This window comes from Camelus bactrianus, chromosome 5 (genome assembly GCF_048773025.1).
Source record: "Camelus bactrianus isolate YW-2024 breed Bactrian camel chromosome 5, ASM4877302v1, whole genome shotgun sequence".
NCBI classification, from domain to species: Eukaryota; Metazoa; Chordata; class Mammalia; order Artiodactyla; family Camelidae; genus Camelus; species Camelus bactrianus.
The window spans coordinates 74,387,826-74,529,995 of NC_133543.1; the positions used below are offsets into that span (position 1 = coordinate 74,387,826).

Here is a 142,170-nt window from a genome sequence, read left to right on the forward strand (position 1 = left end):
GGGGTCTCAGTTCCTGCAGCACAGACTCAGAGATATGCAGCAGATTGTGATGTATATCCCCTTTAGGAGGAACTAGGATTCTGTTTTATCACTGAACTATTGTTTAAGCTATCACTCCTTTTCTTACATAAATGCTTTTCCTTTGATTTTGCATTTCCTCAATTCTCTAATTACTAACTGTTGGACTCTGCTTTTTAGAACTGGGGAAGGCCTAGCAGGCTGAAGTCTTTTTTCTACAAACAAGAAATGGGAGCCATAGAGGGGGTATTGTACCCGAGAAGGCCCCGCAGGGTCCTGCTCTGTGTCAGCCCCCACTTTTCTTTGATACTTCTCAGTCCCATGGAAGACAGGGGTTGGACAGGAAAAGAAATAAAGTTTTAGATAGATTGATCAAACTCAGCCAGCTCTGTTTACAAGGCTGCATGGTTCATTTGACTTCTGAGAGCTATCAGTGATTTTTTTTAAACCCTTTTTACAAAGTTGTTCAAAGAGTCACTGCTGGAAGATTTGAAGGTTCTGATGTGTCAGTCATGATGCAGCCAGTAAGAAATGCTTTGCAGGTCACCCCTATCTTTGCTATCCAAAGATTTGTATGCAATTCTGGTGACCACATATTTCAAAGCTAAAATCGTGGGTGTGCGCTGACAATTTAAATTCAGGATTGAACTGGAAAGAGCCAGGTCCTGTAACTGATTCTCCTTATTCTGAGGCTGTTTTTCAAAGGTTTGTCCCAGAGAGTTCCAGAGAGTTTTGTACCAGCATTTGAATACACAATCCAGCTTTCTACTGATAAATCCCTGAATGTCCTGTAAGGAGAGGCCATTCTCTCCCTGCTCTTCTGTCTCTCATCCATTGGAAGAGTTGGATTTGTTGGTAGACGTGAGTCAAGAGCTTCCAGGGAAGAGGGGCCACACCAGGTTTCTACTGACCCCTGCCCCCAAATGTGATAGTGGACTTGTTGAGGAGTATGAATCGAACTAAATTCCCTGATGCTAAAACTGTTTACTGATTTTTTTCTAAGAAATCCTGCAATTTGCTTTGTCTCCCTTACCATTTTTTTTTATGCTAAACAACCCACAAACATTCAACAGTTTTAACCAGGGAGGTCATAATGGGCCCATAATCCCAGAAGAGTGGACAGACCATCCAAACTTCCTCCATAGGGCAGGAAGATCATCAGTGTTAAGAGGAATGTAGCAGCCTGTAAAACGCCCTGATTGTTATCACCTTGTCTGTTCCATCCAGTTTTCTATAAAACCTCAAGACCCCAAGCCCAAGACAGATTCACAGTCTCTAAGGCACAAGCCTGCTGCAAAGCAATAAAGCTATTCTTTTCCAATCGTCCCAAATTCTGCCTCCGAGTCTTAATCCATTTTCGATATACGGAGGCCGGTTTTGCAGCAACAGGTGCACCTCCCACCTTGGGCGCCTCCCAGCAAGCGCCTCCAGGTGCCTCTCTAAGTTGAAAGTTTAATCAGTAACTACCTACATAGTTGGCCCGGCCCACACCTAACAATTGTTCCAGCCTTCAGACCAGAACGGCCCCAGTATGTTCGGTCTTCTACAGGAAATAGTGACCCGCTCGACAGTTGCTAATCCAAAGAGTTGTTGGGGGACACCTTCCAGCAGGCCCCTCACAACCAAGGAGCCCTGCTGACGTCAGGCCCACTGTAACTGATCGCCTCTTCCTCCCCTGGGTAGCCGAGACTGCTGCCTTTCTCTGCCTGCTCGCTGAATATGCAGCGGGGTTTCGCTCCAGGACCTTAGCCTCTGACTTGTAAGAGTCCCTGTCTGATAAATGTTGATCTCAGACTCTGGGCTCCTTTTTCAGTCTCAAGACTTGGAAGTTGCAAGAATGTGTCGACTGAAGAAAAAAAAATCATAACCTAAAAGTTGAGAGTTACGTTTTATCCCGTCGACATTTCTGAGGCCTCGAACCTTTCGATCGCTCTGACGGACTGCTCCAGAGAGGTAAGGGAGACCAGGATGTATAGGACTTTTTTATTCACAGAAGGCAGGACTGTGGGTGCCTGCGCCGAGCCGTGCCATGCTGGGCTGCACAGTGCTGGGCCATGCCGTGCTGGGCCATGCTGAGCTGTTTCAGGCCGTGCCACGCAGTGCCAGGCTGGGCCGGGCTATGCTGGGCTATGCCCGCTGTTCGAGGCCATGCCGCACCATGCCGCGCAGTGTCAGGCTGTGCTGGGCCATTTCGGTCCATGCCGTGATATTCCAGTCTGTGCCACGCTGTGCCATGCAGTGCCAGGCTGTTCTGGGCCATGCCATGCTGTGGCAGGCCGTGCTGTACCCTACCGAGCAGTGCCGATCGATATTCGGTGGTGCCACGCCATGCCTCCATTCTGCGGTGCAACAAGGAACTTCTGGTGCCTGAACATTTTGCTTGGTAGCTTGACTCCCATTTGCCTGGCAAAGCAATAAAGCTGTTATTTTCTAATCTTCCCCAAGCTGCCTATGAGTCTCAATCCATTTTGGGGGTAGAGAGGCCAGTTTTGTGCCAACAACCTAGGCACCCAACATGGGGCTCGAAACTCCTTTCTCCTTTCCTACCGCTGGACACCTCGGCTTGATGTGACCCTCTATGGGCAACCCCTGTGCCAGCCTCCCTTGGGAGGGCAGAGAGTCGGTGTAGCCCAGCAATGCCAGATCACCGGGGCAATCCAGAATGGGAGAGGAGAAGATCTGGGTCTCAGCTACTCGGGTTGCCACAACCAATCGCCCAGGCTTAAGGCGAGAGGACGGGAGTAAACGAAAATGAGCCCAGCAGCTGTCAAAGCTGTTTTAGCTTCAGGACTCTTCCTTCTTCCTTCCAACTTCGGTCCAGACCTCCAGCAGCTCGAAAACTTGGGAGAGAAAAGAACTCTGCTAGTGATGCAGAGACTCCTCAGCCAGGACTAGGGTGAGTTTCCTGGTGATGACCAAGATCCCCTCGACCCTATCTGGGGCTCCCCAAGGCAGGGGAGTCCCCGGGTTGACGGGGCTCTCTCCTGGAGAGAGTTCTCCTGAGATAGGTGCCAACTGGATAGTGGTCATGGACTTAGTGAGACTAGCAAGCTGTTGTTTTGACTTTGAATTTTGATTTGTACCTGCTTTGAATTTTGAGTCTTCTATTTGCTAGGTGAGGTTTGAATTTTGTGTTGTGTGTGCAGGAGAGATCAAAATGAGCAGTACCATTTCAATTCCATCAGAAAGTCCCTTAGGAAAAATCTCAAACTCCAGTTACTTTCCATCTTTAATTCAGTTGAGATGCAAATGTTGTATCTGGTCTTTTCCAGGAACCCTGATCTCACCATCTTTTTAAAAAATGCAAATCTTGGGAAAGGGAGTAAATAATTTGGAACTTGACTTGTTAAAGACACATAGCAATCTTCTGTCTCCTGTAAATATTACTAAGAAAAACTATGAGGCCTCTGTGTTGTGTGTTTGTGTGTCACAGGGTTATGGTATTGCCAAAATTAGTTCAAAAAATAGCTCTATGTAATTGGCTTAAAGGAAATTAAGTGCTTGTATGAATACCAAGAAATATAAAGAAAACTGACCAAAATAAATTTTACGTTCACATGATCTGGGAAATATTCAGTACTAAATCAATATCTGGTATTAAAGCTACCTTAAGCTTGTTGGCTTAATTAATATATATATGCCTTTAGAATCATCAGTGTTAGGTGTAATATTTCTGTGGTACTTAGGTTTACTAGAGGGCAGAAAAGACCATATTATATCTGTTGCAAATTTGTCAACAAGGAAAGTAACTCAATGTGGGGGGGAAAAAAGCTTTCAAGAAAAGTAAAAGTAAACAAAGTAAGCGCTTTTAGGTAAACTCTACAGAAATAATTATGTTTGGGGAATGTCTGTGTAAAATTGTCTCTCCAGATTTTGGTAACTTGAAACTAAGTGAAAAGAACTCACTATCTGTGCCATTTATGAAATACTGAAACATTAATTGCTGGGCAGGTCTAAATTTACCTATGTTTGCCTTCTTAGGAAGGAAAAACTGAAGCAAAAATTTCCAATCAGGAAATGCTGATATGACAACCAATTCACAATTACTCACTTCTTGGTTTTTGCCAGACAGTTAACATTTTTCAGGGTTAAAATTATAATATAACTAATTAAAGCTTCTAAAATAATAAGGGACAGACTGACATAGACACAGAAAATGATAAAAAATTTATAAAAGAGAAACCCTGAGAAAGGAATTTTATGCGTAATCAGGATTGGCTAAATTTAAGATAAACTTAGTTGAGTAAATGAACTTTAAAAATAAGCTACTGCAAAACAGGAATTTGATTCTCTCTGTCTCCACAAAAAAGACAAAGTTTTCTTAAAATGTTTATCTGCTTTTGGTAAGAGATTGTAAAGTTTCTTTTACCCCTTAAGTGACATGTTCTGTATTTGCTTTTGACATATTTTACTATTACCTTTGGAATAAGTATTGTTTCACAGTAACTGATGATCTTATTTTACCAAGTGTTCTAAAACTTTTTAACCAGCTTCTCAAATACCAAACTTTGATTAAGTTGTTTTGATGTCCAGCTAACTTTGAGATGCTTCAGAGGGGGCCAGACCCATCCCAAAGAGATTAAACTGATTAGTTTTAATTGGTATGTTAAATTGCATGCAAAGTATTATAAATAAGTAATAAATCTTATTAGATTATATTGTATGGAAAAAATGTTATTACTATAGAAATTCTAGAAATTATGCAGAATTCCTAAAAATTGGATATGTCTGAAATGTTACCAGGCATAATTCTGGTTATTGTAACCAGGGTTGTCAACTATAGTGCACCCAGATGTTTAATCATGCTTTTAAGCCTTTTCTCATTTATAGACAGTTCTTGTTTTATTCCGATGCTTTTGCAAAATGCTTTCTCTTCAGATCTAAGAGAAGAACTTTTTTGACAAGTATAGCTTTCTGATAACTTTTAAATCATATTGCTGAATCGGGTAAGAAATTTTAAAAGTCTAATAGAAACTCAGATAGCATGAAACTGTTAACAAAAGGAGTAGTTATACCGAGTAAACTGATAAATATGACTGCAATTTTTGGTTTTGTCTGAAATATTACTGACTTTTAATCTGTGTTTTCCAGATATAAAGAAACCCTTCTCAAGCTAATTATGACTTAGAGCAACTTGGTAAACTATACCTTTGAAAGCAGAATTGAAACATTTATCTTTTTTCTCCATCTGACCCCTCCAGAGACTGGAAACTCTTAGGTTCCCAGCAGCTTTACAGGAAAATTAGGAACGCCACCTCCTGACAGGTGCAAAAATCTCAAGGTATTTTAGGGACTACAAAAAGGGAGGAATTCACCTAAATCTGTAAGACAAAATGTGACAGATTGTTGATGTGGCTTTCCTGGCCTTGAGAGGCCTTTTCGAAATTCAGTCTGAGATTCTTTCTGAGGAATTCCAGCACAGCTAACTTAAAAGAGCTTATATGATCAGTTAATATTTATTTCGCTATGTTTGAATTTAAATGAGTGTAATTATAGAGAAAAATGATTATGTTTTAGTGGATATTAAATTCCAGTTCTGTTACTGAGATCTGTATTTACTAAGACTCAATTCCCAGACCATTCCTTGCTGTTAGGTTATATTGTTGCAAAGTTTAATTGAATTATTAGAAGAACTCTACATTTGTTTCTGAAGCCCAGTAATCTTTTTTGGATGAAGATCTAATACCCCATGACCTGCAACCAGGAGATTATGCATACTGGAAATGACATGATTTAAAGGACTGTCTCCAAGCAGGATGGAAGGACCTTTATCAGGTACTCTTAACTAGCTCATGCACAGTAAAGCTGAAGGAAATTGACTCTTGGATTAGTTTTCATTCAGAAAGGGCCCTTGCACTGGACTGGCCTGTAGAGAAGACTGCTGACCACCTTAAAACAATATTCACACAAAGGAGAAGCTACTACACCAGGATGAGATGAAGATGACATCTGAGGTAGGCAGCTGGCCCAAGACACTGGACCAGGCCTGTGTACCAATTACTTTGATAATCACTCATACCTTTGCTTATGAACCAAATGTATTTCACAATCTCATGCAGAGTTAAAGTTAATCCAATTGTTAGGTTTATGATCAATTACCTATATCCAGTATTTCTGGGTTACCTTGGTGGTTTTCTCCACCCCAAGTGTCTAATTGGTGGGCCTTGAGGGAATTTATTCTAGAGGAGAGTAATTATAGTTGTCTTCAGGCCACTGGTGATATTACCAGGTGGGATTCCCTCACCTGGCCAGTTACTACCTGCTCTGACTCTGGCCATAAATATGAATCTTTTGAAGTTACCCAAGCTCAATCAGAGCAACAAGCAAAGTTTCAGCCAAAGAATATAACCTCCCACAATCATGGGATAGAATTCTATGGTTAACACCAGTCTACGGTCATTTAGGTTTAAAGTCTCCCTTATGTTGAAAAAAATTAAATCATACTAAGGACAACCAGCTTAATAACCCTATGAAACTGGGCTTATGGATTTATGGTTATGAAATTATGGCCTTATGGACAATTCCAATATAAAATTTCCCTTAAAGATATAGTTTACCTTAAATATATAAAATATATATTTTTCCCTTATATATATTTTCCCAATATATAATTTCCCTTAAATATATAGTTTTATACGAGATTTATAATTTTAATGGTGTAAATCTAAATACGGGAAGAAGCAACAAGAGGGAATATTTTCCTGGACCAGAGAGTTTGGGCTGCTCTTAGTAAGGCCTAGTCTAGTAACAGCACATTGAGTGGCCTATCAGTGAAATCCTTGCTTGGCCTAGGAATGAGCATTCCTAGCCTCATGGGGAAAAATGGTCATTAAATGCCTTCCAAGCCATGGTTGAATTTGTGATCATGGGGGGCCCTGCCAACTAAAAATTGGCACTTGTCATCTGTCTCTGCAAGGATTATGTCACACACCACTGCAGTCGCTGACCTTCAGCACACCCTGAAACGATTTCAGGGTGGAGACCAGAAATGAGACACTCTGTGCTCTGGGAAAAACTGCCAGTTACAGGCCTTCAGATAGGTAGATAAATTTTTAGAAGAAGATTTTATGAGCCCAAATTCTTGCATGTCCTCTTATCTAGAAAAGTACTAAAATCATTAATGGGGACATCTGCTTTGGCCATTAAGGAGAGAAATGCATTTGAAAATCAAAATGGAGTGACTGTAGTTCAGACATCTAAGGTAAAACTAGGTAACCATTGGAGGTGAGATCTCAGACAAGTTTCTGTGTTGCTGAGAACTTGAGTTTTCTGAACTATGTCAGACCTGGGACGCCACCAGCCATCCTCAAAGCGGTGTTTGCTGGCAACTTGTAGCTGCAACCTTATGGTTGCAAGGTCTCCTTGTAATTATTAAGTTCCTAGATAATAAAATCACTTTAGACCAGATATTAATAGAAAAGACCTTCATGTAATGGTCGGTAGCTCCTATCACGTGTATGTAAATACCACATCAAAATTTAACATTAGACAGCTGGCTACCTGATATTTAAGTCTCCCCAAAGTGTCCCCCCCCCAGAAAAAAAGCCATTGAATGCTACTTTGTATTATTATACTATTCTGCAATTAGAACTGTTTTGTCCAAAAAAAAAGTGGTAAATAAAAAGAAATTACCTATTTGTTCAGGCCTTTATGAAAATGTTTAATAAAGGACAAAAATGCCCAGGGACAAGCCTTCCCCAGGGGTCCTGAAGACCCAGCGAGATAAAATGAATGATGACAGTGACTAAAGGGGGCCCAGGGTTCCTGGCAGTCTTAGAGAACCCAGTAACGAGAGCTTCTCAGGAGCCCTGAGGACAACTGAAGTGGGGCCTCAATTAGTGGGTTTCCTAGTGAACACTGGGGCCACCTACTCCCCTCTACATTGTAAATCCACCTCTTTAAGCAAGACCAGCATTCCTGTAGTTGGGGGGCTGGCCAGTCACAGCCCAGTCTGTTTAATTCAAAAGGCAGTGGTGCCCGACTGGACGGCCTTAGCCGTGCGGCTTGCCTCACAGGGCGGAACTTGTGCTGTGATTCACACGCCTTTTTGCTTTCATACGTGGTGAATCTGAACATGTACCCTCCACTTTGAAATGATATGAGGTCTCAAATTCAGGGAAAAGGAGACAAGGGGGCCTGAGCCTCAGAAGTGAATACCAGATTCTCCAGCTGGTTTTCAGGTCTGTTTTCTTGGGTCCCTCAAGGCCTCTGATCTATCTTTTTAGGAATCTTTCAATTCCTGCTTTCCATTCTGATAACAGGACTAACTAACTGACTAACTGACTGACTAACTAACTAACTAACTATATATATATAATATATATATACTTTGTCTCATTCCTCACCTCTACAAATGATCATAAAAACTCTTTCAAAACCCCCCAATAATTGGCATGATCATATTTGTTCCTTCTATTTAAAGGTGCCCCAGAGGATGCCCCAGTTCTGCAGGAAGCAGCTAGAGAACTACACCCATTTCCCTATGTCCATAGAAATGGAACGAGTAAACAAACAAGTGGGGATTTGAAGGAGCAGGAAAGGAACTGACTTCCCTGATGCTAGAACTGCTTGCTGATTCTTTGAGTCCCTGTCTGATAAACTGTTAATGTCTCTGTCTCTGACTCCTGGTTCTTTCTTTAGTCTCAAGGCTTGGAAGTTGCAAGGATATGTGTTGACTGAAATAAAATGCACAACCTAAAATGTAAGAGTTTTGTTTTATTTGGTGGACATTTCTGAGGACTCAAAGCCCTCCAGCCCAGGATGACAGCCTCTCAGGTTGCTCCAAAGAGGTAGAGGAGGAGCCAGGATACATAGGAGTTTTTATAACAAAGACCAGGTAGTCAGAACATCAAAAGATTACTGTTAATTTAAGAAAACCAGATATCTCAAGTTAAGGAATTTAGCACTTTTCTATATATAGGAAGGCACAAAGGTAAGGGCTCAATAAAATCATTTCTTTGATATGCACCTAGGTGTCTAGGGCCGGTATCCTGTTTTTCCACATCCTGTCTTCCCTCAGAGTATACCACTGGGGGTGGCTGCGGAGGCTGGGCTGCCTGCTTGTCTGCATCCTTAGCTCACTCTAGGGCTAGTGGTAGTGGCTGATGACTTGATGGCCAAAGCATTCTTTGTTAACTGATATGGCTTGCAATATTTTTTGTTCACACTGTTCCCCCTTGGTCCTAAATTCAACCAATATTTTGGGAGACATTTCATGGCCAATTTTGTCCTATGTGCTGGGAAGTCTCTTCCTTGGTTAGGGAAAGAGAATTCTGTTGATGTTCCACTCAAGGTGCTAATTTTGGATCAGGGCCTGTGATATTCAAAAAACTCTCTGGATCATCTGTCTTACTAGTCTATTATGATCCAAGAAATGTTTTCCCTTGTTGCTTCTTCCCATACCTTGAATCACACTATTACAATTATTCTATGTAGAGTTATAAGTATAATCTATTTCCTCATGGTGTTTAGCCATCATCAGTTTTGTTGGAGGCTTGATTACAAATTGGCTAATGTAAGAGCCAACAATCTTATAAAATAGACAGAATATAAACAATACAGCTAGTAACATTAATAAAGTACAAAATGTAACAATGTGGAAACAAAGAACAAATTAAAACCATGATTAGTATAATTAGTTGTAATCTGGATGCAATAACCATCAGGTCCACAGGAGAGCCAGCTGCAGAATTAAATTCTGGAGGGATCAGGTAGAGAGAAAAAGATAAATATTTTATCCTTGTTTATAAAGGCATATTTTATCAACTTGTTGTAGGTCATAGCACAAGAGGAAAGGTTTTTTGGAAAATAAAAATTAAAGACCAGTATGTTTCTCAAAAGCCATAAGGTTGTCAATCATATTTATCAATTTATTCAGTCCCATGTAATTAATTCCTATTCAGCTGAATGAAGTTATCAGGTATTCCATCAGCGTTTCATAATTTACCCAGTTACCCAGTACCCAATTTACCCAGCTAATTATCAGAAACGTGTATTGGTTTAAAAGTCCCTTTTTATGAATCTTCCTGAAGAGCTTCATTTTATAAAAGATTCAGAGTAAAACAATGATTGTTTATATAAATGACAAGACAAAATGACATGGTTAAAGATTTGATTATAATGCAACAGACAAGCAACTTGGATATTTCTGACATACAACATTTTAAGATAATAATCAGAATTACAACTGATACTAGGACATATTAGATTCTTAGAAATTCCATACAAAATTTGGAATATCTATATTAGGGACTTTTGTCTCTATGATATAACCTAAGCTTTATCTCCAATCACTTGACAATGTTTTTAAAATAATTTAGCATACCTGATAAGTCCAATTAGTTTCATATTTCTCTTTTCAATGTTTCAGGGGGCCCTCTGAAGCATCCCAAAGTTAGCTGAAGGTCAAAAGAACTTTAATCAAAATTTGATATTTGGGAAGCTTGTTAGAAAGTTTCAAAACATTTGTACTTGATTGCTTTTTATAGGTACCAATAAAACAGCTGATTATAATGAGAGCTCTGTAAAATGTTACCAATTTAGAAGTTTCTCCGATTTAAAGGATCCATCATCTGGCCATCAATAAGTTATATATATATATTAGTAGTGATTTTAAACCAATAAGATGAAGAGACTTCCCCACGAGACAGTGAGGGGTGCCCCCTAAATAAGATTTAAAACTTTACTCCCACAAAAAAGTAAAGGCCTTTGTGGTCTAGGCTGCTGCAATGAAGGTTAGGATGGGAAAAGCCTGAGAACTGGTACAAAGGATTGCTCAGAATCCCAATGTATTTGCTTGGCTGCCAAATGTGCACCATACTCATACCTATTGTATGACAGAGCCCAAGTTTTTAAAAACATACACACATATACACAAATGAAACACCAAAGAGGATCAGGTAGAATACTTGCATTCCAAACGCATAGGAAGAGAAATGCAAGTTTCCCCTAGAAAGAGTTTTGTTTTTGTAAGGTCAGAATTCTGGCTTTTTTAACTTAACAGTGTAACCAATAAAAGACCTTCAACTTAGTTGTTTTCTGGGCAAGATTTCCCTGTCTCAGCCTCCATTGGAAGGGCAGAGAGTGCAGGGAGCCCAGCAAGGCCAGACCACCAGGGCAATCCACAACAGGAGAGGAGAGGATCTGGGCCCCAGCCCCTCGGGTTGCCACAACCAATGGCCCGGGCTGTAAGGTGGGAGGACGGGAGCAGAGGAAAACAAGCCCAGCAGCTGCCAAAGCCCTTTTAGCTTCAGGACTCTTTCTTCCTCCTTCCAACCTCAGTCTGGACCTCCAGCTGCTCAAAAACTTGGGAAAGAAAAGAACTCTGCTAGTGATGCAGAGACTCCTCAGCCAGGACTAGGGTGAGTTTCCTGGTGGTGACTAATGCCCCCTTGACCCTATCTGGGGCTCCCCAAGGCAGGGGAGTCCCCAGTTTGATGGGGCTCTCTCTTGGAGAGAGTACTCCTGTGAAAGGTGCCAACTGGATAGCGGTCATGGGCTCAGTGAGACTACCAAGCTGTTGTTTTGACTTTGAATTTTGATTTGTACCTGCTTTGCACTTTGAGGCTTCCATTTGTAGGCTGAGGTTTGAATTTTGTATTGTGTGTACACGAAAGATCAAAATGGGTGGTACCATTTCAATTCCATCAGACAGTCCCTTAGGAAAAATCTTGACCACCTTGTTAAATTCCAATTAGTTACCAGCTTCAATGCAGTTGAGATGCAAATGTTTTACCTAGTCTTCTCCAGAAACCCTGATCTCATCATCTTTTTAAAAAATGCAAATCTTGAGAAAGGGAGTAAATAATTTGGAACTTGACCTGTTAAAAATAAATAGCAATCTTGTCTCTTCTGTAAATATTAGTTAAAAAATCTATGAGGCCTCTGTGGTGTGTATGTTTGTGTGTCACAGGTGTATGGTATTGCCAAAATTAATTCAAAACATAACTATTTAATTTGCTTAAAGGAAGTCAAGTGCTTATATGAATACCAAGAAATATAAAGAAAACTGACCAGAATAAATTTCAGGTTCACATGATCTTGGAAATATTCAGTACTAAATCAATATCTGGTATTAAAATCAATATCTGGTATCTTAAGCTTGTTGGTTTAATTAATTTACACATGTCTTTACAATCATCAGTGTTAGGTGTAATACTTCTGTGATACCTCGGTTTACTAGAGGGCAGAAAAGATCTTATTATATATGTTGCAAAATTGTCAACAGGGAAAATAACTCAATGTGAAAAAAAAAGCTTTCAAGAAAAGTAAAGGTAAATAAAATAAGAACTTTTAGGTAAACTGTATAGAAATAATTTCGCTTGGGGAATGTCTATGTAAAATTGTCTCTCCAGATTTTGGTAACTTGAAACTAAGTGAAGACAACTCACTATCTGTGCCATTTATGAAATACTGAAACATTAATTGCTGGGCAGGTCTTAGTTACCTACGTTTGCCTTCTTAGGAAGGAGAAACTGAAGCATAAGTTTCTAATCAGGAAATGCTGATATGACAGCCAATTCACAATTACTCACTTCTTGGTTTTTGCCAGAGAGTTAGGCTTTTTAAGGGTTAAAATTATAAGTAATTAGAGCTACAAAAATAAGGGACAAACTCATATGGACACAGAAAGTGATAAAAAGTTTGTAAAAGAGAAACCCTGAAAAAAGAGTTTTATGGCTAAATTTAGGATAAATTTAGTTGAGTAAATTAAAAATAAGCTAGTGCAAAACTGGAATTTGATTCTGTCTCCGCAAAAAGGACAAGGTTTTCTTAAAATGTTCATCTGCTTTTGATAACAGATTGTAACTTTTTTTATCCCTTAAGTGATCTGTTCTGTATTTGCTTTGAAATGTTTTATTATTATCCTGGGAATAAATAATATTTAACAGTGACCTCATGTGTTTTAAAACCTTTGATTTTTTAACAATTCCCAAATATCAAATTTTGATTAAATTTCTTTGACCTCCAGCTAACTTTGGGATGCTTCAGAGGGCCCCTGAAACATCCCAAAGAGAGGTATTAAACTAATTAGGTTCATTTGGTATGTTAAGTCACATGGGAAGTATTACAAATAAATGATAAATCTGCTTAGGTTATATTGTATGAAAAAAGTTAATATATATTCTAGAAATTATATGGAATTCCTAAAAATCTGGTACATCTAAAATGTTATCAGTCATAATTCTGGTTATTGTAAACAAGTTTCTTTATCAATTATGGTGGTAACCAGGTATTTAATCAAGCTTATATCTTTTGTCATTCATAGACAGTTATGGTTTTACTGTGATACCTTTTGGGGGAAAAATGCTTTTTCTTCAAGAACGTTTATAAAAAGAATGTTTTTGACAAGTACAAGTTTCTGATAACTTTTAAATCATACTACTGAGCTGGGTAAGAAATTTTAAAAGTCTAATAGAAACTCAGATAGCATGAAACTGTTAACAAAGAGGACTAGTTACATGAGACCAAGTAAACTGATCAATATGACTACAATTTTTGATTTTGTCAGAAATATTACTGACTTTTAATCTGTGTTTTCCAGATGTAAGGAAACCCTTCTCAAGCTAATTATGACTTAGAGCAACTTGGTAAACTATACCTTTGAAAGCAGAATTGAAACATTTATCTTTTCTCTCTCTCTTTGACCCCTCCGGAGACTGGAAACTCTTAGGTTTCCAGCAGCTTTACAGGTAAATTAGGAAGGCCGCTTCCTGACAAGTGAAAAAGGGAGGAATTCACCTAAATCTGTAAGACAAAATGTGACACGTTGTTGATGTGGCTTTCCTGGCCTTGAGAGGCCTTTTGGAAATTCAGTCTGAGATTCTCTCTGAGGAATTCCAGCACAGCTAAAAGAGCCTATAAAAATCAATTAATCTTCATTTGCCTACATTTGATTTTAAATGGGGGTAATTATACAGAGAAAAAGATTATGTTTCAGTGGATATTAAGTTCTAGTTTTGTTAACTGAGATCTATAATTACTGACTCACTTCCCAGACCATTCCTTGCTGTTAGGTTATATTGTCGCAAAGTTTAATTGAATTATTAAAAGAACACTCTAGGTTTATTTCTGACGCTTGGTAATCTATTTTTGGATGAAGATCCAATACCCCATGACCTGCAACCAAGAGATTATGCATACTAGAAATTACATGATTTAAAGGGCTATCTCCAAGCAGGATGGAAGGACCTTTATCAGGTACTCTGAACTAGCGCATGCACAGTGAAACTGAAGGAAATTGACTCTTGGATTATTTTCCACTCAGAAAGGGCCCCTGCACTGGACTGGCCTATAGAGAGGACTGTTGCACCTTAAAACATAGCTCAAATGGAGAAGAAGCTACCAGACAAGGATGAGAAGAAGTAGACAGCTGACTCAAGACACTGGACCAGGCCTGTATACCAATTACTTTGATAATTGCTCACATCTTTGCTTAGGAACTTAATTTCAAGAAGGGGTACCTGGGTTATCCTCAGTGAAAGGAACTGGGAAGGGATAAAAGTTGATAGCATTGAGATAAAAGTTTATAAAAGTTGGTATATTTAAATAAGCTTTATATAAGATGGTTATATCTCCTTTGCTCAATTATATGTGGGATAAACATGTTTCATTGGGGAATGCTCCCCTTGTTTAGTATTATAAGACAGGACATATAGCTCTACCCTTCATGAAATATTGATCTCCCAGTTTTGCAAAATTCAACCTAGGGGACTACCAGATGGAACAGAGCAATTATTTCTATTCATGGCCAATTTGACGAGAAACAGACAGGCTGGCAGATCAGTATCCAGCACCATGAGAATGGAAAGTTTCCTACCTACCCTTCCAGACAGAGGTGCAAACAAGCCTTCTTTGTGTTTCCCAATTGCCACTCAGGCAGTGCTCTGTCTCAAATCCACTTTTCCTCAACCAACAGGGGAAAAAATCAATCAAATCAGCACTCAGCTCAAAATTAGGTAACCAAGTCCTATGGTTTTGTCCCCATCCCCCGACCCCAAAACAGGTCAAAATTTCAAGGCATCCTAATAGGGAAAGATAACCTGATATCCTCTCCCATGAGATTCTGCCACTTACCAGAGATGTCTCAAAGATCAGGACCTTTTCTTTCTTTCACAACAGAATCAAAAGCACAGTGGGCCAACCATGCCAGATCCGCAGCAAGCGCTCAGGACAGTCTATGAGGCAAAGTTGCTCAGGCAGTGCTGGAGAGGATCCCAATGCTGCCACCAGCCAGGAGCCTATACGCCAAGGGTGAGATGCTCACTTAGGACAGCTTCCCCTTAGTAGTCACCCACTTTTTTACCGAACCGAACTTGTCCTCTTGCCTGCTGCGCGGCAAAGCCAATGTACTGCTGACACCGGACCGAGGTGGAGGAAAATACAGCATTTATTCCAAGGCCAAATGAGGAAAACTCTTGCTCAGAAGACCCAAATCCCCCGATAGCTTTCAGGGCAACATTTAGGGTGAGGTTGCAGCTCATGGACTTTCTTCTGATTGGTTGGAGGTGAGGTTACAGGATGATGTTTCAGGAATCTTAATCATCAACCTTCTGGTTGCAACTAGTCTGCGCTCTAGCCATGGTCAGCATGTCGTCACAGCCACCACCTGGGAAGGGGTCTCAGTTCCTGCAGCACAGACTCAGAGATATGCAGCAGATTGTGATGTATATCCCCTTTAGGAGGAACTAGGATTCTGTTTTATCACTGAACTATTGTTTAAGCTATCACTCCTTTTCTTACATAAATGCTTTTCCTTTGATTTTGCATTTCCTCAATTCTCTAATTACTAACTGTTGGACTCTGCTTTTTAGAACTGGGGAAGGCCTAGCAGGCTGAAGTCTTTTTTCTACAAACAAGAAATGGGAGCCATAGAGGGGTATTGTACCCGAGAAGGCCCCGCAGGGTCCTGCTCTGTATCAACCCCCACTTTTCTTTGATACTTCTCAGTCCCATGGAAGACAGGGGTTGGACAGGAAAAGAAAGTTTTGGATAGAGAGATTGATATTAAACTCAGCCAGCTCTGTTTACAAGGCTACGTGACTCATTTGACTTCTGAGAGCTATCAGTGATTTTTTTTAAACCCTTTTAACGAAGTTGTTCAAAGAGTCACTGCTGGAAGATTTGAAGGTTCTGATGTGTCAGTCATGATGCAGCCAGTAAGAAATGCTTTGCAGGTCACCCCTATCTTTACTGCCCAAATGTTTGTATGGAATTCTGGTGACCACATATTCCAAAGCTAAAATTGTGGGTGTGAGCTGACAATATAAATTCAGGATTGAACTGGAAAGAGCCAGGTCCTGTAACTGATTCTCCTTATTCTGAGACTGTTTTTCAAAGGTTTGTCCCAGAGAGTTCCAGAGAGTTTTGTACCAGCATTTGAATACACAATTCAGCTTTCTACTGATAAATGCCTGAACATCGTGTAAGGAGAAGCCCTTCTCCCTCTGCTGTTCTGTCTCTCATCGATTAGAAGAGTTGGATTTGGTAGCAGTCATGAGCCCAAGGCTACCAGGGAAGAGGGGCCACACCAGGTTTCTACTGACCCCTTCCTCACACAACGTGATATCAGACTTACAGAGGAGTAGGAAATGGACTAACTTTCCTGATGCGAGAACTGCTGATTGTTCAATTTGCTTTGTCTCCCTTACCATTTTTTTTATGCTAAACAACCCACAAGCATTCAATAGCTTTAACCAGGGAGGACGCCCATAATCCCAGAAGAATGGACAGAGCCTCCGAAGTTCCTCCATGAGGGCAAGAAGATCATCAGTATTAAGAGGATTGTAGCACCCTGTAAAACGCCCTGATTGTTGTCACCTTGTCTGTTCCATCCAGTTTTCTATAAAACCTCAAGACCCAAAGCCCAAGATGGATTCACGGTCTCTAAGGTATGAGCCTGCTGCAAAGCAATAAAGCTGTTCTTTCCTAAGCCCCCCAAACTCTGCCTCCAAGTCTCAATTCTTTTTTAGGGCACAGAATCTGGTTTTGCGGCAAAAGGTCCACCTTCCTCCTCCTGTTGCGGCAATAAGTACGTCTCCCACCTCTCGCACTTCTAAGCCGCATGCCTCCAGGCGCCTCTCTCAATTGAAAGATTAATCAGTAACTACCTACTTGGTTGGCCCAGCCCCAAGCTAACAATTGTTCTAGCCTTTGGACCAGAATGGCTCCAGCAAGTTCGGTCCTCCACAGGAAATAGCCCCACCCCCACAGTTGCTAACCTGAGGAGCAGTTGGGGGACGCCTTCCAGCAGGCCACTCACAACCAAGGAGCCCTTCTGGCGTCAGGCCCACTGTAACTGATCGCCTCTTCCTCCCTTGGGTAGCCAAGATCGCTGCCTTTCTCTGCCAGCTCACTGAATATGCAGCGGGGTTTCACTCCAGGACCTTAGCCTCTGACTTATAAGGGTCCCTTTCTGATATAGTGTTGATCTCTGACTCTGGGCTCCTTTTTCAGTCTCAAGACTTGGAAGTTGCAAGAATGTGTTGACTGAATAAAAAAAGCATAACCTAAAAGTTGAGAGTTATGTTTTATCCTGTGGACATTTCTGAGGACTCAAACCTCTCGATCACTCTGAGGGACTGCTTCAAAGAGGTAGGGGAGGCCAGGATATATAGGACATTTTTTGTTCACAGGGAGTAGAACTGTGGTCCCTGCACCAAGCAGCACCTTGCCGGGCTGCACAGTGCCGGGCCAGGCCGTGCTGGGGCGTGCCGCGCTGTCCTAGGCTGAACCGCCCTGTGCCGCGCAGTTCCATGTAATGTCGCGCCTTGCAGAGCAGGGCCAGGCTGTGCCCCGCCGTGCTGGGCTGCACCGAGCCGGGCCCCGCTGTGCCGCTCCGTGCCGCGCTGTTCAAGGCTGTGCCACACTTTGCCACTCAGTGCCAAGCTGTGCTACGCTAGGCTGTGCCGCACCTACCAAGCAGTGAGGAGGCGTGCTGGGCCAGGACACGCCATGTTGGCATTCTTTGGCGCAAAAAGGAACCTCTGGTGCCTGAACCGTTTACTTGATACTGTGACCCTCTTTGACTGGCAATAAAGTAAAGCTGTTATCTTCTACTCTTCGCCAAACTACCTGCAAGTCTCTATCCATTTTCAGTGTAGAGAGGCCAATTTTGTGCCAGCAACCTTGGCGCCCGACATCGGGATCAAACCTCCTTTCTTCTCTCCTACCCGCAGACACCTCGGCTTGATGTGACGCGCTAAGGGCAACCCCTGTGCCAGCCTCCCTTGGAAGAATGGAGAGTCAGGGGAGCCCAGTAAGGCCAGATCACCTGGGCAATCCGGAACAGGAGAGGAAAGGACCTGTGTCCCAGCCTCTTGGGTTACCATAACCAACAGTCCAGGCTTAAGTAGGTAGGACGGAAACAGAGGAAAATAAGCCTAGCAGCTGCCAAAGCCCTTTTAGCCTCAGGACTCTTCCTTCTTCCTTCCAACCTCACTCCAGACCTCCAGCTGCTCAAAAACTTGGGAGAGAAAAGAACTCTGCTAGTGATGCCGAGACTCCTCAGCCAGGACTAGGGTGAGTTTCCTGGTGATGACCAAGACCCCTCGACCCTATCTGTGATTCCCTAAGGCATGGGAGTCCCCGGGTTGACCGGGCTCTCTCCCTGAGAGAATTCCCATTTGATAGGCACTAAATGATAGCAGTTCTGAGCTCAGTGAGACTAGGAAGCTGTTGTTTTGACTTTGAATTTTGATTTGTACCTGCTTTGTACTTTGAGACTTCCATTTGCTAGGTGAGGTTTGAATTTTGTATTGTGTGTACACGAAAGATCAAAATGGGTGGTATCATTTCAATTCCATCAGAAAGTCCCTTAGGAAAAATCTTGACGGCCTCATCAAATTCCACTTAGTTTCCAGCTTCAATGCGGTTGAGATGCAAATTTGTATCTGGTCTATACCAGGAACCCTGATCTCACCATCTTTTTTAAAAATGCAAATCTTGAGAAAGGGGAGTAAATAATTTGGAACTTGACTTGTTAAAGACAAATAGCAATCTTGTCTCCCCTGTAAATATTAGAAAAAAGTTATGAGGCCTTTGTGGTGTGTATGTTTGTGTGTCGCAGGGTTATGGTACTGCCAAAATTAATTCAAAACATAGCTGTATTTAATTGGCTTAAAGGAAGTCAAGTGCTTATATGAATACCAAGAAATATAAAGAAAACTGACCAGAATAAATTTCAGGTTCACATGATCTGGGAAATATTCAGTACTAAATCAGTATCTGGTATCTTAAGCTTGTTGGTTTAATTAATATACACATGTCTTCACAATCATCAGTGTTAGATGTAATACTTCTGTGATACCTTGGTTTACTAGAGGGCAGAAAAGATCTTATTATATATGTTGCAAAATTGTCAACAAGGAAACTAACTCAATTTGGAAAAAAAAAAAAGCTTTTAAGAAAAGTAAAGGTAAATAAAATAAGAACTTTTAGGTAAACTGTATAGAAATAATTTCGCTTGGGGAATGTCTATGTAAAATTGTCTCTCCAGATTTTGGTAACTTGAAACTAAGTGAAGACAACTCACTATCTGTGCCATTTATGAAATACTGAAACATTAATTGCTGGGCAGGTTTTAGTTACCTACGTTTGCCTTCTTAGGAAGGAAAAACTGAAGCATAAGTTTTCAATCAGGAAATGCTGATATAACAGCCAATACACAACTACTGGCTTCTTGGTTTTTGCCAGAGAGTTAAGCTTTTTAAGGGTTAAAATTATAAGTAATTAGAGCTACTAAAATAATAAGGGACAAGCTCATATGGATACAGAAAGTGATAAAGGGTTTATAAGAGAGAAACCCTGTGAAAAGAATTTTATGTGAAATCAGGATTGGCTAAATTTAAGATAAATTTAGTTGAGTAAATGAACTTAAAAATAAGCTAGTGCAAAACTGGAATTTGATTTTCTCTGTCTCCACAAAAAAGACAAAGTTTTCTTTAAATGTTTAACTCCTTTTGGTAAGAGATTGTAATGTTTCTTTTATCCCTTAAGTGATCTATTCTGTATTTGCCTTTGATGTATTTTATTGTTTTCTCGGGAATAAGTATTGTTTCCCAGTGATCTATGATCTTATCTGACCAAATGTTTTAAAACTTTTTAACCAGCTTCTCAAATACCAAACTTTGATTAAGTTGTTTTGATGTCCAGCTAAATTTGGGATGCTTCAAAGGGCGCCTGAAGCATCACAAAGAGAGGTGTTAAATGAATTAGTTTTATTTGGTATGTTAAATTGCATGCAAGGTATTATAAATAAATAATAAATCTTAGATTATATTGTATGGAAAAAAATATTGTTACTATAGAAATTCTAGAAATTATGCAGAATTCCTAAAAATTGGATATGTCTGAAATGTTACCAGGCATAATTCTAGTTATTGTAACCAGGGTTATCAACTATAGTGCAGCCAGATGTTTAACCATGCTTTTAAGCCTTTTGTGATTTATAGACAGTTCTTGTTTTATTCCGATGCTTTTGCAAAATGCTTTCTCTTCAGATCTAAGAGAAGAACTTTTTTGACAAGTATAGCTTTCTGATAACTTTTAAATCATATTGCTGAATTGGGTAAGAAATTTTAAAAGTCTAATAGAAACTCAGATAGCATGAAACTGTTAACAAAAGCACTAGTTACATGAGACTGAGGAAATTGCTCAATATGACAGCAATTTTTAGTTTTGTCAGAAATATTACTGACTTTTAATCTGTGTTTTCCAGATATAAAGAAACCCTTCTCAAGCTAATTATGACTTAGAGCAACTTGGTAAACTATACCTTTGAAAGCAGAATTGAAACATTTATCTTTTCTCTCCATCTGACCCCTCCAGAGACTGGAAACTCTTAGGTTCCCAGCAGCTTTACAGGTAAATTAGGAACGCCACCTCCTGACAGGTGCAAAAATCTCAAGGTATTTTAGGGACTACAAAAAGGGAGGAATTCACCTAAATCTGTAAGACAAAATGTGACAGGTTGTTGATGTGGCTCTCCTGGCCTCAAGAGGCCTTTTGGAAGCAGTCTGAGACTCCTGAGGAATTCCAACATAGCCAATTTGAAAGAGCTTATACAATCAATTAATATTTATTTGGCTATGTTTGATTTTAAATGAGTGTAATTATAGAGAAAAGTGATTATGTTTTAGTGGATATTAAATTCCAGTTTTGTTATTCAGATCTATAATTACTAAGACTCAATTCCCAGACCATTCCTTGCTGTTAGGTTATATTGTTGCAAAGTTTAATTGAATTATTAGAAGAACTCTACATTTGTTTCTGAAGCCCAGTAATCTTTTTTGGATGAAGATCTAATACCCCATGACCTGCAACCAGGAGATTATGCATACTGGAAATGACATGATTTAAAGGACTGTCTCCAAGCAGGATGGAAGGACCTTTATCAGGTACTCTTAACTAGCTCATGCACAGTAAAGCTGAAGGAAATTGACTCTTGGATTAGTTTTCATTCAGAAAGGGCCCTTGCACTGGACTGGCCTGTAGAGAAGACTGCTGACCACCTTAAAACAATATTCACACAAAGGAGAAGCTACTACACCAGGATGAGATGAAGATGACATCTGAGGTAGGCAGCTGGCCCAAGACACTGGACCAGGCCTGTGTACCAATTACTTTGATAATCACTCATACCTTTGCTTATGAACCAAATGTATTTCACAATCTCATGCAGAGTTAAAGTTAATCCAATTGTTAGGTTTATGATCAATTACCTATATCCAGTATTTCTGGGTTACCTTGGTGGTTTTCTCCACCCCAAGTGTCTAATTGGTGGGCCTTGAGGGAATTTATTCTAGAGGAGAGTAATTATAGTTGTCTTCAGGCCACTGGTGATATTACCAGGTGGGATTCCCTCACCTGGCCAGTTACTACCTGCTCTGACTCTGGCCATAAATATGAATCTTTTGAAGTTACCCAAGCTCAATCAGAGCAACAAGCAAAGTTTCAGCCAAAGAATATAACCTCCCACAATCATGGGATAGAATTCTATGGTTAACACCAGTCTACGGTCATTTAGGTTTAAAGTCTCCCTTATGTTGAAAAAAATTAAATCATACTAAGGACAACCAGCTTAATAACCCTATGAAACTGGGCTTATGGATTTATGGTTATGAAATTATGGCCTTATGGACAATTCCAATATATAATTTCCTTTAAAGATAAGGATTGGTTTAGGACAGACTAAGTCAGATGACTGGGGATATATGGGTTGCACGTATTGGAAGTCCTTAACTTGAATTCCTACTTATGATCTTACTGTATTTCTAGTTATATTAATTGCAAATTGCCTATTTTACAAAATTGTTTCTTGCACTACTAAATATGTAACTGAGCATCTGATAAAATGATAGCTAGGCAACTTGAAGCAGTTAACCAGATATACAGTTTTATATGAGATTTATGATTTTAATGGTGTAAATCTAAATACAGGAAGAAGCAACAAGAGGGAATATTTTCCTGGACCAGAGAGTTTGGGCTGCTCTTAGTAAGGCCTAGTCTAGTAACAGCACATTGAGTGGCCTATCAGTGAAATCCTTGCTTGGCCTAGGAATGAGCATTCCTAGCCTCATGGGGAAAAATGGTCATTAAATGCCTTCCAAGCCATGGTTGAATTTGTGATCATGGGGGGCCCTGCCAACTAAAAATTGGCACTTGTCATCTGTCTCTGCAAGGATTATGTCACACACCACTGCAGTCGCTGACCTTCAGCACACCCTGAAACGATTTCAGGGTGGAGACCAGAAATGAGACACTCTGCTCTGGGAAAAACTGCCAGTTACAGGCCTTCAGATAGATAGATAAATTTTTAGAAGAAGGTTTTATGAGCCCAAATTCTTGCATGTCCTCTTATCTAGAAAAGTACTAAAATCATTAATGGGGACATCTGCTTTGGCCATTAAGGAGAGAAATGCATTTGAAAATCAAAATGGAGTGACTGTAGTTCAGACATCTAAGGTAAAACTAGGTAACCATTGGAGGTGAGATCTCAGACAAGTTTCTGTGTTGCTGAGAACTTGAGTTTTCTGAACTATGTCAGACCTGGGACGCCACCAGCCATCCTCAAAGCGGTGTTTGCTGGCAACTTGTAGCTGCAACCTTATGGTTGCAAGGTCTCCTTGTAATTATTAAGTTCCTAGATAATAAAATCACTTTAGACCAGATATTAATAGAAAAGACCTTCATGTAATGGTCGGTAGCTCCTATCACGTGTATGTAAATACCACATCAAAATTTAACATTAGACAGCTGGCTACCTGATATTTAAGTCTCCCCAAAGTGTCCCCCCCCCAGAAAAAAAGCCATTGAATGCTACTTTGTATTATTATACTATTCTGCAATTAGAACTGTTTTGTCCAAAAAAAAAGTGGTAAATAAAAAGAAATTACCTATTTGTTCAGGCCTTTATGAAAATGTTTAATAAAGGACAAAAATGCCCAGGGACAAGCCTTCCCCAGGGGTCCTGAAGACCCAGCGAGATAAAATGAATGATGACAGTGACTAAAGGGGGCCCAGGGTTCCTGGCAATCTTAGAGAACCCAGTAACGAGAGCTTCTCAGGAGCCCTGAGGACAACTGAAGTGGGGCCTCAATTAGTGGGTTTCCTAGTGAACACTGGGGCCACCTACTCCCCTCTACATTGTAAATCCACCTCTTTAAGCAAGACCAGCATTCCTGTAGTTGGGGGGCTGGCCAGTCACAGCCCAGTCTGTTTAATTCAAAAGGCAGTGGTGCCCGACTGGACGGCCTTAGCCGTGCGGCTTGCCTCACAGGGCGGAACTTGTGCTGTGATTCACACGCCTTTTTGCTTTCATACGTGGTGAATCTGAACATGTACCCTCCACTTTGAAATGATATGAGGTCTCAAATTCAGGGAAAAGGAGACAAGGGGGCCTGAGCCTCAGAAGTGAATACCAGATTCTCCAGCTGGTTTTCAGGTCTGTTTTCTTGGGTCCCTCAAGGCCTCTGATCTATCTTTTTAGGAATCTTTCAATTCCTGCTTTCCATTCTGATAACAGGACTAACTAACTGACTAACTGACTGACTAACTAACTAACTAACTAATTATATATATAATATATATATACTTTGTCTCATTCCTCACCTCTACAAATGTTCACAAAAACTCTTTCAAAATCCCCCAATAATTGGCATGATCATATATGTTCTTCTATTTAACACTTGCCAGAGGATGCCCCAATTCTACAGGAAGCAGCTAGAGAACTACACCCATTTCCCTATGTCCATAGAAATGGAACGAGTAAACAAACAAGTGGGGATTTGAAGGAGCAGGAAATGAATGAACTTCCCTGATGCTCAAACTGCTGATTCTTTCTAGGAAACCCTGCAGTTTGCCTTGTTTCCTTACTGCTTTTTATGCTAAACAACCCACAAACATTCAATAGTTTTAACCAGGGAGGAGGTAACGGGCCCATAATCCCAGAAGAATGAACAGACCTTCAGAATTTCCTAAGGACAGCAAGGTCATGGAGGTTAAGAGGAATGTAGCGTCCTGTAAATCACCCTGATTCTTGTCACCTTGTCTGTTCCATCCTCTTTTCCATAAATTTCAAGATCCCAAGCCCAAGATGGATTCAGTTCCTGAGGAGCCTGCTGTGACTCCCCTTGGCCTGCAAATAAAGCTGTTCCTTTCTAATCCTCCCAGACTCTGCCTCCCAGTCTGTTTGTTTTCAGGGTACAGAGGCTGGTTTTGCAGCAACACTTGCAGTGACCACGTGGCCCTGCCCAGCCTCTCCCCTTATCCTGCAGCTTTAAAATCTCACTGCTTTAAATCAAAGAAAATGAACAGTATGGGAGATAGCAGCGTCCCCTACCCTGCACACCATATACTCCCTTTGGCTGACCTAGGAAGCCTGGGGATGGGGGCACACAAGAGCACCTTTCTCAGCTGGCTTGTGATGTCTTCCTGGTGACCTGTTGACAGGCGGTGGTACATGCTCATTTGGAAACCAAGGAATGTCTGCTGCGTGACCATGTCTGGGTGCAGGCTGTTTCCCACTGAGCAAGGGATGGCAGTGCCAGCCCAGCCCAGTCCCTCCCTCCGCAGCCTGCCCTTTGTGGATCAGGGGGCCAGCTTCCTGGGAGGCTCAGATGTGGGGGGTTGGGGGGTGGGCGAGCAGTATGCCTGTCTCTGGGTGTGGGTGTTGGAGGCTTGGCTCCTTGGAGAGTCCCTTGCATCAGTCCTGGGGACCCTGGGGGCTGGAAGGCCTCAGCACTGGGCTCCCCTGGGCAGTAGTTGGTGGTCTGGAGGGCCCAGGGCCAATGAGGCCAGGAATCACTGTGCGGCTGTGTGGGGTGCTTGCATCATCATGATACAGGAAAATGAATATGGGGTGAGATGGCCATGTCCAAGGCCTCACTTGAGTCCCTGGGACACACCCTGCTACATGTAGGTCCTTTGCTATGAGCAGTTAAGAATTTAAGGCCAACCATAGTTGAGTAAAAGTAGATTTATTGAGAGATACACACCTCCACAGACAGAGTGCAGGCTGTTTCAGAAGGCAGGAGAAAGACCATGAGGTGTGGGGGTTGGATGCTTAGTTAAAAGGAAAAGTAGTTACACACTCAGAAGGGAGAGTGCCCAGGCAGCGTGGGGGTTAACTTTTATGGGCTTGGTAACTTCATATGCTAACAAGTGGGAGGATTACTCCAACTACTTGGGGCAAGGGGATTCCCAGTAATTGGGCCACCGCCCACCTTCTGACATTTTGTGGTCAGCCTGGGAACTGCCATGGCCCCTGTGGGAGTGCCATTTACCCTGCTAATATATTAACAGTGAGTGTGTGGTAAACCTCAAAATCTACTAGAAGTCAAATCTCCCGCCATCTTGGGCCTCAAAGCCTGTCAGGAGTTTGGTGTTAATTGCTGTTAATTCTTGAATGGCTGTGCCCTGCCCCCTTCCTTCCTGTCTCTATTGGGGTGCAGAGGGGTGACAGTCCATCTTCAGAAAGGACTCCAGGGCTGAGTAGGGGCATTGCCCCTGCCTAACAGAATGGGCCCCAGGGGCAGGACAGCCTTTTGTTTTTGCATCAGAGGGCAATAGGGGCTGGAATCCTTGCATAGCCGTCATCTGATGTGGGGCTGTAGTAACCTGGAAGACACAAACTTTACCAAGAGTTTAAAGAGAAAAAAGTTTAAGGAGAAAGAGTAAGATTATGACTATTAATTGTAAATGAGACCAAATGTCCAAATGTCCAGGCTTCCCTGTGCCACACATTATTAACATAAAGATAACCACTCACATAGGGATCAAATTGTTCCTGGAGTACACTTGTCCTTGGGCCCTCATTTTGGAGAGTGCCACATATTTAGATATATCCTGAAGATGTAACAAAAGATCTGCAAGCAGATCAGTTTTAACAAGGCAGCAGCCATGTGAAACCATGAAAGGGAAAAATTACGAACACAATGTGGGGACAGAGGTCTGTTAGTACAAAATAGTTAAGTCTCATAGTATTTTATGTCCTTGGCTTGTTTCCATAGACTTCGTATGAATCTTTTTAAAGATGAAGCACCTTTGTAACATCTGTTTAACTGTCTATAATAACAAAAAGACTTAAAAGGCATGGTTAAATACCTGCAATTGATAAAGGGAGACTTGTTTATAATTACTAGAATTGTGACTGATGACATTTAACTTAACATACCAAATAATCCTAGTTATTTTAATATCTGAGATACCTCAGGGTTCCTTTAAAGCATCTCGAAGTTAGCTGGAGGTCCGAAGAACTTTTAGAATTTGTTAAATACTTATTTACTTAACCAAACGTTTTAAAAGCAATTACAGATCACTTAAAGGCAAAGAATCACATGCAATCTGTTATCAAAAGCAAAATTTCAAGAAAACTTTGTTTTCTTAACAGAGAATAAAACTCCAGTCTTGTATTAATCTATTTTTAATAACAAAATTTTTTACCTAATTAAATAATCCAACCTTAGAAAATCCTGGTAATGCATAAAATTCTTTTCTCATTATTTCTTTTCCACAAGCCTTTTTTTAACTGAAAACATACATCTTACATTTTTAGGATACTGAAATATTTTCATTATTTTAATAGCTTTAATTACATACATTATAATTTTAACCCTTAAAGTCCTTAAATCTCTGGCAAAAATCAAGGAGCAAGCTTTATGAATTGGCTATCATATCAGTGTTTCCTGATTGGAAACTTATGCTTTTGTTTTTTTCCCTAAGAAGGCAAAGGTGCGTAAACTTAGACCTGCAAATCAATTAATGTTTCAATATTTTGTGAATGACACAGATAGTGAGTCCTCTTCATTTAGTTTTAAGTTTCAGATACCAAAATCTGGAGAGAGAATTTTAGACAGACATTCTCAAAATGTGATTACTCTTACAGAGTTTACCCAAAGCTCTTATTTTGTTTACTTTTCTTTTCTTGAAAGTTTTTTTCACATTGAATTACTTTGTTGACAAATTTGTAACAGATATAAGGTCTTATTTGACCTCTAGTAAGTCTAGATATGACAAAAATTATTAACTATAACTATAGTTAACATTGATGACTGTAAAAACATGTCTATATTAATTAAACCGACAAGCTTAAGCTAGCTTCAATACCAATACCAGTACTGAATACTTTTTAGATAATGTAAACCTGAAATTCATTTTGGCCAGTTTCCTTTATATTTTTGAGTGTTCATATAAGCACTTAATTTCCTGTAAGCCAATTAAACAGAGCTCTTTCACCATTTAATTTTGCTAATACCATACCTCTATGGCATACAAACAAACTGTCCACTGAAATAAATGCACAACCTAAAAGTTGAGAGCTATGTTTTATTTGGTGGACAATTCTGAGGACTCGAACACCTTTGAGCGTGGGATGGCAGCCTCTCAGATGGCTGAGGGACTGCTCCCAAGAGGTAGGGGAGGAGCAGGGCATACAGGAGTTTTACAACAAAGACCAGGTAGTCAGAACATTAAAAGATTACTGTTAAAGAAAACCAGACATTTCAAGTTAAAGAATTTAGCGCTTTTCTATATATGGGAAGGAACAAACATCTGGGTTCACTGAAATCATTCCTTTGATAAGCACCTAACCATTTAGGGTCAGCAACCTGTCCTTTCTTATTCTGAGTCCCTTTGGGGTGCACCATTGTGGGTGGCTGCAGAGGCCAGGCCTCTGGTCTTCACTGCTTGTCTTCACTGTTGGGGGTGGTGGCAGCGGCTGATGAGTTAATGGCTTCAGTATTCTTTGTTTACTAATATGGCTTGTATTATTTTTCATTCACAATACAAAACAGAGACCAATTTTGTTCCAAATTTTAGCCATGATTTGGGTACAACAGTGTAAAACCCATTCGTTACAAAAAAAGGTAGGATTCAAATTGAGTTTTTGGCAGATGGAATTAAAGATGCCTGTCTAGATGGCCAGACCTTTTTACTAATATTTATGAAAAGGAGTCAAAATTTCTATTTGTCCTTAAATTACAAATTACTTATTCCCCTCTTTTTGGAAAATTTGCATTTTATTTTTATTTTTACATAAATAACATCTTTTCAAAGGCACTTTCCTCATGTATTTTTACACTTTATCTGGAGGGGGAGGTAACTAGGTTTTACTTCATTATTTTCAATGCAGGTACTGGGAACTCAGGACCTGGTGCATGCTAAGCATACCCTCTACCACTTGAGCTATGCCCTCTCCCTGAAATTTACATTTTAAAAGGATGGTGAGATCAGAGTTCCTGGAGAAGACAAGGTAGGCCATTTGTATCTCAAAGACAGAGGAAGGCAAGTCTCTTTGTTCCCTTAAGGCCAGGGGGAAAAAAAAATCTTTCAATACTTGTAAGTCTCTTAAGATAAGTAGGGGAGGTTTTCAGAGTGTTAAAAGGATAGGTGGGCTTTGTATTATTTCTGGAGTCACACTTCTGGTCCTGTTAAGACTAGATTTGTAAAACAAAGACAGCTTTGTTTTTCCTCATTTAGCTTAGGGGAGAAGGTTTCCCCACCAAAATTCTATCAGGCTCCAAATATCAGCTATGGTTGATTTAGTCTGACCCATGGCCTCCCATTTGGCAATCTATTTACAAACACTTTTGAGGGTTTGAGTTTTTAATTATGACTCCCAGTTCAGCATTTGATCGGAAGAGGCTTGCCTATAGCCTCACGAGGTCCCATTTCTGATGATAACTTGACAATCGTAGCTGTCAGGGACCTCAGTTTCCCAAACAGCGGGGTTCACTTGAGAAACAATATGGGGTGGAAGGGAGACCTCCTCTGGCTTGGGGCTGAGGCAGGGTCCCAAAGCCGAGAGTGTCATTTTTCTTGGTGGCTGTCTTTCATGTAAGGGTCTCCTAATTGGATAATTGCCTAGAATTTAGTGAGCAAGTCCCTTCCTGTCAAGGGGATGGGGCACTCAGGCATGAGCAGGAATTGATATGCAAAAGTAAATTTCCTAATAAGCACTTTGTCTGGGGCCTTCTACTGATCCCCATTATTACACAGGATTGGGAGGACAAGGGTCCAGGGAAATCAGTCAGCACAGAGCAGGTGGCTCCTGTATTTAAAAAGAAAATTAAAACAGAAAGAAAATAACTTCCCTGCCTGCCACGTCGTGTTACCCAAGGCGCCTTCAGAAAAATGACCAGGTATCCTTTGGGAGCCAGGGAGGGTCCTGGGCCCTGTCAGTCTTTAGTCATTTCGGCCATCACAGGTTTGGGCACCGCAAGCCCTCTTTGGGACCTAGGGCAGCCTCGCTTCCACCTCGCTTGCATATTGCGCAGGATCCTGGTGGACTTTTCCTATACATAGGGCATTTGTCCTTCCAGTGGCCCACCTGGTTGCACTTAAAACAGTTCCCTTTCTTGGCAAGACAGTGGCTCTGATCCAGGCAACCTGGATCCTGCCCTCACCGTGCGTCTTCACAAACAAGGGTAACCCTGAGGAGGTGCAGGGGTAGGGCTGCTGCCAAAAATTGTGCCTTTTCCTATTGTCCCTGAATCCTTTCTGCCTCTTTGACCCTGTCTCTATTATTAAATACTCCAAATGCCAGATCCATGAGCTGATTCATGGGAGTCTGGGGTCCCCAGACGCCCAGAAGTAGCATTAGGTGTAGATGATTGGGAAGAGTATCTGCCCTTAGAGTCAGGGGAGGTAAAATTCCCAGCTGGGGACCTCAGGGAGGTGGGCCCATGAGGAGTCATCTAAAGCATCCAGCTTCTCTGGGGGAAGACACTCTGGTGGGACGTGAGTCAGGCATACCCAGCAGTTCTTTAAACCTGCGTCCTGGAATCAGATCAGGAACACTTGGACAGATGGACTTCCCCCATTTACCTTTCCTTTGTAATTCAATGACCCAGTGGGAGAAAAAGTGACCACAGTTCCAGGGCCTTAATTCTTCAGAGGAAGGAGACCTAGGCCCTGAGTTAACTAAGTGAATTACCTTCTGGGAAAGGAGAAGCAAACAGCTGAAAGGTGGGGTTAGAGCACAGCAAAGCAGTGGTATCAAGTCTCAGGTATCAAAAGACAGTCTGCAGAGTCAGGACAGAGGAGGATGTAAGAGAGATCCAGGGTGAAGAGGGAAGATGTACAGCCACGACGCTTCCTAGTCCAGAGATCCATAGGCCCCCCTGAGGTAGTGCCCGCCTGTGACTCCTGCTCAGGGATGCAGTGAGGCCGTGCGCCCCGAGAGCACTCGGGGAGCGCCGGGCTACAAATTTTTAAAGGGGAAATTCCCAGAGTCCTCTAGTTTGGGCCCCCTTATGCAGTGCCGGCGTCCCAGAACCAAATTGAGACCACGTAGAGAAGTGGAAATGGGCTCGAGGAGCCATGGAGGGGGAGCTCACCCCATCAGGTTGTCAATTACTTGCCGCGTGTCCTTAATTTGGATGTACGAATGATTGCCTTGGTGGATCTTCTCGAGTCCAAAGAGGTAGAGCGACAGAGGAGAATGAGAAAAGATGGAGGGAAGAAAAGCCCTGGGCTCTGTGGGCTCCTTCAAGGCTCGAGAGGTGGTCACTGCCAGATCCTGCAGGCAGCGTCAACCATCACCTGAGCCCCTTGAGCCTGCCTGGCGCAGGAGAAACCCACTGCCACCCTCCGAAGAGAAGGCAGCTGTAGCCCAATAAGCCGACTGAGATCATGCCCTTTGAGCCCTGTTTCTTTATTCAAATGCCCGTGGTGGGCACCAGAGAGATGAAACAGGAAAATGAATGTGGAGCAAGAGGATGGCTGTGTCCCAGGCCCCGGCTGAGTCCCTGGGACACACCCTGCCAAGTGGGTCCTTGCTTTTGCACAGTGAAGAATTCAAGAGCAAACCGCAGTTGAGTAAAAGTAGCTTTATCTAGAGAGATACGTACCTCCACAGATAGAGTGCAGGCTGTTTCAGAAGGCAAGACAAAGGCCACGAGGCATGGAGCTTGGGTCCTTAGTTTAAAGAAAAAGTAGTTACACACTCCACAGATGGTGCAGGCCATCTCACTCAGAAGAGAGAGTGGCCACAAGGTGAGCGGGTTAATTTTTATAGGCTTGGTTACTTCATATGCTAACAAGTGGGAGGATTATTCCAACTACTTTGAGGAAGGGGCTGGGATTCCCAGGAATTGGGCCCCCGCCCACTTTTTGACCTTTTATGCTCAGCATTGGAACCGTCATGGCACCTGTCAGGGTCTCAGGTGCGCCCTCCCAACTCCGCACAAAGCAACCCGTACCCTGTCCAAAGCCATTGATGGAGCTTCTCTGGAATCATTTGCCAAAACCCCAGGGTAGAATCCAAGGGTCCAAGACCATTTCCATTGCCCCATTCTTTTTCAAGTCTGGCAAGCCCAGGAGCAGGGGCAGTCAGAAGGCTGCTTTTTAGGATGGTGTATGCCTTCTGGCACTGCAGTCCATGCTAGAGGCTCTGAATCTAGTCCCTTTAATGCCTTATAGAGAGGTTTGGCTATTAGCCCCAAATTGGGTATCCATATTCGACAAAATCCAGCCATCTCTAGGAACCCATGGGGTTGTTTTTCACTCTTTGGAATCTGGAAGTTACAGATTGCCCTCTTACGGTCATGCATGAGACTACGGGTTCCTTGTGATAATTGGAATCCCAAATAGGTCACTTTTCTTTTACATATTTGTGCCTTCCTTGGAAACACTTTGTATCCGCACCAGGCCAGATGATTTAGAATAGTTATCTGCAGTTTGCCAGATTAAGACTGGCTATTAATAAGTCATCAACATGAAGGAGGAATAATAAAATGGCCACGTTTAGGCTAACAAATTCTTGGCTTTATGCCTGCTGCTTGCTCAGAACGGTCAGCAAACCTGACTGACCGGTTCCTGCTCCCAGCTCTAGGCCCACTGTGAAAGCCTTAGTTATTGATTTTACTGTTTTTTCTTTGCTCTGGTAATTAAAAATGATAATCATGTTTGGCTTCTGAGTTGTTCTTCAGGAAGAAGGTCACAGAACTGTAACCCTGCAAAATAGCCTAATTTGTCAAAAAGAGACAAGCCGCAGGGGTTTGTGAGATGAAAGGATTAGAAAAGTAGCAACTACCAGTCTCTATAAAATTGTTGCCTGAAGACACCGTGACGCCAAGAAACCTGGTGACAAGAAAAATGATTCTGCTGATTGTTATCTTTGTTTAAGCTATGACTATATAATCACCCTGCCCCATCCCCAAGGTGGGCTCACAATTTTGAAGGCACTAGCCTGCTGTGAGTCCCCTTTGCTGGGCAAAGCAATAAAGCTGTCTCTTTTCTTCTAAACTCTAAGACCCTGTCTCTGAGTTACTTCGCTCGTCAGGGACGGGGGCCAATCTTTCAGCAACAAACACTGTAAAAAGATTCCTTGATTTAGATGTAAGTCTCCCAAGTCCTGGGCTTCAAATTTCATTAAAAATGGTCTGGGAATTTTTTAATCCTTGTGGGAGCACAGTCCAGCAAAATTGTGATTTTACCCTAGAATGAGGATCTTGCCATTCAAAGGCAAACAACAGTTGAGACTTTTTCTCAAGAGGAATGCAGAAGGAGGCATCCTAACCTAAACCTAACATGGTGAAATATTCGAATTCTCCAGGTATGTATAAGGATTTGGACCTGTTTTGATGTATATCTTGCACAACATCATTGATTGCTCTTAGATCTTGCACTAAATGATACTCCTCCAAGCGAGGTTTTTTTAACTGGCAAAATGGGGGTATTATAAGGTGATCTGCACGGTTTCGTAGGTCCGTATTTTAGGAATTGATCTAAGATGGATTGTATGCCTTTTAAAGCTTCATTTTTTTTTAAGGATATTGTTTTTTCTGAGGGGTGGTTGCTCCCTGTTTCAGCTGAATGTTAATCAGGGTGGCAGATCATGCCTGTCCTGGGACCCCATCCACCCAGACGGTTTTATTCAGGTTTTGTAGAATGTATTCTGGTATCGGCTCAGCTTGTTTTTCTTGTTGGTCCAGTTCCTGCTGAAGGAGCAAGGCGCTGTCTGGTGAGACTTTGAAACAGATCATTTGCTTTTCCAGAAAAAAGGTTATCTGTGCATTAAGTTTTCATAGTATATCTCTCCCTAAAAGAGGAATTGGACGATCAGGCATGTACAGAAAACTGTGAGTTAAAGTCTTTTCTCCAAGTTTACATTCAAGAGGTTGTAACAGGGGCTGTTCTTGGGACAGCCTGGTCACTCCTACTACAGGGACAGTTGTTTTTGTTAGTGCAGACAGCTTGCCATTTAGAACGGAGTAAGCAGCTCCGCTATCTACTAGGAAATCTGTGAGTCGAAACCCCACTGTTAGTTGTACCCAGGGCTCCTGGGGAGCAATAGTTGTGAGGGCCCTTAACAATCCTAGGGTGCCCGGGCCCCTTCAGTCACTGCCATCCTCTATTTCTTCCTGAGCAGCCATAACCTGGGGAGGCTTGCTTCTTTCCCTTTCAGCCTTTGCTTTTAGTTTTGGGCAATCCTTCCTTCAGTGCCCTTCCTCCTTACAATATGCACGTTGATTGATTCCTACAGCAGAATCCTTCTTTTTTGTCTGGAAGTTTTTCTTTGGCCCCCTTTGGCTTTGGTCTGGGTGACACTCATTACCTGTACTGGTTTCATTCTTTTTTCCTCACAAGCATTGTGTACTGTAAAGGCGATTTCTAATCATTCTCCTGAGTTTTTAGCCACCGCCCCTTCTATTTTGTTCAGTTTCTTCCATCTGTCACCAGTGCTCTGACTGATGAAAGTCATGTTGACCGTACGAACATTTTCTGGGTCATCTGGATTTAGCAGTATATTTTCTGTAGGCCTGGTGGATGTGTCCTAGGAATGCGGAAGCATTTTCATTAGGTTCTTGTTTAAGAGCCTGGACCTTATTAAAATTTGTTTGTTTAGGAAATCCTTTTCTTAATCCAGCCAATATACATTGCCTGTAATGATTAAGCATATTTAGTCCAACTGGGGTGTTAGGGTCCCAATTTGGCTCAGTTGCCGAGAGAGCTAAATGCACTGTGGGCACTGCTTGATTTTCTAAATGGGGTTTTGGCTCCTCCAGTGTATTAAATCAGAAGTAGCGAAAGGGCTATATGTCCATTCATAACCGGCTGGGTGTCTGGACTCCATCACTCCAATCGGCCACTGCCTTAAGGAAAACTGCCCTACTCCTGGGGTGTCAGTAGTTCCCAGGCCAGATTGGGTGCCCTGTCAGGTCTTATAGGGAGATACCACATCTGGCCCTGTCTTACTGTGAGGTGGATAAGGAGGTGGCCCCCCTCCTCTGGTGGTTCCTCTGATAATGGCAGATACAAAGTTGGGGAGAGTGGTAGGGTGAACGTTTTTAATGTTTTAAAACAATTTATAATATTAGAATGTGGTTACCAATTCTACACTCTCCATGTATGACATATCTATGAATGGCTGTCATAGAAAATGTTTCCTTCCACTTAAGTTAGGCCATTGTTTGGATAAGCAGGGCAAAAAGCTGGGAAGGCAGTAATCTTATCCTTTATGTGTTTTGCACATCATCCTGGACACTGTGGCTTCACAATAAGTTGTCTCAGGACATTGTCAACAATTTTCAGAGAGGCCTATTTCCTTTGCCTGGCAAAGAACTAAAGCTGCCCTTTCTACTTCATCCAAAACTCTGCCCTCAAGTCTTAACTTGGTAAGCAGAGTACGGAGGCTGTGTTTTGGCAACAATAGCACTTCATCAACAGATTGTACAAGTGAAAAGCACCTTGGGCAATTGATGGCTGATGATGATAATAATAATATGAGTATTTATTAAGATGTTACCCTTTATGTACTTTATGTATCCTGTCTTACTGAAATCTCACAACAGCACTATGATGTAGGTAATATATTGTCCCCATTCTCCAGATAAGAAAGCCAGGGCTTGAAGAATTTCAGAAACTCACTTAAAGTCATTCATCTTGTAAGTGGGGGAGCAGTTGGACTTAGAATTCAGGTTCTCCTAAAGTCCAGTATTTTGCAGCCAGTATGTGATGTAGTCCACTCTCCCTCTGACACAAGTGACTAATCACGAAATTGAGAGCATCTGCTCTAGAGAGCGAAGACTTCCAGAGCATGTGTGGTCAGCACCTTCTTAGCACGGGGCTCCGTGTCTAAAAGTGCAATGTTAATCAATCTGACTCTACTTTTTCCGCCAATGAGTAATTTCTTCAGTGCCATTTCCATTTTCTGTGTTGCCATAAATGCCTTGATCTTTGCATTTGTCATCCTTATGAGCACTGGTACCATAATAATTTGTTTTGTTTTGTTTTTCAGGTAAATTTCCAAGTGTGATATTCATTGCAACATTTTGATAGCTGATATGACAGGAAAGAAAATAATATATTAAGTATGGTTTTTAAATTAAAATGCCGTACATTTGTGTTCATTGGAAAGGGCTCATGGACTCTAACTAAAGCTATAAACTTGCAACTCTCTTCCTAACTGACTCTGGAGGATGCAAGGGAAGCTTTCATTTTTCCATTTCAATATGTTTATAATTCAGCATTTCTCCCTGCTTTGCTTCCTGGGGCTCATAACATTTAAATGAAAATATTAAATTGCCTAATGGCTGGGCCCCACCAAATAGCATGCTTGGCATAAGTTAACATTTTTTAAAATATAAAGTCTCATTATATTAAATATGTCTCATTATTATAATTATGCTGCTACAAATTTACAGATAACACATCACATCATTATTTAATTCTGTGGAAAAGATTTCTAAGTTGTGTGTTGACAGATAATACCAGATTCTGTTTCTATTTGCCTAAATTGCAGCCTGTGCTAAGGTTTAATATTTCACTTTAATATTTCTTAGAATGTCCTTATCTTTGGGACCCAGCTTGATAGGACTTTATTTCAGCATTAGATGTACCAAGAATTGCTTTGAGGACAGGTTTGACAGCACTGCAACTTTTTGTTCTAGGATGGCAATAAAGTTGCCATTTTTTAAAATGCCTTAAAGAACAAGTCTGTAGAATGCAATATTATGCAGTCATTTAAAAAATGTCTTTGAATAACGTATAATGACATGGGAAAAATATGTCTTTGAATAACTTACAATGACATGTAAGCAAAATGGGCAGGTTATAAAATTGCAAGTACAATCTAATCTCACATAAATATTTTTACAATACAGAATTCTGCCAAAAGTCCCAGGATTTAGTTTCTTGAAATGGTGCAGTTAAGGATGATTTTAATTCTCATTTTATGCTCTTTTATATATTCTGAATATTCTATGATAAGCATACTACTCTTTTAATTGAAAAGGGTTATTATTTTAAAAGCAACTTTGAATGGGTGGGTGGCAGGTGTGAGGCATGACAGTGACTCCATAGCAGTAAAGCCTAAGCAAGCAGCTGGCATCTCACTCCACAGATGGCCTCTGTGCGAGGATACCAAGCACCTCCCAAGACTGTGGTAAAAACGGCCCTGGCCCCTTTCTAGCCTCTCCAAGAACTCCACCGGGACGGCTGCCACTCTGGGGAAATAAGGCTGCCCCATCAGGGTCTGCTCCTACTGCCCTTTCTACCCATGTCGCCACATGTGAGGCTGGTTCCCTCACCCCTCACCCTGCCCTTCCTCGTGCTGGCCACTTCCTGAGGGTCCTTCCTTTGCCTAACCTGTCAGTAGAAATTTCTTTTAAAAATTCACTACAAAAATGGGAGTTCTGTGTAACGGGTAAAGAGTTGCCCATTTGGAAAATTAAGAAGTTCCAGAGATCTGTTCCATGACAGTATAAATATTAAAGTACTTAAAAATGGTTGAGGTGATAATTTTTCTTTTTTTTTTTTTTTAATATTTTCTTATGAGGGGAGGTAATTAGGTTATTTATTTATTTATTTATTTAATTTATTTTAATGGAGGCACTGGGGATTGAACCCAGGACCTTGTGCACGCTAAGCACGTACTCTACCACTGAGCTATACCCTCCCACCTGAAATGATAAAATTTTATGTTATGTGTTTTTTTAACCACAATTTTTTAAAAAGAAAAAGAAATTAATTTAGTACAGAGATCTCCAACACAAGAGAATAAACCCAGCCTATGTCATCTTGCTGAGTTCGTGAGGTTACTGGAGGGGATCAGCATAAGCCACTCCAGAATATGGCATAGAGATTATTTTAACCCGAAGGCAATTAAGAAACAGTGGACACAGGAAGAGCCCTCTGCCCTCCCTTTCTGCCTCAAAACAAGACATACATTTCCCTTTGTAGAGGTAACAAATTTTCCACCTGTAAAGGTGCCTTCCTTTCCTGTACGAGGAAGAGAATGACTCTTATCTCTGCCAGTGGCACTGACTTGAGTCTGCATAACAACCTGTTCAACAAAGACCACAGACTGCGTGGCTCATACACAACAGGAATTTACTCGTCACAGTCCTGGAGGCTGGGAAGTCCAGGGCCAAGCTGCCAGCATGGTGGCGTTCTGGTGAAGGCCCTCTTCTTGGTTTACAGCTGGCATTTTCTTGCTACATCCTCACCTGGTAGACGGGACAAGGTAGGGATTTCTCTGGACCTCTTTTATAAAGTACTAATCCCACTCATGAGGGCTCTGTCTCATGACCTCATCACCTCCTAAAGTCCCATCTTTTAATACTATCACCTTTGGAGGTTAGGATTTAAATATGAATTGAGGGGGAGGACACAGACATTCAGACCATAGCACTTACTAAACAATTCTTATTTCCCATACATTTCCTAGTTAAATTCCCACAATGCATCACCCCTGAAAGCACAGCCACCCCTTTCTTTTGCCTAGTCTCTTCTCCATAATTTACTGCCCTTTGTTAACATGGTATATAAGTTCTTAGGCCTAACTGCTTCTTTGGGCTTTCCCTTCTTTTCTGTGAAGTCCCTGTGTGTATGAGAAATAACCTTTCCTCCTGTTAATTTATCTTTTGTCAGTTTAATTTACAGGCTCCAGGTACAAAACCTAAGAGGGTAGAGGAAAAGTTTCTCCTCTCCTACGTTACCTTGGTAGTCCCTGTGTGCCAAGGCAGTGGTATACCCATCCATTGACACTTGGAGCAGATCGATTTTTAGTAACCTCCTCCTCAAAATGACCAAACTATTTTCAGTAACATCATGAAATGAAACAAAAAGAAATCTAGATAGTGAGAATTTTCATTTACAGAACTTTGTCTCTATAAGTATGCCAGGAAACAAAATGAAAAAGAAATTAATAATATATATTTATAGTAGAAAAAGAGGAAAACTGAACAATTATTTCTTCAACAGTTTTTATACCTAACAATTTGACCGTAGATCCCTTGCTTACAGTCTGATATAATAATGTTTTCTGCAAATAATTGTTAATGACAGGGCGCAGGATACACTACCCCAAAGTATGGCACCTTGGCATAGTGAATATTTTAAGCTAAAGAAATTGGAGAAACAGCATGTTTTTCTGACCTTCTCCTGAAGCAAGTCATAAAACCTAGGAAAGACTTTCTGGTCTTCCTCTGAAAAAGGTCATAAAACCATCATGTGAGAGGTGCCCTTCCTATACCCAAGGAAAGAAGCATCCTTATCTCCAAAACACCAAGAGGAATTTCAACAAACGGGCCTTGTTGCTTCCCCTAGTTTCCTACACTTAGCTTCTACCCTTTGGTCCTACCGCATTATTTCAAGACTTCGCACACTTCATCAAACCTAGCGTAAAAACACTCATGTTTAACTGCTTCTTCAGGTCTTCATTTCCTTAGGAAGTCTCCCGTGTCATGTAAAACTGAAATTAAATAAATCTGTATTTTTTTCTTGTTAAGCTGTCTTTTGTTACATGGGCCTCACTTGGATGGGGGAAAAGATCAGAATCAGCAATTAAATAACTGAAGTTTAATAAATCTTATGTCTGCAGAAGATACAATTCAGGCAACTATTAAATCACATCCTTGCGGTAATGCTTTTACTTTTTGAATCAGTCATTTTAAAACAATTTTTAAATGATTTTCAATTTTTTAAATATTATCCAAACTCAGTAAAAAAAAAAAAATTAGCCCTGAACTAAATTTTACATTTGCCAAACAAAAAATAGTGCACCCTGCAGTTCCCCCTTGTTTCACCCTTGCACATTTTAAATAAAACTAAAAACTCCAAGCAGTAGGTAGCATGGAATAAAGAAGTTGAAATGTCTTAAGTTCTGTTTCTTCATCTTTACCGTGATGGTGCCACCACTGTGTACGTCAAATCTACCATCTAAATGCAGGCATATGTAGTATTACAGTGGGGAAACACCAACAGCACCAATGATTTGGAACCATTACCAACTTAATCTCAAAAGAAAGCATAACTGAGTCCACCCACGGGTACTGGGATGATGCTACAATTGGGAGTTTTTTCAATTAACTTCCATATAAAATACATTTGTTAGGTAGGTAGATAAGTGGGGGCACTGGGCAGACAGGTGGAGAAGAGGGAGGATGGTCTGGAAGATGGCACTGTGCCCGCCTCCAGCATAAAGGGACTGTACTTCTTCTAAATGAGTGCTAGTAAGAAACCAGTTAGAACTCAACAGCCACAACTGTGCAGGCAGCAAAAAGGCCTTAACTGGACAGGACCCAATGCTCACTGTATTATAGTGAACAGTGCGATTTAGGCACTCGACTGTGGGTTTTTCTGTGTACACCATGGATAAGGACATGCGCAAAGGGGCCAAACATGACAAAGCATTCCAGGGACAAGAGCTGTCAATCAATCAAAAGACTGCCTCGAAGCCACAGTTTAAGAGAAAGGGGAGACAAATCCCGCCGATTTTCCTCCTTTGGATCAGCCTGCCTCCCATTCTCGGAGGTATGTATGTTTTCCTTTTTTAAATAAATATTTGAAAATCTTTCAAAATCTTTCACTACACAACGCACCATCTCTTGACTGTAAACTTATCTTTCAGGTAAGACAAGAACTGGGATCTTTATCGTTTGGGTCTATTAAAGAATAGTAACAAAAATTAAGAATAACTAACTTTCATATAAAACACAGTCCATTAAAAAAATTTTTACATAGATATGTATATGTAATTAAAACTCAGTCATCAGCAATTTTTTTAGAACTGAAGCCAACAAAAGATTTTTTGAGGGCAGAAGTATTTCATTACTGACCTTAAGAATTGCTGGCGCCCAGTGATCACAAAAAGCGGAAGGGCTTTAGTCGGTTTTATTTTTGGTTTTAAATTCCCTAAAGGCAGAACACTCCCTCACTGCCGGCACTGGGCAGGTCGCCCCCATTGTTCCCTCCTTGACGCACCACTGTTTCATAGTTAAGCTAGTTAAAGTTGGTTTGTTAATTTAATCGTGAGTGGATTCAGGTTTTACAAGGGAAACATTGGGAATCCATATTTTTTTGAATGACCAAACCTAAAATTCCTTGTGCAATAAAAAATGATTGCCCCATAACTTATATTTCTGTGCACTTCAATTGTCCTCAATTGAAGAAACCCAATAAGAAAAGAATTAGAAAAGAGGCATGAGGCTTGAAAGTGCAAACTCTTGGAGGGTCCAGATGGATGTAGTCTGTGAGTGAGGACAGCAGGGAAGAAAGGTGTAGAAATGGAAAGAAATGTCTCGCTGGAAGTGGCCAGATGGCGCGGGGAGTAGCCAATGTATCCTCCTCTAACTGTATCCTGACGGGACGCCGCCGGCCGCTGTTACCCAGATCTGGCAATTTTTTCACGAGGGGCCTACAATCTGATGTCCACGGAGGATCTCCTGATTTTTAAATGATGGAAATTGATCCTAAGTTTAGAAAACACTGCAGTGCAAACAAAACATGACCGCAGCTGCCTTACGCCCGCAGGCTACCGAATTCCTGATGAAAAATACAAGTAGCGATTGAACCAGTTACAGAGGTCGAGAAAATATGCTTTATTCTCCGATCCTTTTCCTTTTCTCAAATGTCACATTTTAGAAAAATCCAGATGCACTTACATCATTTCCATAATCTGTAGTTTAACGAGAAAAGCGGCATAATTAAAGTAAATAGTTGGGAGTGGTCTGAACTCCCAGATCCCTTCTTTCACTTGAGTCAGAGCCAAGGATGGTGTCACCCAGATGCCTGTTGACGAAGTGATGTGAACCAGATTTATTTAACCACTGGCAAACCACATTTTTTTCAAGGGCAATAAGTTAAAAGATTATTTTCCGCCCTTGGATACAAAAAAGGAAATACTTCTTCCAAGACTCAGGGTAGCTGCGGCCAGTTCTCCCAAAGAAATTATTAACCACAGAGATTCACAGCACAGAGCCCCAAGACCTTGCCCACGAGCCTCCCTGCAGCTGCACAGCCCAGACACCTTCTGAGAGGTGAGTGTTCGTTTAGCCCTCCAAAATTTCAGGCGCTGAGCATCTGACACTGGTAGTTAAGAAAATCAATCATCTAAATCCTTACACATAAATCTCACTTGATTTGGTATTTGCCATATTAAAAGATAAGGTTTTTTCCAAGGTAACAATAGAGGCTGTCCCTCCTCCACCCCCCATTTCCACAGGTGATTAGACCTTTGTATATCATAATTAAAAAGCTATATACTGATCATGGCTGAATTTTTTTAGAATTGATGGATTACTCTTATAATTAAAAAGAAATTAAATGTAGTGAAAAATGATATAACGAAAAGGGATTACTCTGTGACCCTGAACTAAGTCCTATACACTTAAAACAAATATAATGCTGGTTTTCATAGGGTTGTGCTTTCTGATCTGTATCCACAGATGGCATCAGACTGAAGCACTGTTTGAAATTCAGGAGCAGGGAGCTGGCAGAGGTGGGGAGGGAGGATAACTGAGTGATTATTTACAGGCATTTTCTATCTAGCTAGTTACTAAATTCTGTTAATGCTAATCAGTATTCAGCAGACTGTCTTGATTTTCGCTGCATATAATACTATAATTAACAAATAAAAAATGGTTGGTACCCCCCGCCCCCAAAGAAAAAAAGCTATATACTAAATCCTCTAACAGATTTACTGAGTATCCTCAAGGCTCAGTTCCTGCCAGGGCCATACAGCATTTAAAGCAAGAATTTGGAAAAGGCTTTGTCCTCTGTGGCCATTAAGAATTCTCTGGTTTAAGTGGCATGGAAGCTGCCCTGAATGGGCAGGCTGGCATGGCTCCTCGATGTGACCTCCCAAAGACACTGAGTCAGCAACTGTGAGTCTCTGCATGGGCCCAAGCCTTACTGTTCAACCCAGCAAAGGCCCCCAGGTCTAACCTCTGACTCTGCCTACCCTGAAGAAACTGGCCACAGAGGGGCATTTACACAGGGAGACAGTCATCTCCCTGTTTGACCAGAGGAAAAAAACTCAAAAGAGATGAAGTCTTTCCCTTTTTCACAAATTAGCTTCTTTAAAAAGAAAATGTCCATCTGTATCCTATTATCTCTTTTAGTGGTTATGTTCTGGGACTATTCCCCCCCCCCCTTTTTTTTTTTTACAAACAATAACAAAAAGATTAGAAATGATCATTAACAAAACCCAAATGGCCTAATTGTATTCTCCCAAATGTCTGTTTCTGAAATTTCTATCATCTGAGTATTCAGGTGTTTGGGGCAAGTTATGCTATTTTAACATCAAACAAGAAAGGAAAAGAATAAAGATATTCTGGATCATACCAAAGATGGGAGGCCAAGTTGCTGACGCCAGTTATTTCTGGTGAGAGTGCAGTAGGGAGAGGGATCATCTTAAAATCGCCCAATCCATTCTATTAGAGCTTCACTTGATTAATACAAAGCTCCTCTCTTAAAATGGAATCTCTTCAAAAGAGCCATTTTCTAACAGTAAAATTTCGAGCAGCGGTGGAGAAAAGCTATTCTTAGAGAAAGAAAATCCTGTTCCCCAAAACAATATGATAAAGGCACTGTGTATCTTCTCCTCTGAGCCCAGCTGGCCCTCCAGACCTGCTTGCACACACATGCCCCTCTGGAAAGGCCTCTTGCAACCAACAGGCTTCAGAGAGCTTGCAGTGATTTAGAAAGCGCTGGAACTGTCCTGAAAGCCTTGTATTGGCAAAGGTCATTCCTGCCCCTTCCTCCTAGTCACTCAGTTGTGGTACTACTGCTTCCCATAGAGAGAAAGTCTAATGATTAAGGGTCTTTCGAGCATGGTGTTTCGAGTCAGAATGCAGGGGACTGAACTCTAACTGCAACTTATGGGAGAGGCTCTCTTAACAGACCCGACTCCCCAGCTTAACCAATGCAGGTTAGGTTATCCCTCGTACATCCGAGCACCCCAGCTTCAGCTACTTTTGAATACAGGATCAACCATAAGGCAAGCCTCAGGGTGCGGACTGGGAGCTCCTCAAACACATAGCAAACTGCAGACTATAGGGCTGATTAGGAGAGAGGTTTTATTTACCGACTTTGATTTGAGGGGACCAATTTCAAAGCTAAGTAAGCCTATGTTACAACTCTGTTGTTTTAGGTGGTAGCTAAAACACAAAAATAAAAATGCTGACACTTCCTGGGGTTGCAGCGTGGACCGTGTTTGAACTGTGCTTGGCACACAGTAAATGCTTGCGAAATGTCATTTTTCTTGTCTTCTTTCTTTGTCCTTTGCTACTCAGTGCTTCGTGTCCCACTACTAAAAAATAAACCCCAAACCATGCAAAATAACCAAAACTTCCTGAAGTTCTCCTCAGAATGTCTTTTGTGGATGAAATTGTGCTTTTGTGTGATTACAGAAGACAGCATGTAAGCTGATGCCAAGAGGCGGGAACTGGTGACTGGATATAATCTCCAGCAGAGAATTTACTACTATCTCCTTCAAGGACCACATCCACACTCAGATAATACCAACAAAACATATGCCAAGATTATTAATCGTGGTTATATCTGTAGAATCAAGGGACTAGGGGCAAACATGGGACAGTGTACATCTTTATGGGGCTGAAGGAATATTTGTAGTTTGAAACAGCGTACCCTACCCTCTCCACCCCCAACCCCCACCCCTGACAGTATGGATTTTCTAGACTTCATTTTCTAGAGAAAGAAAAATAATTTTCCCTCTACCTTTCATTGTTCCTCACTAATTCCCCCTCCTCTCCCTCCTCAGTAAAAAAAAAAAAAAAGATTAACAAGAGAAAAAAATGTTTATGTACATGCAGGTGCCCCACAAAGATACGAGACTCAAAAGGTGGCCATAAGATTGAAGATTATATTCCATCCTGAGCTAAGGAAAGCGGTGAGGTTTGGGGATTAAAGGTGGGGGAAGGCAATTCACAGGAAGGTGAAAAGAAGAAATATTTGGTAAACAAAGGTGGCTGGGTCAAGCAGATAAGTCTCTCAGGGGAAAAAGTGATCTCTGGTAATAGCTGTCTTGCTGATACAGGCCCCTTTGCTAATGTAAATGTCCTTTATAAGTGTAAGTTCCCTCATAGATAACACCTCCTCTGTTAGAGCTTCTGCAAGGTGCCTGCAGTTCTTCAAAATAAACAACTCAGAATAATTCTTACTCTCCAAAGAGGCATATTCTGCTAACCCTCCAGCATTCGCAGCCCGTCAAATACAAATTGTGTGTTTTTCTGGCAGCTCACCTAACAGTGTTCAATCAGCCGGCCTAACAATGTGTCATGACCTAATAATGTTCAGTTTCTCATATCACATGGTCAAGCTGATGTTAGACATGAAAATCAAGTTAGCTCTGCAGAGGGAAAGCTAACCACACCGAGGCTGGCTTACTGTCAGCCTCCATGTTTCCCATCCCCTGAATTTCTGAATTCTGAGTCCCGCTTCAGGTACACAGATGTGCCCTCATCTGCCAGGGCCACAGATGAAATGAGAGATAAAAATCAAACCTTTAATTTCCTCCAAGCTTGGAAACTTTTCTCTCAACCCACCTAAGTAAAGAAATAAAAAATAAAATACATAACTTAACTAGTATGTAATTCTGATTCTTCCCTATCAGAAATACGCTGAAACCCAGGAAATAAAATCTCTCTGCTAATAAGCCCTATAGTTTGCGGCTCCTTTGACATTTTAAGGTTCTTTTCGTTCCATGGTTGGAATGAAGTTTAACTTGACTTTTCACAAGCAAAAGCCCACCCAAACACAGGCGGGATCGGTGCCTCCCTCTCCCTGGTTTTCAGCCTGCAGCGTTGAAGCCAACAGCAATAATTTCCATTCAAAAAACAAACCTCAGTTACACATGTGTACACGCTGAGCAAAAGAATTAATTTCTGCAGTATGTTCATTGCTTACTTTTCTCCTGGAATGCATGATGAATTTCTATGGAGGGTAGTGGAGGAAGGGAAGAACCACATTCAAGTGAAACCCAACATCATTCTCCTCTGCAGTGTCATTTCAAAAGCCAGATAAAAGCCAAACGAGGAGGCTGGGAAAAGAGTGAACAACGTAGCTGTTCTGAAAACCACCCTCCATTTCATTCTGGAGCAGGGAGGTTACACCCAGACATCACAAAAGCTTCTCTATTCACGGAAAATTAACTGGTAAGTGCTGTCTTGTTTATTTTCCTCAAACTGACACGTTTGCAGCTGACCTGATGGGGATTCCTGCAGATTCATTTACAAAGCTGTTTTTGGACTAACTACTAGCTGGCAAAGAAAGAGAAAGGACTCCTGATAGTTTATGGAAAGCTCTCTGTGCAGATTCATATTTTTGGTCCTGTCAAAAGTGTGTAGGAAGAGCAGAACTGGGTTTGCTACAGCTGTGATTAAATCTAAAACACTGAAAGAGAGAACAGAAGGAGGTTGCTAGGGTAGGTGGGGCGGGAGAGCACAGTGAAGAACTTTCAGTCATTTTCTAGGCTTTTACCTAGCAAATTACAGCTCCAAAATGTAGTCGTGATTCAGAAATGTCAAACATCATTTGTGGAAAGCCTACTGTAGAGAAATCTAGTGGGAGGAAATGGTACTCTGAGATGAAAATTGATTTTGCCCTCCTTAGATTACAAGGTAGGAAAAAAAGTTCTAAATTGAGTTGTAATGTGGTTTGATTTTCTCGTCTCTTTTTAAGATGAATAGCTTTGTGCTTCTTCAGGACAAACATTTCTTTGTTGTTGCATTTTTGAAATCTCATAATCAATTGCCTGTTAGAGTAATTGGTATCTGGGCTCATCTAATGAAGGACAAATGGCTAATTGAAGGGAAGGATATGGGAGAAAATGTTCAGCTAACTTGATTGTTCCTTTGGTAGCCAGATAACTGTAGGCACCAGTTGTTTTTTTGTGTGTCATAGTTTGTCCTTTCCTCCAAAGGAAAGCTAATAAAAAACAAATGAAAATTTTATAACTGAGCTTTCACCAGCAATTATTCTCTTAAATTGGACCTTTTCACTTAAAACAAATTCATTCGCCCAAGCTTCCACAAATGTGTTGCTAAATTAATCCACTAGTATTTTCTGTTTTGTGTATGAAGAAGCCAAGGGACTTTCTCTAATTTCAAATTGCCTAATTCAAGTAGTTCCTCTTTCTGAGTAAATTCTCATCATGTTTGCACATCTTCCAGACACTGAATTATTTTTAAGTTTTTTCATGGCCTTTATTTATGATTTTACCGACTTAAGTCCTTTATTTTATAAAAGAAAGTCATACATTTTCTGTGTTACTTTACCACTAATTGTCACCTCCCCGAGAGAGATTTTTAACCCAACATTCCCCTTTCAAAAGCTATGGCAATTGAAGCAAATCCATGGAAGTAATTTTAAAAGGAGAAAAACTTTATGCTCAAAGATTTTTTTTCTGGGTTGCTTATAATTTAAAAAAATCCGAAGCAATCTAAAATATCTTACAGTAGGAAGCTAGTTAAGAAACTTCTTATATATTATCTCAATGAAATATTTTGCAGTAATTATTAAATCATAATTTGGAAGGTTATGTTGCATCATGGATAAGTGTTCATATTAAAATATTAATAATGATTATGCTTATGTAAAAAGTAAATGCAGTTGAAAAACATTGAAGACAAATGGCAAAATTCAGCTACAAAATTAAAAATAGTTGTGTTAAGCTGATGGCGAACTTTGGTGTGCTAATTGGGAACCGATGGTTTGTCAGGGAGGAAAAACTTTTCCCCTACCCTCTTAAGTTCAGTTTGAGGGCCTGCGAGTAAAACTGACAAATGACAGATTTTCAAGAGATAACACAAAATTTAATCATGTATTTTTACATACATAGGGGAGTTCACACAAAGATGTGACTCAAAGGGATGGCTTGAATTTTGGGGCCTATGTACCATCTTAACGGGAAGAAAAGAGGTAAAACTTACAGGAAAACAAGTGACTTCTTAATAAGGGAAGGGGAGAGGGAGAAAGGGCACCTGTGGGAAAACAAATGACTTCTTAGGTAAGTGGGCCTTTGGGAGAATAGACGGACAATATAATAAGTTTTGTGACAACGTCTGTTTAGGTCTGCTGTGGATACTTCTCAACTCTGGTGATAAGAGACAACCTTTCCTTGTTGTTCCTGGGGAGGAGATTTATGACAATTGAGTTCTTTTGAGTTTTTTGGGGGCCTCAAATGCCTTCTGCTCAAAATAATTTTTATGCCACAGTGGCATATGCTGGACCCGTTCAGGTGATATATCTCTTCTTTTTCCCCAAACTTTCTCTAATAGTCCATTACATGTATAATTTTAAAACTTTGTAATATCGAAAATTCTCATCTATTTTTTTCTTCAGGTCTCAATTTTCATATAAACCACAAAAAGTTAAATCCTTCAATCTGGTAGGGGCTTTTTAGTTCTAATTCACTTGGTTTCTTTGGTGACATTAACTTTAGTAATTTGGTAATTAAATTTAGTAATTAACTTCTCTGCCTCGTAAAACTTCTAATGAAAGTAGTAAAAGCCAAGACCACAATAAAAACTGATAATACAAAAATTTTAAAGATAGAAAAAACATAACTAGCTAAATCAAGAGTACCAACACAGCATTCTCTTAAATTGGACAATTTCCAAACATGCCTCAAATCTACGGTTGCACAATATCTTTATACTTGCTATTTTTATTTTGTCTGTCACCCAAAACTTTAATCCCAACTCTGCCTCAATCTTATTTCATAGCTTGAGGCAGAGAAAACTTTCTGGATCTCAGGTTCCTTTCCTCTTGAATAAATCTTATTGGCTAGGGTCCTTCTAGCACTCCAGTCTTCCCACTCTTCCTTTTTTTTTTAACAACCTTTCCTTATTAAGTCATTGTTCCATGTGATGTATGTAATGGGTCCCTAGGACATATACTGGGTACCGAATAAATACTTGCTGAGACAAATCTTTTATTCAGATTCTATTTTTTCATATTCTTCAATTATCATAGTATGTTCTGATTATTTTATTGATGCTCAAATAGGATGAAAAATGCCCTTCATTGTTTTAAAAAAAATGATATCAGAAGGAACAAAGTAAACATGAGTCAGGCACAAACGTTTTGCTAGAAATTATGCAGTCCTTCGTTCAGCCTAATGAGTATAATTGGCCAGATGATTAATTAGAGGATGGAAGGGCAAGGGTTAAAATGGGGCCTGGCTTTGCCTCTGGAAGTTTCTCTTTGTGAAGCATACTGATCCAGGGAAGAGCCAACCAGCCAACCTCAATCTCATTGGCCCCTTGTTCAGCAAACACAATCAACTAGCCCTTGTGAATTTGAGTGCGTCAAATGCTGCACACAGCAATTCTTTGCAGGACGAGTGCAAATAAAGATTTGACCTGTGATAAAGGAATTGATCACATCAAATTAGTAAGGTATGTTCGGGTTTTCTGGATGGCTTAAATTTTGTTTTGTTTTGTTTTACTCTGTTTCAAGCAAAGGAAGATGGGTGGTAGAAAGTTTGGTTACTTGTTTGGAAATTGGCTATTTTCTATTTTATGGGAGGGAAGGGGGTTGTTTGTTTATCATTAACTAAGAGAAGGTACCTGTACATGTCACATTCAGTCAAGCAAATTTTTTTTTTCAGTCAAGCAAATATTGACTGAACTTTCAGCTGGTTTGGTGGGAGAAGACATGGATTTTAATGGAAGGTTCTTGCCCTTAGTAAGCTTAGAGTTGTGCTGCCTGGGAGACAGAATTAAATTACTAAATGAAAAGAGTATAAAAAGTGTGTAGTACCTACAAGATACAGAGTTCAGAAAAGGGAGGGATGGATGTGGATGGGAGTATCCAAGTTAACAGCTCATGGAGGACGTGAGACAGTGGGAGAGGTGAGCCTGGTGTCCCATCATGAGTCAAAGTGAGAGGACAAGATTTGGACTTGACTGAGCAACTGATGGGGTGTACCCACCTGAAGTTCTTGTTGGCCTGAGGAGGCTTATGGGAGAACTTGCTAGGAGGGAGGAGTCCAGAACAGCCTCTGACCTTTGAGAGGAGAAGGGGGTGTAAGAGCAGCATGCAATTAAAAATGCTGAGATGCTTCCACTAAAACATCAGGGCACAAGCAGCGCTCTGACAACAACAAAAAATGTATATATATAATGGAAGAGAATTCTCCAGTCCACTACACTAACTTCACCCCAAAGCTCTACCCAGCTTTGACAAGGCAGGTAGCCCAGCACTCTGGCAGCCCACCTGGTAGAGTCTTGGTGCCCAGGAGGAACAAACTTGTATACAAACACATGTAATTCACCTGGAAGCCCTGGAAATACTTTTCTGTGAACTCTTCTCAAGTATGATCTCTTTATTGGGCAAACATAGTGGATATTGCATCAGCCAATGGAGACAACCCAGTGAATCCTGATTTAAAACTCTAAGTACTACCTCATTTGTGCCCACTGTCAACTGGGGAAATTTTCAGGTTACAATAAAAGTATATAGCACTTTACATTTTTCACTGTGCTATTTTTGACCACACTGTGACCTCCATTCTCTAGGAAATCCAAACCTAATTAAATTCTGCAATAAAGGTTCTCACTTAAGTCCTGAAAGCCTGTAATACCAGAGCTGCTGACCTACATACAGTATTTCAGAATTTTACCAAGCCGGATAATACAGGTGCACTTAAAGCCAGGCTAACCCAACTAAGACCGGGACATTCCCAAGTGGACTCTGCTTGGGGTATAGTTTTTAAATTGAAGACTGAAGCAGAGTAGAAAGAGAATTCAGGCTCACCAGTGGGTTAGGTGAACTTTCTTAGAACACCAAAAGCAGGAGATCTTGTTGGTATTGTGAACAAAAATGCAACCACTAGATGACAATGTTCAAAGCGTGGCGAAGCCAACAAAATAATTCATTTCATAAAGTTTAACATATGAAGAATTCAATAAGGAGAGGTCAGTCTTCTCTCCTTATTGAATCACGCAGAAGCAAAGCTTATCGTGTGTGCTTACAAAGGCCTCACGGGTTACTCCTCAAAGTTATAATTTTGCATTTCTTTCTCAAAGTTTTTTTTATTTTTATTGAAGTATAGTTGATTTACAATGTTGTGTTAGTTTCTGGTATAGCATAGTGATTCAGTTTTTTATATATATATATATTTATATTTATATTTATTTATTTGTTTGTTTATTTATGTATTTATATTCTTTTAATGCAAGAAACAAAATATTAAGAACTGTCCATGGTCCAATGGACCTTGTAACAGCCTATAATGAAAAAGCCTATAATGAAAAAGAATATGAAAAGATATATATATATGTACAACTGAATTGCTATGCTGTACACCAGAAATTAACACATTGTAAATTGACTGTACTTCAATTAAAAAAAAAAAAAAACTGCCCATGGTCAACCAGCTAGTATAATAGCTGAATTTAGTATAATAACTGAATCAGTTGGAGATTGTAGGGATGAAAAACTTTTCCCTTCTTCCCTTCTAAGTCCTTTGGCTGACCTAATAATTACACTGACACAAAACAGATTAATAGGAGAAAAATTTAATTTTGTATGTACAAGAGTTCACATAATGTGAGATTCAAAGAAGTGGCCAAAGCAGACAGCTTTTATATCTTTGAGGCAAAGAAACAATAAAATCTGTGAAGAAGTGACAAGGCAAAGAAGTTTGCATTTGAGGTCGCGGAGACGTAACAAGTTTTGTTTATATAGGCTTCTTGGCCCTAAACTCTCTATTTCTGGGGACAGGGGTGCCTCCTACCCTCCTGACATGGGGAGGGTACCTTTCACATAGGAGATTTATTTCCTGCTTTCAGGGGGACAAAAGGGAGTCAGAATATTCTTATACCAATTGTTTCTCAGGTAACTTTAATTCAAAATAATCAGTATGCCAAAGTGGCATATTTGGGTGGACATATTCTGCTTCCTTTCAGTATCGTTTCTCCATTTCAAATGCTTTATACAATCACATATAACAGACCCTATTATTCAACGAAAAGTGTTCGTTACATGCATATGTAATATACTCATTACAAAAGTGTTTGAGGAACACTAGGGGGTGCATGAGGGCTTGGGATAAAGGCAGAGTTAATATTAAAAAGGGAGAACTTCCTGGGGAAGGACTTTTGCAAGGAGCTATGCAGCCTAGCAGCTTGGAAAAGATAAAGAATCCAAGCCAAGTCTAATAATGTGTGCTGGGTTGAGTTTTCATTAGGACCTAAAGCATGAAAAATAATTTGTGTATTAAATTAGATCATTAGACCTAGAAGAAAGTGCATATAGATAGGACATCCTTAATTTTTCATAAAAGTTTCTCTTTGGCAGTTTGTAATGAGAAACCTCTATTTGAGTGGAAAACATCTGGTAATGGAGTGTTCTGCTTCATTATATAACTAGGAGTTGACAAAATTGTTTTTTTTTTATTTTAAGTTGGGTTGTACCATATAAAAATGCTGTTATTTGACCTTGACCATTTTTGACCTGACAAAATGGCATGCTTACATAAAATAAGGATTACTAATTTAATGAAAATAGTAAGATGTATTTACGTATTATTTGTTTTATTACATAAATACTTGTTTGATTTGTGTGTTTTCTTTATGCACATTATAGAGTTAACTAAGTTTAACATTAAACATACTATATAGTTTTGAGGATTGAGAAAGCGCTTCCTCCTTGATTTACTAAACTTTTATTGAGCACCTGTTATCTTTCCTGCACTCTGCTCTGTGCTTGAGATATAAGGATGAGTAAAACTTAGTCTTTGCCCTTGAGGTGCTCACAGTTATTTCGCAAGGGGATAAACACATTAACTGATAATTACTGGGTTAAGAAGGAAATCTCTGAAGTCACACAGACCCAGAAGTCTTGTCTAGGCTTCACCACTTTCGCTAATTGCCCAACCCCTTTTAGCCTCATGGAAATAATAATAGTACCTCACAGGGTTGCTGTGAGAATTAAATGTGAAAATGCATGTAGAGTTACTTAGCAATGTAGTGTACTTAACAAGTACTCAAGAAATGTTAGGTATTTCCTTAATGTGTTAAATGGTATTATATAATTAGGTATGCTTCGTATTTGCTTTCTTTTGAATGCAGTTAGGTAAACTGGTTTTAATTATAAGCAACAGATTATTAGATAACAGGTTTATAGTGAAGTAATTTGCTCCTGATAATAGTTCGGAGAAAAATCTCATCATCCTAGTAGGAACTGTTGTCAGTCAAGTCTCGGTCTAGTTAAGTGGCTGGACAGATTCAACACATCTCTGGGGAGTGAGATTCGACATTCCTTTAACACCATTAATAAGAAAGAGGAACTGGGAACAGGACCTAATGGATTTGATGATAATTAAGACCTTTAATTCCTCCTCAAACTCATCTTTGCCTTCTCAGACAAATGTAAATGTTAATTGCTGCCAAGATACCCATGGGCATGAATGTCTTTTATCAAAAGCCACTGAATCTTCATTCTGCTAGTCAATAAATATTATTGAGCTCTGTTCTTTGCCCGGCACTGTGCTAGGCTCTGGGGGTATGAAGGTAAACAAAACTATAGTCGGGTGGAGGAGAGACATTCCTCAAGTAAGCATTCAAATATATAACTAAAAATTGTAAGTGAAGAGTGAGACATGTAGAATAGATAAGCAAGATGATACTGTATAGCACAGGGAAATATATACAAGATCTTGTGGTGGCTCACAGCGAAAAAAATGTGACAATGAATATATGTATGTTCATGTATATCTGAAAAATTGTGCTCTACACTGGAAATTGACACACATTGTAAAATGACTATAACTCAATAAAAAATGTTAAAAAAAAAAAAAAAGAGTGAGAGCAGAGGCCTGATTTAGGTTGGGAGATGGGCTTGTAGAGGTCAGAGAAGACTTCAATTAGGAAAGTAATATCTAAAAACACAGCTTACCCTTTAGAAGAACTGGTGATTTTCCCCTTAATTCCAAACCACCATCAAGTTCAGGAAATATGACCTTAGTCAAATCAATTGTTTGGTTACTTTATAGAAAATATGAAGTTTATATAAATTGTTTATTCTATTGCCCAACTGTATAGATAATATTAAATATGACTTTTCTGTTTGATTGTCATTTTGTCCAAATGGGCTTTCATTTCATTGCCTCTATTCAAAATAAAACCATTCTCCCTTGGGGTGATTTTATCCATTACAGTTCTTTACATAAATCAACCAAGAAGATGGAAAAATTTAGAAGATAGTAGAATGACCATCTTCTATCCTTGCCTGGGAGAGATTCCTTGCTCTGAAATGATAACTCATGTTTAAGCATAGCATTTCTCCTTGGTTTGCCTTTTGCTTTTTGAGAGATTGAATAGGGAAGGAGGAATTTCAGCATCTACTTAAAACTGCTTATCTTGTAGAAGGTATTATAATATACCAAACACTGTTTAAAAGTGGTGGTTTCAGATTTTTCCAGGAAGGTATTCATCTCCCAGAACACAGGAGTGGGTTGGGGAAATGACTGTGGAGAGTGTCTCTCCATTTTAATTTTTTATTAGATCATTTACAAGAATATTCACGCTCATTGATTTCAGCCTTAATTAAACAAAAGCTTGATTTATTAAAAATGAGATTTTCTAGCCATGTCAAATGGAATCTGCTCAAATCCACTGAGTGCTCTTCAATAATTTCCTGAAGAATGACCATTTCTTCCTTTTTACACTTTTCTCAGTCAGTAAATAGCTCATTCATCAAACTTAAGAGGATTCCCAAACAGAGTTTCTTTGGAAAAGCTGGAGATTTTTTGGGGGTGTTTTTTGTTTTTTGTTTTTTGTTTTTACTAAGCCAGGGAACTGATGTAGTTTCTAGCCAGTTGGATTACAGCAAGAAGCCCAGCTACCTGGTACCGATCTTCATCACAAGAAATGAACTCATCTACATGAATCATTTGATGTAAAACAAATAAACTCCTTTAAGTAGAACAGCACCAGAGGATCAGAATGTCCTGCTTTGGGAAGGAAGAAATGAGCATAATGTAGCTTTACTTAACAACAGGAAACCCTTGTTGCTCCCAGTGGTATCTTTCAACTAATGTTTTCTTTTAGGATGAAACATAAATCCAAATGTTATCTAAACCATTTACAAATAATATCAAACAAGCTCTTTGACTAGAGACAGTGATCATTAAATTTTGGAAGCCCCCAAATTTGGTCTCTTTCAACAAGGCCATATGTTAGTTATGTGAATTATTTCATAATACACCCTAATCAAAGGATGCATGAAATAAGATAAAACAATGATATTTCACAATTCTTGAGCACTTACTATGAGCCAGGCACTGTGCTAGGGCATGTATACACAGTATCTTGTGTAATTCTTACAACAGTGATTTACTAGTGGGGTTTCTCCCCAGATCACAGACGAAGAAACTGAAATTGAGTGTAATCAAAAAATGATACGGTACATATGAGCACTGTCATTGATTTGCTATTGTAGAGGAGGAAAAAAAGTATCTTTTCTTCTTCCTCTTCTAAACTCTCAGCTGGGGCCCCTATAACAAAGGATAGTTTAACAGGAGAAGAGCATACACATTTTTAAATGGGAGTTTTACATGACATGGGAGCCTTCAGAAGAAAATGAAGATTTGAGGAACAATTAAACTTGATTGTTTTTATGCGTACTGGATTTGATGAAAAGTGGAGAGTCATCGAAAAATGTGATAGACAAAAGGGGTGTGAGCTAAGGGTGGTAAACTGGGGGACACTCAGCAAGGCTTGTTCATTCAGATGTCCCTCAGCATCCCTCCTACTTTGGAGATAAAGATACTCCCTTCCTAAGGGTACAGGGAGGGCACTTCTCACATGAGGATCTTGTGTCCTGACTCGGGAAGTTCAGAAAGTCCTTCCTGCATCTGCTATTTCTCATATTCTTTCAGCGTAAACTATTCTATATGCCAAGGTGCCATATTTTTAGTTGGCGTGTCTTTAACTTCATCAGTAATTATGTTGGATTGGAGCAGGGGGAAATGTGAAGTAGTACCTACAAATAAGAAAATATGAAAGGAGACTGGAGACAGAAGAAGATTATAGTAGTAATAGATGACTGTGTATCAGACCCTGAGCTTCACTCAGTTGCCTCATTTCCTCCTCACAGCTGCCCAATAAAGTAGATATTTTTATTACCCCTATTTCTACAGATGGAGGAATTGAGGCTTAGAGCTTCTGACTGACTTCCCAGGGCCACCCAGGTGGGTGACAATTGGCCCTGTAGTTAGAAACCCGGGTCTGTCTGACTCCAGGGCTCTTGTTCATAACCACCATATACTGCCCGGAAAGGCTTAGGATCCCTTCTGGATACATCAAAGCTCATGGTGAGGATAGACGGTGGCGTAGAGAGTGGTTTAACCAGGGTGACAGAAGAGAAAGAAGACAGACATGGAAGCCTGGAGAAGGAAAGGTGGAGAAAGTCAAGTCTGCATAAACACCCTGATGGGTTTAGATATCCCAAGGGCGAGCCGAGGCCAGCGCCAGGGCGGATGCCCATGAGACGGAGCTGGGACTTCGCGGGGAGCTGCTGACTTCTCTCCATCCCCCTCTGGTGAGGCGGGAAGTGTCTCCTCAGGCCGGGAAAGGCATTCTGTTTTCTCAGACTGCAGCCTTGATCAGGCAAAGTGCCACATCTAACCATTTATTTTGGAGTTTGGGGATGGCTGGAACACTGGCTTGGCTCTCTTCCTCGATTTGAGTAGCTGCCAAAGGGATTAAGTGGCCTCAGTCTGACTGCAAAAAAAAAAAAAACAAAAAAAAACAAAAAACAAAGAAAGAGAGAGATAAAAGGAAAGCTGCACATATCTGAATGCTGCGTTAATGTCCTGGCTGTGTAAAACAGTTGTATTAATCTTGCTTATTGGCCTTCTGATTCCAATAGTCATACTAAGGGCCTCATTTCTAACATTCCGTCCTTAAGGAGAACAGATAGGAATGAAGGATGAAGGGAAGAGAGAGATCTCGGGATCCCTAAAGAAAGAGCTTTGCTCAGCAATACAAACTTATGGTGATGCCAGAGTTCTCCCTCCTTAAGCCCTTCCTGCTTGCCTTGTACTGCACCCAGACCAAGCCTCCAGCCCCACCCCACCCCTTCCTCTAAATGAGTGCTTCCCCCGTTCTGCTGTTCAGTTCCATCATTATCATAGAAGGGGAAGGTAAGTTTAGGTTTTAGAATCTTGAGTGAGCCAGAAAGAAACTACATACACACTTAAAAAAAACACCTTACCACATCCCTGCCCACCTCTCCCCACTCTCATTTGTGCCCTCAAGGTCGGACCAATACTTTTGGACTAAAGAGTTATTAAAAAACCATTAAAAAAAAAAAAAAACAAGTAGATCGTGACTCACATACAAATATAAAGTTAACCTGTTTCAAAGGTTTTATTCAACTCATTAATTAATGATAGAATCAGTCAGATATTACAATGGGTTAAAAGGAGAATCCATAGTATCACACATACATAGACCATCAGGAGTGTCGAAATGATTTATAGGGCGTGGGGTAGGGGTATAGCTCAGTGGTAAAGTGTGTACTGGGTTCAGTACCTCCATTAAAAAACAAACAAAAAAGAAATGACTTATAAACAGTTGCAAAACTGGTCAATATTTACAGGGCAATAATTAATTACATTCTACTAGCCACAATTCATTTATATTTCTCAAGACAAGACTGTTTGCATTATTATAAGTTGTCTACAACTTGCACAATTGTAAAACACACAAAGACAGTGACAGGCAGAGAGAACCTGAAATAAATCATATTTTTCAGGATACCCACATATCATAAATCATGTCTTACAGTGTAGCTGTGTAGTAAGACCACTGTACTGAGTCTCCTTCCAGTGTTCCACTTCAATGTGTCAAGAAGTTGAGGAGTGTGGTCTTTTCTAAGCAGTACTGTAAGACGTCACCTTGAAAACACTTCAGATAATTGGCTGGTCTGTTAGCTACAAGGATCCTTTTCATTATTCAATGCAAAATAACTAATTACAAATTTAAACAAATTATTTTGAATAAAAAGTTGCTTAGGGAGCAAGCAGCTTTCTAGATTTGAAAATGAGGAGGTGGGGGCTGGACAGGAGGCTGAAGATGAAAAATTGAAGGTTCTTGGTGGTACTGAGCTTGACTTCTTCTGACTCTGAGCTGGAAGTAGAAATAGTAAGGATGGTGAAGTAGGATATAAAGGGTTACCTGAAACAACAGCAGAGTGTGCCTCAGGGGACACCTGCCGGTCAGGACCCTGGTGAGCCTCCAGAACCATCAGCAAGCCCCCGGTGGTTTGCCAGGAGGTCATGATCATGGCCAGACTGTTTTGTGGCTAACACTTCCACCCAGGCCCATGTGGGCAAACATAACTGATGCCGCAGCTGCTGTGCCCTATTTCCGCATCTGTTTAGGTTCCTCTTGGTTCTTGCTCCAGTCCCAGTTTCTGCATCCTGACTCCTGGCTGCCCTGTCTCCTGCAGCGTTATTATTTCCAGCCTCCTTGTGTGAGTATTAACATTTTACTAATAAACAGGCTGTCTTCTCTGATGTGTGGCTTCAGCTAGCCTCCTGACTTCATTCCTCCACACGTGGTGGAGCGTCAGTTCTACTGGCTTCAAATCAGCTTGATCTTACCCTCCTAAGGTGGGTCCTCCCCTCCTAGCCCTTAGCTGTGGTTGCACCTCTTCCCTCAAGGTCACTCTGCACCTGAGCCCCCTAACAGGCTTGCACTCAAAAGGCTCTCAGCTGCTTCATCTGGGAACCCAGAAACATGACCTCAAATTACTTCCTGGCTCAGCTTCACTCAGATTAACTACTTTGGTGCTGAAATAATTCCAGAATTCTAATTCTCCCAACCTGCAATGAGAAAGAGAAAGTAAGCAAAAAAAGAAAAAAAAAAAGAAAAGAAAACCAAATCTAATTTTGGCCATAATGGTAGGGCTTGGTGTTCAGTAGGTAAAATTATTTTTCTTTTTCGATTTTTTTAGACTTTTTTTTATTGAGTTACAGTCATTTTACAATGTTGTGTCAAATTCCAGTGTAGAGCACAATTTTTCAGTTATACATGAACATACATATATTCATTGTCACTTTTTTTTCTAAAATTATTAATCTATATCAAGATCACTTTTACTTTTGAACTTCCTTGCTTGTTCCTTCGGCAGGTATTTACTGAGCATATTCCATAATCTAGGGATTTATCTAGCAACTAAGGATATAGAAGAGAATTTTAAAAAGGCAAAGTTCTGGTACTCAGAGTTTACACTGTATACCTAAGAGGCTTTCTTAGAATGAAGAGGTAAATAATTAATTATTTAAAGAGTTCTGCTTTATAGGGGGAAACTTTAAGAGTCTAATTGGTATTCTAATCTGTGTTCTCTCAGTTAATCACAGATAGATTAACCAGAAAACTCGTGGCAGCAACTGAAATAAAGGCATAATCTCCAAAAGGTATAGTCTTACAAGCCTTAAAGAGGTAAGCGATAGCAAACATCCTGGCCTGTATTTTTTCCCAACTTTTTATTATGAAAAATTTTAAACATTCAGAGAAGTTGAAAGAATAACAGAGAACAACCATGTACTTATAACCTACAGTTGTTAACATTTTGCTATATTTGGTTGATGTATAATTATTTGTATATGAATGTGTATTTTTAAAATTTCTTATCTGAAAATAATTTCAAGCTTACAGAAAGGTTGCAAGAAAAATACAAAGAATCCTCTCATACCCCCTTTACCTAGATTCACCAATTGTTAAGCTTTTGTCCCTTTTGCTTTTATATTCTCTCTATGTATGTGTGTAGGTAATTTTTATGAACCATTTGAGAGGAAGTAGTGTACATCATGTCCCAGATACCCTATATTTTTTAGTGTCTCTTTCCTACAAATACAGACATTCTACCTAACTACTGTGTACTTCTCAGTGACAGAGAATTTAAAATTGATGCAATACTTTTTAAAATCTAATCTATGATCCATATTCCATTTTGTCAGTTGATCCAGTAATGTTCTTTTTGGCCTTTTGTTTTTCTCCAGTGTAAGATGCAGTCCTGCATCACGTATCACATTTAGCTGTCATGTCTCTTGAGTTTCTTTTAATCTAGAACATTTCCACAGTCTTTCTTTGTCTTTGACAACATTGGCATTTTTTAAGAAAACAGAACTTAAAAAAAAATTCATCATTTGGAGATTGTCTGATACTCATCTTCTGTTTCAGATTCAGTTTTCCTAGAAGAAGACTTTGACACAGAGTTTAATGATCAGCTGTTTACTAAGTCAGGACCGTAGGATCAATACCTATGTGTGGGATGGGGGGAGGGGGAACAGCACAACTGGGCAGAGGGAGAAATTGAGCTGCAAGCTAGGATGGACAGCCATAGCTGACTCTGGGTGGACCTCTGAAGCTAAAATGGACCCATTAGAATTATTCCCCCATTGGGCCAAAATGGACAGGCCTTTCTGTTTCCACCTCAATCATCATTGGAGGTTGGCTACCCTAGAAGGACTGACCTTGGGCAATAGGCTCTATGTAATAGCAGCAGTGTCTGAAATGCGCTTAATTGGAGCCTGTCTCTTGACAGCTCTCCCAGGAATTAGGGCAACAGGTTTGTCATTGAAGGGGGATCTGGACAATGCATTCCCATTCACCACATTTCATGATTAAAATCAGATCATACATTCCAGCTGGACAACTGCCATGTGTATATATTTTTCTGAATCTTTTGAAAGTTAAGTTATAGACTTCAGCCCTAAAAACTTCAGTATACACCCACAAAAAAGAATATTCTCCTACAAAGCAATATCATTAACAGACCTAAGAAAATGAAAAAAATCTTAATGATATCCAATCCATATTCAAATTACCCCTATTATCCTTAAAATATCTTTTATATCTTTTTAAAATCAGTATCTAATCAATGGTCACACTAAAATCCTTTTTTTCTTTTTTTTTTTTTTTTTTTCTGGTCTTTTAATCTGGAAAAATCCTCTTATTTGTTTTCTCATGACAAAAACTTTCTAAGGAGATGACATCTGATGTCTTGAAGAACCTTCCTATTTTTCAGAGTGTTTTTTTTTTTTTTTTTTTGCAAATTTCTAAGTCATAAGACAATGTCACAAGAACTGAGGAAAATACCATTTGCTTTTTCTTAGATGATTTTGAGTATTAGTACAGATAAAATAATTTTTAGAGATGTGGACTATCTTTGTTAGAATAACAATTGAAGGCCTGTTTTTACATCCATTATTAATTAAGAAGAGTCAAAGAGAAGTAAAAAGATAATTTTTATACCATTTTTATTATGTATTTATAAAATTGAGTTAACCCACTGTTTGTACATTTGTGTGTGTGTGTGTGTGTGTGTGAAAATATAGCCTGATTCTATTCCACTTTCACATCGTTTTCTCTAACAAAGCATGAAGCAAAACAAAAAGCTGCTTGGTTTTTTTTTTTTTTTTTTGTAATTTGCTAGTGAGAACAAGAAATGTAAGAATTGTATTGTCTTCTTCCATCATATCATGTTGTATCGTAATCATATTATATTATATTGTTACTAAATCTTCTTTAGTCCTTTAAATGTAGCACTTACATTATAAGCAGCGCTAATCCTCTTAAAATATTATAACTCCTTCATTATAACAAATTAAGAAAGACATGGGACACAAGAATCTTTGCAGATTATTTCCAAACAAGCTTCTTTACTTAATGTCCTTCAGTTGAGCTAGTTATGAATTTTTCTGATGGAAAAGAAGTGTGCTTCTACCAGTTTCATTTATCAAAATTCTTTAGTGGGGAGGGTATAGCTCAAGTGGTAGAGTGCTTGCTTAGCATGCATGAGGTCCTGGGTTCAATCCCTAGGAACTCCTCTGAAAATAAATAAACCTAGTTACCTCCCCCCACCAAAATAAAGTAATTAAATAATAAGTAAAACATAAGGCTATTAAAAAAATAAAAATGAAAAAAAAACAAAATTCTTTAAAAATTTGCCAGTGGTCACCACCTTGACAACTGACAAAAATATATTCCTGTCTCCTAACTCCTTTCTTCTTTTTTTTTTAATTATCTTTTTTATTTTAATTTTTTTGTTGTTGTGGGGGAGGTAATTAGGTATATGTATTTATCTGTGTTTAATGGAGATACTGGGGATTGCACCCAGGACCTTAAATAAGCTAGGCATGCGCTCTACCACTATACCCTCCCCACTCTTCCTTTTTTTTTTTTTAATGGAAAGAATGTACTCTTAAAACTGTATTATAGGACCTATTTTTATCCAAACTAAGATCTATCCCATAAAAATTAAAGGAAGTGGGAAGTCTTCAATATAAAAGATTATACAATTTTATGTGTGATAAATATAAAACTAGTTAATGTTATGAATAGTATATAAGATATAATGGAGAACAGGTCAATTTTGCCTATTTTGAGCCAGATTTTGATTTGGTACCACTTCTTGAGTACTCATTGTGTTTAAGTCCCTGTGTTGGATCTTTTGATGAGTCACAAATTTAATTGATTAATTGATTCATTTATTTATTCATTCACGTTTATAGTCTCCGGGGCCAAAGCAAGTTTAGGAGGGAGAAGAAAATGGTAGAAAAATACAGATTTTCCCATAGGAGTTTAACCATTAAATGGTCTATATTCCTATTTCATAAGCTTAATTTTTAAAAGAACACCATGCTATTTGGCCAAGTGGTTTTCAGGTACACAAAGTGTGCCAGTTCAAATCTCTGTCCAGGAGACATCAGCAAAAGCAGTGGAGTAAGGACCTCAGAACATTCTCTCTTTCACAGAAGTAACAAGAAACTGGCGAAATAGTAAGAATCAAATTTTTCAGAACTCTGGAAATTACCCAAAAGCTTGCAACAATCTGGGGGTGTTTATTTTTTAAAGAGAAGAAGGAGAAGAAGGGGAAAGAAAGAAAGAAAGAGAAACAGCTCAATCTCAGTAAAAGAGGTGAGCTTTGTGGCATTTTTACCTTGCCCTAGTCCCATCTCAGATTCTCCTGCTTTGTAATATTCTTGAAAACAAATACCTGCATTCATGGTGAAGACCAGCAGCCTGACAGCCACCGGAAGGAACAGAAAGGGGCTGGAGCTCCTTCAAATCTTCATCCCCAGAGAATTATTACATGACCTGTCTTTCGGTTCCCTGGAAAAATTCCACTTGCAAGACCGTCTATTTGACTTAACTCAGAGCTCAATCAGTGTGAAAAGTTTTTTCCCCGTGAGTATTCATCAAAAACAGTTACAGGCAGTTACTTAACTTTGCTGCTGCCTGAGGTGATGGATACCAGCTGGGGGAAAGCATTAGATCAAACAAAAAATTAAAAAGAAAAACTGGGAATGAGACATGCAGAGGGGCTTTGGGAAACTTCTGAATCAAGAAGCCCCATGCATGTGTAGGGTTGTCCTCGTGCCTAGGGCTCTGTGTATTGCCAAGAAAGACTTGCAGAGGCCCTAAGCTCTCACCTCTGGATGACCTTGAGGCTCTGCGCAAGGAAAGTGTAGGTTAAGGCAGACAGGAAAACGCACTCCCAACATGCACACAGAGCCTCTCACCAAAAAATTGAGCTACTTATTGTTTCTGGCATTTAAGGAAATTTCCAAGTCCTACATTATACTTTCTGAACTTTGCACGGTGGTAACCATAAAGGGAAGGTCACATGGGCCATCGGACAGCCAGTAACTTTGATGTCACTAGATTTCTGCTCCCATTTCAGTTCAGGCCACTAAAAATTTTCCTTACTTTCTTGCCAGCTCAGCCATACATTTAAAGAGATGGGCTATTACTTTGCACTTGCATCTTTGGGAAGGATCTGCCTTCACTGTCATTTCACATCTGACTGTAGCAAGGCGGGAAAAGTTATTATGCAGTTTGCCTTACTGAGCCATCTCATTTGTTTTTTTCTACTGTCCAGCCTCAAGCCAGGCTTGAACCAGCTGCCATTTACAACTCTTGTCCTTGAGGGGCCCCAGGAAGTCAGACAGTCCCCTCTCCCTCAGGATCTGACCCTACCCACTTCTCTTGTCACACATCTCTCCAACTTCCATATTCTTTGCTCCACAAAAATTTATTTTTATCTTTATAAATAGTCCTTTACTATTAATCACTAGAAGGAAATAGGAGATAACAGAAACCATGAACAGTATGAGAAATTTACAAGCATTGCATAACTTTACAGAAGGTCTTACAATCATGGTCTTGATGTCCTGCTAAGATGCTTTTTGTCTTCCAATTTTATTCTCTTAAAGAGTTGTTCCATATTTAGGTGAAGACCACAGGGACCCTGTTTTCAAAAATGACCCTTCCTCCTAAACCAAAGAAGTAAGGACTTGTGGATAATATCAAGACAGAACAATAGGTGTCCCTCTGCTCTTCAGAGGGTAATTGGCACCTCTGAGAATCACCAGATTGTGTGATACCCAAATCAGTCCTCTTCTGTCTTGATTAGGACTATTATGTCATTATTTCATAATTCTCTATTATTATATGATCAAAACATCTGAATATAAACTAGATTCTGATTGTGGATCCACTTTTAATAAAGGAAAAAACTTCATACAATTATGAAAAGAAACATGAGTAAGAATTGTGGATCCACTTTTAACCACCTGGTTAACTCAAGGCTTTATCCCCTTCTGAAACTCTGGAGTTGATGTATGTTAGATCTCCTTACTCTTTACTCCTCATTTTTTGGCTTTTCCTTCATATCTTCCATCTCATTGTCTCTCTGTGCTACATTTTGGATAACTTGTTCAGATATGCCTTCTTGTTTACCTTCTCCCTTCAACTGGGTTTAAGCTACAATTTTATGCACCCATTAAATTAAATTTCACGATTAACTTTATAATTTCTAGAAGTTCTATTGATTCCTTATAAAACTTTCCTTGCCCAAAGTAGGTATTCTATCTAAAATTCTAATGGTTATTGGAGTTTCTGTCTTTAGTATTCAGGCCTTTTAAAGTGTTCTGCTAAATTTCTATTTTCTCATGTATAAAATTTAAGGCACTAAAGTAAATGATCTCTAATATTCCATCTCACTTTAAAGACTACGATTCTACGATCTTTAGCCACCTTGATTCCATCTTCCTTCAAAGAGATTACTGATTTGTAAAGGAAGAACTCCCATTCCCCAAGCAATAATGGCAAGCTGAAAAAGAGTGAAAGTAATAGAAATGACAACCAGATCTTTGAGGGTGAATGTGGGACATAAGAAAATTGTTTCTCTTCACTGTCCATCACGTATGAAAGAACTATTATGATGTTTTCTCTCTACCCTCCATACCACCCCATCCCTCTAAAAACCTAGCAGAGGCAGTACTGCATACATACACTGATTGATAGAAGACCATGGCTAAGCCACAGAACCAGAACTGTACATCCTGACCCGTGGTAAGGAGAGTCATCAAACTGCATCAAGTATAACAGAGTAGCCAAAGCATAGTTTAAGGGTTGGCAGAACTTTAGATGTCAAGTCCAGTCACATCTGATGCCTGAAAATCCTTCAATTTATGGTTGTCTCATTAAACATCTCCAAGTAAGAGAAATGTACCGTCATCTGACAGAGCTTTGTACTGGACCGAAGGCTCCATGGCTTCAGCTTATTGTCATTCACTACTGTTTCACCGGCTCCTAGAACACATAGCAGATGCTCAGTAAATATGTATTAACTGAATAAATACCAACTTTTAACAACTGTAATCTTTAGACAGTTTTGCCTCATGTTGAGCTAGAATGTATCTTTCCCCTCATATTCTTTGCTTTACTCTTTGGCTAAATAAAACAGTTCCCTCCTCTGCATGCAGGTCCTTAACGCAGCTGAAAAAAGTTACCCTGTTCTTTCTTTTCCAGGGTAAATAGCTTCCACCAGTTCATTCAACGTTCCTCCCATGATGTCATTTTAAGCTTTCTCCCCATCCTGTTCGCTCTCTTCTGGACATGCTCCAGTTCATCATTGTTCATCACAAGCTGTAACTCCCGGAAAGGAACTGACCAGCTCAAACAGAGTTGTACCAACACTCCCCCAATTGTATTAAACAGCCAAGGGCAAATTCAGCCAAGGGCAAAGTCACCCAAGGAGAAAGCTTTTATCTGGGCAGAAATTTAGCATGTCTAAGTGTTAGAAGAGGTCACCAAAGGGCGCCGATCTCAGTTCCTTTGATGAATGTTGCTCATCCCGTAGAAACGTAGGTGAAGGTGGTTGATTGGGAACCTGGGTGTGTCACATCAGCTCTCTTCTCGTGGATGGTGAAAAAGCACCGAATAAGCCATTAGTCCATATTACGTACCTCTTTAATGTAGGCTTACCAAATCCATTTTAGGGAAATAATTCAGGGCCTGTAACTGCTGCCTAAGCGCATTAGAACTGGGAAAACCTGTCGGAGAAGATGATCGGCTTTGTGCTGTAACTGGCATGAAGTTCAATGCAGGTGTTGCTTAACAAATGAATTCTGAAGTGAAAGGAGACGGGTAACTTCTATAGAATACTCTGGACACTGCCTTTCAGTCCCATTTCCCAGGTCAGTATGGTAGAATTAGATTTTTCTAGAAGTAACAGAATGGCCGTTCAGAATATCTCTTTCCAGAACCTTCAAAACTTTGCTATCTTGAATGCAAGTAAAACTAAAGTGTTTTTGACTCAAGATATCTATGGTTACTATTAATATGACTAACAATAGATGGTTTTAAAGTTGAGCTTAGACTTGCCAAGCATTTTTCTTTTAATAACTAGTCATGTGAGTTATTAAACATGCTTTCAGGGAATCAGACTTTAGGCTTGAAGTGGCTTGTCTGACTTTACCTTGTTAGAGAAAATCTGTGATGAACAGAAAAGATAGAGAAACCTGTTCTAGAAGGAGAATTTTTGAAAAGAAATTTTATTGTATCAAGTGGTTCGCTACTGAGTTCCTTCCAATTTCCTTGTCAGGAAATAAACTAACTGCATTATGTTTTAATGACAGGGTATTGAATTACTTGCGTAGGTGCCAAGGTATTTTCTGACTGCTTTCTTGGACTTGAGTACTTGGAGAAGTACTTGGCTTTTGAGTTATCCAAAACGCTGTCCCCAACTTACGATGATGCAGCTTAGGATTTTTTGACTTGACAATGGTGCAAAAGCGATACATGTTCAGTAGAAATTGTACTTCGAACTTTGAATTTTGATCTTTTCCCAGACGAGTGATCTTTTCCCAGCAGCGGTCACAGCCCCAGCCACCCCATCACGAGTGTAAAACACTGATACACTTAGAACCCTTTTGTGCCCAGGTAACCATCTGTTTTAAACTTTCAGTACAGTGGTCAATAAATTACATGAGCTATTCAAGACTTTATTATAAAATAGGCTTTGTGTTAGGTAATTTTCCCCAACTATAGGCTAATGTAAGTGTTCTGAGTACATTTATGTTTGGCTAGGCTGAGCCATGACATTTGGTAGCTTAGGTGTGGTAAGTGCAGCTTCGACTTATGGTATTTCAACTTATGATGGGTTTATCGGGACATAACCCCATCATTAGTCGAAGAAGATCTGTACTGAGACCACAGGGACAGATATATGCCCACATCCATCCTTTCTCATGAACCGCCATACTAGTGACCTTTAGAAGGTCACTTTTATTTTCCTCGAGTACCAGACCTGTTTCAGAGGCAAGGTGAGTGATATCAAATATGGGAGAAAGAAATTAAATACATTGAAATTATTTACTGAATATCAACTGTGTTCAGAACCAGTTTGCAAAATAATATAGCTGAGGTCTCAGAAGCGGTTCTTCCCTCATATTCCTACCACTGGTTGGAGAGTAAGTAAATGGAAAAGATGCCATAATATAAAATGAGCTAAGACTAAAGAAATGAGCTCTTAAAATATAGTCATATGTTTTATCATTTTATCATTTACCAGTATCTTTTCCTCCATCCTTCCCTCCTTCCCTCCCCTCCTCCCTTCCCTCCTCCCTTCTTTCCTTCCATCCCTCCCTTGTCGGTCAAGGAAAGAAGAGGAGAAAATACAAAGGAGTTTGGGCTATACGCACAAATGCTGTCTCTCCCTGCTTTCTCATTATGCAAACTTAAATACGAAAAACTGGCCGGGCACTGGAGATCCGTTTCTTCTCCAGTTCTATAGCTGTTCCAGGCGCTGCTGCGTGTTTATCATCTTTTCTCACAGATGTTAGATTTTATGAAATGTGACTCATCAGGGTGGTACATCTTTCGATGGAAATAAATCTCTGAGGGATGGATGATTACACAAGTCTTGTTCACACAAAACCTGAAATATTTGAAGAGAATATTTCCTGGGGGAAAAAAGGCAACAAGACTTTGCTGTACTTAAATGAATCAGCAAGACCGATGATTTCAAATCCGTTCTTTTCTCTGAAGGGAATGTGGGAGGGACAGTATTCTTGTTTGGGGAGGTTTTGTCTTCATTTGCAAAATGTTTTTAATTTGTGTGGGCTTTTAGTTTTGAACTTTGGCCCATATTTTTGTTCCAGTGTTCAAAAAACAATTTACTAGAAGACATTTTTTGAATACCCATTCTGTACAAAGCACCGGATTTGGGGCTACTGGGAGGCATCGAAGGTAGTAAAAGAGCTAGATTACTTTGTCCTGCCATCTTTGAGCTTCTCGTAAAAGTTTAAATGTCACCTGCATTTTTCAGATTGGGCACCTGGGGTCCCAAGTGGGAAGGTGACTCATCTAAAATAATGCAGCTAATGGATGACGTGCAGAACAAAAACTTAGAATCATCTCTCCTGAGTTCCAGTGCTCTTTCAACATACCAGGCTGCTTAGTATTGTGTACGTCAATAGGGTCAAGTGTCATAGCACGGTTGGAATTAGAGTGAGGTTATTGAGACAAAATGTTAACAGGCATCAAAAATCTCAGTAATCAAAATAAACGCCCAAAAAAAGGAAAAGAAAAGAAAAGAAAAAATCCATGCTGAATAAAATGTCAAAAAATTTGAGATAAAGTCAGGGTCTGACCTTGTACTTGCATGACCCAGTCTCACTTGCCTCACCCCAGTCTTGGCCGTATGCCATACAGTCTTAACTTGTGGGTGGACCAAGGGGGAAAGCCAACAAAAAAATATTTCTCTGGCTGGGATAATTGTAAAGCAATCCTGAAAGGGATAGACTGAGGTGTCCAGATGTTCAGAGATGGATCACAAATGATCCACAGTAGTGTACTGAGATAAAATAGCTCTCATTTTGTTTTAATAAGCCTACTGAGGACCACAGAGGGAAAAACTGGAGATGTGACAGTAGATCATGCTGACCTCTAGGGGGCGCTGCTCCCATGATGAACCCTGTTCCCCTCAAGGGCTCTTGCAGGATAGAAGACAAAATGGAGTGCTCAGGGCCTCACAGTGAGGTTTGGTTGGAGGACTTTGATTGGAACTAGAAACTGGGTTAAATTTTTCTTCCTCTTTTGGATTGTCTTCTCTTATCCAAGTCCTACGCCTGAAATATTAATCCAGGACCTACATATGCATCATTTGAAAGTATCTTTGCCCTTAGTAAGCCAAGAAGAAATCATGGTGGGGTCCTGGAGGAAGGGAGAGGCTCTGGGGCAAATGCAGTCCAGGAGTGGTCCAGTTCACCAAGAGGGGACATGAGACTTAACCTGCCATAGATAAGTAAAGAATATGCATTTGCCGGAATGTCCTCAGAATCTAGCTGTCATGGCTGGATGGGGGTTGGTTTAGGTTCCTGGTCTGGTCACTTAATTCTTTACTTTTCCACATTTGTAGTAACTTTTAACAGCAGAGTCAGAACCAGGCCCCAAAATAGAATAGATTCTGGGTAAATGTGGGCCTCTGACAACAGCGCTAATGTGTAGCCACTGTTCTCACAAGCTGGGTCCACTGGCCCTGGAGGTGAGGGTGGGTGGTGAGGAGTAGTGAGAAAGGGTTTAGGAAAGAACCAAAGTAACTTTCTTTTTCTTATGTTGTTCTGAGCTGCCTCCTGTCTAGTCTTCCTCATTTGCAGGGAAGAGTGGTTTATTTTTGTTTTGTTTTGTTTTTTTGTTCAGCCACAGGGACAGCTCTTGAAAAGGAAAGAAGAATTATTCTCTCAATTCAGTGTCACTGTCAGAAACTACGGTTTTAAGCATTCTTGAGAAAGAATTATTGTGCTCTAGGTGCCTAGAGGGTAAGAAGTTGGGCATTTCCATTTAAACAAATAAATAAATAAACCTAATTACCACCCCCTCAAAAAACAAACAAAAAACAAAGAAACAAAAAAAGAAAATAAGGGCTCAAAAATAATATCTATTGTCATAGATTCTTGCCCGTCATGGATGATGATAAAGGCCCCCTTCGTGCAGGCCTTCTGCCTTCTTGAGTATCCCCACCAGCAGCCATTCCTGCTGTGCTTGAACCTTGTTAGTGGCCACACAGTGCAATGGATCTGTGTGTTTCATTTGTTGGATGGTAGGTTTTCAACATGTTCCACTTTGAACGGCTATAAGATCTTGGTTCTACTATGCCAAAGTTTTCCTGGCTATCACGCCAACTAGCTCCAACCTTGGAGCCACACAGAAATAAATGCCTTACTGTTTCCTCATCTTCAAGTATCTGTAAACAGCTCACAGACTCCTTCAGTCTCCCTTTCTCACTGATCCCTTCAACCATTCCAACAGACATAATTTCAGGTCCCCTCAGTCCTTTCTTTGGCACTGCTTCTTTTTCAGTGGTCTTCTCACAATCTATTTTACGTAGACCTGTACAAACTATACCTAATATAGATTGACCATGACAAAGTGGAGTGCTGAGCTGCTAGCTTTACTATCATTACCGTCAAATAATTAGAAGTGTTCGTGAAGTATGTCTTTAAACCATCACAATAATGATTCTGGCACCCAACTGTTTGGTTGGCATGAATGGGCAAGTCTTTGAACTGGTGCTTTATTTTATCTTCTGCTGCTACTTTGATCCTGCACTCCCTCCTGGCTCCTTCTAGGTGAAAAAATGCAGAAATATTTTCAGGTGTAATGTTGCATGAATGGGAGGAAGTTCTAGAATTGCTGTCCTTCCCTCCTCTCCCTACTTTTGCCTACTGTCTGGAAAAAACATTATCATTGCTGCCCAAATTTCCTGCTTTACCAAGTTCACTTACTATCTCTCTGGAGGATGAATAGTATTGTTTTGTGGCATGGCTGCAACTTCAATGTATTTTGCAAATTACTTAAGTATTGTTCCTTCTCCTTTAGGAGACCAGCCTTCTCTTTCTTTTAGAGAGGAAATAATCTTGATACAAATTGAAATAAGCATATAATAGCTGCCAATTCAGTTTCTATCCTAAACTGGGTATTCCTCCTAGATTTCCATAAATGTCATTGACAGTATGCGACTAAGAACCAAAACGTCTTTAGTGCCAAGTAGTGATGAAACAGAAAACAAATATATTATGGTAGCAGTACATACTTCCACTACGTGTCCCTGACTACTCTGAAGCATATCTTTGAAGAGACTTCAGGTCAAAATTAAAGATTCTAAATACAGATCAACGTAGTCATGTTCAAATTTATTTTTTTCTTTTATTGTCTAAACCGTGGGTGTTAGCTATTTATGAGAAGTTATATAATCTGGTAGGTACCCTGTTGTGACTGCTACTTCCAAAATCAATTCTTCAGTAGACATAACATTGCCCAGAAGACACTAAAAAAGATTAAAGCTTGAGTTTTGACTACATATATGGGTGAAACTATCCACAATATGAACTGAACAATTCAGATCCCCCGTAGCTATCTCATCCTAGGCCCTACAAAAACAGAGTTACAGAAATTCCATGCCATCAAGATTTCCAAAGTAAGTGCCCACATCTTCCTGCTACAAAATTATTTATATACACAGAAATCCCTTTTCAAGGAAAAGGGGTTTAGGGATTTAGGGATTTCCCTCTGCTCTGACCAAGGCTTTGAAACACTTCATCACTAATGGTGGTGATTCCTTCCCAGACTCTAGATAAAATTTGGAGAAAAGTGAGATAAAGACCTAGACTGTGTTTTTTAATAAAAGGTGAATAAATAGCTTTTTTTTTTCCCAGAGGAAGAGAAATATAATGCTTTACAGCATTCTAATTTCTCACCCTTCTTGGACAGATCTGGGGCTAATAATGGCATCTGGGGCCTAGACACAGGGGTCCCCCAACTTCCTTCAGAAGGAAGGCATCTAATAATGTGTGAGTTCCATACAGATTCAATATCTTTCAAAATAGAAAGCACACAAAACAAGTTTTAAAATCTCTAATTAAGTCTTCTCACTCTTCTCTTGAAGTAACACAAAGATATCCCTTAATCTTTCTACCTTCCCTCCACCTTCCTCCACTGTGTACTGCTTTTAGTTTTAAACTGGTAGTAATCAGTAGCTAGAATTATTGAGCTTGCTTTGTGCGCCAGGCACTGAGCTAAACACTTTCTGAGGATTTGCTTAGGTGATCATCACAGCAACCCTCTGAGTTAGATCTATTACTACTTCCACTTTACAAATGAGGAAACTGAGGTTTCTGGGTAGTGGTTGATTTGTCTAAGATTCCACAGCCAGGAAGAGGTTGGACTGGGATTTGAAGGCAGGCATTCTGATTCCAGAGGCTGTAGACCACTTTATGGCCCGATATTTAAATTATACCCATGTGTTAATTATTTTAAAGTCTTGCAAAGGAATTAAGCCTGAAAGTTTCTCCCTGACCCATGGTTAATCATTCACTCTGTTTTCCCTCAGTGATCGACAGAGCTAAACAGATTGTACAAATCAGGACACTAACTTCTGGGTAGAGCTTTAAATCAACTGGTACATTAGTAGGCATTGACCTTTCAAATATATGCTGTGTCCTCTTAAACTGGCCAAGTGAAGCATGGGGGTTAGACATGCAAATCAAACTACAAGTGCCTTTGATCCCAGCAGAATGGAAATAGCTATCATTTCATGTCCACTTGATTTAATTGTATTTTTTGGTAAAGAAACAATTTTCTTTCCCAACTCCAATGCCTTTAAAACTGAATAAAACATTTGTATGCCTGAAATTAGTTAGTTTTTTTTTAACCCAAGTTTGATTTTCAATGCCAAGTCAATAAAAAAGGTTATACTCAGTTTATCTAAGCTTCTGAAAGATTCTATTAATTTCCTAAATGAATGTCTTTCAAATATGTCTCCCTCATCTCTATTCTAACTCTCATTGCCTAAGGCTCTTCCGTCTTTGACTTCAGTTGTGGCAGTGTTCTCCCAAACTGCTACCAGATGATCTTTACAAAAACAAAAATTCAGTATTGCCACTCCCTGCTACAAGCATTATTTGCTCCCAGTTGACAATGCAATAAATCCAAATGCTTAAGGATGACACTCAAACACCTTCGTGACCAAAACACTCCCCTTTTTTGTTGTGTCTTTTCCAGCCAAACCGAAATACTTCCGTTTATCCTAATGCGGCAAAGAATATTGCCATTTGTCTTAATGTATGCAACTAAGCATGGGAGCTACAGATAGGCAAGATGCTTCTCTAGTCAAGAATAGGCTATGCTAGCGCTTGGGGTGGAAATGTGCAATCTGACAATCCCGCTCTACCACCCGCCAACCCCAGGAACCAGCAATATCACACTCAGCCTTCAATTTCTATTTAAAACCTCCCTTGCTTCCCTTGGGTGAATAAACAGGGAATCTTTATGAAATACCGCTACGCCCCAACATCTTCCAAGCAGTGATTATTCACCCAAAGGGTGGCAAAATATTCCACTGGTGCCAAACATCTTGAGCACAATCTGGGGTGTGGTATCAAGTTTATATTTGATAGTTAGTGGAAAATACTGAGCAATGATCTCAGATAACCCCGTGCCCTCAAACACATACACACAAATACGCTTTTCAGATAAAAATCTCTCTTCTCTAAGCAGACAGCCCTTGAAAAATAAAATTTGCTGACCATGTATGTTCGCTGGGTGTGGTTTTCACCAGAGAGTTTCTCTTTCATGTCTATTGATTCTTTTTTCATAAAAAATGTCTAGTTTTTTTTCTTCCTTTTAAAATGACATCACTTTATTTTTATTTTATTTATTTTTTGGTGAAGGGGGACGTAATTAGGTTTATTTATTTTTTAATGGCGATACTAGGGATTGAACACAGGTGCCTGCTAGGCACACACCCTACTACTGAGCTATACCCTCCCCACCATTAATTCTTTCTACTCATTCCTGTCATCCAATCAGAAGCAGAGTACAGGTTCCCTCAAGGGCCTCTATGGTTTTGACAGGAGATACATTTCACGGGAGATACATTCTTGAGTTCTTTTTTACCAGAGTGTATGGGGGACTCCATGAAGGCAATCCATACAGACAGCAGTCAGTGAAACCAATTCCTTCTCTCTGTTTAAAGCAGATTCGAGCCTAACTTTTCTTAAGATTCTGTTAGGTATACATTTTTGCAGTGGTCCATGAAAACCCAGCTCACTCAACAATATGGAACTAAATTAAACCCCTCTGTAAACACCAAATATTCTGCCAGAAGGAATCTCTGTATTTCGTCAGGGTAGATAAAAAAAAATGTTTCCCTCTACAACCAAGCTTCATTTAAAACCACATTTAAAAGTTTAGTGATACACATTTCTACCAGATGTCCTTTCCCCAAATCATCTGGATTTTATAGACTATTTATCACGACACTTTCTGCCAGAGCTCTTGCAGTGAAATCTACTTATTCAGGAAAGACTTCCAGCTTTATCACCAATTAAGTCTGCATAGATCAGAAACCAGTTTGTTTAATTCAGTAACTAGTTCTGTGCTCCTGGACTAGACGTGTGTCACTTGTGTGTTGAAGTAAGTGTAACCCAGGAATCTGATAACGTGGGTCCCCACAGCAGCTGAATCCCTGCAGTAAACATGCTTCTTCACATTCTTTGGAAACTAAACCACAAATTTCCAGGATGCTTCTCCAAACTTCGCTTCTCACCAAGAGTTTTTCACACATTTCTGATAGACTTGGGTAGACCTGCTTATATTCATGTCCACGGTACAGCTTAACACTCACTTCAGTGCTACTCAAAAGATTTAAGATCATGTAGGACTTTATTAGCCTTTATTTGAGTCAGAATTATTTATTTGCCTTTCAGCAGCACATATGGCTTAAAAAAAAATACAGTAGCTATTTCCTCTTTTCAGTCAAGTCTAAAAGCTCCATCCTGGCATTGTTATTGTGCTCTTCCAAGCACTTCCAAACTGAGAAAAATATACGCTGTCTCAATGAAAAGTCACTGCCAGCCAAGACAGCTTGACTCTTCCTGTTTAATAAATGACAATGTTTCCTTTAAACCTGGATTTAAAGACCTAAATCTTCATTTCTGGTTACTGCCTAACAAGGCTTTTTCAGTTACCCAGACATCCCTCCAGTTTCACCTTTGAGTCTTCATTCACATCCTCCCATCACTTCTCAAAAATACGTAAATGTGTATATATATGCACAGATATACATGTGAATGTGTATATATTTATAGCCATATGGTTAAACTGAGGACAAATTTCCCCATATTTTCTTTCTGTATCTCTTTTTGCCCATTTCTCTATCTCACCAAGAAAAAAAAGTTAAGTATACACAGCATAATTGATGATACAGCATAATATCAGTTACTATGAGTTTAAAAATATGTTATTTTGGTGGGGAGGGGAGGTAATTAGGTTTGTTTGTTTATTTATTTAAAAAAAATTTTTAACAGAGGTACTGGGGATTGAACATAGGCCATTGTGCATGCTAAGCACTAACTACCACTGAACTAAACCACCCCCTAAAATTATATGTCCTTATAAGTAGACCCTTAAGTTTAAATCGGCAGAAATGCCCAAGGCAGTAAGATTTCTTTATAGGCCACCTTTTTCCTTTGAGATTGCAGATATTATCTTGAGATTGCATTATCACACTTCATTTGCACTCTCACATGTGTACAGTTTTATTTTGTTCAGCAATTTTATTTCTTACTATATACAAGGCATAGCATTAGCAAAAATTGCAAATTCAAGAGCTGACAGTATCCTGGAAAGTGTCATAAATGAGTGATCTGGAAGCGGGGGTGACTGGCAAATCAGAGAGTACATACTTTGTCTAAAGAGGAATGCAAATGCTGCTGTAGGAAATACAGACCCATTATTAACAGATGTTGTAAATTATTAAGAGAAGCTAAAAATTGGAATCTTTTTGTGAAGTCCATTTATGTTTAACTATTAGCGTCTACATCGAACATTTTTAACACCTTTTCAACCAAATTAAACACACAGACCAACAGCTTGCAACCTCTGTGACGCACATTTGGTTGGTAGGGGGTAGAGCAGACCAGGCCAAGGCAGGACTCCAAGATGAGAGAGCTCCTGGGAAGATAAGTGTGCTCCTAGGAAATGAGCAGATTCAGCAGCAGGGGAGAAGAAGGGAGTTCAGGCTGAGCTCAGCATGTGTAGATCAGAGTTTCTTAGCTTTGGCTTCCTTGACTTTTGGGTAAGATAATTCTTTGTTCTGCGGGGCTGTCTGTTACAGGATGCTTAGCAGCATCCCTGGTTTCTACCCACTAGATATCAGTAACGTTTTCCCTGTTATCCCCCATCCCTTGTGGTGACAATCAGCAATGTCTCTAAGACACTGCCAGATAGCCCCTGGGAGGCAAACTTGTCCTGGGTTGAGAACCACTGGTATAGATCTCGGTGGTATTAAAGGCTGGGAACCGGTGTCAGAGCAATGCCTCCTGGGGTGGTGGTGAGTAGTCTGGTCGAGGTGGGAGAGAAGCATGGATCCTCCCAGAGAGCAAAAGAGCAGAGTCATGGAGATGTGGTAACAGATGTTAGTGTTCTCCAGAGGACCAAAGGTCTAGCAATCCAAAACTGGAACCTGGGAGCAAGGACTGGGAACAAGGCAGTAACCCAGTTACCTGAATCAGAGAATAAAGTAGAAGGAGAACCATGGATCAGGATGACTGCCAAGTTATACTTTGAATGAGGAACATAGTTGAATTCAAGTCTGGGGCCGAGCAGAGCTTACAGACAAGAGCTGAAAGACTCAAGCTGTGGGGATTAGAGTAATGAAGAGGCAGGAACATAGGGATCTTCTACCCAAAGATGGCTGGAAGCAGGATGAGGGTCCTTCTTTTATCAGGGAATTTACTCACTATGGCCTCTGGAGAACCAGGAGCTTTATTACAACTCCAAAGAATATCTCTGGTTCTAGGTGCTGATCCATTATTTTGCCTTTTTTAACCACGGCCCTCCCTGGTAACTCTAGCCAAAACCCAATAGAGTCAGGAACTTGTCCATGGCATTATTTCTTGGAGAAAAAGGAGTTGCCTCAATTCTTACAGTCAATTTCCTATATCCATTGGAAGAAGGCTAAAATGAGGACCTGTGGAGAGGCCCCTGGGCAGCATTAAATCTTCTGGTTGCCTCCCTGGGACCAAGGGGCTAACTCCGAGTTTCTATTTCCATTTTAATGTGTAGCCTCCTCCTTCACTGTCGAAAAGCTCAAAGTTGTCAAAGAGTTTGCCTGTCCCAGGGGTCACAAGTTTATAGATGGGCTGAATATGGCCCACAACTGTTTTGCTTTAATACAGGAGTTTAGAATTTGGAAACTTTTCACATTAAAAATATAGATAATCAGCCATTGTTCAGAAACTCTGGCAACACTAAGCCCTCATTTCCCACATGGAACCAGCTGGCTAGAACTGAGTAGCTGCTCTCCACTGAAAGCAAGTAAACACCCAAATCCCATTGTCTCCCCCAGCTTGGACTATTGCATCCATTAAAGTTACCTGCCCCTGGGATATTTGAATTATGAGATAAAGGACAAAGGACGTTTAAAAGTCTGCCCAGATAACATAAGCCTGTTATCATCACAACTCAAGATCTGCCCCCTCATTTCCTTAGACAGTAGGAGCCTTACCAGCCCACCATAGTCAGTTGCAAAAACTCCCCTATATTCTGTCTCCATGGCCAAAGGGTGTTTCTTAAATGGTTCCCTGACCCTTGTTGGGATAAGAGAGATCCTCCTCACAAAGCCAGCTTCTTCCTCTTTGTGTTCTTCCTAAGGGAAGCTCCCATCTCTCTTCCAGAAGCCATGACCATTGTTAAGATTAGCTCCTGCTTCAAGCATTTCTTGTAACTTCTTTTCATCGGAGGTGAACACTGCCAACCTCCACCACAGTGCTTAAAGGCAAGGCCTAGAGAAGCTATAGTAGTTGGGATACAGGTTCAGCTGCTTTAACAAAAGCCCAAAAGAATGGGAGAGGGTGTGGAACTTTTCTCACTTAGTAATGCAGAAGGAGGCGGTCCAGAGAAGTAGGGCAGCTCTGCTCCGTGAGGTCATCCAGGCACTTCAGCTTCTATCTTATGAAAAATCATGTTTTCCTCGTCCATATGGTACATGATGGCTCGTCCCTGCATCCTCATTCAGCCAATGAGAAGAAGAGAAAAAGGGTAGGGGAAGGCCTGAGACAGTGGCATAGAATGAAGTGGTCAGAACAACTGGTGTTGCATGTACAAGACAGGGACTGCCTAAGTTTGTCAACGTACCACCAGAATCGAAGCAAGAGGCATGGAACAGATTCTCACTGGTAGCCCTTGGAAGGAAACAACCTTGCCTACACTTTGACTGCAGATTTCTCCAGACTTTGAGACAGTAAATATTTGTTATTTTAAGCCACCCAGTTTAGAGTGCTTTAGAACAACAGCAGCCCTAAAAAACTAATACATTAGTCTCTAGATATTTGGGTAGGTCGAAGTAAGGTTTGGAAACCTAATTCAATCTGGAGGTGACTGTAAACTCTAAAGCAATATACAAGCAAGGTATAATTAAGAATATACCCTCAAGGGTTAACTATGTCTGGCCAAGGATTTGGTAGGAGAGTTGCTGAATTCTGCCTTACTTCTCTCTTTTCTCCATCCCACTCCACCCTCTCAACATTACATAGCACACAAAAACATCTGCTCCAAGTCTCGGGGAATTCCTAGCTTATATTTCCTGTGAAGGATTCAGCTGGGCAGAATTCAGCTCCTCTTGAAGATCTTTCTTCTTCAAGCCTGAACTGGTCCTTGCAGCTGATCTACTCATCTGCTTTCTGGAAGACTAGGAACTTCTCTGGTACAGGGCTTTCTGTTGGAAGGGATTCTGTTCAGAAAGATCACTCATCCTCAAGGTATCTCCCCCCGCCCACGAGAATTGGGAAGAGGGGTGGCTGGTATCCCTCAGTAGACTCTGTGATCATTCTGACCCAGCAGGGTCAGCAGTGACATTGGAAGGGGAAGTCTCCCGACTTGGTGAGGATAGTGGTTGGGCGATTAGAGGTCCTCCGTTGGCTTCTCTATGTTTGGGGAATGAGGTTCCATCTACCCACTACTTAGGGTTTTGTAAGGTGATTTAGGTCCATTTGGCTTCAGAATTGCTAATAGCCTAAAAGAACAGGTCAGAGGCACCAGGAAGGTAAAGTGTCCTAGTTTATAGGTAGAAAACCAAGATTATGGGGACTATGTTGGAAAGGACTTGACACAGAGGAGGATCAGCCACCCAGAAGGAGTGGAGAGGGCAGAGGACGACCCCAGACCTGAAAGAAAAGGGCAGCAAGAAAGAAGCCAATCCTTGCTCACTGAAGTAGGACACACGAAGGAAAGGACCTGTTGACAAGGAACAAGGCAAGATCTTGGGGATAGAACTGTGGGTCGAGGTCAGAGAGATTCTGGCAATGACAGTGATTTACAGGTAATCTCTTAACTGAGGCTTTAAAATTACATTTGGTTCTGAACAGGGTTCATCATAGCAGAGTGGATCATTTTCTGAGCACACGTGAAGCATCTGTGATACATTAAGCCCTGTGGGATACAGAGATGACATTTATCCTCAAGGAGTTCACAGTTTGGTAGTGCTGAAATCAAAGACAAATCAATGGCAGAATAGCGTGTGAAGTACAGTAAAAGAAATATGACAAAAGAGGGGAACGCTGCAGTGATTAAGAGCTCAGGATCTGGGTTCAACAGATTTGAGTTTAGATCTAATTATAGGTTGTGTGACACTGGGAAGTCACCAAGCTTCTCCAAGTGTCAGTATGTTTTCTTGTGAGTAGGAATAATAGTACTTACCCACTTTATATGATTCTTGCAAGGATTAATTAGATCATATATGCCTGGCACCTAGTAAATTCCCAATACATTGACTATTGTGTATTATTATTATTATTATTATTATTATTATTATTATTATTATTATTATAGTATTATAACTGTCTGGGGGAAGGTAATGTCAGGAAAAGTTTCCAAGAAAAGTGGCATTTGAGCTGAATATTGAAAAATAAAGAGAAGTTGGCTAGGTCTGGGGTTGGGAGGATGCTAATGAATTGCTTTTGTTTTTAATTATGCCCTGCTAGATTCTTCAAATGATTTTAGTGTTAGTTGAATTGAGTTTGAAATGGCTGTGAGCAACACAAGATGTTTTGACCTCTTCATTGTAACCCTACTATAATCCTTTCAAATCTTATGTATTTGCCCCATTAATGATTGTAGCTCCATAAAATGAATATAACTATTAGTCTTTTTTTCTACTTGATTTTGAACACTCCAGATAGAAATAACAGAATAAAATTGATGAAGCTGGAATTGCACCCAGTAAACTTTGTTTTGATTGAAAAATTGACATCCAAGTCTTCTTAACCCAGGAAAACTGGACTTGATAAGAGGAAAAAAAAAAGGCCACACCAAAAAAACTTACTTTGAGTGAAATTATAAGAGATAACATTTGGTATGGTCAAAAATAAGCAAAATGAAACTGAAACTGAATAATAAGTCAAAGCTTTGCTGTAAATATAGAAAAGAATTAATTCAAATTAATTCAAGACAAAGGAATTTCAGTAAAGTAAAAATTTTAATAAAGCTTTACCGCACTCTGTTGGAAATTAATATAGAAATTAAGTGGCCATAGTCAAGTTTATTCCAAAAGGTATCTTTTCGTTGAAAAACCTCCCATAGTGATATAATTCTGGTGGACATGTTTGCATTCATAAACATAGAATCAAAACACTCATGAGTGCAAAATAGTGGCTCAAAATCTCCAGTGGTTGCCTATGACATTCAGGCGGATGAGCCAAGGAAGTAACTGAAACTCTGTCTAGAGCTTAAGAAATCGGGGTACAAATAAGAATTTTGAAGTTATCACCACGTAAGTCTTAATCTGTTTTCTTTTGCTCCTTCCATAAAATAACAACAAGTAGTAAGAACCTAATAAATACTTGTTGAATGTTAGATGCTCTCTAGTCAGTCCTACAGCCATTATGAACAGAGATAGGAACTGCACCTGCAGAGTCAATCATTTTAATTTACCACTTACTTAATACTTTACAAAAATAAACTCTCACAGCATTGAGAATAATTATAGTGAAATTTGGATCTCCAAGACTTGGACATCTAGAGTGTAATCACAGGTCCTACCAAGAAATATACTATTATCAGCTCATACAATGCAATATTTTTATTCTTTTTTTTTATCATTCGCTGAACATTTCTTCTTCTTTTAAAAGTTGTTTCTTTCTTTTGAAATTTGCTTCTATAGATTTTTTCATTCTGCACTTAGCAAGGTCATGGAAGATCTAGAGGAAACATTATTTGAAGAACTTGAGAACTACTCCTATGTCCTGGAATATTACTCCCCAGAGACTGATTTTGAGGAGAATGCACACCTGGGAGTCATTCACTGGGTCTCCCTGGTGTTATACTGTTTGGCATTTGTTCTGGGCATTCCAGGAAATGCCATAGTCATTTGGTTCACGGGATTCAAGTGGAAGAAGACAGTCACCACTCTCTGGTTCCTCAATCTGGCCATTGCAGATTTCATTTTTCTTCTCTTCCTGCCCCTGTACATCTCTTACGTGGCCATGAATTTCCACTGGCCCTTTGGCATCTGGTTGTGCAAGGCCAATTCCTTCATTGCCCAGTTGAACATGTTTGCCAGTGTTTTTTTCCTGACAGTGATCAGCCTGGACCGCTATATCTACTTGATCCATCCTGTCTTATCACATCGGCACCGGACCCTAAGGAATTCTCTGATTGTTATTATATTCATTTGGCTTTTGGCTTCACTCATAGGTGGTCCAGCCCTATTCTTCCGGGACACTCTGGAGTTCAATAACCACACTCTTTGCTATAACAATTTCCACGAGCATGATCCTGACCTCACGTTGATGAGACACCACCTTCTGACCTGGCTGAAATTTATTATTGGGTACCTCTTCCCTTTGCTAACAATGAGCATTTGCTACTTGTGTCTCATCTTCAAGGTGAAGAAGCGAAGCATCCTGATCTCCAGTAAGCATTTCTGGACCATCCTGGCAGTGGTCGTGGCCTTTTTGATTTGCTGGACCCCTTATCATCTGTTTAGCATTTGGGAACTCACAATTCACCACAATAGCTATTTCCACCAAGTGCTGCAGGCCGGAATCCCCCTCTCCACTGGCTTGGCATTCCTCAATAGTTGCTTGAACCCCATCCTTTATGTCTTAATTAGTAAGAAGTTCCAAGCACGCTTTCGCACCTCCGTTGCTGAGATACTGAAATATACGCTGTGGGAGGTCAGCTGTTCTGGCACAGTGAGTGAACAGCTCAAGAACTCTGAAGCCAAGAATCCGTGTCTCCTGGAAACAGCCCAGTGAATTCTTCCTCTTCCAGAAATCAGTGTCCAGCTTTTGTGTGGATCCCCTGACAGATGCTTTCAGATTATTTGGCTCCAAGATATAAAGCTCACTATATCTTTTTATTGTTTTTGGTCATTTTATTGGCATTGCATTTTTCTGTGGATGTAAGACATAAGAAGGATCTTCAATTTTTTTTTCTGCAGCTTATCTGAGCTATTCTTGCTAAATATAACACAGTGGATTAATCAACACTATTTTTTTTTCAATTTTAATGACTTTTTTTTACATTTTTTATTGAGTTATAGTCATTTTACAATGTTGTGTCAAATTCCAGTGTAGAGCACAATTTTTCAGTTATACATGAACATACATAAATTCATTGTTTAATGACTTTTTAAAAAGACTAATTTTGAAAATATAAAAATAATCTGTGCTTAAGCTCACTTTAATTTTGCACCAGGAACCTGTTAGACCTATCCTTAAAATGTGACATATGTACTTAATTTCTTTATTTCATGTAATCTGTGTATGAGCATTTATGAATTAGAGTAATAGTTGGCTATAGTAGTTTAAAATTGTTCCAGTTAACAATGAATGCTTAGTAAGCTGCCCCCAAATGGAGTTGCTTAAAATAACACTTTATTATTATAATATCTTACAATTCTAGGGATCAGGAATTTAAATAAGGCACAGAAGGGAGGTTCACCTCCCTACTTCACAGTATCTGGAGCCTCAGCTGGACTGGGATGACCCAACTGGCTGAAGTCTGGAACAGCTGGAGACTAGCTGAGATGCTCTCTTCCCTTCCCCCGCTTCTCCTCCCCTTCACTCTCCCCACTCCTTTCCCTCCTCTGCATTCTCCTTCTCTTGGGTATTCCGGCATGGCACCTCAGGGTAGCCAGACTTCTTATGCGTCAATTTAGGGCTCTAAGCGCCCAAGATGGAAATTTTTACTCCCCTTAAGGGCTCTGCCAGACACTGGCACAATGTCACTTCCACTGTACAGCATTGGTCAAAGCAGTCCCAGGCCAGCTCAGATTCAAGGGAAGGGGATGCAGACCCTACCTCTCAGTGGGGATATATGTCCATCTTTCATCCCCCATGATATCATTTTAAATATGAACATTTTTGGAAAATTCTGGGTTTGTGCAAATATGTATAAAGTTGCTATAAACATGAAACACTGACATCCAGATAATAGATAGGCAGCCCAATATCAGAATGATTTCAGAAAAAGAAAGTGTGTAGACCTATTGATAATTTCCACCTTCTATTCCTGTAACTATATTTATATAGACACCAGTGTAAGACCAATAAAACATACCCGTAAGTCAGTGACCTCTTCATTGTGTAAATCGGTTGCATTTTAGACTGTACCAGTATTTTGACTTCTATTCATTTATCCTTTTTGTTAACAGATGACAAAGAGTTATGCAGAACCATAGTAGATCAATACTGTGAGGGATGCTAAGATGCATAAGGTACTTAGAGTTTACAAAGTGAGATTAAACCTGCATAAGAACAATCCTAAAATAAGGTAGTTGGTCGTAAGTACCATGAGGGAGCCGAGAAAGTCCAGATTGTTCAGAAAGAGATGACCTTCAGTGTGGAGGTGAAGAAACACTGGAAACCTGTCCTTGCCATTGGGGTTTCCTAGACATCCTGCTTCTTTTCCAGGCCTCTGCTGGGACCCTTGTCTTTTATGAATATAAACTCCGCTACTCACTACAATTTTTAAAACCTATTTAATTTCCTATGATTTCTTGATTTTATTTTGGAAGTTGTTACAGGGAAGCTGTGCTATTTCTTGAATCAGTATCCTTTTTTATTTCATCTCTCAGTTTTTAGAAATGCTAATATCAGATCATTTATAGGCTGTGTTTCTTACTTTGAGTCCCATGCAACCATCAGATCCAGTTTTGAAAATTATTAGAAGAAAAAAATCTGTGCAGCATAGCTCAGCCTACCCCAAGATTCTACCATTCCCCAGCTTTCTGGTTTCTGTCACATCCTGGATAGCATAAGGGAGGCAGGAAGAGAAAGGCTCACTGTAAGTTTCCAGCCCTTTGTGCAGCCCTTAACCCTGCCCCCTCCACCACCAGGGTTTTCAATATTCCACTCTGGGGTCTCCCTTGGATAGGCTCCCAGGATCAGGAAAAAAGCTGAAGAAAGAAAAAAAAGAAAAGAAAAGAGAACTGTGTAAGCTCATCCCTAGTTTGGGCAAAGAGACTCCTAAGGCTGGGGAAGAAAGAGGAAGGGTGACGAGCAGGAAGGAAGGGGGTTAAGCAACCAAGGGCAGAAGAAAATTATGGAGCAAATGGTGGTCTGGAGTTACATTTCAGGGCAGTGCTCCCTGCCCTTTTAGTTAGGAACCCGTGCAGATCTGTTTCTTTTTCCGCTAGGCTAAGCGGTCAGCATCTAGGGCCTGTGAGCTTTCCATCATACTTTTTTATTCTTAACAATTTTAAGTTTGAACCACCTCCCTATGGTTTTTTCTTAAGCCTTTTGTATTTTTATAGCATCTAACACAGTGATACTGAATGAGTCAGTTTTGAATTCCCACATTGTGCCCAGCCCTTGTGCTAGGGACGGCTGAAAATGAGAAAGAATCAAGGTTTCAGGGTTATTGTGATCACTTACGGAGCATGCAAAAAAAGGTGGGCTCTTATAAAAATCTTCCACTCCAACGGCAGAAACAAAAGAAAAAAAAACCTCTTTCTCTACATATACCTATGCCTCTGAGCCAATTGGTTCAAAAAGTTCATTCAGTATCCTGGCTCACATGAATGTATAAGCATTGCTCATAATAGCAAAAAATCATACAGCAATTTTAAAGAATTCAGTAACTAGATTGGTTAAAATATGAAGACAATGGATTATGTAGCTGTGAAAAACTAAGGAAGTCTTTTATGTACCGATACAGAATGTCCAAGATATCATCTCCCAGATACCCAAGTCTACGTCTATGGACAAAGTTTACGATGCAGAAGTTTGTGTTGTACACTACAGGTAGCCCATACGTATGCTTACTAGTTCTGGAAAGATCTAAGAACCTGGTGACATTGGTTGCTTTCATGGAAGTGATTGTAAGACCTGAGGGACGGGGGGACTTCACTGTATAACCTCTTGAACTTAGAACCATGTTAATGTATTATCTCTTTATTTAAATATGACATTGAAAGATACCATTTAATGTACTTCTTATTCAAGACCATGGAGTCAAGATTTGAAGTCACGTGCTTCATCATTCATTATTTTAAGATTTTTAAGACAGCTATGGTTTGAATTGACCATTCTAAATTTTTAAACTCCTTTTACTTTTAACCAAATTTTTGATAATTAATCATTAATAATTTTTAATACTTAACATCTTGGTCAAGCTATTTGGTACTCAAACCCTTTAATATGTCAGATTATGAATTATTTTTGGCTATTCACTAGTTCCATCTCCACTTTTCCATAGCATTTCTAGAAATGCCAGTTTCTCCCATTCTCCAGAAAATGAAGTGCTGCCCTCTGCTGGCTCTTACGATACTGACAACCTGAAAATTTCCAGTGATTTTAGACCGGTCTGTTGGACTAAACATTGCTTGATTTTACTCATCAGCACATACATGTCTGATTGAATAAATTTTTAGAATTTAAACAACTTCCCATACTCAAAGTAGTCACATACAAAGAAAATCAGATGGAGGGAAGAAAACAGCATTGTCTGGTTCTGCTAGGAAAACCTTCACGTCAAACATTTAATCTCCTGTCTAAAAAGAGATTACAAAATGAACGCTTAGAGGTCAGCAATTCCCAAACTCTACTTTTGTGAAAAATATTACTGTAAAAAATACATAATGAGATGTTCTACATACCCCAAGTTAATTGTTCAAGATGCAGCTATTCCAATATTTGACTACCACTTGACTCCACCGCTGCCCTCATCTCAATACCTTTACCTGCAGCACTACCTCAGTAGTGAAGTACCCCCGCCCCCAGAGGCTCAATCAGACTTTCAAACCCAAGTAAAATGTCCCACCTCCACACCCAAGCCAGGCTTATGAACCACAGCCTCGGGGTCAATCGCCCATATCAATCTCCCTCCCAGGACACAAGGCTACTCAAAATCATTCTCAGTACAAGTTCTCCCTGAACAGTACAGGAGGCATTAAATTGGTAAAATCTGCCTTGACAAATGGCTAGAATTCATGACAAATCCTGGGCATCCTTCCCTCCTCTGGATACGTGTCCTTTGGTAACACTGCACACCCCAGCTCATTAATACTTAACATTATTTTCACTTGGGATTCGTAGTTGTGTGTGTGTTTTTTTTTTTAATCGTTAAGTAACCCCTAAATTGAAGATACTAGGGTCAACAAATAATTTTGGCAGCCATTTAAGTCACTGGTTACTAACTGTAAAAGGAGTTAGTCCTGGCACTTAATTCCTTATCTCCAAATATTTCATTAACTATCTGGCAAATTATTATTCACTATGTGCCTGTTACTTACTGCGCTAAGCACTTTACCTGTTTGGACCCATTTCTCATGATTCTTTAAGGTACTCTCAACATTCTCACTGAGTAAACCCAGCTTAGATAATAAGTACAAGGTCTTGAACCATTATACACCAACAGGGCTAATTATATAAAATTAAGAGCTCTTAACTACAAGATTTTTACATTAAGTTTATTTCCCTGATTTCTTTTAAAAAGAAGGCTAATACAAAAACCTTCAAGTAGTAAAGCACATGCTTAGCATGCACAATGTCCTAGGCTCAATCCCTAGTACCTCCTCTAAAAACAAAACTATATCATTATACATTGAGGACACATTAATGGGTACATAAATTGCACTGAGTCTATTTCTATTCATTTGTTTATAAAATCTACTCTGTACATATATATACTCACAGTATTCCCTTCTATTTGGGCTAAATGTCAAATGACAATGCTGACCCAAGTTTACATTATTTATGAATTATCTATCCATTGAATTTCTTCCCTCAAAATGTAAAGAATATAAATACCACCATCCTATTTAGGAGTCAAGAGGCAAAAGTTGTCTTTCAAGCTTTTATTTAAGGGCAATGATTTTAGATCTTGTTGAACGCAGCCACGTCCATTGACTGCACATAGTCCTCAAAAGCAGTGATCCGTTCCTCCAGCATATCTGTTCCAACCTTATCGTCTTCAACTACACACTGTATTTGAAGTTTTTTAATTCCATACCCCACTGGAACTAGTTTAGCTGAAATGAACATTAAGAAAAACCTTAGTTAGAAAAGTTCTGTTTGGCAAAGGCTGAAACTATATGCAAATTCCAGATGCCAGTGTCAAAAGGCAAAGACTCAACTCACAGGAGCCCCAGACCAAGCCATCTGCTTGGATGCTTCTGACGCACTCCTCTAGCTTTGCCATGTCAGTCTCATCATCCCAAGGCTTCACGTCTAATAAGATGGAAGACTTGGCAACAAGTGCTGGTTCTTAAAAAAGTGCAAGAAATAGCATTATTCAAATTATTTTTGCCCTATTATTTTTACTCTACTTCAAGACATTTAACCAATCTTAATTTGTTTCTAAATAGATCATCCAAGCCACAGAAAACTATAGAAAATACATCTTGTGTTTGTCACACACATGCCCACTTTCTGTTTTGCTAAGAAAGAGGTGTGTGATTGTGTGACAGTTCCTTTCCCACAGAGGAATGCCACAGCTGCCACCAGAAGGACAGCTGCAGACCAGTAGCTGTGGAAGTTCTGAAGCTCTATCCACCTTGACGGAAGGTTCTGAAATACTGACGTATTCAATGAATATGGAGGAAAAGAAATTACTTGGGTGATCAATCTTTGAGAAAGATTATTCACGTCATTATGAAAGGAGTTAAGTTAAACAAACACAAATTATAAAATGACCTACTTTTGGCTTTCTTTGACTCGTACTGTGCAAGGCGTTCTTCTCTTAGCCTCTTGGCTTCTTCGCTTTCCTGAAAAGGAAAAATTTAACATATTTCACAAAGGTGGTTGGTCCTCCACTTAAAGCTGGTGGAGTCATAAAAAGACCAGCTTTATCAGAAAAAACAAATCCATCACGAGCTCAGCCGAAAGATGGTGATTTGATTTTATTCATCATGTAGCCAGTGATAATTTTTAAAAGGCAGGTAATACAGTGAAGCCAGGATTGGAACACAGGCCTTCTGGCTACAAAGCCTGTGCTTAAGCACAATGATGCATACATATTTCAATTTACGCCATACCTCCTCATCATCAGATCCAAAGAGATCAATGTCATCGTCATCTTTACTATCTGCAGCTCCACTTTCTGTGGTGTCTTCCACATCAGCAGGGCCATACTTGCCCAAAGCTTTCTTCACTCCTGGCAGGCTTGAAAAAGTTTTAATCAACTACTATTAGGTTGGTATGATGTCTTTTTTCAAACACATGAGAACTTGTTTTCATTACTATTTATCAATAGATCCCCTTTCTACCAAGAATTTACCCTTCAGCACTCCCAGATAAATACTTTAATAGGTTTAGCTCCTCATCTAGCAAACATTAGTAGCATGTGAGACATTATATTCGATAGACATGATTTACTTTCAGAATGATTATTTGTTTGAGATTTCATTAAACATGCTCAGTCCATTCTTAGTGAACTGGAGTCCCCAAACGTCCATCCTTTTTGGCAGTTTCAGAAGAATGGCCAAGAATTGGGGGTGGTGGGGGCATAGCTCAGTAATAGAGCACAAGCTTAGCATGCACGAAGTCCTGGGTTCAATCCCCAGTATCTCCATTAAAACAAACAAAAAAAGGGCCAAGGAGTAAAGAATGAGCTACAATTTCACCTCAGATTGGTCCCCCCAGGTCAGGGTCAATCACGTTGACACTGGTAGGGCAACGTGGGGGAAAGCTGAATTGACGTTGTTCTTGAAGTAAAATTTATAATTTATGGCAAGACAAGAAAAATTTAAACAAAGTTTTTCTTTGCTCTTCTGGGCCTCCTCCTTCCCCTTTAGTGTGTATTGTGCATCTGCATTAACCAGACCTCCTTAGGAGGTAACACTTCTCCTTAATTTTTGGCCACGATGACCCATGACCCACTACTTGCTTTGTATGCGCAGATTGGGATTATACAAACTCAATTATGCGTCATTTAACATACAGCCCTGTCTCAAAAACGTATATTGGGAGAACAGTTCTCAGAGCTTTCTGAGGGGCTTTTCCCAAATTATAATCCTCAGTGTGGCTCAAAATAAAATCTTCAATTTCTTTCTTTGATTGACTGACCAATTTTTCATCAAAAACTGTCCATGTTCTACCTGTTCTGTTAAAAAATGGAGGACTTCAGTCTCCTGGCCTTCTAAAGTCACAGAGGAATTTAACTCACAATATCCCAACAAAACTAAAGTAGCCTGAATCCTAGTTTGTCATGTAAAAATCCCGAGCTGAAGCTCAGAAAGCATTCTGTTCTTCAAATAAACACAAAGACTATTTTACCTGGCCTTTTCCTTTTCGTAAGATTTGATGTGATTATACCAACGTAGGGCATGACACAAGTCGGCAGGTGGCGGGCCGGAGACTGCTTCAAATACTGCCACATCTGCCTGTGACGGCACATACCTGCCGAGGACACAAAAGCAATCACACGTGCCTTTAAAAGAAAAGCCACAAACACCGGTAAATAAACGATAAACGCTACTACCCCCCGTCAAATTAACTAGTGGCAACTCGCTCATTTATTTCCAGACTACCTAAGCTGCTTTAGTTTTTTTTAAGACACAATCTCCTTAGGAGCAGGGACCATCCGTTTGGTTCTCCGCGCTATCCTGAGACACGCGTGCTACTTAGAGCTCAGAACTTGCAATCGTTAACGTAAATCTACAGGCTTACATTTGTTAACTGAGCAGAGACGCGGAGAAACACTGTTAAGTAAGAGGAAAGAAAGCAAATTTAACTCTCCTCCTCTCGCCCGGGCCCTGGGACCCCAATTCCTTTGCTCCAGCGGCAGCGGAGGCCGCGCCACGTGGCCCCACCGCACTCGGCCCGCCTGTCCGCTCACCCCTCGATGTAGCTCTTGTCCGCCAGGTAGTCGTTGAGCACCTGGAGGCCCGCGGGACTTTTCAGGTCTCCGAAACCCATGACGACGGCTGATCCGGGAACTGAACGGTAGCGGGGAAAAGAGGAGCCCAGGCAACCGGCGCCAAACGCTAAGAGGAAAAAAGGGCCACGAAAAAGCCGGAAATTCCTTATATAGAGACGGAGGCGTTTCTCTCCGATGCCTCCGGCCGAAGGTTAAAGGTCAAAGTCCGTTTAGCTTCCTCAACGTAAAAATCAAGGGCTCTGAATTAATGAGTCAGAAATTATCCGCTGGACTTTCTGTGTGTTTGGAAATCAGTTAATAAAAGGGTATGTCTTAAATTACTACGTCCAAGACTTCCGAAGATTACAGGAACTGCCCTTAGAAGCGCCGGAGATGACCGAAGACGCTCGGCCTAGGCCGCAGGGCTACTTCCGGCGGAACTGCGGATTGGAGCCGGCCCTCTCACCCCGCCCCCGCACCCCCTCGGCTGCTACGCCCTCCGCCCCGCCCTCTGTCAAGCCGACGGAAGTTGCCGAACACAAGCTAAGCGGGAAATTGTCGAACTGGGGTTTCTAGTCCCTCCTGGCTTCCCGTTCTCCAGACCCGGGACGGAGACAGCCGAGGCCTCCATATTGAAAAAGCGACCCGGCCCGTAAAGGGTCGGTGAGGTGTGGACAGCTCTGCAGACCAGCCTCGGCGGCTTCAGGGGGAAGGTGAGGTCGTGTTTGGGTGAGAAGGTTGAGGTGCCTCGGCCCTGCAATTTGGTTTTTTGACGAGACTGTTTCCTTTGGCTCAGTCCACTCATTTTCTTCTTGTCCTTGACGGGGCGCCGCGTCCCACCCCGCCTCCTTGGGAACCCCCGAGAGCTGGCAGGTGAGGACTGTTAGCCGAGGTCTCTGGTCTAATGGAACCTAAGAGGAGGAAGGGGTCTGGAAGCCTTGGGGAACGCTGGCCGGAATGCAGCCTTGTAGGTGACCTCTTTGCAGGGGAACGCAGGACAGTCTCCTTCGTGGAGAGGAGGCTGTTTTGTTCCCCGGGAGCGGGCCTATGTCAAGTGACTTAGGCCTAAACACTGAGCATTTTCCCCCAAATTAACACAAACCTGCTACAGTGCATCTTTGATCACTGTTGCCTCAGCAATCGTCCATGCCTCTCTTGTTTTGTTTGGTATTTTGATTTTGTCTGTGGACTGCGTTGAGTAGTACTGTTTATCCTTTTCACTGGTGGGGAAAGTGAAGAAAAAGACATTTTAAGAGTTGGTCCAAGGTCGCACTGCGAATAACAAAGCTATATTGTTTAACAGTTTGGGGGATCTAGTAAAATGGTAAAGTGCATTGTAAAATCATGGGTCAGGCACAACTCTGCTCAAAAACCAAATGAGGGTATAGAAAATGTAACCTGAACTATGTCTGGTAAATAGACACCAAGTTCGTTTTTTGTGGAATGTTGTTTTTTCTTACTGAATTCTGTGTACACCTTTAAATGGAGTGTTATAATGTTGCCAGAGCACTTGCACTCTTTAATTACAGAAAAGTGGAAATTAAATTATGGCCAGAGGGTGGAGATAGAATTTATTTAGCAAATACTAAACGTCAACTGTAATCTAGAAATGAGACCACAAAGAATTAAATGAGTGATATGGCTGAGGAGTAGTTGGGACATTTTAGATAAGCTGGTAAAAGAGAGTCTCCCTGACGAATGTCATTTAAGCCAAAATTTGGAGGATGAGGAGGAGCCAAAAAGATCTGAGGGAAGAGCATTTCAGCCTGAGGCTACAGCCTGTGTGAAGATGGTAGCTGTGGCAGCCCTGTGGAAGCCAGGAGACCTGTTGGGGGCTATTATAATAGTCCAAGCAAGAGATGAGAGTGGCTTGGAATAGAAATAGTACCTTGGAGGGAGAGAAGTGGATAGATAACAGCATACATGGTGCAGAATGTGGAATAGTATTGTCTCTGAACAAAGTGTCTAGTCTAGTTTCAGACATGATTAATCGTAATTAAGATTAATCCTAGAGATGATTATTTTTGTTCGTACGTGGTAGCTAAGTAAGTGTAAAGTGCATTTAAGAGTTTTGCAAATCTGTATTTCTTATGTTGAGGCTATGCAGTCTTCCATTTGATGTTGGGTTTTCAACAGACAGCCTAGTCCTGGTGGACTTCCCAGCTAAAGTGGACGCCACTTTCATATTATATTGGAAACAAAATAATATTAAAGATTTTACACTGTTGTATGAAATACTGGTTGTTGATTTTGAATCTGTCATTACTGTAATTCGGCAAATTCAACTTTACCTTTATTTCAGTAGATTTTAATAGGACAGTTGCTTCTCATTCTGGAACTTGGTGGTGAAACTACAGTTGACCCTTGAACAACGAGGGGATTACGAGCGCCCACCCTCGTGCAGTCAAAAATCTGCATATAATTTATAGTTGGCCCTCTGTATCCACGGTTCTGCATCTGAGGATTCAACTGATCTCAGATCTTTTAGTACTGTAGTATTTACTGAAAAAAACTCATCTATAAAGGGATCTGCACAGTTCAAACCCGTAGTGTTTAAGGGTTAACTATTTAATGATTATATTTTCAAGGGCACTGTGCTAGGTCTTCAGAAAAGGGAAATGACAAAAGTGTACCATTCCTTATCAGGGAGCTTATAGTTTAGTAGGTGCTGAAATTGATTACTAACCTATAGTTTAGTAGGTGGAATAATAAAGGTATATGCACAGTGTGTCCTGATACTGAAGAGAAGGGCCACAAAGGAGGAGTACTTTAAAACTGATTTTCAGTGGCCAGTGGCTAGTACTGCCTAAATTGAATTCAGCTTTAACTGGCATTAATTGAGCGCTTACTAATACCACATAGCCTGGGAGATATTGTTTTCTTCTATAGATAAAGAAACAGAAACTCTTGATTTACCAAAAAGTCTTTCACTAGTAGGCAACAGATGTCTGCAAATTCAATATCCCAAATTCTGAACTAATGAATTTTGAGTTATTGAGGTCTGAATTAATGGAATTTCCTGTTATACATCATTCATAATAGGTATGCGAAACTTTATGCTTAAAACTTAGGTAGATATACTATTTTTCACTCCTTTAACCTTTGAAATTCTTTATGTGATACATTTTGATCACATAATTTGCATTTTAAGAGTTCCAAATGAATAATCAGATGCTTAGCCCGTATAATCAAGTGGGTAGACAGAATGTTCAGTGCTTAGCCCATGTGATGAAGCGAATGGACCAAAAACTAAAAGATAGGATAACTTTTCTCTCTGTTTTCTTACGTAAAACTTTAATTGCTGTTATTTATATAATCCACTTCCATTTATTTTGATGATTTTCTCTCAGCTTCAGCACTGTTGACACTTCAGATAATTCTTTTTTATGGGGTACTATCCTGAGCGTTGAGAATGTTCAGTAGCACCCTGGCCTCTACCCACTAGATGCCATTAGCTTTGCCCTGTCACGGCAACGAATAGTTTGTCCAGTTATTGCTAAATGTCCTCTGGAAGCAAATTTGTCTCTTGTTGAGAACCCTGTTTTAGAGCTTACTGTGTACCAGCCTTGGGATAGGTACTGAGGAGAGAAAGATTCAAGAAGTTCATAATACAGAGGGTGAGTGGAGCAGGCACATAAATAATCGCAGATGTACTACTTGGCAAAGAAAATGGTATTCCAGACACTTTAAGGCTTGGGCTTGTGAGCCCGGCTGAGGATATCTCAGGAGCATCTAGTAGAAAACTGCTCAGAACATGGAATGTTAGAATATGTATTAGCAGGAAATGAAGGCAGAAAGGAAAGCTTTATTTTACGTAGCTTTTAATCACAAGCTCGCTGTTATTCTTGAAATCAATTTTACTATATAGTAGTGTTTTAAGTTAGATCATTTGTTTATAGTTAAAAACGAAAACAAAACTGCCCTTTTAAAGAATCATAAGGCTCAAATTTATATACTAGCTGCTCCTTAGATTCTTGACAATGTACAAATTTCTCTGAGAGGGAGTATTCATATCTCTAGAATTTGAAGAAAAATAGCAGGACTTGTAAATGTTCAGTGAAATAATGTAAATAAAGTGCCTTAAAATCATAAAATATTACCGAAAAGTTTGTAATTAGGATTTTTTTCCTATAATAATACAGCTTTTCTTTGTTTTATTCTTAGCAATATGTTAAGGATACCTGTAACAAGGACCTTAATAGGCCTTTCTAAGTCTCCTAAAGGATGTGGTGAGTATTTTTTTATTTGCATTTATGGGCACTGGACTTTGTATCTTTGTAAATTCTTAGGTCTGTGGTATGTTTCTTGAAAGACCCTAAACTCGTAATTTAAGTAAAAATAGAAACAGTGGCCCAAGTTGAATAGTCATTTTCAAAATATAACTTTAAACCGTTTATAGAAATTATCGTGGAATAGAAAATAGTAGGAACTGTCCATCAGTGCCAAAATGGGAAAAGCAGTCATTCTGCTTTTGAGAAGTGGTCTTCCCGTGAACGTATTTTCAGTGATATTAAAAGTTTCAATCTAAACTGCTGTTAAAAGTAGACAAACATATTTGGTATTCAAGATTAGAAAAGCTTTCTTCCAATTCAGTATTTTTAAAGTTTGCATCTAGTGAAAAAGAGGGGAATAGTATATAATGAAGAAAAATTTAAAGGTATAGGTTAGAGTGAGTTAATCCATTGTCCTCTGCTATAATAAATTGAATTCTGTTAATTTTTTTCACCTCAATATTTTTGATGTTCAGCTCGAACAACTGCCACAGCAGCAAGCAACTTGATTGAAGTATTTGTTGATGGTCAGTCTGTCATGGTGGAACCAGGAACTACCGTCCTCCAAGTAGGCGTGCATTTTTATTCTTTATTTTTGTGTATGTTCTAATTTTTAAAAAGTTTATTTTCTTTATACTGTTTATTTACTTCTAAAATTTTCAAGATTTCTTGACAAATGTTCATTAAAGAACTACAGATAGTAAAATTATATGAAAATAAGTTTGATTTGAAATATTGGCATTTCAGAATAAGCTGTCATTTATCCGTTTCTGACTTTCTTAGTGAAGTGTGGCAGTTCTTTTGTTTTACTTCTGCCTTACAAATAAATACCTATTTAAAAATTTTACTTTACCTAAATATTATTAGTTAACATAGGTAAGTTCGAGGAAGAGGTAACCTTTGTTTGTTGTGAGCCTTTTGATGCTTTTCACTTTTACATAACCTTTCTATTTTTAGTAATATTTCTAAGAATGTGTCCTACAAAGCAGGTAAATGGTTCTTAAATTCGTGCTCTAAATATTTACTTTCTCCAAATTCCCCCAGAACTGACAAAATTGGTCATGGAAGTAATACTTCATTTCATCTGTAAATTACTATAGCACTAAATGCTCTTTATTCATTTTAGGAGTAATTTCTAGACTATCTGCCAGGTGTAGACATGTAAACAATAAAAGTATCATATAACAAAAATATATTCAAGGTCCACTGGAGAATATTTTGGCATGTATAGGAGGTGATAGAAAGAGATGTCAGAAACATTTCAGGTAATCCCTGAGGCGATTTGAAAGGATAGGTAGGTGTTTATATGTGGACAAGGAAGCTTCAAGTAATTTGGTATTGATGGAACATAAGGTATATGTAGAAAGGGAGATAATAGGTAATTGGGTTATTCTGGTAGAGGTTGAGTCATGAAAGAAGATACATATAATGTTAAAGAGCTTGTAGTTTGACCCATCAGGAGTTTTCATGGCTATTAAGCAGGATGACAGTGACTGTAGAGGATGATGGTTTGGAGGATAGTAAGATTAGAGTGAGAGACAAAGAGTGTATCTTGCAATAGCGGAGTAGGAAATAAAAAGGCCTAAAATGGTGGCAGTGGGAATGAAAACAAGAGGGTATATTCAAGGGAGAATGAGATATAGACAGGCCTTAATGATGAAGAGCAGAGGAGTTTTTGTGATTCCTGGTGGTGGTAGCTTATTTGGGGATGTATAGTAGAAATTTTTAACTGTCTATGGAGCTTACTCATGCAAATACCTATTTAAAGCTTGGAGAAGTGGAGGACTGTCAGGGCTGCAGATGAAGGTTTGAGTGTAATCATCATATGTAATGTGAGCTAGTGTGAGGGCTGGGACAGTTGGCCCACTGCATCTAGCGCATAGAAAGACTCGATACATTTTTGCTAAGTAGTTAAAATATTGAAAATTGATGGCTGAGCTTTAGAATGAAGGCTCAGGATGGAAGAACTAATTCTACAGGAAATTTAAATACATGTATAGGCTCAGAGAAGAAGCAAGAATAATTGGTAGAGCAGAACTAATCTCCCTCACTAGGCAAATGGGAACTGGGAAAAGAGCTTCAGTCAGCAGTGGGAGTGAGAGACCTGGGTGGGATATATGGAGCCAAAGATAGAACCAGATCATAGCCAGCCAGATGGTATGAAATGCAATCTAATTCAAAGAAAGAGAGCTAGTCAAGGAGAAAGTCCAGGTATGAAACCACTGGGATATAGTTTGAAGGGGAAGTCTTTGTGGACAGTAGTTCAGAGTAGAAATGGGGAGTTAAGCCTTCAGCACAGTCTTTATCCAGTGTCTTCCACACAAGGTGTAGGCTTAGTGAGGATCTTTAGAGAGGTAGCTTCAGAGTGGACGGGGTTTGGAATCAAGAGCAAAGAACAGGAGGGAAATCTCTTTGGGGATGAAGTAAGAATGAAGATACCGATATTTATAGATAGGCAGGAGATGGCCTCATGTTGGATTCTTTGTTTGTGTTTCCTTTTTCCTGTGTTTAGACAAGGATAAGTTCAGGTTATTCTATAGCAAAAATTTTTAACTTTGTCTTCTAGGCTTGTGAGAAGGTTGGCATGCAGATCCCTCGATTCTGTTATCATGAAAGGTTGTCAGTTGCCGGAAACTGCAGGATGTGCCTTGTTGAAATTGAGAAAGCGCCTAAGGTACTTGATATCTAAAATTCCACACCATGCTGTAGAAGGTAGAAAACTTTAAATCTTGCAGCAAACTTTATTTAGAATCAATTTTGTGGTAGTGGAGAATCTAGTCCTGTTTACTTCTATCTGTAAATTAATTCTTTGTGTGATTGATTCTCTCATTTCAAAACTGGAAACACATCAGTGAAAGTGCTTTGTAAATGCTGCAAGTGCCATATAATTGTAACACTTAGAAATTAAAGGGGGCTTCTTGGAGTGGTCAGTATTTCCACATGACTATATAACACACAACTAGGATGTGGAGTTGCCAGGCAGCACATTAGAAGTGATTATGCTGTGCCATTTTCACTAGACAATAGGGTTGCAGTGAAGAGGTTCACATTCAGTTTTATTGTTTTGGCTCTTGCAGTTCTAATTCAATAGTGCCTGCTAATCAAAACACGGTTATTTGATGTTCTGTTTCAGAGTCTCTTAGGAAAAAATTGCATTGATTATTAGAATAAAATTAAGAGGATATCTTATTTGTTTCTAAGAGAAATGTAAAATGCCAGATTATCATATTATAAATATGAAAACTAAGAAGTTCAGTCTTCAGAAATACTCTGTTCTTTCCTTGTTTTCAAATGTATAATGTTTTTATATTTTGGATTACTTAATTACAAATAAATACAAATACAGATTTTTGCATTGAAATTCCAGGTTGTAGCTGCTTGTGCCATGCCAGTAATGAAAGGTTGGAATATCCTGACAAACTCAGAGAAATCTAAGAAAGCCAGGTACTTTATTGTTAACTCAGCATAATGACTTCTAAGAGCAGAAATGGCACATTTCAGGAAGTAGACCCTCCCATAGATGAGAAATTCGGTATCAAAACTGTGAACAAGTTTGGATGTTTGGCTTCTAGGAGCAGTGGAAGTGAGTACACAGTAAAGGAGGTAAAGTCAGGTGTTTGTGGCTTTGAGCCTAGATTGGTATCAGCGTTAAAATTCCATGTTTAAAACCTTGCTCAATTTGTGATGAACAGTGAGTCTGGGGCTTATTGAACTGAGTTTATTGCAGTGATATTGTACTGTACTATACTGGCTGTGGTTGGGCTTGTTTTTGCTTTGCATTTGTGTTTTTGTTTTAAATTAATGTGAATGTTTTCTGAGGACCATTCAGCAACTTTTGGTAACTCTGTATTGTTAAAAGTCATAATTTTTTAGATTCTCTAATGATACTTTATTCTAGACTCCTATAAACATTTTTTAGATTACGTATTTAATGCTAATGATAGTTACATTGGCATTTCTGTAATAAATGTAAAGTAAATACTATTTGAGAGCATACATCTGTGATGGTTATTTAAATAACTTATATGTAAACCATTTTGAATGCCAGCGATTGACATCATTTTATATATTATAATTTTCCATACAGAGAAGGTGTGATGGAGTTCTTATTAGCAAATCACCCATTGGACTGTCCTATTTGTGACCAAGGAGGTGAATGTGATTTGCAGGTATGTAGTCTAAGTTTGTAAATCTTCTTGGTTGTCTCAAGTTCTAATTTTGATAGCAAAATTAGATTAATGCTTTCATAATCTACTTAAGGATCAGTCCATGATGTTTGGAAGTGATAGGAGCCGATTTTTAGAGGGGAAACGTGCTGTGGAGGACAAGAACATTGGGCCATTGGTAAAAACCATTATGACTAGATGTATACAGTGTACTCGCTGCATCAGGTAATTTTTTTTCCTTGTCTCTTCTGGAATGTCATACGTATACTTATTTAATAGTCACAAAATTTGGTGGAATAACGACACTGGAAAGGAGGGCAACTTCTATTTTTTTTATTTTTATTTTTGAGGGGGGAGGTAATTAGGTTTATTCATTTACTTATTAATTTTTTTTAGAGGAGGTAGTGGGGATTGAACTCAGGATCTCATGCATGCTAAGCATGTGCTCTACCACTTGAGCTACACCCTCTCCCCAGATGGCAGCTTTTATTGGTGGGAGAAGAGGAATGTTGTTTTCAGTTGTTTCTTGCATAAGCCAATAAAATGAATAAGTTTCCACTTTTGCTTAATATCAACTTTAGCTGGATTTAAAAATCAAAATGTACAAGCATTAACTGTGGTAACTTGCTGAGCTATACTCATGATTTGTGCAGTTTTCCGTATGTGTATTATACTTCAAATTAAATGCAAACATTTATTGAATAATTTTTTTATTCAGGGACTATGTTCACCATTGAAAATATATTTGTATCTTTTAAGTGTTTTGAAAATCATTATCTCTTGGTGGTAATGATAGGAAAGGAGGTCATTTTGCTGGGTTTGACCATTTGATGGTACATTTTTATCTTGCAGATTTGCAAGTGAGATTGCAGGAGTAGATGATTTGGGAACAACAGGCAGAGGAAATGATATGCAGGTTGGCACATACATTGAAAAGATGTTCATGTCTGAACTTTCTGGAAATATCATTGACATATGCCCTGTAGGTGCCCTGACCTCTAAGCCCTATGCCTTTACCGCCCGGCCTTGGGAAACAAGGTATTCATCATTGTTGTATTTTTTGTCCTTTATTTCACTACTATTCAAAAAAAAATTAAGGTTCATTTTCCTCCTGAGTTCTGATTGTTTTGGTGTGCTAAGTTTTTGATTGCTGTAAGTAAAACCCTTTTAATGGAAGATAAGTTGTTAGGTTGAAGGATAGGATGAACCTGTTCAAATTACTGTGGTTTTCTTGGAAATTAACTCCAAAGTACTTAACCACAAAATTGTTTTATTCACTTGTACTTCCACGGAGTAAGATTGTCCTGATTTTTAAAAATTTATAGTTTCCTCTCATTGTATTTTAAATTTTTAACCATGTATACATACCATACTTTATTTAATCAGTTTCTATTAATAGACATTTAGTTTATTTTTTTTATAATTACAAATCTATGGTAAACATGATTATTTATACATTTTCTTAGATATCTCTGATTCTTCTGATTAAACCAAGAAATGTAATAGTCACAATAAATTTGAATATTTTTAAGGTTCTAGAAACGTATCACATCAAATTGCGCTCCAATTTTAAACTTCTATCAGAGTATATGGGAGTATCTTAAAATTGAAGACTTTAAACCATGTATTTATGTATACAAAAGGTTTCAGGGGTTGAGTGCAGGGGGGGAGAGAGTACATAACTGAAATGTTTACGCAGAAAGTTTTTTCTCCTCTCTTGAGGCTTCTATAATGCATGTGTTGCTACACTTAAGTGTTGTGCCACAGGTGTCTGAGATTCTATTCATTTTTCTTAATTTTTTCTCTTTGCTTTTCAAATTGGATAAATTCTGTTGATCTGTTGTCAGGTTTATTCCTTCTTTTATTTGCCATCTCAAATCTGCTATTCAGCCCCAGTAGTGAATTTTTTATTAGTCACACTTTCCAACTTCAGAATTTCTGTTTGGTTCTTTTTTATAATTTGCATATCCTTATGAGAATCTCTACTTATTGATTCATGGTTTCATATTTCTCTTTAATATTTAAACTTGGTTTTCCTTAGTTTTTAAAATATATTTCAATACTCTTGTTTTTATTTTTAAGCAGGGCTTCTTAGGGGTTGCTTCTGTGTCTGTATCACTTAGTAGTCAGATACTCAGAATCCTTGAGCCAATAAAGTTTCCATCCCCTGCCTGTTAATCTATGTGGATAGAAATGCATATTCAAAGTTCAGGCTGTTTTCAAGTCTGCCCAGCTTGTACTTTGCATGGGCCTTTTCATCTCTGTGTTGTTAAGGAGTGTGTGAACAGCGTGGGCTCTCTCTAGTCTCAGTTGGCATTATGTGCAGCCTCCCCTAGGAATGCTTGCCCTGACTGCAGCCTCAAACCAGTAGACCGTTGGCTTTCCTCAGCTCAGTGACCTCCAGGATATCACTTTCACAGACAACTTTCCCCATTTCTCCAAATTGAGTGACTCTTTGTCTGCAGTAAAGACACTCCTATCATCAGAGCTTGCCCCATCCTGGCAGAACCTCCAGTTCAAGGTGGTGTGAAAGGGGATAAGAATAGTCTCAAGCCAGAACAGCACTGATTTCCTCTGTTCTTACTCGAAGTTTAGCAGTTTTTCCACACATAAAAGCTTCTTGTGATGTTGTATATATACTTTTGGTAGCTCTCCAAAGAACTGAGTTGGTTACTTTTGTCAGTTTTGCCTAGCTTTATTTTTGCTTTTGGTGGGGAGGATTTGTCAAGCTCCTTAACTAGCCATATGCAGAAATCCTACCCCTCTTATTATTTATTTTGATACTCAGATTATCCCAGATTTGGCTATTTGGTGCCCTTCCAGTTGGCTTCTGTATTAGATAATAGTTTTAAAGATTTTATTTTTGCATTATGATCTATTCAGATATGAGAGTATAAATCACAATTCCTCTAAGTTCCATTATTTTTAGAAATTCAGAAAGGAAAGTAATTGCAGAATTTGTTGGTTTTGGTAAACTGGTAACAAATTTTTTCCTTATTCTCAAAAGCAATATAGTAAATATATGTGTTTTATTTTCTTAGAAAGACAGAATCCATTGATGTGATGGATGCAGTTGGAAGTAATATTGTGGTCAGCACAAGAACTGGAGAGGTGATGAGGATTTTGCCAAGGATGCACGAGGACATCAATGAAGAATGGATCTCTGATAAAACCAGGTACATGCCATATTGTTTCCTTTAAGTTTTGCAATTGACTTAAAGAAACTTTTATAATTATCTTTATTTTAAAGAGCTATATTTTATATTTGCAAGTTAATGAATATAGACTATTGATATCTGTACTGTTTATATAGAGAATTGGACAAAATTGACATTAATAGCCCTGTGTGTATCACTGGCTTTCATAGTAATTTTGAGAAGTACCTTTTTTCCTCCCAGATGGAGAAGTTGAAATAAATTAAGGTACTTAATCTATTTCAGTTTGTCTCTGTCTCATTGGAGAACAGAAGCTAAATATAAGTCACAGTTGGCACAACATAATTTTGATGAAATATCTAGAGATGCTCAAGTTTTATAAATAAAAATGGTTTGGCTTTCTTAGCTACCAATTTTTTTGTGTGTTACAACAATTTTAAGATTATTCAATTAACTGAAAATTATAAGAACTCAAACTTTATAGGTGGTATTATAGTTTTAGGTGATACTCATAAAATATTTATTAGTTAAACTCCCCAAAAAACCTGGAATAATTATTTGTGTCCAAGTATTTATTATTCTAATTAACACTTGAACCAATCCTGTATTTAAATAACATTTCTTTTAGATTTTAAAGTTCAAAGTTATGGTTGCCTCTTCAGCAGCATTCACAAATGATGTAATTTCTGTTATCTAGATTTGCCTATGATGGGCTAAAACGTCAAAGACTTACCGAGCCGATGGTCAGAAATGAAAAGGGGCTTTTAACGTATACCACCTGGGAGGATGCGCTCTCTCGTGTAGCTGGAATGGTAAAAGATTGAAATATAGAATAAATATATTTGTGATTTCCAAGGGACATCTTTGTAATGAAGAGGGGATGTGTTTGTCTTCACTTCTTTCCTCTTGCCAAGATTACCTTCCATTTAACCAACATTTATGGAGAACTGCATGCCAGATGTCATGCTAGATGTAGGGATATAAAGACCTCTAGTACATGGTTCCGGCCTCCCACAATCTTGTAGTAGGAATAGATGCATAATTAGGCAGTTATTGTATGCTATTTTGATGGTTGTGCAGCAAATGATACATGCGAGAGCACACTGGAGGGATGCCTAACCAGGGCTAGCATGTTATCTAGGTAAGGTGACTCCTTAGACAAAGGCTAAGCATGAATACAGGCTTACCAGAGCAGAAATGAGGGGAATGGCTTTCTGGTCATAGAAAAACAATATCCATAAAGGGTTTAAAGGAATGACAGATACTTCAGAAGAAGTTGTATTTAATTATAGCTCCACAGTTTTCATCCTTCAGACATCATTTTGAGGCCCCTTTGTTCCCAATTTAAAACAAACAGCTTTATTCCAAGCTGATGTTATTAGCCTTGGCCCCACATACACTTCTGCTTTTCACTTTTAGATTAATGGTGCAAAACTTTTTAGTCAGATGTTTGTTGCTTTTTTTGAACTTGAAAATGACTGCATTACTGTTTTGTTTTCTGAACAATTCATTGTGGTCTTTTGCTCAGTGAAGGTTTCTTGATGATACCCTTTTCATCCATTTTTAGTTGCAGAGTTTTCAAGGCAGTGATGTGGCAGCAGTTGCAGGTGGCTTGGTGGATGCTGAAGCCCTGGTAGCTCTCAAAGATTTACTTAATAGAGTGGACTCTGACACCCTGTGCACTGAAGAGGTCTTCCCCACTGCAGGAGCTGGGTGAGAAATTTGAAGCTAGAATCTAGGCTTTCTTTCTTTTATTTCCCCTGTTACAAGTTGTGTTTAAACCAACACATCTATAGCATCTATGATTTATATGTGATAACTGGGATACTCCAACATTCCTGCTACTTTATTTTCACATATAGAACAAAGTCAAACCAGGACCTGTTACAGAATTCAATTATTAATAAGTATCTGAACCTTCGATGTAAGTTAAGGATACTTCATAAAACTTTTTTGTCTGGAGTGCCATGGGTTTGATGACATAAGAATATTTCATAGATTGTCGGTGTGCATTAGTTTTAAAGTAAAATTGCATTTTGTATTTTGTGTTTGTAGAACGGATCTGCGTTCCAATTACCTTCTTAATACTACAATTGCTGGTGTGGAAGAGGCAGATGTTGTCCTTTTGGTTGGTACAAATCCACGTTTTGAGGCACCACTATTTAATGCTAGAATTCGAAAAAGGTTAGTAATAATATTCAGGGTTTTAAAAACATTTATATAATAGTTTGTTTCATATATGAAAAGTGACCATTTTAGCTGATTTCATAATAGTGTTAGTGGGAGTGAAACTCCAAAAGATAACTGGAGGCCAATTTCTAACAGGTCCGTTCCCTCCTCCTCCCCCTGCTGATCTTTTTATTTTATCTTTTTAGTTTGAAGTAATTTAAGGTACTTAAAATGATCTTTGTATACCCATTTATTGTATAATGTTCACCCAAGTGAACCAATTTTAATATTCTATTTTTTTTTCTCCATGTGTGAATATAATCTTTTGAAAGTAGGTTTGTAGGTATGATGTCCTTTTTCTCCCACACTAAATACTTCTGTGTGAATTTCCTAAGAATTTTCTTAAGACACATTCTCTGTTTAAGAATATAATTCTCTACTTAATCAAGAATTTAGTATTGATACAATGTTACTATCTAGTTCATAGTTTATATTCTGATTTTTCTGTCTCTCTTTTATAATTTTTTCCTGCTGAGGATCCAGTCTGGAGTTACACATTGCTGTTAGTGTCATGACTATTCAGTCTCATTTTTTGACATTTTTTTGAAAAGTATAGGGCCAGTTATTTTGTAGAATGCCTCTCCATCTTTTTATATCCTAGATACTTATGAATAGGTCAACCATAGTATTTATTGTCTAAAATAGGATACTGTTGAGAGTAAAAGGAGGAGTTGTTAATTACTCTAGGATAACAGGTAAAACCCACCACTGTCTCAGACAAACCAAGAATATATGATCACTGCATTTATAACTATTTTTGGAGGCCCTGGATCCATACTTCCCTACCAAAGAGAATAGATATGAATGATGCGGTCTATTTTTATGAACTTTATTTAAATGGCCAAATGGATAGTGAAATAATTGACTTTGCTATGTAAATATGGCAAAATAAAGACTATAGATCATTTATTCTAAAATTAATGTCTTTGTTTATAGCTAGCTTAGAGTTAGGATTCTTACACAGCAAATGAATTCATTGTACAGGCTTACCTCATTTTGTTGTGCTTTGCTTTATCGTACTTTGCAGATACTGCTTTTTTCAAATTTAAAGTTTATGGTAGCCCTGCGTTGAGTAAGTCTATCATCACCATTTTCCAACAGTATTTGTCTACTTTTTGTCTCTGTGTCATATTTTGGTCATTCTCACAGTATTGTAAACTTGTTTATTATTAAATTTGTCGTGGTGATCTGTGACCAGTGATCTTTGATATTATTATTGTAATTATTTGGGGACACCACAAACCATACCCACATAAGATGGTGAATTTAATTAATAAATGTTGGTGTATTCTAGCTGCTTTGCCAACTGGTTGTTCCCCATCTCTCTTCCTCTTCTTGGGTCTCCCTATTCCCTGAGACAAAGAAATACTGAAAGTAGTCCAATTAATGACCTACGATGGCTTCTAAATGTTCAAGTGTTTGAGATAGGCCAAAAGCTAGGCCTCTAGTGCCAAATGGTTAGCCGAGTTGTGAGTGCAAAGGAAAAGTTCTTGAAGGAACTTAAAAGTGCTATTCCATTGAGCACATGAATGGTAAGAGCAGAACAGCCTTATTGCTGATACAGAGAAAGTTTTAGTGGTCTGGATAGAAGATCAGACTGGCCAAAACATTCCCTTAAGCTAAAGCCTAATCCAGAGCAAGGCCCTAACTCTTTACTTCTGAAGGCTGAGGAAGGTGAGGAAGCTGCAGAAGAAAAGTTTGAAGCTAGCAGAAGTTGGTCATGAGGTTTAAGGAAAGAAGCTGTCTTCATAACATAAGAGCACAAGATGAAGCAGCAAGTGCTGATGTAGAAGCTGCAGCAAGTTATCCAGAAGATCTAGCTCAGATAATGAGGGTGGCTACGCTAAACAACAGATTTTCAATGTAAATAAAACAGCCTTATATTGGAAAAAGACGCTATCTAGGACTTTCATAGCTAGAGAGATGTCAGTGCCTGGCTTCAGAGTTTCAAAGGACAGGCTGTTAGGAGCTAATACACCTGGTGACTTTTAAGTTGAAGCCACTGTTCAGCTTGCCATTCTGAAAATCCTAGGGCCCTTAAGAATTATACTAAATCTACTCTAACTCTGCTCAATAAATGAAACAGCAAAGCTTGGGTGACTGCACATTTGTTCAGAAAAAAAGATTCCTTTCAGAGTATTACTGCTAATTGACAATTGGACCTGATCACTCAAGACATCTGATGGAGATGTACAATGAGATTAATGTTGTTTTGTGCCTGGTAACACAACAGCAGTTCTGCAGCTCATAGATTAAGGAGCAATTTTGGTTTTTAAGACTTACTATTTAAGAAATATATTTCTTAAGGCTATAGCTGCCATAGTGATTCCACTAATGGATCTGGGCAAAGTAAATTGAAAACCTTCTGGAAAGAATTCACCATTCTAGATGCCATTAAGCAAATTCATGATTCTGGGAAGAGGTTAAGATAATCAGCATTAACAGGAATTTGAAAGAAGTTGATTTCAACCCTCATGGGTGACTTTGAGGGACTCAAGATTTTAGTGGAGGAAGTTACTGCAGATGTGGAAATAGCAAGAGAACTAGAATTAGAAGTGGATCCTGAAGATGTGAGTGAATTGCTGCAATCTCAATGGTAACACTTTAATGGGTGAGGAGTTAATTCTGATGGGTAAGCAGAGAAAGTGATTTTTTGAGATGGAGTCTACTATCTTTACAGAATCCTGTAAAAAATTGTTGAAATGACAATAGAGAATTTAGAATATTACATTAATTTAGTTGATAAAGCGGCGGCAGGATTTGAGAGGATTGACTCCAATTTTGAAAAAAATTTCTATGGTAGGTAGCATGCCATCATACATCACTGCATGCTAGAGATTTGTTCGTGAAAGGAGGAGTTAATTGACTCAGCAGACTTCATTAGTGTCTTATTTTAAGACATTGCTGCAGCCACCCCAGCCTTCAGCAGCCACCACCCTGATTATTCAACAGCCATAAACATCGAGGCAAGACCCTCCACCAGCAAAAAGATTTCAACTCACTCAAGATTCAGGTTATGGTTAGCATTTTTTTAGCAGTAAAGTATTTTTTATTGAAGATATGTATATATATATATAAATTTTTTTATGTAATACTTTTGTACATTTAATTAGACTGCAGTGTAGTGTACACATAACTTACATATGCACTGGGAAACCAAAAACTTCATGGGACTTCCTTTATTGTGATACTCACTTCGTTGGTGGTGGTCTGGGACCGAACCCACAATATCTCCAAGGTATGCCTGTGTTTTTAAAATACTTTATTTTGAAAGGTACATAGTAAATTATATCTTTTAAAGTTGAATGTTCTGGAAGTGCTTTTGTGCTTTTTTAACATTTTGTAATTTAAATAGATGTAGCACTTAGCATTGATAAGACTGGTAACTATGCTAACTTAGTGATTTAGCTCTAAAAACTGTTGTTTTTATTTCAGCTGGCTTCACAATGACTTACAAGTGGCCCTTATAGGCAGCCCGGTGGATCTCACTTACAGATATGACCATCTGGGAGATTCTCCCAAAATTCTTCAAGACATTGCTTCGGGTAGCCATCCATTCAGCCAGGTGCTGAATATGTATCTACTCTTGTTGATTTTCAAGTGTTGTTTTTAAATTTTATTGTTTTTACAGGAACAATATGTGATTACTGTTGGAAAAAAAAACCCAGCAATATAGGAAATAATATGTAAGAAAAATAAAAATTATCGAAAATCCCACCACCTCCAAACGAATATTGGTGAAACCTCATAGTCACCTCTCTATTCATATATAGGGCAAGATGGATGAATAGATAAGTAAACAAGAATGAAATCATGCTGTACATTTTTATTTATCAGAGTTTAATTTTACTTGAAGTTAATCAGAAAAGAAAATGAAGTGAAACTGGAAGAATTGAACTTCAAATTTCAGTGAAATCTTTCTTTACAGCAAGGAGTATTATTCCTAAAAGAAATTTCACCAGTTCTTTTACATGACTTTTTTATTACTGAGTTCTTTATTTACATTCATTTCATTGCTGTCTGGAGTTCAGAGTTTTTGGTTATTTTTTTTTTTCCCAAGAAGGATTTTCCTTGAGTTCTTTCTTTCTTGAGAATGTCTGTTTTATTACTGAAGAGAGCCTTGGCAGGGCTTTATAGGGTTGTATTTTTTTTTCCCTCTGAACTGCCTTTTATTCCTCTGGAGAAGCCTGTTGTCAACCATATTCTCCCCAGCCCTGTCCTATTGCTTTTTTGTTGTTGTCTAGATACTTTTTTTTTTTAATACTTGCTGCTTTATCCTTGACATTTAGTAACTTCATTGGACTATATCTTAATAATAGTGGTTCTCTACTATTTTTTTATGGGACGATGCATCTTTCAGTCTTAACAATTCAGGGTGCTTTTTGTTTTAGGATTTGTGTGTGTGTGTGTGTGTGTGGTGGTGGGCTGGTGATTGCTTAAAAAAAACTTAAAGGGTTTCTTTTTCTTATGTAACAGTGATTTCTGATAGTAGGCAGTTGTCCAAGGATGTCACCAAGGCAGGAGCCTGACTTCCTGCTTTGCCATTCTCAGTGCCCTTGTTCACTCACGTGTGTTTGTGGTTTGTGTGTGAGCCTCTCCTCGTGCTTCCAAGGTGGTTGCTCCACTTACAGCTTCAGGTGTAGGGAAGAAGAAAGTCAAGTGTGCAGGGACAAAGCAGCCAAACCCATCTCCTTCGTTTGTCAGTTTTGAGTACCATCATTGTGATTATAATGATCAAAAGTATTTTTTAAAACTTTATTGAAAAGAATCCCTCTTCTCTCTCCAGTTCACGTCCCCATGCCCCAGAAGGTGATGAGCGTTCTTCAGGAGAGTTTTCTTATGTAATAGATTTACATGTATTTTCTACTAATGAGTTCTGTTCTCCTTGTTAAGAACTCTGAACAGTGCAAATACTGAATCCCCTTTTCTATCTTATCTGTCTTTTTTCCTTTATTACATGTATATTATCTTCCATCTACTCTCTGTGTCCCAAGGAGGGAGGAGAAGATAGGGAAAACAGTGATCACTAGATCACAATGCAGAATACCTAAAACTTCCAGGGCTTTGCTTTGACCATAGTGACTACCTGAATACCTAAAACAGACAGGGAATACACCCCAAGTGCAAGAAACTGCAGATACGGGGAGGATGGAAAAATTAGAAGTAAAGCTGTAGACTAATAACAGCTCACTGTCCTGCCATCTTCTGTGTCATTCTTCAATAAATAGCTGGCTTCAACCAAAGACTCAGCATAAGAATTATACCTAGATACTACAAAGAGGAGAAGGACATACATACAACCAGATTTACTCAAACATCTTGCTAGTGCTGTGAAAAGGCTAAACAAGTACCAGATAAAATAGATTTTCAAAAAGTAAGCTCTGGAAATGAAAACCTGAGCCAAACATCCTTTGGTCAGAATGACTACAGTTAGGTCCCAGAAAAAAAACTGAGGAATGTCTGTGTAGATGTTCAGATGATACTGTGTGTAATAGGAGAAACCCTGCTCAAGTACCATGTCTATTGTATATCCTTAAGTTGACTAGCAAATCAAGACATTCATGTTAGAACTAATACTTGGGACAACGTATTGTAGATGCAAATTTGGTTAGATTTAATTTATTTTTAATGTTTTTTAAATCAGAAGTTTTTTTTTTTTTTTTTTCTTCAATAGATCCTAAAGGAAGCTAAAAAACCAATGGTAGTCCTAGGCAGTGCTGCACTCCAAAGAAATGATGGAGCAGCAATTCTTGCAGCTGTTTCCAACATTGCCCAAAAGATTCGGATGAGTAGTGGTGTTACTGGTGACTGGAAAGTAATGAATATCCTTCATAGGTATGTTGAGTAATTGTTTTATATTCTGTGATTTTCTGTATATGTGATCCTATTACACCATCACATTTAGATTTACGATCTTATTATTTAGTAATATTATCTTAGTAACAGATGTGAAATAGAAAGCTTTATTTGTGTGAGAAGAACCCAAGATAATAAATAATATTAAAATTATTCAAATAGCAGTAAATGCTGAGAAAATTTTGAAAATCTATCATATTAATATACCTTGGATCAAAAATTGAAACAAGTCTTCTGACTTTAAGGGATAAAAATGTAAGCTAACATGAGAATTCATCTGAAGTGAAGTTTTTCTCTGACAATATTAATAATGCAGCTTTATTTTTGGAAAGAGAAGAAATTATATGAAAATAAAAGTTACCCGTAGTCCACGTCTGTAGATAATTATTGTTATTCTTGTGAACTTTTCTTCTGGAGTTTTCTTGTGTGAGTATAAATATTTTTTTAGTTATATAGTTGAAATCATACTGTGAATAGTTTTGTATTTCGCAGGATAAACGCTTCTAAGGCCTTTTTTAAAAAACATTTCTGAGGTTTTTAATGCATATTTCCAACTTGCTCTAGAAAGGTTGTACCAATTTTACATTAGTGAATGAGTTTCCCATTTTACATAATTCTTTCTACCCTAAGTATGATTTTTCAAATCTTCAAATTTGTTTAAGGCTTAAAACTAAACACTTTTAAGTATGATAGGGACTTTTTTTCATTTAAAAGTGTTTGAATGCATTTTTAGACATTAATTGCTGTGTTACATTTCCCCTCTTGTTTTAATTTGGCATTATAAATCAGCATGTGAACATTTTTAAAAGGTTATTTATATTGGCCACCTCTAGATCCTTTCTAGCCACAATTTTTAGAATAGAAAGGAGACTGGGTATTTTCTTGTTTTTATTCACTTGTGAGTCCATGTCTTTATTAATGTAGTTTTTTGAGTTTTTTTTCATTTGTTTATTTTTCTGAATGGGTGTTTAATAACTTAAAAAAAAAATTCCTGAATGTCTAACAATTTCTTTCTGGTTCCTTCTCTTAGATGACCACTTGGCTAGATACAAAGATCACAAACTTTTTGCCTTTAATACTTAGTATTTTTTTCACCCTTTTCTTTCACTATTTTAGAGAGGATATCATCTGATTTGAGTTTTGTCTCTAATGATAACCTGATTTTATATATGTATGTGTTTTGGTCTGCCTGCCCACTCTTTGGATTCCTTATTTTTTTTGTGAGGTGGTTATTTATTTAAGTGGAGGTACTGGGGATTAAACCCAGGACCTTGTGCATGCTAAGCACGTATTCTACCACCGAGCTATACCCTCCCCCACTCATTTTTTATGTTAAAAAATTCTACCAGAATATAACTGGTGACATTCATTTGACCTTACCTTTGCCTCAAAATATAAAACTCCATTTTCAAAATGAAATTTTTGATTTGCTTTTTCTTTCGAGTTCAGAAAAAGCCAGTTGGTTTACTTTTACATTGTTATTTGCTCTTGTGCAAAAGTGTCTATTTGTTACACATTGGTTGGCCCTTTAAATTTTCATCTCTTATCTTTTCTCTCATAATTTTTCTCATTTTTTGTCTGTATTTAGGGAGAATTTCTTATATTCTATCATTTGTGAGTTTTCATTACAGTGAGCACTGACACCATTGTGATTTTTAATTGATTAACCTTGTTTTTTGGGGTTTTTAAATTTTTTTTCATTTCATTCTTACCACAAGATTTCCTCTTTATAAAAATTCACTGTAGTTTATTAAGACATATCTTTTAATGCTTGTTGAGGACCTGAAACTTATATTTTAAAACCTTTTCTTTATTTCTTATAGTAAGTCTATTTCAGAGTAAAGCATATTTTCTAACTCTTAGAGACTCTTTTAATTGGTTCTGTAGTTTTTTGTGTTGTCTACTGATCATTCTCGTCGAGACAATCTTAGACTTACACTCAGTTTGTTTTCCAAGGTGAGGTGGGCTCTGTCATAAATTAGTGTGAGTCTCTGCCCACATCTTTAAGAGACAGCAAGGCTTAGAATGAGGGAAATTAAGAAAAAAATACTATGTAGGTGGAGCGATAGGGAGAGCTAAATTTTAAAATTGAACTTGGAAAGTGTGCTTTCTCTAACTTTGTTCTTTTTTAAGACAGGTTTGGTTATCCTGGTGGGTCCTTTACAGTCCATATGAATTTTAGGATTAGCTTGTCAGTTTCCACAAAAGATTCAACTGTGATTTTTGATAGGGATTGCATTAAATCTATAGATCAATTTGGGGATTATTGTCATTTTAACAATACTAAGTCTTCCAATCCATGAACGTAAGATGTCTGTCCATTTGTTATTGCATTTAATTTCCTTTGGAGTTGTTTTGTAACTTTCAACAAATCTTGCACCTCTTTTGTTAAGTTTTTTCAAAGGATTTTATTCTTTTGATGTCCAATTAGAGAGTTTGACAGAGCAGCAGCATCTAGTGTGAATTTGTTTGACCTGCCCTCTTCTCTTACCAAATAGGTAAAAGCTTCATGCACAGTAGACCCTCGCAATGACTGCTTTTCCTATAAAGAAAGTTAATGGTAGCAGAGTAGACCAAAGACTCCCAAGTGTTCAAAGGATAGTTATTTGAGACCTCTTTTTTAAAAGATTATTATCTGCTTATAATAGTAATGTATTTTCATTGAAAAATATCCATAAGGACATACATCAGTATACTAATTAGAGTTCTGTGAATTAGTTTTATGAGTGGTATTTAAATTTTTCCCTTTTGGTTTTCAGAATCATCTGATTTTTTCTAATGACTGTGTTTGGCTTTATCAAGTCTTACTGTATTGAATAAAAATCAATTTAAGACAGTTGCAGTTGGCATAAAGTTTACAAAATTATTCCAGTAAGTATTATTTCATGAAGAGACAGTGTCCTAAGCATCTTGTTTCTTTGTTTGCCATTCTCAAAACAGTAAAAGACTGCTGTTTCTGGTTTTGACATCTATTTTAAATGGGTAGGAAAGATGAGGGAAGATTTTTGACAGCATTAAATAGAAAAGAGACTAGGTATCATTTCAGGAATCTCTTTAATTTTTTTCTAATGAGAACACAGCAAGGTTACTAAAAATCCATAATTGTTTTACAGAATCGCAAGCCAGGTAGCTGCTTTGGACCTTGGCTATAAACCTGGGGTGGAAGCAATTCGGAAGAACCCTCCCAAAGTACTGTTTCTTCTGGGAGCAGATGGAGGTTGTATCACTCGACAGGATTTGCCAAAGGACTGTTTCATTATTTATCAAGGTTTGTACCTTTTATGACACTAAAAACCAAAGAGAATAGTACATTGTGTATATTAAAAACTACTGCGGTATATTTAGTTGATTGAATATTTTCCGTTTCCCACACACCCCCCAAGTTTTTTAAATGGTTATTAAATTTTTTATAGATATTTAAATGTTTTAAATTTTATATTTAAAAATTGGTTTTATTAGTTACATAGTTGATATTGCTCTTAAGAATTATTACCTGGTGTTATTTAATAACGAAAAATTAGAGGAAACCTAAATGTCCCCAGAATAGTAATATAAATTATGAAATATTATATAGTATTACATCCAGCTTTTCAAAGAATATTTAGTGTTATTATGATTAAGGGAAAGCACTTTTATGTAAACAATGTAAAAGTCAAAAAATCATGAGTCTTGTGTTATAGGACATTTAATGAATTGTATTTAACAGTACTCCTTTGGCTTTTTGTGTTTAACTCATTTTCTCAAACTCTCATTCATTGTAAATGTAATCAAGTTTCCTTGGAATAAATGGAGTCCAGAGTATTCCTGGATATTTTACAGAGAAAAATATGTAACTTTGCACTTTATTTTATACATAAGCACTATAAATTTATAATAGGCTTTTTATTGCCATGGGACATAAAAAGCATTGTGTAACAATATTTCTTATCTTTAGTATAAGGTTAGACCAAAATGCATAAACTAAAATCTTATGCTAGTTCTATCCAGAGATAATCATTGGTGATAGCTTAGGTATGTGTGTTTTGTACATATTTCTGTTCATATGAACACGTGTGTACAAATGAGATCAAACTTTGTATGTTCTATAGCTTTCTTTCACTTAGGTTTCTTTTTTCTTCCAACACGCTTGTTAAACTTTTAATGAGCAGGTATTCTTTCAGTATACTATTTTCTGTACTCTCCTGTTTATGCCCTTTTAAGTATTATTACTGTCATATTCCTGTTCTCCACTTTTTGTTTCTCTACCATTTCAGTTTACTTTACCAAATTTCACTAACATACATCTGAGCATTTCCACTTCGTAATCATCAAAAGAAATAATATACCTAGTTGCCCATTATATGTGATGTATGATATTATATATATTTATGTATTTGCAAAAATTAATCTGGGAAGACACATACCAAAGGCTTTAACAGTAGTTATCTTTGGGAAGGGAGTTTAACAAGGGCAAGGTGGACTGTAATTTTTATTACAAGTACTTCAGTGCTATAGTGTTTTAATTTTTAAAACACTTGTCATTGTAAAAATGGGACTTTAAAGGTTGTATACTATGCTCATGTATTATACCTAATCAGCTTTGTGCTCAAATGTGATTTACCGTTTTCCGTCTTTTCCCAGGACATCACGGTGATGTCGGAGCTCCTATAGCTGATGTCATTCTCCCCGGCGCTGCTTACACAGAGAAGTCTGCCACTTACGTCAACACTGAGGGCCGAGCTCAGCAGACTAAAGTAGCAGTGACACCTCCTGGCTTGGCAAGAGAAGACTGGAAAATTATAAGAGCCCTTTCTGAGGTACTCGTTCTTGGTGATGCTGCTAATGGGGTGTGTGACATGTCAGCTTGTCAGAATGATTTCAAAGTCAAGGAATGTGCAGGTCTGAGATTCAGATATGATTTGAATAATCTCTATAGAAAACACATCTTTAGAAAATGGGGATTTCAAGTTAGTGTTTTTATTTTTGACTTGTTTTTTCCCTAAAGAGACTTCTTCTAATTCTTTTTACTGTAAAAAGAAGCATTATGAGGTTTAAAATAATGGACAGTTGTCTGTAAACTGTATATATGATTAGTAGCAGGTTAGCACAGGCATTCAGTTTTAGCAAAGCATTTCTTTATTTCATAATCAGTCTGTTTTTTAAAAAATAAATTAGTAAGTAGTGACAGCTATTTATTAATTAGAAGAATTATTGATAGTAGTGTTCCCCACTTAACCACTTGCTTAGTGTCATACAAGTGGACACCAATATATTTTTCCATAGTACTGCATTATTTTACTGTAGCTGCAGTGATACATTATTTAAAATTTTTAAGTATTAATGCTTTATATCAATTTTTGGAACCTGTTATGTTACAGATTGCAGGAATGACTCTACCATATGATACTCTGGATCAAGTAAGGAACAGATTGGAAGAAGTCTCTCCTAATCTTGTTCGATATGATGATGTTGAAGGAGCTAATTATTTCCAACAAGCGAATGAGCTCTCCAAGGTAAATCTTGTGCATGTGCAGTTTTCATCATGATGTATCCACTGGTGTGACAGTACTAGTTTTCAATACTGTTACTGTTTTCTTACCTTTTTTTGCAGCTAGTGAACCAGCAGCTTCTTGCTGATCCACTTGTTCCACCTCAGCTAACAATAAAAGACTTCTACATGACAGGTATGCAGTTGTCAACATGACTGCCAGATGTGAAAGGTGGGAAGGAATAAGGTCGTCTAATTTAGCATTATGATTCCAGACTGTTAGTGCTAGTATTCGATATTTTTAATCTTAGAAGATTTTCAAATATCAGAACTAATAAAATTTCATATTTTCTGATTTTACTTTAATATCTTTCTGAAATGTAAGTAGAGTTTGAAAATCTAAGAAGAGTGAACAGATTTTAAATATAAAATTTTACTGTTACATGTAAAAATCTCTGTGTAGCAGTTTAGAAAGAATTTTCTAAGTGACAACTGTGAAGGTTTTTCTGAGAATTACAATAGAAGAATTTAAACACTAAAATGTGAAACATGTTAAATGGTGCTTCTGATGTAAATTGTTAAGACTGTTCTTAAGGAATACAGACTAATAAACTTGTTAACTGAAGGTTTTACAACACTTGATATAACATCTAGGTTATGAGGTAGTTAATAGATGATTTTAAATAATTTTCTGTTCTAAAAGCAGATAGGAGTATATTTTAAGTTTTTAATACAGTTTGTTTATACCTAAGATTATGTTTAATAGGTTTTTTAGTTATATTACGAAAGTTGTGTTCTTCATAGAATATATACCTAAGCCCACAAGGGCAGGAAGAGAGTCACTGTGATCCCACTTCCCAGAAATAACTACATTTATGTTTAACATTTTGGTCAGTCATCCAGGGATATAAGCATATATTAACTTATTTAAACTAAAAATGAGATTATTCGTTTACTTAGTGGGGGGCAGTTTAGCAGGTTTATTGAAGTGGAATTTACATACCATAAAATTCACCTATGAAGTGTACAGTTCATGGTTTTAGTATACTGTTTTGTAACCCTTTTCTTCAATAATGGTATATATGCACATTTTTTCCCTATCTTTAATACTTTTCTGTATTTTTACTGGTTGCATATTGGCAAATTTTATGGCTGCATAAAACTATTGAATCATTCCTAGGAGTACTTACTAAAAGCATTTAGCTAATAAAGGGCTTATCTTCTGAACTTATTGGTTGATCTTGCAGTATTTACATATAGTTACATAGAGTATTACAGTCTTTTTTTAGTTGTTCCTGAATGTGGACAACAGGAAAGTTTTACTATGTGCATTTTTTGAAGTTGTATTTTCAAAATGCACTTTTTCTTGATATCTTCCAGATTCAATTAGCAGAGCCTCACAGACAATGGCCAAATGTGTCAAAGCTGTCACAGAGGGTGCTCAGGCAGTAGAGGAACCATCCGTATGCTGAAATACCTACTGGGACCCAGTTTTGCTACGGTTGGTTAATGGACAGTTATGTTGGAGTGCTCTCTTAGAGGTATATCTCTTTAAAAAATAATCTGAATGATGTCATATTTAAGGTTCTACCATGTTTTATTTGAACACGATATTGCAATTATCAAAGAGCTTGAGATTTCAAAGCATTTATGTATTGTGTGTAAACCTTGTTAAACAGCTTAATAAACATTATACAGATGCTCTTTCATGTAAAGGCATTGACAATCTTTGTGACAAAAAAAGAAAATCCTTAAAATGTGAATTTTTATTTATCTTCATTGATGACTTACATTTGTAAAATGGATGAAATAAGAATAGCTTCCATTAGGGGCTTTTTGTTTTAAGTGCTAAAGAAAAGATTTATGTATTCTGTCAAGCTGGGTAAATAGAAAAAATATATATAATATAACCATACATCAGACATGTATCTTGGACAACTCTAATTAATAATAATCATAATTATGATAGCTAATGATTATTCAGGTTTTTTAATGTGCTAAGCACTCTGGTTTTACATACATTATCTTGTTTTGTCCTTGTTACATCCCTTTGAGGCAGTGTTATCTCATTTTACAGATGAAGAAACTGAAGCCCAGGGATATTGGGTGGATATTGGGATATTGCTGAAAGCCACGGCAAAAAAAAAAAGTCATAGAATCACGCCTGATTTTCTGACTTCAAAGCCTATTTGTTCTTAACTGCTGCACATAATTTCCTCCCATTAATACAGATTCCATAGGTTGTTACTTCTAAGAATTAGTATTGAGAAGCTTAATGGATAACACATTTTTCTGTTTTCTCTTGAATCTGTTTGTAATGTTGTGGTGATTTATGTGATTTTTTTTTTTTTTTTTGGATAATAGATTGCATACATATGCACCCTTGGAATGAGGGAGGTCTCAAGAGATATAATTTAGGTCCTCATCGATGTTCCATATTTATTATATTAATACCATCTGTAGTATTAAGCAACTAAATTATTCCAGGGATAGAAGACAAAACTAACAGCTTTCATAATTTTCAATTGTCAAAAAAAAATTAAAATTTTACACTTAATCTAGGAGATAATCTAATGCTATATTAAATGTTTTTCCAAATCTATGTTCAGAATCCTTTGTTTTGTAATTTTTACTCCTTTCTGCTTTCACTAAAGACTTAGCCCTGACTATAGATTACAATTTTACTGATATAACAGAGGGTAAGATTTTTTAGACTATAGTATGCCATCAGTACTTTGTCTTTAAAAATTGTACAAAATTTGTCACCTAACAGCTTTTTCAGAATCGTGTTATTTTATTCACTTCAGTGATATGTCATGTAGTTGTGTACTTTGCTTAAAGTACTTTGCTTAAAATTCTCAGTTGCCTGAAATTGTAAAAATTCTTGCTGAAAGTCTTTGAATTTAATACAAATGTCTTATCCCTCTCTGCCTTCTTTACCCCTTAGCACTGTTGCTGACCTCAAGGGGGCATATAATTTTAGTATGTATTTTACATAGTACTCTTCATTGAATGAGTATAGACTTCATAAGATTCTTGGTGAAGGAATAACTCATTCAAATGGAGAAAAGGTGATATATGACTAAGATGGTCCAGGATCCTAGGGCTGCCATCTAGGCAGCATGTGTTGAACTTGTAATTCTGTAAAGAAAACCTTGTCTGGGCTAAGTAGTACTCAGTAAGATGTGTTGATTTTTTTGTGAAGTAAAATGAAAGGCCATCGCAGGGGCACCTATTAGCCACTTAATGCTGAATATTAAGGTTATTGTGAGTGTAAACATTGAAGATGGTTGCCAGACTTTCCAAAGAAAAGCCCCAGATAGAAGAAAAATACATCTAGGTAAGAAGAGTAACGTTGCTGATGAAATTTTGATTCTAAGCAGTGAGGGAGTCAACAATGAGAAATCTGCAAAGGATCAAGGTCAAGTCATTTTGGGTTACGATGGCAATCCAGAAAGACTCTGGAATAATGATGCCATTCAGAGAGGACCTTCTGAATATGGCCATTAAAGCTTTAAGTACATTATGTCTAATTTTCACAAAAATTCTGCTATCAATTGGTATATAAGACCAAAAAAATATCAAATAACTTGCCCATTGTCACCCAGTTAGAGACTAAAAGCAAGAATGTTTAATTAAAGATACTTTTATTGACCCATTTTGCCTCTAATAAAAACCTTTTGAACCACTATAAAAACTGAATAGATGTACAGGAAAAATCTTAAAGCTTAAACTCCATACAGTATGCCCCCCCAATTTATTGTAAGTTTTATTATAGTGAATACATTAATAAAAGTACTATACCTTCTTAACAATACTCAGTGTACAATAATTTATTATTGTTTGTTGCTGAGTTGTTTAAACACCATTTCTTGCCAGGTCAGACAGATCTTGTTCAACTTTGGAAAAGTTACTTAGAAAAAATTAAGATTTGTTTCTTCATCTGTAACAAGGATAAAAATTGTAATAATTGTACTTACTCCTGCGTCATGGGGTTGTTATGAGGATTAAGGCAGAAAGCCTTTAAAACTTTCTTGGCCTATTTCCTGACACGTAGTAAATGCTCAATGTGTTTAATAACTGAGGACCGTCATCATAGGAAAATGTGTAATCAGAATTTTGCTGGTAGTTTCAGAAGGTTGCAACTAACCATCCAAGGGAGTCCTTGAAGTCCGCATGCTAAGTGAATCAAGTGAAAAAATCAGTTCCATTGATTGGGAGAGGGAAAGTCATGCCTAATATAACTTCTAGCTTATGTTTTCCTAAAGAAATGTATTTCTTTCCTAAGACTCAAAATAATTAAATGACTCATACAAGGTCAATCCAGTCAACAGAATACTACTACCACAAACCATCCACCAGGATTGTGAAAATTAATTTATTATGCAAAACTCTATGCGTATTTTGATGGAATTTTAACCAGTCACAGGAAGATTTACTGAGCCTGTTGGATTCTAACTAACCCTTAAAAGAGATTACTTCTGAGAGGAAAGACATAAAACAGTGCTATCAGAGGAGGGAAAGCTAGTGATAGGCCACTGAGGGAGGGTGAGGACTACTGATACGCATGAAAGTGGACAGGCGGATTCTTTTGCCAACATAAACCTTTGGCTCATGTAAACTATCGGCCTTATTGCCGCCCAAACAGATTACCCCACCACTGTTCAAGCTCCCATTAGCAACCAATGCAGTGGCAAGAGGTGTGTTTTTTTTTTTTTTTTTTTTTTTAATGTTAACAGTGTCATTCATGACCACTGTTGAAATGTCACTGGCAAAGTCATTACAAACCCCTGTTACCAAAGGCCCAGTGTGGCTGGGAAAATTAGAGTTCAAGCAGAAATAAGTGATGCGTGAGTATGATCATTTTTTAGGACACTTTGTAAGGCTAATCCTATCTTGGCACTGCTAGACTTCAGGTTTGTGATTGACTCAACTTTTGGAAACAAGTACACATGAAAAAGTAAATCTGATAATGATCTTTTGGAATGAAAAAAGTGTGTATATATACATATATGGCCACCTTTTATAAAAAGATGATGCTAGCTGATAATCCCCAAGTAATTTTCTAGTAACCAATGTTTTAAAATGTCTTAACAGTTGCATAGTACTTTAATTAGTTTACTTCTTTCATTTAGCCCGAGACAAGAATATTAATGAGAAATTTGACTCAGATCTAGATTTTAAGAAAACAAGAATCTCAGAGCTAAATACCATTTGCTTAACACGTTGATCACCATGTCACCCCAATCTGGGTGACAGTTGTATTTCCTCAGTAGCACCCGATCCACAGTGGGTAATCAACGTGTTTAAAGTGTTTTGTGATGTTTACATAGGGAACCACACTTTTCTAAAACCACTCCCTTATAAGGTATTTCTCCTAATGTTCCAGTTTTGGATGAGAACCGTTCCGGTTTTACCAAAGGGTAAAAGATTTATTTACCTATCACTGATTCAAAATCTTTGACATCTTAATATTTTTTAAATAACTTATACACTGAAAAGCATATGTTGTTTGAAAAATAGGGAAATGCATGGCTTAGGACTAGTGATTAGTTTACAGCATTTAATTTGAATTGGTATGTAAAGAGATCATAAGATTAATAACATTAATTTCTTTCTTAGATGCATAAAATTTCAGATTTGAAAAGGACTATAGAAAAAAATCTAGTATTACATGTGCATTTTGTAATTGTGGAAATGAAGGCCAGAGAAAATCAGGGGCAAATTAGAGACAGGCCTTGTGGTTTTAGCTAGCTCTCTTGATTCCTGGTTCAGTGACATTTTAAAGCTTTAAATTCAACTCCAACATTTACTCAACATTTGTAGAGTATCTACTGTGTGTGAAGTACAGTATTAAATTCTAGGACTACAAAGAGAAACACAATTTAGTTTGTGCCCTTAAGAAGCTAACAGTATAATAAAAGATACGTAAACATCAGTTACAGTAACATCGTAACATTCTAATACACATACGTACATAACACAGTGGTGGCCATGGCCAGACCTGCTAAAACGTAAAAGCTTACTAATAGCCAGCATCAGCCATTACCTAGGGAAACAGACACACTCATACATGGTACAATAGCCATCAAAAGTTTTAATGTGCATTTTTTTAGACCCAGATATTCCACTTCCTAGGAATTTATCCTAAAGATATACTGGCATGAATTTGCAAAGACACATGGGTAAGAATGTACATTTGCATTGTTTGTCAGATAAAACAAAGAATTTAAATGTCCACCAATAGGGGACTGCTTAAAATATTTTTGGTACGACCGTAAAATGTAATAATGTGTGTGTGAAAAGTAGCCCTGCAGATACAAAAAAAAAACTGAATTGTGGTCACCTCTGGGTAGTTCAAACAGTCTGAGGAATAGCATAAAGGAAAGGATTGTACACCTCTATCATTTGAGCATTTGAAAGTTTTTACAGTAACAAGAATTTATTGCTTTTATAATTTTAAAAAATACATTCTTTAAACAAAGAATATGTTGCAAAACAAAACATTAAGTTGATGAAAACAAAATGGTAGGATACAAAATTGTGTGCATGCCATGTGTGACAGGCAGCCTCTAAGGCAGCCCTGATGATCCCTGCTTCCTGGGATTCCCGCCCTTTGGTCATCCACTCTCCCTGAGGGTGGGCTGCACCAGACTGATTCACTTCTAATGAATAAGTATGTCCCTACTGAGATGAGGCTTTTAGAAGACTGGTTTCCGTCTTGGGCTCTCTGATTCCCTCCCAGATCTCTGCCTGCCGTGTTGTGAGGACACAGGCAGCCTGTGGAGACGCCTCACGCGGTCAGGAAGAGGCCTCCCAGCACCCGTATCAGTGAGTTGAACCCTTTGGCCACCAGGTAAGTCGAGGTGACTGTGGCCCCAGCCAACAGCTTAACTGCAACCGCAGATACTTCTGGATTCCTGATACACAGAAACTGAGCTAATAAATACTTGTTTTTAGCCACTAAATTTTGAGTTATTTTATTATGCAATAAAAGATAATACACTATGATTACAACCAGGCAAAGGCATATGTCAGGGTGACCCACATCCAGTGACTGACCCATGTGGGAGGAAAACGGCCTGGCCATCTAGACCAAATAGAGGACAATTCTGAAGGGCTGTTTTAGCTCCCAAGCACTGTGGGGTTGGTTGAGACTACCATTGGACCAGCATTGCAGCTCAACTTTTCCCTCTGCCCACTCCTGCTTTCTTCCCCTCCCTTACTGTTGTTGATCCCCAGGGAACTCCTTAATAAATATTCTGCACACCAAATTCTGCTCAGTCTGCCACTTGGGGAATCCAGTCTGTGACAGGCATCCAGAATATCTGTGGATCCTACGTAGCTGCTTCAATTATCACTATCAGCCAGCACGAAGCAGTGAGGGAGAGGAAGTGGAGGATAAGCACTAACGTTTTACTGACATAACTTGGAAATTGCATCACTTCACTCACATACCATAGGCAAGACGCATAGCCACACTCACCTGCAAAAGAGGATGCTGGGAAATGAAGCCTCTTAAGTGGACAACCTTCCACTCAACTAAAACAGAGATTCTAAGAGAAGGTGTTCTAGCTATCTTTTGCTGTGTAACAAACCATCCCAAAACTTAGTGGTGTAAGACAGCCATTATGCTTATGGGATTCCATGGGTCCAAGGTATAGAAAGGGCACAGAGAGATGGGGCAACTCTGCTCCAATCCGTAAGGCTGGAGCCTCAGCTGGATGATTAAGAGTATTTGAAGATGACTTTAACAGTTGGGGACTGGAGCCGCTGTGACTGGAAGGAGCTTCAGTCCCCAAATGGCATCTTCACTTAGAGGTTTGGCTCCTAGGCTGGAATGGTGGAAGGACAGGTTCAGATGGGATTGTCTCCCAGAGTGTCTACTTGTGGCCTATTCAGCACGACAGCCTCAGGATGGTTGTACTCACAGCGTGTTTCAGGGCTACAGGAGCATTCCTAGGGGCCAAGGAGAAAGCTGCAAGGCTTTGTATGACAACTTCAGAAGTTACATAGCATCACTTCAGTGCACTGTATTGATCAAGCCAGTCTCAGAGTCCACCCTGATTCAAGGAGAGGAAGCATACATCTCACCTCTTGATGGGAGGAGGGTCAAGTAATTAAAATGACCACAAAGGGAGAACAAATATTGGGGGACAAATAGTTCCTGGCATCAGCCCTGTGATATGTACTGCAGTAATGAAGAGGAAGATACACAGTGAAAAAAAGAGACTACTAAACTATAAACTGAAGTTTTGATAATATACCAATTAATTTATCACTGTTTTCTGATTACTTACCATACCCAACTCTACTGCTTTTGTACCCAGTGTAGAGTTGGTATGTCCCCTCTCATATATAGGACAGAGTTGAGGCCCTCCCCTTTGGCACAAATTCTTTAAGATTTTAAATATAACTCAAGGACCTTGGCACTTATAACGGAAATGCTTTTTGTGGGATTAAGGCTATTTATAGGAGGAAATGAGACTTTGTCAGGTTGCTTACAGATTGTCCAGCCTGGGTTCTGTAGATTGGGTAAGTATTAGGTCCAAATGAAGTAGTGTTCCTCAAGTAATATATTTAGTATCACAGTCTGAGTACAACTGGAACCCAAACTGTAGTTTTTCAGTATCTTCTATTCCATTTCCACTTTACAGAATTTACTGTATTCTTCAGCAGGTTAAATAACCTCCCTGTCAGACAGTGTGCTGTACATTATTAATATAAATTATTTTCTGAATTAAAAAAGAAAGTGGCAAGTCATGAGGGCTAAGTAGGACAGGAACTGAGTCTACTGAGATCTTTAAACCCTTCCAAGACTTGGGGATTTTCCTCATATTCCTAGGGTTAGGATGACCTTGTCCCATTGTTCTAGACCAGAAGTATCTGCTTTGCTGCTGGGAAGTCCTGGGATGATGTTGGAAATCTAAAAGGGGCAATAAAGCGGGACTAAATTCCATTATTCTCCATTTCCCTTGCCCAGGTCAAACTTTTTTTTTTTTTTTTTTGCCTGTTTCTGGTTTTTTTTTTTTTTTTTTTTTTCTTTTTTAAGACTGGAAGCAACCTGGTCTTTATCTGAGATGTTGTGTGGATATAGTTAAATCACGATCAAACATACACCTTCCAGTAGCTCCTCACACCCCAAATTACAGTTCCAATAAAGCATACAGTGGAAATGCATGTTTTGCTTGGTAGCCAAAACTAAACAAGTACACACACCCCTTTGTGGTGTTTTGTATCTGCAAACCAGGAGGGAATGGGGAAGGAGGGGCAGTGTATCACTGAGCAGCAGCATACCCTTGAGAAACTGGGGCTGTTCCTCAGTAACTTCTGTGCACATCTTTACTGTGACCTTGCCCTCTCCTTGTTTACCCTTCATTTTCTAGCCAAACGTGCGTGTCCATCTCTCTTCAAACCTTTTGTTCCATAAGAGGTGGGATGTGCTCCTTACTTCTTTCAATGTTTTGCCTCCAATGTTCTTAACTAATACTTTCCTCTCCCATCATTCCCAGTCACATACGAGGTGCATTTTCTACAGGTTCACATTTGTTATCTCATGTATTCTGCACCTTTCCTTCATTGTGACTTGGCATACAAAACATATTCCCCTTTGGTAAAACCGGAACGGTTCTCATCCAAAACTGGAACATTAGGAGAAATATCTTATAAGGGAGTGGTTTTAGAAAAGTGTGGTTCCCTATATAAATCTATTGATTGACAGAAAAGAGACACCTTATCTTTTTTGTTTGGTTGGTTGGTTGGTTTCGGGGAGTTGGGGGTCGGGGGGGGAAGTACTTAGGTTTAATTTATTTATTTTAAAGGAGGTAATGGGCATTGAATCCAGAACCTCGTGCATCCTAAACGTGCAATCTACCACTGAGCTCTGCCCTCCCCACTGAGATACCTAATCTTTTTTAATAACCTGTTTGAGTCTTGAGAGTCCACATCTTACTCCTCTATGATCTTGATTGGAATTGGTTCTTCCATTTCATGTTTTGTGGTTTAATTCATTAAGTCCCTGTGCAAGAAAAGCAGTTTGCAGAAGGAAAATGAAAACCACTGGAAAAGAGGGGCAGAGACCTTTCTGCTAGGTGAACTACCAACTACTATGCTTCTGAGACAGCAGCCTGCTGCTCTCCTCAGTAGCTTTACAGCTAAGGCTACTAGGCAAGGACTGTGCCTGCAGAAAATATTCCCCCTGGGCAGCAGTACCCAGTGTGCTCCTAAATTTGGGTACTGTGATGTGAACTCGAATTATCATGCCTGATCCTTAGGGTTAAGTGGAGCAAGTCAACTGTTCACCCCTAGGAATAACAGTTAATTTTTCCCAGGCACCAAGATACTGATTAGGACACTGGGCAAGGAATTTTCCTAAATCGGCCCTGCAGCCCAGGAAGTCATTCCTTTTTCCCTGTGAGCACCTCCCTCCCAGAGAGCAGGGTTGACTCACCCTCTGACTCAGCATGATTACACACAACAAACGGTTGAGAAATTGTTGTCTCCACTTGAGTTAAAGATGCAGGAGAACATATATCTGTATTTAGTAACCAAAAAGGTCCCAGATCTCAATTTCCTATAGGCTCCATAATTCTTTCCCTGGTCCCATTTCTCCCCTAAATCCACCCACCAGACTCATACATCATTAAGTGTTGGCTGTTTTTTTTCTTTTCACACTCCATGTTGTCGCAAAGCCTCTCACTTTCCTCCCCTCCAAACTCCCAAAATACTTTCCCACTAGAGCACCCCCCCAAAATTTGCTCCTTGTTTTTCAACATATATGCACCAAATTTGACTCCTCTCTGGTTAAGTATTTTCTTGGGCTTTGGGAGGGAAAAAGACAAAGTAAATGGGCAAAAGACTGCCTTCTGGTTAAGGTAGTACATAGAGCTGCCTCTTAAAAAAGTTGCCTCGTATTCCATTGTGTGCCTCTACCAAAATGTGTCTTGATTCCCTATCACTAATGATAACTAAAATATATTGAGCATACACTATGGACTAGGCACTGTTCTAAATACTGTCACAATCCAGTGAAGTAAATTTTGTTATTAGCTTCACTCTACAGATGGGCCAACTAACAAACAGCACACTGAGATAATTTGTCCATGATCACACGGTAAATTGTGGAGATGGGATTTGAATCCAGGGGGTTCTTTACCACTCTGCTATACTGCTTCCCTATTAATGGGATATCTGAGTCTTTCTCTAGATTTTTTTTTTCAATATTACAGATAATGCAGTAATAAATACCCTTGTACATAAACATTTGCATACTTTTCTAGGTATATCTGTCAGGACACATTCCTTGAAATGACATCATGGGGTCAAAGATCAGCACATTTTTATTTGAACAAAAAGGTTTTTCCTCCAAATTTATCATTTGTTTTGACAGCATTTTATAAGAGCAATAAGCTGTCCTCTTGATATATTTAAAATTTCACTAGTAAAGTACTAAAAAAAATCTTAGTCCTTTATTATTTAGGTGGTCCTTTTCTCATACCAGTTCTGTTATTTAATTAGGAGTAGAAACAGGGAAACTATAAGCAAAAGGGCCGAGTCATGATAATTGAGGATTGACTAGGTTTTTGATATATATAAATATATATATATTTCATCTGTAAAATGGGGATATTAAGTACTATGTAATTTACCTACCACCTATAGATTTAGAGGCACAAATATGAATGTATACATTGTTCATACATATCATTGAGAACACTTATAATGGAGGGTTTCTCATCCAGGGACCAGGGCAAGAACTATGGGCCCATTAGGAAATTGAGATTTGGTCTCTTTTTGGTCACTAAAAGCATGTATGTGCTTTACTACATCTAGCAGAGACAATTTCTCAACCACTTATTGTACGTGACCATCTGTATAAGTCTTAGTACAGTTCAGCAGGTAGGCTCACTGTAAATATTTTATGAATAAATTAATGAACAAAGTTTTCAAGGCCATTCATCAATTTTCCAAAGCTAAGATCTTTAAAAAAAAAGTAATTTTTAGCACTTTGTCCTACTTCTAAGTAGTAAGTATCTGATTCTTCTTTAGAAGAACCATGTTCATAATAACAGTTTAAGGGTCTTGAAATTTGATCTCAGGCAAGCTAGTAACCAAATCATCCAGAGCAGAGTCTGAGGTTGTCTAGTTTGTCCAATGTAGAGTAACTGCCTTTCTATAAATTTGGAAACTACAGAAATGTAGAAAAACCATCCATTTATTGACTAGTAGCCCTTTCCTCATGCTGTACAATTAATTGGTCCTTCAGGACACCATCTTCTATTTCATAAATCTATTGACAGACAACCCTATTTATGAGAATCACTTCAAAGTGACTAGAGATTCAGTAGAAATTAGTCATGTGTAGTCATATATATGCTAACAAAACTTACTTTCATACTATAATATAAACTTACTTTGAATATATTTTAGATTATGTGTTGGAGTATATAAATCATATAAATCACATTTCATCTATTTTATTCCAAACCTTCAATTATCTTGAATAATGTTCCTCCTTGTTGAGTGTATCCATATTTCAAAGACTTGAAAAAATGTGGATATAAATTGAATTAATTTTTCCCCTTTCCAATTTGTCTAGACATATATATGTATTGTCTAGACAAATACATATTTGTATTTATATACACATATATTTTAGCAAGACGTATTTTAAAATAATATATATATATACACATTTTAGCAAGACATTTTTAAAACTAGGTTGGGAAATATCTATGAACTTCAACATGAAGATATTTTAGATTTGGGTGTTCTGGAATAGAAAAACTTACATGTTTCTACGAATGAAAGATGTTAAGTACTCAAATGTATAAATAAAGCAAACATGAAAAGCATTCTTTCTGATTAGATGTGAATAGAATATATTGCTAAGAGTTATTACGAGGCAGCCAAAATTATTTGTCCAGGTTTCCCTCCAGGATTTTCCCAAGAAACTGGAGAAATAATACTGTTTTAATCTGTTTGGGCTGCTATAGCACAATACCACAGACTGGGTAGCTTATAAACAATAGATATTTACTTTTTCGCAGTTCTGGAGGCTGGAAGTCCAAGACCAGGTGCCAGCATGGTTGAGATCTGGTGAAGGTCCTCTTCCAGGGGGCAGGCTACCATCTCTTGCTGCTTCCTCACATGGTAGAAGGGACTAAGGAGCTCTGTGGAATCTTTATCATAAGAGCACTAATCCTGTTCATGAAAGTTCCATCCTCCTGAAGTAAGCAGCTCCCATAGGCCCCACCTCCTAATACCATCACCTTCAGCATTTAGGATTTCACTATAGGCATTGTAAGGAGACACAAACATTCACATCAGGGCAAATACCTAAATTGACAGCAGGCCTCCTTAATTACGGGAAAGTAACTACCAATAGCAAAACAGATGCTGTGTGTAGTTCTACCTCATTCTGAAAAACTGTGATGGGAGCTACATTCTCCCTGAGTCATGCCATCAAATTAAAGAGAGGATTTCAATAACAGCAAGATGAACTTGAGTCTGAAATGTCCTAGGCTCCAGTTTTCTATGTGCATTCAATAAGACTTGGATTTACTAAGTCTGTGCAGCATTTAGGCTATTGCTAAAATTTGTGTTCACTGTATGCATCACAATCTATTGAGAATATAGTTTTTCAGCTGTATGCCAAAGTTGGGGAAATGATCCAGTTAAGAGCAGGTTTTGGAGCCATCATTATATCCAACTTTTTTTTTTTTTAACTGAGTGATAACACTATGTGATACTGTACACACTGATTTGTGTATTAGAGAAGAAAGCTCTGGAATCAGTTCCCCAGACTTAAGTCCTGGCTCTACACTTAGCAGCTAGGTCATCTCTGTTTCCTGTTGATATGAGGATGTGGATAGTAATTCCTGCCTCACAGTTGAGTAAATAACTTAGTATGTGTAACGCATGGGCCAGGAGTAAGTGCTTAATAAGTGTAAGGTGTTGATATTTCATCCTTTAAGAAGAAGGAATGAAAAATGCATCCCTAGAAGCCTGTGATTCAGAATGCAACCAACCTGTAGTTTAGTACTAGGATAGAAAGCATTAAACGGCTTTTTAAACATAATACTGTACATCAGAAATTGTATTTCAAGTTAGCTGAAAGTAATAAGAATGGTAAAACCTTGGTTTTAGAAACAACCTCCCAGACAGAAAATAAGTATGTAAGACATTAGATACTTGAATTAGTCCCTGAAGTTAAGCTACTAACAGCAATACCCCCATATTCTGAATCATGATTTATTATATCTTACTGGTTGTCACTAACATCTATTGCAGTGTCTTGCACAGTCAAATATTCAATAAGCATTTGCTCAATAAATAAATGAATAAAAAGTAAATGCACGGTTACAGGCAAGAGTATGAAGAGAACATTTAATTTTTTTCATTTAGCTTTGGCAATGTAATTCCCAACCAATAATGTGCATACAGGTTATATAAACCGAGTTTTTTGGACCGCAGAATAATGCATCATGGGAAACTATAATCATTGCTTTTATAACTGGCTATGATCCTGTAAAATCTGTGCTGTTGGTGACAAACAAGAAAAAGACGAGGAGAGACAGATGGATGAACAGGAGTTCTTCACTGCTGCTGGAGGACAAATCAAAATCAATGTCCTACCAGTGGAGGATTAATGACATCTACTTTTATAAGGATTTAGACAAATGTGCAAATATATTGCAATTTAAAAAAAATAACTTACTGGACTAAGAAGAAGAAGTAAAACAGGACCTGATATTAAAGGGATATTTTCCTTTTGCCTGATTTATGTAGACTGATGGTCCCATTAGTCCGAATATATTCATGTGGCAGGCAAATAATGGCCACCAAATATGTCCTTGTCCTAAATCCCTGAACTTGTGGATGTTATCTTAGATGGCAAAGGGGATTTTGTAGATGTGATTAAGTTAAGGATCTCGAGATGGGGAGATTATTCTGGATTATCTGGGTGGGCACAATCTAAGTAGGAAGATCCTAATAAGAGCAAGGCGAGAGGACAATAGTCAGAAGAGATGGGACGACAGTCTGCTGTTGGCTTCACAGATGCAGAAAGGTATCGTGAATCAAGGAATGCAGGTAGCTTCTAGAGGCTGGAAAAGGCAAGGAAACAGATTATCCCCCAGAGCCTCCAGAAAGAAGGCAGTCCTGCTGATACTTTAATTTTAGCCCAGTAAAACCCATTTCAGATTTCTGACCTGTAGGGCTGTAAGATAATAAATCTGTGTTGTTTTAAGCCACTAAATTTGTGGTACTTTGTTAGAACAGCAAGTGGAAATTAATACATTCATTAATCTGCACCTAATCTGTGGAGACATTAATTTGCAGCCAATACAAACTAAAATTTATATCTAGTTCTCTTGGGTTAAAACTGGAGTTATTCTTGGAAAAGTGATTTATTCCAGGGTTGGGGCAGGAAAAAAATACAAGATGAATCTAAGCATCTTAAGGTGTCAAAAAGAAAAGAAGTGCTGAGAAAAAGATGAGGGCAGGTGGAAAGGGCATAGGAACTAACCTGAAAGCGCTCCCAGTGGCCAAAGCTGGAACAGCTAGAACAACAAATAATGACAGTGTTGGATTATAACTCCCCAAATAAAACATATATCCATGAGTTTGCAATGAAATAAACAAATAAACAAATAAGGAGGAGAATGGACAATTCTACTGATGAGTGTTAAAATCAACTCTAGGAAAGTATGAGGAGAAATAAAATATTTGCCTAGTTCAAATTATCTCCCCCAAGGTATCTTTTAATGGAAATGGAAATGGAAAAACAGTAATGTTCAGTTGGAGAAAACAGAAGACACCAACTTAACCAAGTAATCAGGCTAACATCACTATTGTGGAAGGTAGAATTCTAAGGTGTCCGCTCCCTCCCCTTTCCTCCCAATCTTTGGTATACATGCTTTTCATAATCATCCAGGCTGTGAATATGATGGATTTCAATCCCGTGACTTAGGTTATATTATGTGACACAATTGACTTTAGTGAAGGGAGGGTATTGGTTTAGGCCTGACCTAATCATATGAGCCTTTTAAATCTGGGTCTAGAGGTCAGAGATTCAAAGTGTGAGAGGGACTGTACAGGAGGGAAATTCTCCTGCTGCCCTTGGAACTGGAGGGGCCACTGGCAAGAACTTGGGAGTGGCTTCTAGGAACTGAGAGTGAGTCCTGCTGCCTGCTAGCAAGAAAACAGTCCATCCTGAATTCTGCCAACAACCTGAATGAGCTGGAAAAGGACCACAAGTTCCAGATGAGAACGCAGCCCACCTGACGACACCTTGATGTCGCCCTTGAGCAGAGAGAGCCCAGTTGCGGGGACTTCTGACCTCCAGAAGCCATGAGATAGGAAGTGAGTGTGGTTTACGGTGCTAGGTCTGTGGTGATATGTTACAGCAGCAGCAGAAAACTGCACTGGTCAGAACAGGCATCAGCATCACGTCCTCCCTGATGGGATGCTCTGAAGAGGACATTACACGTCTGAGATTTTCTTCCTAAAAATGCGTTCCCTCATCTAATCATGAGGAAGTATCATAAAACCCAGACTGAGAGACATTCTACAAAATAACTGCCCACTATCCTTCAAAAGGGTGGAGGTCATGAAAAGCAAGGAGAGACTGAGAATCTGCAGCAGAAAAAGGACATGAGTGATAAACTGGCAAAATCTGAATAATGTCTGTAACAAAAATTACAGCAGAATATACTCGAAGTTATTTCTCTCTAGAACTGGGCTTTTCTACGTAGACTTAAGCAGTTCATTTCTAGAACTTAGTTTTCCAATTGTTAGGTAACACAGAAAGCATTTGTAGTCTGCTTTAAGATTCTTAGCTAATCAACTATACTTCAACAAAAAATAAATAAAAAATAAAAGATTTTTAGCTGAAATAGTAACAGTCATGTAGCTTACTGTTTGTCTTTTAATAATTCTATTTTCTTTCAAGATGGCTTAATTTTGGAAGAGTTGGTGATTTTGGAAGGTTTTGTATGCTTCAACATTATAATGACTTTGATGCAATAGTATAGATTAATGAAAGCAAATACTATTCATGGATGCAATCCAAAAAAGAAAAACTGGACCATTTAGTACATTGTGGAGCCTTTTGTGGTTGTTACTTTGATATTTGCTTTTTAGCTTTTATTTCAAATTAAGGAGTTAGCATGCAAAACTATAAATACACAAAATCCTTTCAACAGCTTAAAAGAATGAACATTTCAGAAATTTTCTGAATTCAAGATAAAAAGAGGGAAGCAAAAAAACCCCAAACACGCTATTCAAACAGTTTGCTTCAGATAAGATAGAAACCCCCTTCTAATAGGAAAAAAAGGACAAACGGCCTATCTGGAGTATTATACACGAGTTCTCTAAGAACGGTATCATGAGTCCCTTTCCCTGTAATTTTTTTCTTAGCTTCGTTTCAGAGAGCTGGACACACTCTATAGAGATGGAGTGATAACTGATCACATCATCAGTGATTATTGTATGAAGTGCTCTGGAGTTTGCTGCTCATACATTTTAGGTAACAATTCCTTCCTCCTTCCTCCACAGAGAGAAACATAGTACTTACCATCGAGGGCAAGGCTGGCTTAACGGCCCCCTCTGAGGTTAATGTTAACATCGTTCTGGACAGAGCAACAGGAAGCATCTGTGTATCTTACCACAAACTGAGATGATGCGTTCTTTCCCCATCTGAAGTCTAAATTCTGTTGGTATTAAATTACTTAATTGCTCTTGCTTTGTACATTTAAAACATTTAGATATATAAAACATCATGGTAATAACCACTGAGAAAACTGAAATGATTTATGACTATGTAAATACTTATTTAATTCTTCCCAGTTGGTCAATATTGATTTTCCCCCTCTATAATTTAAAGGAAACTTGCATTATGAAAGCTATTCTGACAAATCTTTTGTTCTTATGTTCTAGAACCATCTATGGTGACAGCAAAACTCAGGGAGCAATGTCAGTCAATTAACAGCTGCCAAGTTACCTAGAGGAGCAGATGGTATAATTGCTCATGCCCTACACAATGGGAGAGAGGAATACTTGAAGATATTTGCTCAAACATGCTAGAGAGTTTCCACAGAAAAGGCTATAATAAGACATATTTTTTTTCCTCCTGTATGTTTGCCTTTTACCTTGGGTGATTCTCTTACATCGTATTTTTACCCTTTTAACCTGTGAGTTTTCACTATTAACTATTAATACATTAGTTATTTAAAAATAGAGCATACACTTTCAGTGTTTTTAGCAATAAAGAATGTACATTGAAACACACCATTAGAAAATGGCAGAATACTTAACACCACTCCCAGATTTTTTTTAACTAAATCGTAACATGGTCAAATGAAATATAATGCTTAAAAGTTACTGACAGAATTGTACAGATATTTTACTAATCATCTTAGACTCTTTTAGTGATTTTGACAACAAAAAGTCCAAACTTGCTTCCTTAGGACCCTTCTCATTTAATCTAAAAGCCGTATCTTAGTTACCTAACAGTCTCAAAGAGATTGTACTGCTTAAAAATTCAGTATCTCGAATATTCATTAATTCAACAAATATTTCTGGTGCAGATTTTGTGCTAGGCACTGTTCTAGAAGCTAAATCAACAAAACAGAGCAAAAGAAAAAAAAAAAAAGGACAAAAACCCTAGCCTTCAGGGAGCTACTTTTTTGAAAAGTAGGATCTGTATAAAAATAAAACAACCCCCAAACAATAATCCTTTTCTTTCTTGCCAGACTTAAGCCACTTGAGGGCAGGGGCTACTGGTTCCCCGATATCCTAACCACAGTGCCTAGCACACTATAAATGATTCACAGGTACTCCTTGATTAATTAGATAGCAGAAGTACTTTTTGCTTAAGTACAAATAACGGTTCTTCATTCCTGGTTCTATCTGTTCAAACTTTTCAGCCTGGCTTTCAAAGACCTCTTAACTTGGCCCTACCCTGCTGCTTCCTTTTCCTACATTTTCTTGCACATACCTTCTGTTGAGACATGCTCACTCCTGGTTTACCAAAGGCCATTTCCTCTGCTCCAGGTAAATAAAAATTCTCTTTAAAATAAAATTTTTAGATTCTACAAACACTGATCAAGGATCTTCTAGGTGTCAGAACTGTGCTAGAGATGTTCACGTATCTTCTGGAATAAACACAAGAACTCTCACTGGTTCTCTCAGAAGGAGCGGGAGATGCTCAGTTCTGAGAGCACCAGGGTCACTCAGCTATGCTCACTTGGGGCCTGGATCTCCCACAACAGCCTGAGGCAGCCTTCCTCCTTCCTCTGCCCCTTCCGCGCCCTTCTAGGTTGTTCTCCAAGGGCTTCCCTGATGTTATTTATCTTTGCAACTAGACCATAAGCTGCCTGGGCACAACTGTGAATTATAGTTTCTTTTACTTTCCTGCAGAGCCTAACCAAGTACTGTGCCCAGTAAGCACTCAAAATCTCACTAGCTGAGAAGTTTAACCAACTCCAGCTAAGTCTCCTATTTTCAACTGTTAGAAAGTTAAACTTTGGAACAAATTCTATCTTTTGCATTCAATTCCAGATGGTCAGAACTTGCTGTGTGAAAAAATACTTCCTTTTAGTCTTAAGTATTTCATTTGAGATTCAAGTTATCTTTGATTTATAAGTAAACAATTTCATGTTCAACTGATCTGCTTCCTTCACTGACAAGCCTGTTCATTGTATTTATCCCAGCAAAGAAGACCTAGCATTTCTAGGTTTTCTTTCATTCTTTTGACTACACCGTGGCTCCTTTGTGTCACTGAGGTACGGCATGCTAAACTGCATGGACAAGCTGTATTCTGATGAGAAAAATCTATCCAGGGTCAAGTGTTCTCGTCAGCCAGCAAATCAGCCACAGACACGTTTAGCTTGGCCAACAGTTGGGGAAAAAAAAAAAAGACAAAATATTTTTAAGCCCAGTTGTCTCAAGTTCTACTCAGGCCCACCTTCCCTATAGCCTTCACCCAGGGCAGTTCAGATCTTTGTCCTAAATCTAGACTGTAAAGCCAGTGAGGACAGGGTCTGTCTGTCTTGTTTACTACTTAACCACTTCAGGATGCTACAAATCAGCCTCATGATATACAGCGGTATCTCTTCAACTTTTTGTCCTAATCCACCATAAAAATATACATACATGCACCTGTAACTGAAGAGAGCTGTTTCGTGAAATAATACTTGGACCACAATTGACTTTGGATAGTTTCTCTTTTGTATCATTCTCTTTTTTCAGTAGGTCATAAGCTGCTACACTGATTTCTTAAGTTCCCTGTTGTAGACACTCTATGCCATGGAATTGAGGTGAGGTCTCTTGCCACTGTATCACCCATGACCCTGAATAACAAGACCCTGTAATTATTTTCTCTTAGAGTCAAGTGCCAGGGAAATGCGCAGCAGCCTGGCACAAGGCTGAGTGAATAAACGCTGTAGTTTTGTGTTGGCTGGCCTGTTCTTACTGCAAAAATGTACAGTTCAACCATATTTTTAAAAAGTAATCATTTACTCGAAAGCACTAATAACTTTAATCAAAAAGAGAAATCTCACAAAAATCATGCAAGAAAACAGTAAATCTGTAAATAGAGCTCTAATTAGTTCGATATTTGTTCTTTAACACTTCAGAAATTGATTCAAGAGCAAGACCCCTTTTTACAGTTTTCTAATTAAAGTCCTACCTTACTTCCGGGGGCTTTCTATGAATTCAGTGAAAAGAAATGGAAATGCTCAGATACGGAGTGGCTGTTACGTGTCATCTATTATACTACATATGGTCCTATAAATCATCTGATTCAAGCAGTTGTGTTGAGAACGAGGGCACTGAAGTTTGAGAGGCCAGGGAACGTGCCTCAGTTTGTACGCTAGTAAATAAGTATAGTTCCGGGATTCACACACGGTTTTCTGATCTAAATCCCACACTTTATCTGCTACTTAACACTGTATGTACATTTTAAAACAATAAACTAGTACCTGTCCTATAAAACAGTTCATTGGAAATACCGTATGTTTCAAACATCTACTATGCCCTTCGTGGGATGACTTGTTTTGAAGAGATTTCATAAATCTTTTTAAGCCTTGTTGTCAGAAGTCTTCCTTCTTCAATACCTCATATTGAAATTTAAACGCATTTCTCTCTCTTGAGAATGGCTGATGAATGGGGCATTAACTGGTCACAGTACTTCTCCTGTTGTGTATTCTGTATGTACTCTTCCTGTAGCCCACTTTATATACTTTAAGACCTTGACTGGATCTGAAGGACACCCAAATCTCAGCTAAGCTTAAAATTCTTCGTTGCAGACTGTCAACTATTTGGGTATCCAAAAATATCTGGGGGGAAAAAAATCAATGGACAGTTTTTGTAGGTATTTGCTGTGCCATAATCATAGTTTTCTTCTGCCTTTTTCTATGTTTAATTAATTCAATTTGTGACTAGTGCTGCAAAGTCCCCTGTCTTGGTAGTGTTTAAAAATGAAACAAAACAAAACACAAACAAAACCGCACTCTCTGACCTTGGGCTGTGCTGCCTGGAAGGTGTTTATTGGCAAGCAACCAAAGAGAGCAGCTGACCTTAAAACGGCACCAAGACCCCGCCTGGTGCCTCACAGGCACCTTGCCACGTAATCCGAACAATACAATGAGCTAGGTACTCTTATTACTCCTGAAAGGTTAAGCAGCTTGCTTGCCCAGGGTTACACTTCCAAGGCAAAAGGTGGGGCCAAGTTTCTAAGCCAGATGGCCTGGACTAGAGATTAAGCTCTTAACCACCACTGCCCCTCCTGCACGAGAGGAACATGTTGGGGGAAAAAATTCTAGAGAACTCAAGGCATTAGAGTAGGAATAAGTTCACTATAGACTCAGGTTGGCACCAGAAGGGCTTCAGAGGCAAGATTTTGAGCATCAGAGCAGGGTGGGATTTAACTGGCAGAGCCGAGAACAGAGACATCAAGACAAAAATGGCCACGGCTTGTGGTGTGGGGCAAATCAGTCTAGTAGGAGGCCAGACTGGGTAATTTTTAGTAGAATCGTATCTATTTCTGTGCCCTCATTTCTTTCTCTTTCTGGTTTTCCTTATGAATACAACAAAATGCAAATACTCTACTGTAAGACCATATAGCACCCAGATATGCATAAAACAGAAACAACAGTGTATCCAGTAAAGGTAAATAGTACAATTTTGTTACTGAGGCCTTTTCTTCCTTCCTGGTGTACTACAAGTGGCCTTACCATTTGGTATCTTTGATAATCCTCCTTACCTGAATTTAAATCAAGCTGTTTAAATTGTGTTAATAGCTATTCCTTATTTTAATTGGATGAGAGGATTTTCCCCTTTCCCCACCCCACCCTTACTACTGAATTCCAGCAGCCTGTAACCAACATATGGCAAAGATGTTACAGTACAGGAAGTCTAACCGTATTAATGGGCTGTGTTCCTGAATATCACCGTAAATTAGTCATTTGGAACCTGGAATTTATTTCCCCATGGAAATAGTGGTTAGGTTCCCAGTGGGTCTACAAAAGGTTGCTTAACCAGGAATGCAGCAGACATGAATGCTGCTACCTTTGTATTGATCTCTGCCTGTTACTCCGAGGACTGTGGATTTCTCTTCTATCTTTTAGCTAACTGCCACTTTTGGGATAGTTTTCTCATTACAAATTACAGAAAAAGTTGACTATCACTTATATTTCTACCCAAATTCGATCCTTAATATTGCTTTGGGGTGTTTTTATTAATCATTACTTAAAACACGAATTCAGTTGGTGAGTTATTTTCCTTAGTCTAAGGTCAGGAATCAATAGAATGGCCCAAGAATGCTTATAGCTTAGGAGATGTCATTCTCTGCCTGCAGCAAGAAGAGAAGGCAGTGAAGTGGCACCAGGGACTGTCTTGGCCCTGCTGCTGCCAGTGATCACTTGGTTCCCTGAGGATCTCTTTCATCCCTTATGGGATTTAAAAAAAGAAACAAACACTTTCTTGGTTTCTGGCTTGGCATCAGGTAATGGTTCCCAGGTCTCAGTGCCCCTGGGTTAGGTGTTAGAACTTGGGGATTACCTGATCATGTGTGTTTTGACTATAATTGAATCTAATTATAGAAATTTCATATTTGAATAATCTAAAGCTATGAGGTGGGTATCTTTCCAATACAACGCTGGTCTCAGAAACATGTTCTTCAGGGCACGGTAACTACAATAAAAACCAAAATCTTTGTTTTAGATAGAAATATTACCAACAAATTAAGGACATTAAAATGCTAAGATTATGCACCATTTCCCTATCCCCAGATAGACATCATGCAAACAAGCTTGTTGGTCACAAGAGGGATTCGTAAATGGGTGCAGTATGTATTTCCAAAACAGAAATGCTTAAAGTGAAAAAAATTTACATTTATAGCCATCATAATTAGCATGATTTTGAAAACTTTCAGGGTTTTACACACCCCACTTCTTTTCGCCTTCTTGGGAGTTTTTACACTAGTAGGGACTTCAGAGTTGGCCTCTAGAAATGTCAGAAAAAATCATTTGTACGATTAAGGAAGGTTTATATTCACACCCCTCCTCCTCCTCCCCAAAACCCACTAAATTTGTATAACCATGTCTGCTGTCAGTGGGCTCTTAAACACTTGGTGATTCTGTCAGTGAACATTTGCTAGGAAAGGCATGGCTTCATTGTTTAAAGACATTTAATATATTAAATATGCATAAATCTTTCACTTTAAATCCACACAATCTGTGAATGAGTTCTTTTAAGGACATAGGTGGTAATTTCTTAGTAACTTCACTATAGTGTTCATAATATGGTGGTTAATTTTTACAAAATCAAAATCATTTATACCAAAAGGCAAGTCAATTAAAATTTCTAATAATGTTAAAAATATTAAGGCAAGTCCTATTTCAACTAAAGGCCAAACAAGCTACTTGTGAAATTAAAGCCTAATAACAAAATAAATAAAAGACACTACTGCTTGAAGTATCACACAGGTAAAACTTCTGCTTTCATGGCTGCAGGTGACTGTCATTTATTGACTAGATCTTTTAGAAAATACCATAATTTTACAACCATAGGTAACATTTCTAATTATGTTAGTGTTCTACAAAACGTCATTTTCAGGATCAGGAAGGAAATCTCTCTTAATAACAGTACATTTCAATTGAGATATATATATATATATATATATATATATATATATATATATATATATATATATATATATATTTTGCATTACTCGAAACAATGGATAGACAGGTACTAGACTTCAGGAGGATGAAAGCTACTGGTTGCTACTAGTGAATGAAGGGGGCTCCAACCGCTCAAACTCAAAGCTTGATTTCGGAAAAGAGTAAATAGTGGGAATTTAGCATTTCTAGATACAGATTATAGAGCTATGGTAGGCACCTTGGAAACTATAGAGCAAAAGGGTTTGGAATCTTACTGGAAAGCCTCAGGGCCAAGAAGGTCTACACTCCTTGAAAGTGAAGACAATTATTCCAATTGTATTTAAAAGGGGAAAGAAGGGGAAAGGAGGAGGAGGAAGGGAGAAAGGAAAGAAAAATAATACTTTTTGGAGCCTTTAGGGGAATTAAACTAGAGCGAGCACATGCATAAAAGTGTCCAGCAAGGTTCCCAAGATGTGTTAGGTGCGCAATGTTAGCCAAATTTGAGTACTGGGAATTTTATTGGGCAAAACAGGGTTATTAATTATGTCAGTAGTTTTATTAGCACCTGTAGTTTTTAGGAATTAGAGACAACACTTGAAATGAGTTCAACTATCAACCAAAATAAACAATGACCAATCAAATTCACCAATATTGCAAATACAGATTTTTTTTTCTTGTTTGGGCTCTAATTCCCCAAGTCTGAGCTATTTAGCTCAGCTGGTGGAAAAACATCACAGATGACAGCCCTGTACAAGTCAAGCTTAAGAGAAAGACATTAAAATGCTAAGATTATGCACCATTTCCCTGTCCCCAGATGGACATCATGCAAACAAGCCTGTTGGTCACAAGAGGGATTCATAAATGGGTGCAGTCAGCTTGAAGCAAATACATCTTAATTTCTTGAAAATTCAAAGCATATCTTTAAAGTCATGTTACATATAAGGAACAAGTTCAAAAACACATTTTTCAAGTCCATTAGATTTCTTCATTAAGGGAACAGATTTCCTTGTTATGATCAAAGAGCTAGATTTCCAAACGTTTTTTTAAAGAATTGTAAATAGAACACAACTTCATAACTGAGGCTTCCAAGATGATAAGAATCAGTTAATTTTACTTTAATTACTTTAGATTTTTTTACAAAGAGTAAGGGGAAAAAAAAAACACAAAAGAAAACCAAGACTATTCAGGTACTATCCTTAAATTTAGATGATACAGACGGAGATCAGCCTGAAAATAATAAATGTCTGTTATATGCATTATCTGAACTCACTTTAACATTATGGGAATTTCTCAATTTGGAAGCTCAAAAAGTAAACATTTTTAAATGAGTCATCAGTTATTTTTAAATGCTTTGTAATAAATTTTAAGTGAAAGAAATTAAATATCCTACTGATTCAAGGCACTTAATATTATCAATTCATTCCCACTATGTCAGCCAACCTGCATCAGAAAAATAACTTTTAGTACAAGATTCAATTCATCATTATGCTGTACACCAGAAATTGACACATCATAACTGACTTTACTTCAATTAAAAAAAAAAAGATTCAATTCATCATTCTCTGGAGAACATACAAAAAGACCTTTTGTTCATTTTCTAGTATTCTCTTCCTTCATAAAAATAGCAAAGTATCTGCACTTTATTCTCCTTCAGTAAGAGTTCTATGGGAATTGCTGCAAGCAGGCTCCAACCTCCTCTCCCTGGTCTCTGTGTTACCTCAGCATGGTGTAACTTTGATCCCATCTACCTAGGAAGCTTTGCTCATTAAAAAAAATTAATTCATGACATCCACTGCAATATACTAACAGTAATTTATACAGTTCGGCAGCACATTGGAAGTTCTGAATATTTCCACTCTAACAAAAACAGACACATTTTTCAATTCTGTGACACAGAGAGTGGACAGACAGCGACCTGTGTAACGCACCAAAGATCCAATCCTTAAGGCTCTAAATAAATAAAACATTAAATGCCTGGATATAATTCTTAATAAGCAATCTTACTTAAACAAAATCTAAAGCTGTCTTTAAAAGCTATTTCCAGTTTTACAGTAACCTTGCCTCATGAGCTGACCATAACAGCATTAGGATTATTTCTAGAAACGTGGTCAGTTATACTTAAGTTGTATTTAAAACCCCCCAGTGATCTCTGCTTTAATTTGCACTATGAAAAATAAACAGCTGTATCATGCCTTTCTGGACAGTCAATAGGTTTTATTTACATTGCTTTGAGAAAAGGAGACAAAAGACATCCCTTTACAATTGTCTTCCAGCAATCTCAGTCTGGAGGGAGTATATAACACAAATTTTTATATATAAGGAACCATACGAGTATCTCTACATACAAAAACGTATAAATAAGTACACAAAGTGGCTATGAAGTCTCTTGAAGTCCAAATTTATAAACTGACCAGACCCAGAACTTAAC

The 142,170-nt window shown here is 38.7% G+C and overlaps 3 protein-coding genes, 1 long non-coding RNA gene and 2 other non-coding genes across 20 annotated transcripts; 3 read left to right on the forward strand and 3 right to left on the reverse strand.

The window, feature by feature from the left end:
• The first annotated feature begins 1,498 nt into the window (after positions 1 to 1,498).
• Positions 1,499 to 39,247, forward strand: LOC123618336 (uncharacterized). Of its 9 annotated transcripts, XR_012507102.1 has the most exons (7): positions 1,499 to 5,972; positions 14,285 to 14,411; positions 15,139 to 16,907; positions 17,473 to 17,610; positions 18,195 to 21,592; positions 28,646 to 28,765; positions 32,957 to 39,247. It is a non-coding gene; the product is annotated as an uncharacterized LOC123618336 (long non-coding RNA). The 9 variants fall into 9 exon arrangements; XR_012507101.1 differs by having other exon boundaries at positions 28,646 to 39,247; XR_012507108.1 differs by lacking the exons at positions 28,646 to 28,765; positions 32,957 to 39,247 and having other exon boundaries at positions 15,139 to 15,270; positions 15,831 to 16,907; positions 18,195 to 25,057.
• Positions 39,248 to 45,597: 6,350 nt separating this feature from the next.
• On the forward strand, positions 45,598 to 87,193 carry CMKLR2 (chemerin chemokine-like receptor 2). 6 transcript variants are annotated; one of them, XM_045520513.2, is made up of 4 exons: positions 45,598 to 45,914; positions 59,128 to 59,219; positions 65,598 to 66,265; positions 81,289 to 87,193. In XM_045520513.2, the coding sequence occupies exon 4, from the start codon at positions 81,317 to 81,319 to the stop codon at positions 82,382 to 82,384; it is 1,068 nt and encodes a 355-aa protein (XP_045376469.1). In that variant the 5' UTR covers positions 45,598 to 45,914; positions 59,128 to 59,219; positions 65,598 to 66,265; positions 81,289 to 81,316; the 3' UTR covers positions 82,385 to 87,193. The 6 variants fall into 6 exon arrangements, with proteins under 6 accessions (XP_045376469.1, XP_010958421.1, XP_045376466.1 ...); XM_045520515.2 differs by lacking the exon at positions 45,598 to 45,914 and adding an exon at positions 48,973 to 49,160; XM_010960119.3 differs by lacking the exon at positions 65,598 to 66,265.
• Positions 87,194 to 87,414: 221 nt separating this feature from the next.
• EEF1B2 (eukaryotic translation elongation factor 1 beta 2) lies at positions 87,415 to 90,704 on the reverse strand. Its single transcript, XM_010960118.3, has 6 exons — positions 90,411 to 90,704; positions 89,849 to 89,971; positions 88,609 to 88,735; positions 88,272 to 88,338; positions 87,713 to 87,838; positions 87,415 to 87,603 (listed from the first exon to the last, which is right to left on the reverse strand). Exons 1-6 carry the CDS (start codon positions 90,488 to 90,490, stop codon positions 87,449 to 87,451), a joined length of 678 nt encoding a protein of 225 aa, XP_010958420.1. The 5' UTR covers positions 90,491 to 90,704; the 3' UTR covers positions 87,415 to 87,448.
• LOC123618347 (small nucleolar RNA SNORA41) lies at positions 87,976 to 88,108 on the reverse strand. The gene has a single exon (XR_006726771.1). It is a non-coding gene; the product is annotated as a small nucleolar RNA SNORA41 (small nucleolar RNA).
• Positions 88,415 to 88,492, reverse strand: LOC123618346 (small nucleolar RNA SNORD51). Its single transcript, XR_006726770.1, has one exon. It is a non-coding gene; the product is annotated as a small nucleolar RNA SNORD51 (small nucleolar RNA).
• A 282-nt stretch (positions 90,705 to 90,986) lies between the features above and the next one.
• NDUFS1 (NADH:ubiquinone oxidoreductase core subunit S1) lies at positions 90,987 to 118,177 on the forward strand. Of its 2 annotated transcripts, none has more exons than XM_010960115.2 (19): positions 90,987 to 91,144; positions 94,596 to 94,660; positions 95,179 to 95,270; positions 97,269 to 97,376; positions 98,070 to 98,146; positions 98,790 to 98,871; positions 98,963 to 99,093; positions 99,721 to 99,906; positions 101,910 to 102,044; positions 102,721 to 102,835; positions 103,591 to 103,736; positions 104,079 to 104,207; positions 107,688 to 107,817; positions 109,927 to 110,087; positions 113,222 to 113,376; positions 114,729 to 114,904; positions 115,466 to 115,600; positions 115,699 to 115,771; positions 116,956 to 118,177. In XM_010960115.2, the coding sequence occupies exons 2-19, from the start codon at positions 94,600 to 94,602 to the stop codon at positions 117,045 to 117,047; spliced, it is 2,184 nt and encodes a 727-aa protein (XP_010958417.1). In that variant the 5' UTR covers positions 90,987 to 91,144; positions 94,596 to 94,599; the 3' UTR covers positions 117,048 to 118,177. The 2 variants fall into 2 exon arrangements, with proteins under 2 accessions (XP_010958417.1, XP_010958418.1); XM_010960116.3 differs by lacking the exon at positions 90,987 to 91,144 and adding an exon at positions 91,256 to 91,304.
• Positions 118,178 to 142,170: the final 23,993 nt, after the last annotated feature.

Bases quoted from the DNA above. Each gene is read 5' to 3' on its own strand.
- CMKLR2 (XM_045520513.2), top strand. From the start codon at position 81,317: ATGGAAGATCTAGAGGAAACATTATTTGAAGAACTTGAGAACTACTCC.
- EEF1B2 (XM_010960118.3), bottom strand. From the start codon at position 90,490: ATGGGTTTCGGAGACCTGAAAAGTCCCGCGGGCCTCCAGGTGCTCAAC. The intron at 88,736-89,848 runs GTAAAATAGTCT...AACTTTTTCAAG, and splicing joins TACGAAAAGGAAAAGGCCAG to CCTGCCAGGAGTGAAGAAAG. The intron at 88,339-88,608 runs GTATGGCGTAAA...TTTCCTTTTCAG, and splicing joins TTGGATCTGATGATGAGGAG to GAAAGCGAAGAAGCCAAGAG.
- NDUFS1 (XM_010960115.2), top strand. From the start codon at position 94,600: ATGTTAAGGATACCTGTAACAAGGACCTTAATAGGCCTTTCTAAGTCT. The intron at 99,094-99,720 runs GTAATTTTTTTT...TTTATCTTGCAG, and splicing joins CAGTGTACTCGCTGCATCAG to ATTTGCAAGTGAGATTGCAG. The intron at 115,772-116,955 runs GTATGCAGTTGT...GATATCTTCCAG, and splicing joins AAAAGACTTCTACATGACAG to ATTCAATTAGCAGAGCCTCA.